Source organism: Dermacentor albipictus, chromosome 1 (genome assembly GCF_038994185.2).
Source record: "Dermacentor albipictus isolate Rhodes 1998 colony chromosome 1, USDA_Dalb.pri_finalv2, whole genome shotgun sequence".
NCBI lineage: Eukaryota > Metazoa > Arthropoda > Arachnida > Ixodida > Ixodidae > Dermacentor > Dermacentor albipictus.
Window position 1 is genome coordinate 281054737 of NC_091821.1, and position 135831 is coordinate 281190567.

Consider the following 135831-nt stretch of genomic DNA (forward strand, 5'->3'; position numbering starts at 1 on the left):
CGGGTAGCTTCATTGCTCCTTAATCTGTTCAGTCAAAAGTAGTGGGTTACGACCGCCAGATAATTGTGTAGTTGTTTTCGTGGGCCGGCGCTGGGTCCACGCGCGTGGAGTCCGCTGCTGCCACGCATGATGACGTCACAAAAAAAAACTTAGTAAAAAATACATGAAATGCTAACGTTATCGTTTTGCTGTTAAATACACTACGCCTAAATAAATAAAGCATTTATTTTGTGCTGTGTTTCAAAATCGAAAATGACTGTCGGCGCCTACACACGCGTGTAGGCGCCGCGGAGGACCGTTGCGCTATAGAGTTACTGTATATGCTAGCATATACAGTAACTCTATTGCGCTAAATAGAAACACGCCATGCGGTGATGTGCGCATGCGCGCATGTGTTGCAAGCGACCACCGCAACGATCGCTAGCTGCCGCCTCGAGTAAAAAGGAGGAAAAGGGGAAAGGTAAGGGCACGACCTACTGAACTACAGACCTGCACAGATCTCCCTCCTCCAGCACGCCTGGTCTAGTTCGCCCCTTTTGCCGCTAGGGAAAGAACGTACGAGCAGAGTGGCGCTAGTCATAACCTGTTCGCTGTCGTCTGCTTCTGCGATCTGTTCAGCGCTTGTCTTGCCATTTCGGCAGGCACAAAGCGCTTGTTTTGGCGGTAAATGAATAAATTCACAAATATACAAAAGAAGACATATTTGCGAATGCTTTGCGTTTGAATAGTGAAACTAGAAGAGGATGAGCGGTGCAAGAAATGTAAACAACGAGCATGGGTGGCCACTGCAATGCTAGATCGACGGCATAAATTTCCCTTTCCTAGCCTCCTTAAGAGACTGGAAAAATTGTTTAAAAAGATTCATAGGATAATCTAGCTTTCTTTAGTTGATTACAGACAGCCTAATGTCGTAGATGACATTAGGATTTACTACTGTGTGCCGTAGTGAAAGGAAGATGATCTGGTAAAAGTATAGTAAAAGTATTCACTAGTAAGTCCTCCACCCGATATGTGCAATAGTCTGATCGATTCTGTTTCAAGGGAAGGTGAGCATATCTTGTTTTTAATATCGTTGGATGTCTAGCTCAGTAGAAAGCTTGCAAAAAATTAAGCGATCCCAGTGCTTTAAAACGTGCTGCAGTGCAGGCCTTAAAAATCGTGTCACGGAACTCTTTTCAAACTGTAAAGCTAACTTTTCCGCGTAGTACGGCGGCAGCATAACGGTGGTGCTGAAGATACGTACGCAGTGAAGCTGTGTGCGTAATTCACTTTTTGAACTCGTGACGCATTCACGGACAACTTTTAAGAGTTAAAATGAGTGGTAATCGTTCTGTCGTCGAACATTACGTTGGCTTCAAGTTTCTAAAGAGCGCAGACGCGAATTTTACAACGTGTACAATGAAACTGTTGGGTACGTTGCGAACTCTATACACAATGCGATTGATAATAATCTCCTTTAAAAAGGCAGTGGGAGCGGCTATTTAACGCTATTTTAGAGAGCAGCGGACTACACGCTCCGACATTTTTTAGGTTCGGTGAGTCAACTTTTGGAGCCAAGTGACCGATCAAAGCCTTGTGACATCTCTGTCACTGTGTTAGCAAAAATCGTCAACTAGAGAAGCAGTTCGTCGCAACACAACAGCTGCCGTACTACTTACAACGCCGCACAACAGCCCACCTCGTAGCAGACGAACAGGTTATAAAAGCGCCACCTACGGCCGTCGGTCGAACGAAAGTGGGCGCAAGCTGCTCCCATAGAAGCCGGATATCTGTGCAGGTCTGGAGTTCCAGTAGGTCGTGGGTAAGGGCACCAGGTTTTCGGCGCACGCGGCAGGCATCTTTTTAAAGGAGGCGTTGCTAGGTGCCTAGGGACAGCATCGTTTAAGGATTTATATATGGAGTTGCCGAAACCCATTTAAGAGATGAGGAAGAGCCACCATTCATTGCGGGGTACACCTGGGTTGGTTGCAACAGAAAAAGGGAAGAACGCAGAGGAGGAGGCCTTGGGGCGCTGGTGAAGGGACAGGACTGGGAAAGGGTAAGAGAGAGCTGCAGTGAGCACATGTGGCTCAAGGGCACCGTAGGGAAGGTTGAGACAATCCTGGGAGTTGTGTATCTGAAAACGGGGAATGGGTCGAAAGAGGAGAATGCAGAACATTTCAAATGTATCGCCAAGGACATCAGGGAGGTAGCTATGAAACGGGAGATAATCATCCTAGGGGACATGAATGCACATTTGGAATACTTTGACGGGGCGACAGATGCAACAGGGCAGATGTTAGTAGATTTTTGTGAGGCTCATGATTTTGTGATAGTTAATACTGAAATTAAATGTGATGGGAAAATAACATGGGAAAGAAATAACACCCACTCGACAATCGACTACTGCCTAATGTCCCACAAGCTGTATGAACGGTTGGGATGTATGGAAATTGATGAGGAAGGTACAAAAAGCCTGGGGAGTGATCACAAACGAATCTAAATCAGTTTTGGAAGGACAGTACCACTGGTAGAAACTAAGGAAAGGAAAGGTATGAGCAAATTGAATGACAGGCAGCTACAAGAAGTGGCGAAAAACATTGAAAGCATGGTATCCAAGCAACCACAAAGGGCATGGACATACGACGAGTTAATAGGTATTTTTAAACGAGAGCTAGAGAAGGGACAGATTAGGAAACTAGGAAGTAAGCAGGGTAAATATAAACCGAAAAGCTGGTGGGACCGAGAAGTTAAGGAAGCCGTAGAGCAACGCAAAGAAGCGTGCAGAAAACACAGAGCAGCGAAGAAAAGGGGAGCCACACCAGAAGAGGTGGAGACTAAATGGGAGGAATACCTTGCAATGAAAAGAGAAGCAATGGCATTAATTCAAGCCAAGATAGCAAAAGTTGGGGTACAGTGGATGTTAGAGATACGAAAAAAAGACAGGAATGCCTCTAAGAAATTTTGGGAACACATTAGGCAACAGAATAAGAAGACAGAGGTGGTTCAGCACTCACTGACCACGCCAGATGGAACAAAGGTAGAGGGAGAGGAAGCTCAGGAATATATTAGGTTAACAATAGAGGCAGCATTTGCAGAGCCAGTGGGTAACGAAATGGAGAATAATGACAACAGCAGGACAGAATTAGAGGAGGAGTACAGAAGGATGACAAGTAAGAAATGGGACAGAATTGAACACAAGGTCCCAGTGGGAACAGCGACAGGACCTGACGGCATACCTATGAAATTGATAAGCATATTAGGCCAGAAAAGTAAACTAAAATTACGACAACTTATTGAACAAATAGTAGTAGGGGGAGATGTTCCACAGGACTGGAAAACAAGCAGAATGTTATTAGTTTACAAAGGTAAGGGAAGCAAGGACAACATTAAATCCTACAGGCCAATAACTATCACATCAGTCATATACAGAGTAGCAATGCAGATGGCGAAGGAGAGAATGGAGGAATGGGCAGAACGAGAAGAGATCTTGGGAGAACTGCAGAATGGATTTAGAAGGAACAGAAGGCTAGATGATAATTTATTTGTTATAACACAGTGCATAGAGATAGCGACAGCCAGGCAGAAACCACTATGGATAGCCTTTTTAGACATTAGAGGAGCTTATGATAATGTAAACCGAGAAAAGTTATGGAGCCAGTTGAGGGAATATGGTCTAGAGAGAAAGATGATAGAGTTCCTACAACAAGTTTATACAGATAATGAGGTAGAGATAACATGGGAGGAGGAAACTACAAAGCCAGCTAAAATAAGAAGCGGTCTCAGACAGGGCTGTCCATTGTCACCTCTGCTTTTTATGATCTACATGAGCCAAATGGAAAAGAGACTAGAACAGAGCACAATAGGAACCGACATAAGCTATATGCTGGAAGGGCAGAAGGTAGTTCAAGTACTAGCCGGACTGATGTATGCAGATGATATAGTACTGCTTGCTGACACCCGAGAAGGACTACAGGAACTAATGAGCATATGTGGAGAGGAGGGAGAAAAATTGGGACTCCAATTCAGTAGAGAGAAGTCTGGGGTTATAGTATACGATGCAGAAAGGGGGGAGCCATTGGAAATACAAAGCACTAAGATTGATCATGTTCAAAAATACAAGTATTTGGGCATATGGCTAAACGAGGGCAAAAAGTACTTGGAAGAACAGGAAAAAATCATGATTGAAAAAGTGAAAAGGAACTCGGCTGTAATGAAACACAAGGCACTTTGGAACTATAATAGGTACGAGGTGGTTAGGGGCGTATGGAAAGGGGTTATGGTACCTGGCCTCACATTCGGAAATTCAGTACTGTGCATGAAATCGGAAGTTCAGGCATGCATGGAAACGAGACAGAGAAGTGTAGGCAGGTTGGCCTTAGGAGCACACGGGAACACCCCTAATGAGGGAGTGCAGGGGGACATGGGATGGACGTCATTTGAAGGTAGAGAGGCAATAAGTAAAATAAAATTTGAACAGAGACTCTCAGCACTGGAGGAAAAAAGGTGGGCAGGAAAAGTGTACAAATATCTGTACATGAAAAGTTTGAACACAAAGTGGACACTCCGAACGAGGAAGCTGAGGAATAGATACCTACAGCCGAGGGAGGGGATCCAAAGTGGTTCTAGTGTGGGAAAGGAGGTGAAGGAGACGGAAAGAAAAATGTGGGAAGAAAGAATGCTCGGAAAGCCATCGCTATCAATGTATAGGTCACAAAAACAGGAGATTAAGAGAGAGCTCTTATTTGATAACTCGCGGGGCAGCTCACTATTATTCGAGGCTAGGACGGGGGTTTTGAGGACGAAAACATACAGGGATAAATTTGAAGACGTGGACCTTCGGTGCGCAGCTTGCGGAGCAGAAATGGAGACCACTGAACATATAGACAAGAACGGCACCGAGAGCGGCGCTGCTGCGCCGGCGTTGAGAGCGCCGCATGCGGAGCAAAATTCTATTAGCCGGTGGTACCCCTCTCCCATCTCTCGTTCGCGCCGCCTTGATTGCCGCCTGCACTGCGCGTGTTTGGGCACGTTTCGCGCCGCGCGCGGTGTGTGCGCGTGGACATTTCTTTCGAAGGGCGGTGTACAGTCTCTCTCACATTTAGGGGAAAACTCGAAGCGCATTGCATCGCGATGCGGCGAGTGCTTGAGTCAAGCGGCGGCAGCAGCTCGCGCAGATGCTCGAGGGGCGGGATCTTGAACGGCGTCGTCTGCTACGGCGACGCACGCTGGCCGCATTGTCGAGAAACGTTCTACTGTCAGGTGCAGGGCGCTGATCACATCGTTACTGCGTGAAAGGAGCCGGTATTCTTTGCTAAGCGCTGCGCGACGCCCACTGATACGCCTCGAATGTAAGTTCATCGCTGCATGGCAGTCATAGACGACGTACTGATTCCATACATTCTTGACGGCCCGTTTCTGGAAGGCGACTATATATTCTAACGCGATAGGACGCCGATCCACACTGCTCGTGCTGTGCAAGAACTGCTAGAAGAGCGCGCAGTCACTCTCTTGGAGCGGCCGCCTCAATCCCCGGGCGCCAACATCATTTAAAATGTCTGGGGCTCGTTGAAAGTATCGCTGGCGCAACATCCCCTCTATCAGTCGCCCGAGGATAGGCTTCGATCCACCATCGTCAGTGACTGAGACGTGCAGCGAATGAACACATCCCTGATCAAGTCATTCTACACTTCACTGCCTTCCAGGATGAGCGCTGTCATCGCTGCCGCTGGGGACATGACGAGATACTAACTGAAGTTCCGAGCGTGACGTGTCCAATTCCCCACCGGCGGCCAGGGTCTGTCTGGTGTAGCGAAAGATTACCGAGAAAAATCACTTCCAGCTCATTGTCTGAACCTAAAACGTTCATTTAATCGTGTCCGTTTGTTTCACCGTGTTCGACTCCCATTGTTGAGTGCTTTGTTTTCCTTTCGAGTCAAACAAAGACTGAGCACGTTGCGCGCACATCTTGGTGCGTTTTGTCGCTGCTCATTACGGTAGCACACACAGTGAAGAAATATACGTGCACACGCTCAGTACTCCGGCCTTTCGAAAGAACAAATGAACCGTGTTGTCAAAAGAAGTTTGTGGAACTCCATTATCGCCAATGAAGGATCAGAGTGTGGCGACGCACAACGTTTAGTAAAGAATATCAGCTCAGTTCCCGCAGTACCGATGAAATCGGTGCATGGCCCCTGACAGTACCACGCTTCCCGAAAATGCGGCCAGCGCGCGCCGCCGTAGCAGACGACGCAGATCACGACACTGCCCCTCAAGCGTGTGCGCCTGCTCGAGCTGCTGCCGCCGCACGACTCCATTGCTTGCCGCATCGCGACGCAATACGTTCCGAATTTTCCCCTTAGTGTGAAACAAACTGCACACGCTATATTTGCCTTTAAGAAGATCGGTACGCTTGACGATTATTTTTATGGCTGCAATGCGGCGAAACGGCAGCGTCTGCTTAACCATGTAAGGGACGCTGAGCAGGTAATTGGAAACGACATCGTATGTGCTGCCGGAAAAATTGTCAGCACATACGATGCGGCACATACATACGGCACCTACGAGCTAAAGTCATTTTTGCAGTTTCTCACATTATGTTTGCTACAAATCCGTGTTGTCTCTGATGGCGACAACGGACTTCTATCGACACTGTGCGGAAATAAACAAGATATATCGCTGCATAGCACAAGTACGACATGCGCACACAATTTAACTAGTACGTCCCCTACAATATGGAATAGAGGCAGCAATGTAGACAGCTTGGTCATTTTTTAACAGTACTCAAGAGACGGAAGTTGAAAGTATTATTAATCATTCCTGCTTCAGCAATGCCGGCGCGACCAAGACGCGGGTGTGTATCGTCCAGTAACCCGATCGATCGGTGCGGTGGTGAAGCGGGAATGAACTCCGGTCATGTTCAATGCATCATGCACATATTCAATTTCTCGGCACGCGTGAACTTCGGCCACTGCTAGCGCATACAACAGACGTGGTTTCCATTCTTAGACAGCGCACACACAAACGAAACACGAGAAAGAAGACAGGACAAGCGCTCGTTTAACTTAGTTTTTATATGAATAAAAGGATTATGTACCGAGTAATTATTAATTTCACGTGGGTTACATATAGAAACCGTCATACACTCAGGAGTGATCAATAAACGAGCTCGCTTCGTTTGCCAGATGTTTACTTCGCTCGGCGCATAATCATGTCTGTCGTCTGCTTCTTTCGTACCATTTTCTTGTGAATCGGCAGAATTTCACTGGTGGCATCAACCTTTTCATGTTTACATTGCTGTCGTGACAGTTAACAACACAATAATAATTTCCGGTCATCCGAAGAGGCGCCGTCGCAAACATGAGACGTTTCGCGCGCAGCGCGAACTGAACGCGGGCGCGACCGCGAAGGGAAGCGGCGACGGAAACCACCGTTGGAGATGAAATCGTGCCGCCAGGGGAGAAACGAGCGCTGGCGTCTAGGATGAAACTTGGCGTGCGGTCGTCTATAGTGCTGAGATGCACAGCCCTTCACCCGACCCAGGCAGAGGGAACAGAGGCAGATATGGAAGGGGCATTAGGTTTTCCCGGGGAACGAGGGCAAATAAATGAGAAAAGAGTGGCAGTAACGAAGGGGAGGCTAGAGGATTGGTGAAGGAAGTCAAGGGATAGATAATAACATAAATCAGGGACAAAATGTTTCCTCTACTGTTTTAGATAGTTATCTTGGGGGGGGGGGGAGAGGAGTAAAAACTAGGTTGGGAAAAAAAAAGAATAATAATAAAATAGGAGGGGGGGACAAAAGGCTAGGTGGCGCCAGCCGCCGCCCGTTACAAAGGGTATAGCCGCCATCCATCCATCCATCCATCCATCCATCCATTTTTGAGAAGGCGCGATGCTGGCGTCGAGCGTGACGTGGCGTGTTCGTACTAGGCGTGATCCTTCTCTGGACCGCGCGTTGTTCAACATTGCTTATGTGATTGTGCGTGCGTTGCTTGTGTGTTGGTTGTAGGTTCTGCGTTACTTGGCAGAAAGCCGTGAGTAGCGGCGGTGCGGCAGAGCGGCTTTGGCTTCGGTGAGCTCCGGCAGTACAGAATCTGCGTTGTGTGACCCGTGCTGTCTTGAGAACCCGGCGGTGGTGACAATTGAAATATCGAAGTGGCCTAGCGCCTCGACAGCGCAGTTCTGCGAACCGTGATGTGGCATCGCCGTGTCCGACTTTGCTTAACGGGCATCGAGGGATGTGCTGCTCGCTGCAAGTCATGTAAATGCAACTGCGTCGGCCGCCCACTGTTCAGCGCTGAATGTGTGTTTTGTGTGCTGTGCTTGAAACGAGTGGTGCAGCCGTGCAGCGGGGGTGGCGGAGGAGCCTAGGGTTTGCGCGTTCACAGACATGTGCTCCCGTTTTTGTCTCATTTGCGGCTGACGCGGGATTGTGGTGTGCTAGCTCCTTGCCTAGTATGAAGTTTACGACGCCAACACACAGCATGTTCACGTTTTTCCGCGCTATGTGTCATTTGCATGACGCCCGAGTTGAAAGCGAGACATATCTCTGTGTTCATTGCGTTTGTGTATCGTAAATTACTTTCTATTGTGGAAGTTCTGGGAGTCTTATTACGCAAGGAGTGCGAACGTAAACATAAACACGTATGTGTGTCTGAAATTTTGAATTACCCATAATACCCTTTACGACTGATAAGTGGGCTACACGGCCTGTGTGAATCAGCTACCGTATGTTGCGACGCTCTTTCGTGTGGTAGAATGATGCATGGTGCGCGTTTATTTCTGTACTGTTGTAAAAACCATTTGTTTATTCACTCAATACAAATGTACGGCTTCTTTGCCGCAGTACATTTTAGTTACGCGGTGAAGCGTACTAAAAGTGGGAGGGGGCCGCTATCGGCCAGCATAGTATGTCCACTTAGGCGACCTGAGAGGCGGCGGGTGCGCGAGTGTATAATTAAAGAACTCTTGTTATGTCCAGTGACAGTGGAGATCATTAACTGTAGCACCAAAGTAGTGGACCACTGCCAGAACAAAGGCATGTAGTATGCCCATCTCAATTCTTGTGCTTATGCCACTCTTCTTTTTTACAGCAATAGCTGCTATGGGGTAACTCCCCTGATTGTTCTGATGTCTACTGGTGTTGTCACTAGAATTCCCAAATTTCTTGCTAGAATATTGCAAATAATGTTCTCATTGTGCTGCGAGGATTCAAGCATACGATCAAGAGTGGCAGTCCACAATTCTACATTTCAGCCACTCTGCTGAAGGTACAGTCGTGGTGAATACTGAACCTGGAGAGCGTGATCTAGCCAACAGGTGCCATGATTGGCTAACACCTGCTTAATGTCTGCATACTGTATATATATATAGAGCTGGCATCCACACCTTCAAGTTCTTACACATCACCTTCCCACTCGTGAAGGCAGTCCTATGTTAAATTTTCTCCTTATATGTGATTACAATGATTGTGTGCATCTGCTTCATTAATATTCTTCTAGTGCTTGGCTTCTCAGATTTACTGGATGGAGCTGTTGGTGTCTTGTTTTCCTCATGCAAAGTGCGAGATCTAGCAATGGGTAGCCCAAATATAGATTTGATAAAACCAAAACGAATTCAGCAGTAAGAAGCTAGAGGGTTGTTTTGGTGTAGATCAGTGGCCAAGTCCGGATATGAAAGAGGAGGAAGAAAAGCCAAGTCTTTCCACTTCAACACTGGGAGGCACAACTCCCACAAATAAATACGACTCTTACTTACTTTTTAAGGAGGTTACCGACTTGCATTGGCAAAGTGTTCACTTCAACAAACATTGCATATTTCACCAGCTACTGCATCATTGTTTCACATTATGAGTGAAACTGCAATTTTCTTTATGCCACAAGTTGCCCAATTTTGTGTTTTGCAGTAGGATGTTAGCAGTGCTATTAAGGCACTTAATTACTCATGAATAGTAGTAGCAAGAAAAAAAAAAGTAAGAAAGCAGTGGCTTAATAATAGTATTTGGGGTTTTACGTGCCAAAACCACTTTCTGATTATGAGGCACGCCGTAGTGGAGGACTCCGGAAATTTTGACCACCTGGGGTTCTTTAACGTGCACCTAAATCTAAGTACACGGGTGTTTTCTCATTTCGCCCCCATCGAAATGCGGCCGCCGTGGCCGGGATTCGATCCCGCGACCTCGTGCTCAGCAGCCCCACACCATAGCCACTGAGCAACCACGGCGGGTGTGGCTTGTGCGTAGACTATGCATACACCTGGTGCTCTTATGGTCATCTTTTCCCTATCCGCTAAACCATTCTAAACAAGAAAAGATTATACACAGACCACAACTAAACCACAGGTACCGTTGGTAAGCAAAGTATATTTATTCGGTGGCATTTTCTGCAGCCCTGCTATTGGGCTTTCCTTCCTTTTCAGCTGTGCAGGTTCATTAAGAAGTGATGAGACAGTTTGACAATTTTAATCGTTGAAAGACTTAGCGAAACCTTTTTTGGGTTGTTTTTTTTGGTTTCAGACTCTGCACATTGCATTTTAAGGCGTGTTTTCTGTGTTGCTTTTTCTTTATGGGTAGGGCATGTCAACATCTTTTACACCATTTCAAGTATGTGGTGCCATACTGTTCTTAGATGGAGTCTTGCCCTTTCATTCCGTACAATATGATGTCAGTTTTTTGTGTCCAAGGCTGTTTTACAGCGTGATTATATCATTTTGCTAAGTATTGCCTCTGTCACCCAAGCTTGAAACATTGAAGCTTGAAAGACCCATTGCTGGTGGCATGACACATGTCACATTTCTTTTTCAATAAAAGAAAGTCTGTCACTTATCCTGTGCACTGGTTGTCTTTTGTCTCTGAATTGCAATTTGTTGCCTATATTTGCTCTTTTGTTGCATTTCAGATTAGGAATGGCTATCATATTTGACATTTAACCATATTGCACACAATGTGGATGATATGCAATTGCAATATATGGCCAGCATAAATATAATAGAAGTTAATAATTCAAGAATAGTGCCTTTACATGGTGGTGCAGCCATGAATTGTGGCTATAAGGTACCAGTCCTGCAGGTAGCACTGCTTGTGCAGAATATAGTTCAACTCTACTACTTTCAAACATCATTGTCTTTATCTGCATTTGTATAGCTCCAGTTTCTGTGAACACACATCTGGTGGAAGAGTGGCTTGCACCTGCAGGTGGGATTTGCCCTCGTTCCCCGGGAAAACCTAATGCCCCTTTCATATCTGCCACTGTTCCCTCTGCCAGGGTCGGGCGAAGGTCTGTGCATTTCAGCACTATATGCTCAGTGGTCTCCACTTTGGCTCCGCAAGCTGTGCACCGAAGGTCCACGTCTTCAAATTTAGCCCTGTATGTTTTCGTTCTCAAAACCCCCGTCCTAGCCTCGAATAATAGTGAGCTGCCCCGCGAGTTACCAAATAAGAGCTCTCTCTTAATCTCCTGTTTTTGTGACCTATACATTGATAGCGCTGGCTTCCCGCGCATTCTTTCTTCGCGCATTTTTCTTTCCGTCTCCTTCACCTCCTTTCCCACACTAGAACCACGTTGGACCCCCTCCCTTGGCTGTAGGTATCTATTCCTCAGCTTCCTCGTTCTGAGTGTCCACTTTGTGTTCAAACTTTTCATGTACAGATATTTGTACGCTTTTCCTGCCCACCTTTTTTCCTCCAGTGTTGGGAGTCTCCTTTCAAATTTTAGTTTACTTATTGCCTCTCTACCTTCGAATGACGTCCATCCCATGTCCCCCTGCACTCCCTCAATTGGGGTGTTCCCGTGTGCTCCTAAGGCCAACCTGCTTACACTTCTCCGTCTCGTTTCCATGCATGCCTGAACTTCCGATTTCATGCACAGTACTGAATTTCCGAATGCGAGGCCAGGTACCATAACCCCTTTCCATACGCCCCTAACCACCTCGTACCTATTATAGTTCCAAAGTGCCTTGTGTTTCATTACAGCTGAGTTCCTTTTCACTTTTTCAATCATAGTTTTTTCCTGTTCTTCCAAGTACTTTTTGCCCTCGTTTAGCCATATGCCCAAATACTTGTATTTTTCAACATGATCAATCTTAGTGCTTTGTATTTCCAATGGTTCCCCCCTTTCTTCATTGTATACTATTATCCCAGACTTCTCTCTACTGAATTGCAGTCCCAATTTTTCTGCCTCCTCTCCACATATGCTCATTAGTTCCTGTAGCCCTACTCGGGTGTCAGCAAGCAGTACAATATCATCTGCATACATCAGTTCGGCTAGTACTTGAGCTACCTTCTGCCCTTCCAGCATATAGCTTATGTCAGTTCCTATTGTGCTCTGTTCTAGTCTCTTTTCCATTTGGCTCATGTAGATCATAAAAAGCAGAGGTGACAATGGACAGCCCTGCCTGAGACCTTTTCTTATTTTAGCTGGCTTTGTTGTTATCTCTACCTCATTATCTGTATAAACTTGTTGTAGGAACTCAATCATCTTTCTATCTAGACCATATTCCCTCAACTGGCTCCATAACTTTTCTCGGTTTACATTATCATAAGCTCCTCCAATGTCTAAAAAAGCTATCCATAGCGGTTTCTGCCTGGCTGTCGCTATCTCTATGCACTGTGTTATAACAAATAATCATCTAGCCTTCTGTTCCTTCTAAATCCATTCTGCAGTTCTCCCAAGATCTCTTCATGTTCTGCCCATTCCTCCATTCTCGCCTTCACCATCTGCATTGCTACTCTGTATATGACTGATGTGATAGTTATTGGCCTGTAGGATTTAATGTCCTTGCTTCCCTTACCTTTGTAAACTAATATCATTCTGCTTGATTTCCAGTCCTGTGGAACATCTCCCCCTACTACTATTTGTTCAATAAGTTGTAATTTTAATTTACTTTTCTGGCCTAATATGCTTATCAATTTCATGGGTATGCCATCAGGTCCTGTCGCTGTTCCCACGGGGACCTTGTGTTCAATTCTGTCCCATTCCTTACTTGCCATCCTTCTGTACTCCTCCTCTAATTCTGTCCTGCTGTTGTCATTGTTCTCCATTTCGCTACCCACTGGCTCTGCAAATGCTGCCTCTATTGTTAACCTAATATATTCCTGCACTTCCTCTCCCTCTACCTTTGTTCCTTCTGGTGTGGTCAGTGAGTGCTGAACCACTTCTGTCTTCTTACTCTGTTGCCTAATGTGTTCCCAAAATTTCTTAGAGGCATTTCTGTCTTTTTTTCGTATCTCTAACATCCAATGTACCCCAACTTTTGCTATCTTGGTTTGAATTAATGCCAATGTTTCTCTTTACACGGGTGGCAACCCTGCACTGACCTCGTGTCTGAGGCCAGTGCAGGGTTGCCAGATGGTCCCAACAAAAATGGACAAATGATCTCGAAATGTAGCCCAAAAATAGCCAGACCCAAATTTCTCTGACCAAAAAGTAGCCAAAAATATAACTAGGCCTCCGTGTTTTTGGAATTTATTTTTCTTGAAATTCGGAGGGTGTTTTTCGGAGTTTATTTCTTGTAAATCCCCAATTGTTCGAAATTTGGAACTTCATTTTCCATTATTCTCAATACTCCGAATTCATAGATGAAATGATATCTGAACATGAAAACATCAGAACAAACGAAGCATATTTTAGTTGGCTGGAAGGTTTGCATGCACAAACATATACATACAAGCACAAATACTAGAATACAAAACAGCTACATTTGTGTGTAGTACAACCTTAAAGACACAAGCATACTTTACAAGGTTGCTGTCACTGATGGAAGCGTGCTCCTTTCGACTGATCATTTTCAGCTTTAAATATACCCTTTCAATGTTCGTGCTAGAAACAGGGAGAGCCAGAAAACTCAGCGTGCAGCGAGAAAGCACTGGCCACTGGATGGTGTGGAGTCTCCAAAATGAGAAGTGTTCAACTATGTTACCGATTTCATAGCTCTGATAGTCTGTGAAATCACTCATAAGCTGGTTCATGTCGTCAGTTTCAATAAACACTAACTTAAAAATCGGTGCATAGGTTTCAAACAAACAGGGTCGCTCATGCTTCACATTTGGATTCACATTATGAACACTGTTCCAAAACGATTCACTGGTGGAGTGCATCGCATAGGTTCCTCTCAACTGTCTTGTCTCCACTTTTCAGCGACAGCAGCATAATATCCATGAAGGTCTGCAACAGTCGTTGAGCAGTCATTCTGTTAGGAGATCGAACAAAGTCGCGACATCTGATGTGAAGACCTCAGGTGGGTCACACCATTGACTGAGGAGTGCATGCAAATTAACTCCCAGTACCTGGTGTACCAGGATACTCTCTGCCTCAAGTTCCTTAATAATCGAGGGCACAGCACATGAATTCGTCTTAAAAAACCTCAGCTTAATCAGCAGGTCATGCACAACTTCAGGCGATGAAACAAGAGTTTTGAGCTTCTCACACTTCTTTCCCATGGCATCGTCGCTTCTCAAGAAAGACAAAATGGCACGCCAATAGTCCAGAACATCCTCTGGGGCTTCATAAAAAAAAGAAGCACCTAGACAGACATGCAGACTTCAGTGACTTGATGGTCATGCCCATGGCCACGCACACAAGACGAAACTTGTAACTTTCCACGACGAGCATGCACAGGACCACGGCACTATATTTTTATTCTTCGTCTTCCCCCCATTCCCACCAGATCTGTCCTTTGTCATCATGGCCCATTACACTCTCCTGGGCTTTGTTTCATCCATCCGCTGTAAAAAAGGGATGACGTTGGCAATGGCAGCTATTTCCATCGCACCATTTTTCGCCCTGTAGCCGATGGTCTTGAGTACTTTTGAAGCCAATTTTGCCACTTTAAACGGACCCACAAGTTTTGTATTAGGACCGCCATATCCTTTCCGCACTAGAACCATATTGCCTAATGCAATTGCAGGAATATTTGTGTTATGACGTTTGTCAAATGCGCTCTTCATCGCTTCCCTGTGCTTCTTTTGCTGCTCTGAACTCTTCTTCGTTTCCTTCAAGTTAAGCTTCTCTGTTATGCCAGGTATATCGTCCGCAGGCTCCTTAAAGGTGGCATATTGAGGACTGCATCCGAGAGTGCTTGTATGAGATCTATTGTGGTGCGACACAGCTGCTTGCAGACAACACTTCCACCCTCCTGGGAATCCTGGGTACATACTTATATATATTGTTTTATATCTCGGATAACTCGCTCTGCTAGTCTATTAGCTGATGGATGGTATGGTGCTGTTAACGTCAGGGTAATGTTTCTGTATTTTTCCCACCTTGAAAATGCCCGTCTCTTGAATGCAGGGCCATTATCAGGTACGACACATTTCAATCCTTTAAACATGTCTCTATTCAAGACAGATGAAGTATTTTTTTTTACATTTTTTAACATTTTTTTTTTACGTGGAATGACACCATCTATTTGCAGAAAAACGGAGTATGCATCGATTCGTGCATTGCCCCACTCCTCAGTGATTTATTTTCAGCTCGCCTAGATGTCGCCATGTCAGTGAACCTTAGTCAGACTAACGTCTTTAAAATATTTCGGTATGTGGACGATTTTTTTTGTAGTCAGTGTTCTCCGGCTGACCTTGAGATTGAGGTTGCCATGGTAGTGCCAATAGTCAAAGAATGCCTTGTGCCCCTTGTTACTTACGAGCTCCCACAGGATCACACGATCCGATTTTTGGATCTGCGCTTAGCTTGTTCCGATATTCACACCTGTTAGTACTATGAACCTCGTGCTAAAAAACCACTTCTTCCGTTTAATTCTGCTCATTCTAAGTTAGTCAAGAGAGGCATTGTTAACCTTTGCCTAAATAATGCTTTGAAAAAGTCGTGCCACCATACCGTTTCGTCTAGCTATGCTTCTCAGTGCGAACGGCTTTCGCAGGCTGGTTATCCTGTGCCCCTACAAGTGTCAGCAGCAGAACGGATTCTAAGAGGGTTCAGAAAAGAGAACCAGCACGAAGATAATCCTGCAACTACTCGGAGTAGGACAAGCATCATTCCTTATATTCACACCGTCTCACATAACTTTAAGAAAATCGCCAAGTGAGCAAATATTCCTGTAGTGTTTCTGCCCCTAACAAGCTTATGAGGATTTGAAAGCTCACTAATCCGAATAAGGAGGCTCCTCCTAAATGTGATAAGAATCATAAAAAGAAGTTCGTTAATTGCACACATTGTGTTGTTTATTGTTTTCCCCTCAAGTGCGAAAAATGTTATGTTGGTCAAACTGGCCGATGTCTGAATTACAGGATGCGTGAACATGGTTACAATGCTAAGAATTGTATTGCAGCTGGGGGGTTTCTTGCGCAGCACTGCAAAATGTGTGGTTGTGAACTTGTCCTAGAGGAATGCATCATTCTAGGTCGTAATCATAATCAGCTCACAAGAGAAATCATTGAAGCAAAGGCTATCATAGGTCTGGGCAATGCATATGTAAGCTCACCTTATTATCATTATCAAGCAATGAATTGACGTATCTCAGACTGCCGCCACAGGCTGTCTGAATATGCTTTCACATGGTCACTATCGGTTTTGTTGCTTGGTTTTGTGTAATCTCTCGATGTCACATGGTTCGCTGAGTGTATACGTAGCCTTCTGTGTCATGAAATAAACCATCAGTTGGAAGTTAGCGCTCACTGTTCTCCATTCCATTTCTTTACCCCTTCCACCTTCCTTTTGCTCTTCCTGAGCTGCGCTACAAGGCTAAAAACGTCGACATACCAACTTGCCCAATCTGCCATGCTTTTGAGGTATGACAGCATCAGCATTTTCTTTTCCTGGCTTGGCAGCTAGCATCCTTGCGCATTCATCAATGCACACTAAAGAGGAGTGCGTTTTCTTCACTACTCCGCTTTTTTTCTTCAGTTCAGCGAAATCAACATGTACGGTTTCAAATGGTACATTTGAATGAGGTGGAAAAATCATGCTGTCTGTCTTCTGCTTATATTTTGCTTTGTTCCGTTGACATTGTTGACAAGAGCTAATGTAATCACTAATATATTTCTTCATACCGAGCCATGTAAATCTTCTCATTTTGTAGTATGTTCGCCAGAAGCCCTCATGCCCTCCTGACCCTGGACTGTCGTGATAGAGGTCGAGAAAGTTTGTTTTCAGTGTATCCGGTACGTGAAACTTTCCGTCGAAGTACATCAGCTGTTCTGTGTCTTCCCACATTTTAAGCGAGTTCACGCTTTCCTCATTCCCACAGTTACTAACAATGGGAAGTCGAGAAAGTGCATCTGACAATTCAGCATCTGACAAATCTTGTCCGCTCCGGTGTGCCACCTCAAAATCAAACTTGAATTTCACTGATCCAGCGAGCAATCTGCCCTTTCGGCTGACTACCATTCAGCAAATGAGTCAGCGCCTGATGGTCAGTGAACAGTTTGAATTTTGTGCCTTCTAGGTACGATCGAAAGTACATAATCACTAGCACAACAGCCAATGCCTCCTTTTCAGTTGTGCTGTAGTTTTGTTCTGATATTGTGAAAGTATACGAGTAATATCCAACCACTTGTCTTCCTCTTTCGCTGCCACTTGTGCTTCTTTGTTGGTACAGTACACCATCTGCTCCGTAGTCGATGCATCCGTTGTAAGTTCGAATGGAACAGTGAAGTCTGGTATTGTGAGGACCGGGTATGATGATATGGCTAATACCAAATCTCTGTACACCTTCTCACATTCTTCAGTCCAAATGAAATTTGTTTTTACGGAGTAGGTTGTTCAACAGTTTAGCTCGTGCTGCAAAATCCTTTATGTAATTTCTAAAATGTCCTGCGAGGCCAAGAAAAACTCTGACTGCGTGTACATTGTCTGGCTTCTTCACCTGTCGTTCTTGTTCCACAGACTCCTCTTTCGTGCTCTTTGTGAATCCATCCAAAATGCGACCAGGAAATGTAATTTTGTGTTTAAAAAATTCACTTTAGGTTGGCGTCACTTAATGCCATCAAAATAGATGTCAAGTGTTCGGCGTGTGATGTTTCATCCTTGCAGTAGACTATGATGTCGTCTACATACACATTACAGAATAAACCGAGAAATGGCTTGAGAATGTTATTCATCATCTTTTGGAACCACACTGCACTGTTTTTCCATCCAAAAGGCAAACAATTATATTCGTACACATCAAATGGAGTGACAAAGGCTGTATACATTTTATATTCCTCTTCGAGCGGAATATGCCAAAATCCTTTGCAAAGGTCTATACGAGAGAATATTTTGCAGCTTCCGGTTTCTTCAATTATCTCGTCGATTCTTGGCATTGGAAAAGGAAAAAATGTCCATTTGGCTATTCAAGATCCAGTAATCAGTACACAGTTGCAGAGATCAGTCTTCGTTCGTAGCCAGAGTTAAAGGTGAGGTGAATGTCAACACCGATGGCCGTATTATTCCAGCATCTAACATATTCTGGATCTCATTTTTCAACCAAAGTTTCTTTTTGTGTGACATACTGTAAGGCTTTTTTCTGACCTGCGTAACATCCCTCAGCTTAAAAGGAACAGTAAATTTTGTTGTAGCCAGTGGATAGTTGTAGCCAGATAAGTTCAGGGAATTTTTCACAAACGTCTTTTTCACACTTAACAAGCAGTCCGCGACGTTCAAGGATGCGCATGTCTCTTGCGCCACAGTTGCTTCATCATTCCAATAAAGGTTTAACTTCAGTGTCTTCACATCTGGTCTCGAAAGTAAGAATTTATAGTCGCATCCCTTCACGACAAGGGCGTTGATATTAGCCCTCCTGCCTTGATAAGACATTTGCTTTCGCCCATTCATCATATATTTGTCTCGTCCCATCAAAGCTCTCTACCTGCACCAGTCTTCCTCTAATTATTTTGTCACTTTTAACAAGAAATTCATTTATTACAGATACAGATGCACCACTATCAACCAATGCATCAACATCGTCTCCATTGATATTGAGTTTAATATAGACAAAGCTAAGGGTGGTTAGAAAAACGGTCTCAATTTTTGTCGTCAGGTGGGACTGGACTTTGATTTGTTTTTTGGTTGCGCTTCCTCTGAATGAGAGGCTACTGGTTCAGCGTTATTGCTGTTAGCGGACATTAAGTTGATGACTCGATTTTGGCCATGAAGATTTTCGAGATCTCGAGACCTCCAAGGAGCCCTTTCGAAAGTTTGACCTGTCTGACGCACATTTTGTGGTGTAAAATCGGTGCAGATGTTTCTGAAACATCCCAACAGTTCTTCAATAGTTTTAGGCGACTTTACTTGCCCCTGCCTCTGAAGTTTCTTGGGTAAGCCATGATAAATCAGTGGCACTACTGTGGACTCCGGTAGTTCAACGTTTGCCATCTGAAGAAGACGTCCTTTCTTGTAAAAATATTCTAGGGGCTTTCCTGAGCGACATTTATAAAAAATAGCTCGGTCCCACTTTTCAACCGAGTTTTCGTCAAAAGTTGCCAAAAAGCTCGTTCTCCACTGCTTCCATGTATCCGTCATATAGATGTCACACCACTTTTTGGCAAGTATGCTGAGAAACTGACGCATGTTCCTGATGCGATCGCAGGGTTCCTCCCAGGAGTTCTCCTCACGTGCTTGTTCGTAGAACTGGATCCAAGTCTCTGGGCTTGAGCTCTCTTCATCAAAGAAGTCGGGCTTTACCATTTGCTTGTTTTGTCGTTGTTGGGCTTGAATAAAAGTCAGATTTACCATGCGTTGCTGCTGCAGGCAAAGCATTTCTAGCAGGCATGAGTCCATGGAAGAATCGGTCTTGCTTGGTGCACTTCTTGCTGTAAGCTGCACTAGCGGCGTCATGATGTGTTCTTGAAATTCGGAGTGCTTCATTCTTATCTTCACTGAAGCTTGAACATCAATCTCCTGCAGCATCTTCCCAGCCTTTTGGGCAATGAACCCACGAAGCTTGGGAGTCGTGATGTTTTTGGGCAAATCATATTTTGCGTCTTCATCCACTTCACACGTTGAAAAATACGACTTATGTTGTGCGTCTTTGGCTATACTCAGCGTTATCCACATAATAGAGGCTTCTATCCTGTCATAGACTGTGCCAATGTAACATTCCACGACAAGCGTGCACAGGACCAAAGCTTGATCTCTTTATTATTATTATAATAATTATCCCCCCCCCCCCTTGTTCCCACCAGATCTGTCCTTTGTCATCACGGCCCACTGCAAAACTTACGGCACAGTTCCCGCGACGACTTCAACAGGGCAGGAAAGTGCACAACAAAATCGTGAACTACCTTAAATGAGCTCATCTTAATTCCATCCTCCAGATCATTGTTAAGTAGGTGGCACGGATCTTTGAAGTGAAGTGCCTTGAAATCGGGGCTGGAGAGTTGCAAGTCCTTGTGAAACTTCTGCATGTAGGGAGCTCAATCGGAGCACAACACAGCTACGTCGGCTAAGGCCTTTCTAACCTTTTAAAGAGTGGTTTGTATCAACATGCCTATTCATACTGCGTTACACTGCTGAACTACTTGCAAGTCTATCATAACAGTCCTAGGTCCCAAAGCTCATCATCGTAGAAGGTTGCCAGCACCGTCACTGCCCGACATCCGCGGAGTTCCGGCGACTCGTTGACGGTGATGGAAATTGGGCGGTCATTCATCAAAGAACTTATTGTTGCAATGTGTTTCACACTGACCTTATGTAGGTATTTCCGATCTAGTTTATCACTACCTGGCATCGTGCATGCCGCCGCACACTTGCTTCGAAAGAGGTGCCAAGAGGTCTATCAGCTTGGTGCAGTGGAATGCCAGCATGGCAGAGTGCATGGCGAAACTGGTGCGGGATGTCATCCGCATTTTGTCTGTTGGATCTGGCCTGTATGATGCAATCGTCCAGCAAGCTTTGCTGTGACCAGTTGCCTAAGGGATGGCAATAACAAGACGATGTGAACAAATTGAACAGCGACCATGTAAAATTTGTTAAGACACCTGGCATACAAGGAAGCGTGCACAATAAACGGAAAAACCGTGTCAGGCTGTATGAAGCATGCTACATACCCTCTCACATAGCCGTATATTCAGAGCACCAATGGTTAAAAAAAAAGGACTCACCTGTGTCTAGACAAGGCTTCTTCAGCTGGACAAGCCGTTGTGATTGTAGATGCTCCGTAATTTTCAACGTGCCCTTGCTGTTGGCAATGCTGTCACACTACAAAAACTTGCAAATAATGATTCCTTAATGAGAGCAACATTCCGAGCAAGTTGGTAACCCATTACTTAAGTATTATTGCGCAAAAAAAGAAAGACACGGACGTACGAGAAGCACCAAGCGCAAACTTTCAACTAAATTTATTGTACCACTGAATCGGTTTATACATGTGAAGCAGTATAGACTGCGCATGTGCTTACATGAAATCAAACTGCACATTCGTCTAACATAGTTATCAGTCATGTGATGCCGCCTCCAAGAAACCTAGTTCTTTTTCTGCGAGAGCCAGTGAAGGGAAACTAACACACTTATCGCCGAATTTCGCAGTCATCTGCGCTTCAGTTATTTCATGGATGAGCTGTGTCCTGCCACTCGACACAATCGTGCATTTGTCCTCGATAAGTTTGCAGCAAGGAGGTTTTGCAGCCATGATCGCGACGATGAATCGCCAAGAACCCACTGGTGCCATTTTTATCGTTTTTGCGGTGTGCGCAGAGCCAATAATTGAGGCAACACCCAGTTTGATCACTACCTGGCATCGTGCGTGCCGCCGGACACTTGCTTTCAAAGAGGCTGCCAAGAGGTCTATCAGACTTAATCAATAGACTTAATCTACAAAAATTAACCAAGGCCTTTGAAAACAGCAAGCAAGATTATCTACAAGTTTTCTTCAGCGCCAAAACGCATAAACCCAGTGTCCCGTTACGGATGATTGTGTCAGAAATTGATACTTGGCAAAAGCCGTTGGGGGTGTTTTTACAAAATAAGTTGGGCCTTCTGCCTGTCAGTGACCCTTTCCTTGTTAAGAGCTCAGACACTGCGATTGATTTTTTGAAATTACATTCTGACGGTGGTCTTCAGGCATTTTCTATCAATGTTAAGGACCTTTATTATTTTTTGCCGCATAAAAGCATACTGTCATGTGTTGAGCAACGTATTGAGGAGTATGGTGCTGTTTCCTTCCAGAATGAGGCCGGCATGTCTTGGAGTCAGTTTTTAGAACTTTTACGGCTTTATCTTAATTACACTTTCATCACTTGGGATAACCAATGTTTTTTGCAAAAGAGGGCAGTTTGTATTGGCTCCTGCATTGCTCCCATACTTAGCAACTTGTTTTTATCCTGTTTAGACCGTAACATATCACTACAAGTGCAAGGCACTGCAGTTTTTAAGATATTTATATACATTGATGACTTTTTAATTTTAACTGACTGCTCTTCTGATGCCTTCATTCTGGAAACAAGGGTTAGAAATGATTCAGAAGTGCTTAGTTCCCCTTCAAACTACTCATGAGTTGCAGGTAGAGAGGTCTCTTCGCTTTTTTTATCTTCGCCTGACCTTTCAGGACAGCCACATGTGTTGGTCGTATGAGCCGCGAGCCAACAAGCCACTTTTGCCATATATGTCCGCACATCCTAAGCTTGTTAAGCGGACCATTATCATTTTGTGTTTGAAGAATGCCCTTAGCAAGTCTTGCTGCCATGTAGTGGACGTAAGTTTTGAAAAGCAAACTCGACGCTTGGTTTTGGCTGGATATCCTAAAGTGCTGCAAGTGTCTGTCGCGGAATGCATTTTAAGAGAAGTGCGATCCAGCACGCAGAAGTCAGTTGTAGATGGCCCTCCCGGCAAATGCCCTAAAGTAAGTGTTGTACCTTACATGCACAGGATATCCCATAAAAGATGGCCCAAAGGGCAAATGTAAGAGTTGTTTTTTGTGCTCCCAAGCTTGGCAAGCTTTGCAAGTTGACAAATCCACATGCCGTCCGATGAGTGCACAAAGCATCACCGCAAAAAGTTCGTTGAGTGTGTGCACCGGGTGGTTTACAATCTCCCACTTTCATGTGGGAAGCAATATATCAGGCAAACTGGGTGCTGCCTCAATGATCGGCTCCGCGAACACCGCAACAACGTAAAAAATGGCACTGGTGGGTTCTTGGCGATTCATTGTTGCGATCATGGCTGCAAACCTATAGAGGACGAATGCATGATTGTGTCCCGTGGCAGGACACAGCTCATCTGTGAAATAACTGAAGCGCAGATGAGTGCAAAATTCGGTGATAAGCGTACTAATTTCCCTTCACTGGCTCTCACAGAAAAAGAACTAAGTTTCTTGGAGGTGGCATCACGTGGCTCATAACTATGTTACACGAATGTGCAGTTCGTTTTCATGTAAGCGCATGCGCACTCTATACTGCTTTACATGTATAAACCGATTCAGTGGTATAATAAATTTAGTTGAAAGTTCGCGCTTGGTGTGTCTTCTTTTTTTGTTGTGCAATAATACTTGAGTAATGACTCCTTCAGATGAAGTTCACTCTTTAAAATCACTAAACCCATTTACGTAGTAGCTGGAAAGCTTTTGTTTCCTTCCCATTCTGCTTGCCCAAAATTTCTGTTCATGCGCTGCAGAAATGAGTCATGAGAATGCCATGCTTTGCGCCAGCAGGTTATCCATGCTCGTTTCGGTCCCCTGGCGGTCGAGTGCCACCAGGGGACCGAATATCAAGATGTCGTCTTGCACTCCTGGGGGCGACAAGCCCTTTGTTTGTAAATGTGCAATGCTGTTGACGTGAAGTAAAGTTTATATCGGCCAAACCGGCCTATGTATGAATGACCGCTTAGAACATGCCCTTTATGGAAAGGCTTTCGATAAAGAATGGAACAGGGTCATATTGGCCATTAAAACAGGAGTTTATCGGATAAATCTGAATTGTCAAAAATTATACCGGCAAGTGTTTATCGGATTTTTTCGAATTTATCTGAAAACACGGAGCCCTAAGCATAGCCAAAATGTTTGATGATGTTTTGTCTGTCTGCAGGTGTCCAAATCTCACCATGTGTTTTTCTGGCTCTAAAATTACTTCCGTCGCATGCAACCAGCACAAGACTGGCCTCAAGATCTGCATAAAGAATTCTAGTGAGAGCTGCCACCAACATTTTGCTGCCACTCAGACGTGGATTTAGACACCACTTATTGTTGCAATGAACGAAAGAATTTCTTTTCCTATTTACTCAGGACATTATTGGTATTTACTCAGACACTTTCTGAGCTAACTTTAGTTCATGCCTCTCTTTACTCGAGGCATTCTTTTATAAGAGTCGGGCAAAATATTGCCAGCACTAACCTCGAGGATCAGATTCAGCTGGTCACGATCAAGTGCCCAAGAGGCGGCCCAAACTCAAGGCATTAAAATAGGGATGCATTTTCTATAGGCTTGATTTATAAAATAAACACGTTATTGCTTTCCCAATGTCTCTCTCAATTTACTCGAAAGAAGCTCGACACTAAGTTAGCAAATGCTGCTGCTTGTAGCCACACTGGACTGTGGAGAAAACTTCTCGCATTTTCTTCATGCGAAGAAGTGGCAGTTGTGACTGCAATTCTCCATTGAGTGGGAACAAACAGAACGACCTGCTGGCCCATAACAGAAGAGGTGAATTAAAGTTTATCATTTTAATTGCCACCTGGATTATGGCCCTGGCAATCACCAAGGTGGTGTTAGTATCAAAAAGAGTTGAACTGCGCGATATTTAAACGGATTCGCTGGCAAGATTCGTGCAATATGAAAATGTGTACGTAAGTTTCTATGAATGCAGGCCCGAATGCATGCGTTACCAAATTTCCAAGGGAGGCTGTGTACCTTACTTCGAGTGCGATTTAAAAAGAAAAGAAGATATGTAATTTCACTTGGGAACACAAAATCTATGGGTTGCCGACAGCTGTCATGAAGTACAGCGTAAACCCCTTCGTCTAACAAATTCAAGCACTATACATCAGAGTAGGAAGTCAGCAGAACATTATACAGTAAAAGCTCGTTAATTCGAACCGCAAGGGGAAGTCGCTTCAGTTCGAATTAACGAAAGTTCGAACTAACGAAAGTGAAGGAGAGCAACAGTACACTGCGATTTGGAAGCAGTAGGGCACGTTAGAAATTTGGCGAGTCAGAAAGTGATGGCGTGTGCCGCGGGCACACGCCATCTTCAAGTCGAAGCTCTGGGTCCGACTGTGCCACACCACCGACGTCCACCGAAACGAACGTTAGCCGAGGCTTAACACCATCACAATGAATCGCGACGGCCGATACCTCCTAAACTGAAAACAGAGGTGCACAACCGATGAAGACTGCCGAGACAAAGACGCTGAACATGTGAAGGTGGCGAAGGCCCTGATTCATTGGTTCTTGATTGCAAGCGCAGCTGTGACGTACTTGATTCGCTGTGTTTTGGCGCTTTCCGTGCCATCTCCGCACAACATTAGCAGCTGTACAAGATTTGCAAAACCTCCGAGATTTGCAACGGGCAAGAAGTCTCGGATGTTACGTAGAACGTAGAGGCGGCGGCCGCAGCTGCCTTCTGGTTGACACCGCGTCGGTTAGATTTTTTTCCGATTTCGCCTTCTCTCGCCGTTCTCTCCGTTTTGGAGGCAATACAGCCTTGTGTGTAGGCAGTAGGCGCGTTTCTCTGGCCGTGTGCCAGGCGAGCGTAGTTCGAATTATCCGTGAGGGAACCTTCTCGTCTTCGAATTAACGGACTTTTTTATACATAGACTTCTGTGGAGCTTGGCCGGACCAAATCGTACAGTTCGAATTTTCCATAAATTCGAATTATTGAAGTTCGAATTAATGAGCTTTCACTGTATATACCTTTACAAACTGGCAAGAACTCTTTGCCCAACCACCACTGTGATGTGGGCAAAAATAATAAAATTTGGACGTAACGGTACCAGAAAAACCTATTGTGTATATCGAACACTTCTTTTTTTTCATCACATTTCGAAAAAAACACGTCAGCAAAGTACAATATGTAGTGAATAGCAAGACGAACAAAGAAGAATTACAATAGTCGTAAAGTATGTGCATATAAAAAGTAAGCTATAGTCGCAATTACTCGTATGCACATGGTTTAAAGTGAAAAAAATCGTCACAGGAATACAGTATAAAAATCAACAAGTTATCGTCCTGACGTTGGCAGGGCAATCACTCGATCACAGACATTTGGTGAGCAAATGCCTAGCCATCTTTACTGTGGATGAACATCCTTTTCATATATTTACAGTGCTTCTCATGGTAATAATATCCAACATTCAAGAAGTACCATGAAACAATTGCAACTTTCACGTAATACAAAGCTGCTTAAGTAAGACAAAGAACGAGAAAGAAATACATTGCGTAGAATCCCACTTGATATACTTTTCACACTGGCGATTTACACAAATGGATTAAGTATAAAATCTGGCCCCATTTGAGTTAATTTCCACTGCCACTTGGACCATAGAATCGCAGAGTTGAAACGCAACAGAAACTGTTCATCTGGCTGGAAATCTTTGCAGCAGTCCCCACTCTCAGCCAGACCAAACTTAACGCAGTGTCTCATTCAACATGTGGTTCCTCTGATCATTTTTTGTCAACAAAACCTGGCTGAACAACACGCTTTCGACAGCTGCGTTCGAAAGAGGCACCGCAAGCTCAGACAGCAGAGGGAACATTTTAGTTCCGGCACTGTTTTTTGCATTCCTGATGCTAGCTACAACTTGGCGATGCTTGGCGAGCAGAATATTTGGTTTTGATCAACAGTCAAGAGTACTGTGCTTCGCTGAGCAAGTACAGTGCTTGTCACCTTTGTCGCATGAACAGCGGCCACTGGGACGCTATGCAGCCAGCTGGCGACATCGAACGGTAGTGACCGCCCGAGATTAGATGTGTCAACTGCTGCATGCCCAGACACCTCTTATCTCGACCCCAGTAGCTACCTTTAGACATCGCTGGTTGCCTTCAAAGCACCCTGGTGGCTGCCGTTCCCGCACTCTATGCAAGGGCGATGCACACTGTACATAAATACTCGAACCATCGCATTTCTCGTTTGAAGCGACTTGCCGATTTTTTTCGTAAAGTTTTTGAGTAGATAAGTAACGTGGTGATTTGCAGCCCTTGATAAACATTGAAGGACCACGGGCGAAAATAATGCACCCCGACATGCGTACGTACACTTGAGCTGTTGTCCACATAATAGTTTGCTGTATAGCAGCCGGCACAGAACACGTACTCGACAACTGTCAGCCCCATTGTTTTTCTTACTGAATCCCGCCTGAACAGGCAGCAGATGGCGCCGAACCCAAAACAAAAAGAAGAGAGCTTGGCGCTGGAATGACGTATAAACATGGCAGCCATGACTTAATGCCATCCTCCCAGCACCGACATTGCTTAAAAAAGCAGCCTTTGAGATTGCCTACATATCTTTATAGCAGCAATGAGCTTTCGGTTTTCATACACTGGCATTCCCGAGTTCTGCCAGTGTTGAGGTGGTCCTTGGGACTCGTAAGTCCCCAAGACAAAAATAGTCCAAATATAGCCATTTAGCCAATTCGAAATTTTCCATGCCAATCTGCATAAAAAGTAGCCCACTTTGGCTATTAGCCCAATCTGGCAACCCTCGAATCAGGCAGCCACAACACGGGTTGGTTTTTTATTCTACGGGGAAACCCTAGCAGTGGTCCATGGTGTCTGCCGAAAGAGGCGGCACAGCCTCTAGTGTTATATTCTAGTTCACTATCCTATTCCAGTACACTGTAGTCTTACCCGATAGGCGAAACTAGCGCCTCCTAACTAGCAGGCCTGTGCACTCTGCTCTTTGACATTATGCTACTTGGACCGAATTTCCACTGCCAAGCCCAGTGCGACGAAAGCGGTGACGTCGATTCTATGGCAGTCGGGCAAGGTAGCATGAAGTCACGGATCGAAGTGCACCAGCCTTGTGCTAATAGGGAAAAAAAAAGAGGCGTTGGCCAAGCATCTTAACACGCATGCTGTCCTGCGAGCTCATAACTCGACTGCTCAGCGGCATTCAATTGGACATTATTGCTTTCACATTCACAACTCATAAGTGTTTAGGTGTCCTCGAATTTTTTTCCTAGGAGAATGCCTTGCTGTTATGTTTAATTGCAGCAGTACGCCAGAAAAACGAATAGCACCATTTCAATCTATCAGAAAAATTCGACGTTTGTCATAAACAGTGGCTGTACCATACTGGAAGAAAGGATTTCTCTGCTTCAAAACACGCCGTTCATAGCAAGGAAAGCATTGTACATGAGGTTGCAGGATGATATAATTTCGTTGACCAGACCCTTCATTAAATTTGATTGTCACAGCGCACCAGACACTTAAGCTCAGAGACAAGCAGTGCTGTATGCGTTCCTTCCCAATCTTAGAACAAGTTTCCTTTACAAGTTCCTTTAATGCAAAGGAATGTGTGCCAGTTAAATTTCAAACATTGGAATGTGTCGTTAGGGTAACATTTGATTTTTTAAAATTAAAATACAGTGCCGGTTAATCCTGAGGCGAGATAAATTGAGCAATTTAGAACTTACATCGAACTACATATATTATACGAATTTGAGCATCGCCGGCAGCACATTATCTGAAGATAAAAAGAATCCAAAGAACCGCTCCTAGATTAATTTTTTCAGGGAGCACCGAACACACTCCAGACATGTCTAACTGCAACTTTGGTGCTTGTCTACAAGTGCAACAGATATGGCACTTTCCACTTGGGCATTCAAATACGCAGTCAGAATACTACGCTTCAGATGTGCAAATAGAAAGTTACTCACATGCACCAATATAACAAAATTTTTTGCAGAAGAAACCGCATCAAAAGGAACTATATATAGGCGTCTCACATGGGTGCAATCGCGGTGAATGAATTGTTCTTGAAAAAATGTCGCTCGCATACAACTGATGTCGGCTGCAGTTGCTCGTGCGCTCGATGAAGGGCCAGTTCCCATTTCTAAAAAAGAGTCTTTTGGCACCGAAAACAAGGCTATTTTAGGCCTCTTTCTCACAGACTTAGAACCTGACTTGCAGTTTGGAGTGAAGCAGCAAGTGTCCTTGGTGGTCTTCTTTAGTGGAGCAATACCGCCGCTAATCTCGTCGGTCATTTTTATGACCTGGAACATTCCACATATCTTGGGAACTTTCAGATAGTAAGAGAAACCCGGAGCTCTTCACTTTTCAGACTGACACAAACAGATGACATACAACTATTCCAATACAGGCTTTATTTTTTGCACGCCGTCTCCTACCTGTAGTAGACAACGCGTGCTGCGGAACCGTTGTACTTACTGCAGCGCCAATTTTGCATAATGATGCGGAAGAGCGTTGAACTTCTCTCCAGATGCGCCTGTCGGCACACCTACACATCTAGCCACCAGTCTAGTCATAAGAAAAGTATAATGGAGAACTCACGAGAAATGCACCATAGTCATGCGACAGGCAAGTGGTACTTTTTTGTGCCTCACGCAGTCGCCCTGCATTATGTGGCACATACATGCATGCATCTGTTTAATGTTGTGGAACATTTACATAAGGAACGCCATCCCTTCGTAAACATGACGAGTTACCGTTACAGTTCCACCGGCCCTTAATGGAATGGTGGCATTGCTCCCTTCCTCCTAAAAGGAACTAGTTCCATAAATGCTGTTCCGTACAACACTGGTGACAAGCTGCCGTTAACTTTGTTCAATCATTCTTTATCTCAACCTCTAATCACCAGTGGAAAATATTGTACTTATCATTGTTCCCATAAGCGCAACATTTCTTGATATTAATTTTGTTGATTGTTTCGTGCACTTATATCTTTATTTCTTTACACGGCCACATTGTTTTGAATGGCTCCTACTGCTCAATTTCTGTGCAGAATATATGTTTATTGAAACTTGATTGAATCGCCTCTGCTAAACATGGCATGAGCTTTCATGTATGCTGCTTATACTGTACACAATGACTTGCACACATATTTAGCACAGGTAATATTTCATTACTATTACAATCATGTAAACTGACACATCCTTGGAGGAATGTTTTCATCAGGTTAAATGATCCTTGTCGATTTCAAGAAAAAAAAATTGCTTTTTTGGCAAAAAGAAATGCAGCAACGAGCTTAATCACCAGGAGCAAAACGTTCTTTCCAATCACCTACCAATCACAAGCACTTAAATCCACGAAGAATTCACTGTAGTAACTTTTAATTAGTACCGCACATCTGTAGTGGCACAGTCATTTCACCGAGTTTCAGCTCATCGAATTCTACAACAGGGAATAGCACTAAGAAAACTAGAGATGGTGCATAATTAATGGTTTATTCTATGTAGACCAAATTATTGCTATTCTGTTAATTTATTGTAAAGCGACGTTTTATCAATTTTCATTATAAGTAATGAGGTTTTTTTTAATGAGATGCAGCAGAACTGTTGCGATATTTGCCGAGATTTCGTCGCAACATTTTTCTATGAAGACGCATATTGGTATCATAGCTACAGTACCTAGCAAAGGGTAGTCACTTAAAGCAATGACAGCAGGCAGCAAGCTCCACAACATAACCGGGCAAGTTATTCAAGCCCGTGCAATAACCTACACAGCGTTCCATTTTCACGTATACCAAGCATGTGCCCATCACTCAGCGAGATTGGCACCTGTGCTCTTCCCGAGGACTGAATAAAGGCCAATTCTCTGTCCGAATATGTTTAATATCTTTCTGCTTCCATTCCTGAAGTTGTTTTGACCACGAATGTAAAACAAATGCGGCAATGATTCTGTATTTCTGATTCTGGCACTACAGATGGCTGTATATAGCAAAAATGCTGCTGAACTATTTCTCAATACCCACTTTTACAGCACTTTTGCTAGTTTCTTTTGCAGCACATTTGCAAGTCTTCTTGAAAAGAAAAAAACCTCAGAACTGTCTGTGTCAAAAGATAATTCCACAATTACTTTTCTGTAGTCTTTGCCGTGGCAGCTGCAGACACAAAAAGCATGTTGTGTGCAGCACACCAGCCCGCAGGAGAGTGAAGTCTGAGAATTCAGGAAGAAAGCACATGGGGGAGGGAAAGTGTCGCTACTTCCCAATATCAAGGAGCTTTACCTCATGTGAAGGCATCTCCTGCTATTCATAAAGATAAAGGGCCATCGAACTAATCAAAATACAGTGTGCACTCGCACAGTCTGCCATTAGGAAACTGTATGCACCTATATTCGTGGACTGTGCGTAGCTTAGGATGAAGTTCTGTCAAGCCTAATAGTGCACCCCTGGTCTGTGTTGCTGGCATGCCCGCATTCATACTTCATACTGGCAGTGTGGCCTTAGTGGAAGAGGTGTTTCAAGTGACGGCGCACACTTTACGTGGCAGCCGTTTCTTGAAACTCGGCAAACTGAAACTTACCCTTTTGCATGTTATTAGCATCTTTGCTGTGTCGCATTGGTGTGGTCACAACGCGGTAAATTTGTAGCTTGGCCATTTCACAAGCTGCCAAATTTAGGCCTACAATAATATTGCTGGAATAGCCATCCAACATACCACACGACTGCATTGCCGTCAATTTCTTGTGCCTTTGTGTGGCTTGCATTGGAGTTGAGTAAGCGCCGTATATTCCTTTTCGGGCATGCAGGTCGACTCAGTGTGGCCGTGTGATAGTTGTAATTTGTCAGTGGTTGTGCCTACAGATTATCTTCGAGATTGTTTGCAGTTCGCAACTTTCACGGCCTATAGGGGGCGCCACCTTAAATCCAACATGGCTGTCTGAGAGATCAAGAATTAGAGCAGTCGATGCAGTGCTGCGGTCGTCTTGCTTCGTGACATGTTTCTTGTCGTCACATTCAAATGTCTCCTGTTTACACGCCCACAGTCATTTGCCTGCGTAATGGCTCAGATTGGGCTAGCAGAACGCAGGATTCGAAGCCTGCTTGAAGGCGAGGAAGTCCTAAACGCTGGTCAACTTGTGTGCTGTGGCATAAAAGCCTGCACGTCGACGTACGTGACTGTTGAAGGCCTTTGCATGAAAACTTTGCGGCTTTGAAGCAAACCGCCAAGCTGTGGTTTCAGTTTTACCGCGACAATGTCATAAAGAGAAGTGACTGTGCTTTCTCCTTGCTATTCTATTAATTAGACTGCTTCGAACGGGCACCATGACCTTTTATAAGGTATGATGGTCTCTGCAAGTTGTTACTTGGATCGCTTGAATAAGCCGCCATGTCGAGAAAAAAAATCTTCCTGGTGTTGCACGACCCAAGTTCTTTACATCGACGGCGTGAAAAGCAGCCTTAAAGCACTTTAAGGCTGCTTTTGTGAGCAAAAATTTTTTGTCTAGTTATCCCTGCCTGTGTTCACAAAGCTGGATGTTGAACACGAGAAGTAAACAAAAACCCATATCTGACCGCTTTCGTGAGCTAATACGATAACCGTTCACCCTTGTAATTGTTATTGCGCTTTATGCATGCTGTGAAAGCTACAGTCTTGCAGTAGTTTTACAGCCTATGTCAGTCCTACCGCGTCTTGCCTACAGACAGATCAAGCGATAGATAGCCGATATTTACCGGTTCGCGGCAATGCTCGCTTCATTCTTGCAGTTATCTTTATGAAATAATATACACGCGAATGAGCTGAGGGTTCGCTATGCAAACACTGCACAGTAGTTTAATGTTTGTTGGACTTGGATTTGTTACCTTACGAGTGCAGTCATGCGCGCTTGTGCACGTGTTGCAGCCGCGCATCGAAGTGGAAGACGACAAGTACGAGTTCCAGGTCCCTCTATGGCTGTGTCACTTTGTTTCGATGCACAAATGAGAAACTCATCTCTGTTTGAAAATGGTGGAATGTCAAGCCGGCGTTGCAGAGCACAAACGCATGAGCGACAACAAGAAATTTTGAAACAGGTACAAGGCTTCACGGAGAATGTTTGCGCTCCAACGTAGCCACAAAGGCATGAGTGGCAAGAACGCAAGCATCAATCATCCTACAACACATTTTGCGCATTATTTCTTTCCCTGCACATAATATAGTGCTATGCCTGCATTTTTATGGAGGCGAGTCTATTTGCAATTTCAAGTGCTCGGAATCGTCACTTATCTGTCGTATGCCAAAAGTCCTCCGGCATGAAGTGCGCACTGCAAATCTTCATTGCTTCTGTGACAGCTTTGCCAATACGCTGCTTAATCAATTTCTTCCTCATGGACGCAGTCGGTGGGAATGAGTGAAGGCTCACATCACCTACCGCATAACTTTTGCATTGTGGCACACAGCAAATACAGTTACTTCTATGTTTGCTCATTCTGAGCAGATTAAGTGTCCTTCAGGATCCCATGGGAGCTTTGAATGTGTTAAAACATCAACCAAAAGTGAAGGAAAAGCGTAGACAACACCAATACGCTACACGAACGGGCGGCAGCAAGTGGCGAGTATAATCTTTCGATTGTTTGTGGCCGGCGCCGCACGCCACCTTCCATGAAAGTTGCAAATAATGCATGCCAGTACTCTGCAACAGTTTTTTGATGTGCAGGAATAGTGTCTAGTCAATAACCATTCAGAGTCATCATTGTTCACTGCTACAAATCGTCATCTTTCCTGCTCCAAAACACTTTCGGCCATTCCCACCACTGCAAAAATTGTAAATTCTAACCGATAGTTAAATGCAGTCATCATTTCATACGATACATGGGGTTACTGAAAGAATTTTGACGGAAATGTTTAACAATGTGTCGAACTAGCGATCTAACTGATTGATTTCTTGGGGCCAGGTAAGGAGAGTTAAGCTTTTGCTACCAAATCCTCGGTGACCTTTTACACGAGATGTGGCAATGGCCAACACAAACTTGGTGTTGCTGTGGCAAAATTGCACAGTCTGCATTCTGCCTACAGCTTGCACTCTGCCTGGCCTTTTTCAATGGTAACCTAAATAAAGGCTTAGCTGAAGCGTGCATTTGGAGCTGCTTTAATAGCAAAAACAGTATTAACTTCATAAACGCGTCTTTGTTAATTATGTGCACTGCTTATTTTTCACCAGTGCGTAGACCCTTTAGTTATTCTCTCTCCCCGTGGGTTGCATCATAATGCGCAGGCAATGCACCTTTTAGACGGTCCCTACACCATACACAATAACATTGAATCAGTATGTGTTGCTCCCACTCTGCTGCCACTGTCAGTGAGCACACCTGGAAGGGCCCTACTTGAATGCACAAAAACGTGGCCCTGGTTGTTGCAGAGCGGACACAGAATGGAGGAAGAGGTCAAGAAAGTTGGCAACCAAGTGCAGGATAAATGAAAGCTTAAATAGACAACCAGGAGTCAACAAAAAGTGAGAGAAACAGAGTTAATTGGATGAAAAGAATGGAAACGAGGACCGTGAAGATTTACATGATGAAAGAAATAAATTAGAAGGGAAAATCTGTACGATAACACAATGGGCAGTGCCTTGCTATTTGAGAGTCGAGCTGCTTACCCAAGGACAAGGACATACCGGAGCAAATATCTGCAACAAGATTAGGCATGTGTCTGCTGATGCAAAAATCCAAAGGCCACTCAGCACATCACAATCGAACGTGAAGGTATTCACCCAGTGAGACCCGTAGGTAACGCACACCTTCCGGAAGCACTTGGATTTAAATTTAACGGAAGCATCAACTGGTCAGCAGTCGAGATAAGCAAGAGAAGTTTAGAGTATTAGTGGGAAAAAAAAAGGTGGGAAGCGACTGATACGACTAGATCCGTTACAGGCAGTGGCGTAGCAACGGGAGGGGGGGGGGGGGGCGAGGGGCCGTGGGCCCCGGGTGCTAGGGGCCAGTGGGAAGGGGTGGGGTGTCATATACGTCCGAAGACACCAGGAAATTGTCGATATCCTCGCGACGGGGGGTGACAGAAGACCTATGGGCCCCGGGTGCCAGACGACCACTCAACGCCACTGGTTACAGGCATGGGCAGCGGTACAAAGTAGATAGAGAAGTTTTGAGGAAGTGAAGAAAATGATTAAGGAAATGTATACAAAAATGCTAGAATGAAAGACATGTACAGCATACCGGTTTAACTCATGGGGATGATATGTCACCACCCCGTTTCAAAGGGGATGCCATTACATCATCGTCGGCAGCGCCACCATATTAGCGCACGAGGCCTTATTACTGCACTCAATTCCAGGCTCAGTCGCAAATCTGCAACAACTTTTACTTTGCCCGAATTCTGTACTATGTGTGCATTTGCCGATTATGACATGCGTGTACAGGCAGAGACAAAATTTTGCAAGATCTGCGAGCGCATCTCAAACTTCCGCCTTCAGCTTCGCAGGGAAGAAGTTTGGGCGTGTTGGTGAGATACATACAGACTGGGAAACATAGCGCAAAAAATGACCCAGGGACAAGCAGGAACACAGGACGAGCGCTAACTTTCAACAATTGATTTGTCTTCGCCTTCGCTTCGCCTTTCATGCCTACCAATACCAGAAATTCGCAGACGGAACAACGTTTTGTTCCCGCCTGTACATGCCTCGATAAAGGTCAGCCGTCGTTGGCTAGCCTCGGGTGGTGCGAAGGAAACAACTGCAGTCGCCCACGACCAGGCCATACATTATGCTTCCTATTGCAACAGTACACAGTTGGAAGTCATGAACACAAGGTTTCGTGTTAAACAGCTGACCTGCGCCAGTAATATCGCTTTGATGCAGCACTGTGAGAATTCACGAAAGGTATCGTTTGTTGATCTCTAGGCTGTCCATTTCAAGCAGCGGGTGTCCCGGTGCACACCTAGGCACTTGATGGAACAGTACCTTGAACCACAGGAAACGCAAGTGTAGTTCGACTGGAAGCCGCAAACGGCACAAAAGTGCCTCGGTGGCAACTTGGACGGGGGCACATTAGCGTGGCTGTAATTGGGCGGCTCCGGGTTGCTGGCTTGATGCTCTTCTAACAGGGCGTTGAAGCTCCTCTTAAAGCGCGCCTTGAAGGGCTCACCTTTGCTTCTGCGTTTGCGCTTCGCTTCAAAGGTTTCCTCAAACTTTGGCGCCTTCTTATGCATCACCAGATTGGCATGCGGGTCGTCGTGGAAGTTGTCGTGTTCCAGGCCGTCCACAGCTTTCTTCTGGCGGCGCATTCGAGCTGCAGGATCAAGCACACGACGCATATTGGCATCTTTCACTCGACCTGACTCGCGTTTGTCGCCGCTACTTAAATGGTAAAAAGATCCGCTCATTTTGGTTCGCGCTTCTTCCGAGGCAAACAGTTTCCGCTTAGCCATTTACAAAGTGTCAATGCTAGACCATACGATAAGGAACCAATTGCTGCACTGCTATACCTCGCGTTATGGTGTAATGAGGGTAGGGGGTAGTGTCACAGAACACCTGTAGTGTATCGTCCGTACACCGGCTTTATTACTTCGCGACCTGTTCACCGGCGCCGCCTCCGTAGCCGCCGATTTTTTACTGCTTGTTTAGTCAACGCCTCCTCTAGAAAGATGCCTGCGGCGTCGCTCGTTTACCCATTGTAGCCGTCGCGCCTTGAGTTGCGGTCAGTTGTCAAGAGATGGCGCCACTTACGTCCCTATCTCCGCCAAGGGGACTGGGGCGGTGTGGTCTCGCGGCGGTAGCGGTGGCCACCATAGAGTTTCCTACAAAATTTTGTAGGAAACTCTATGGTGGCCACGACCTACTGAACTCCAGACCTGCACAGATCTCCCTCCTCCAGCACGCCTGGTCTAGTTCGCCCCTTTCGCCGCTAGGGAAAGAACGTACGAGCGGAGTGGCGCTAGGTATAACCTGTTCGTTGTCGTCTGCTTCTGCGATCTGTTCAGCGTTTGTCTTGCCATTTCGGCAGGCACAAAGCTCTTGTATTGGCGGAAAATGTATAAATTCACAAATATACAAAATAAAACATATTTGCGAATGCTTTGCGTTTGAATAGTGAAACTACAAGAGGAGGAGCGGTGCAAGAAATGTAAAGAACGAGCATAGGTGGCAGCTGCAATGCTAGATCGACGGCATAAATTTCCCTTTCCTAGCCTCCATAACAGACTGGAAAAATTGTCTTAAAAAGATTCATAGGATAATCTAGTTTTTTTAGTTGTTTACAGATAGCCTAGTGTCGTAGATGACATGAGAATTTACTGCTGTGTGCCGTAATGAAAGGCAGATGACCTGCTAAAAGCATTTCTCTATGGTAAAAGTATATAGTAAAAGTATTCACGAGTATAAGTCCTCCGCCCGATATGTGCAATAGGGTGATCGATTCTGTTTCAAGGAAAGGTGAGCATACCTTGTTTTTATTGTCGTTGGTTGCCTAGCTCAGTAGAAAGCTTACAAAAAATTAAGCGATCCCAGTGCTATAAAACGTGCTGCACTGCAAGCCTTAAATCGTCTCACGGGACTCTTTTCAAACTGTAAAGCTAGCTTTTCTGCGTGGTACGGCGGCAGCATAACGGTGGTGATTAAGATACGTACGCAGTGAAGCTGTGTGTGTAATTCACTTTTTGAACTCGCGACGCATTCACGGACAACTTTTAAGAGTTAAAATGAGTGGTAATCGTTCTGTCGTCGAACATTACGGTGGTTTCAAGTTTCTAAAGAGCGCAGAAGCGAATTTTACAACGTGCAGAATAAAACTGTTGTGTACTGTGCGAACTCTATACACAATGTGATTTATAATAATCTTCTTGAAAAAGGCAATAGGAGCGGCTATTTAACGCTATTTTAGAGAGCAGCGGACTACACGCTCCGACATTTTGTAGGTTCGGGCAGTCAACTTTTGAAGTCAGGTGACCGATCAAAGCCTTGTGACATTACTGTCACTGTGTTAGCAAAAATCATCAACTAGACAAGCAGTTCGTCACAACACAACAGCTGCCGTACTAATTACAACGCCGCACAGCCGCCCACCGCGTAGCAGACGAACAGGTTATAAAAGCGCCACCTACGGCCGTCGGTTGAACGAAAGTGGGCGCAAGCTGCTCCCATAGAAGCCGGATATCTGTGCAGGTCTGGAGTTCCAGTAGGTCGTGGCGGTGGCCGCGCCGGCCGCACTGCCATGCGGTGATGTGCGCATGCGCGCATGTGTTGCAAGCGACCACCGCAACGATCGCTAGCTACCGCCTCGAGTAAAAAGGAGGAAAAGGGGAAAGGTAAGGGCAGCAGGTTTTCGGCGCACGCGGCAGGCATCTTTTTAAAGGAGGCGTTGGTTTAGTTCATTCTTAGTTCGCCCGACCGCCGCTGCTCTCCGTGGCGCCAGAACTTACCCCCACGTAGGGTGCCTCGATGCCTGCACCCTACCCCCACGCCGAGTGTGGGCTGGCGTAGCGGTAGCAGTGGCGGCTTCTTCGTTGTGTTTTTGTGCTTGTCTGAACACCGTGTTTCCGGCTGTTCTGATTGCTGCCCGCATACGTGCCAAGAACGCAATCACTGCTGAGAGCCTTTACACTTCGTAGGCCGTAAAAATCATCGCCCGCGATGGTGTATTGCTGCGTTCCGCTCTGCAAATCGAGCGGGCGCACAGCGAAGGGTATCACATGTGAGGGCTGTCTCATTAATTTGAGGGCACCAGCCTCTCAGTCTACTACTACTGCCATCATAGCAGGCATGGACCGGGGAGGGCTATCAGTACCCTACCTTGGCTTTCGTAGGGTTCGTCAGCCGCCTGGAAGGTGCTGCATCAAGTGTGGCTCCTGTGCTTGTTAGGGGGCCAACGCCGCTTAAGAAGTTTGCAGACCTAGTGCTGCCGTCACTTATAAAAAATCCGTTGTTTGTGTGCTTGAAGGACACCACAGAGCCTCACAGAAGGGCCCAGCTAAAGCTGATTGTCCACAAGTTTATGAGGCCATTTTTGTCCAATTTTTCCTCTGATCTCACAAAAGAGCAGTCCAAACGAAGATTAATTAATGCCAAACCGAAATCACGAACGGTCCTAAAAGTGTAAGAATCTGGCTGACCTGAAATAAAGTTCTGGCCACGACCGGCTATTGTGTCTGGCAAACAAGCTTTTTTAGTCTGGTTTTATTCATTTTTCATCTAGAGTGCGTCTTGAAATGATTAACAATCAGGTGAATGCTCCTGAAAACGAGTAGCGTGCATAGCGCGCTTTTTGTCGTAAATTGGTGGAAAGTAGCGCGGCTTCGCCCTGGGATGCTGCTAGCTACAGAGCAGAAGCAATCGTGTTCAGGTTGTGCAGCTGTGCGCGCAAAAAAAAGAAAAGAAAAAACGCCGCTTGAGCAGCACCAGAGCCCCGCCCACCACTACAACCGCTCTTTGAGCTTGTTTTAGTTGCAAAACTGCTGCGCTGAGAAAGAAAAATATTACCGCTATCAGCCTTTAGTCGGGTACAGCTTTTTGTGGCTATGCAGGGGAATTTCTACGAGCGCGATCGAGACGCTTGCTTCTGCGCTGTTCTCGCGCGCTCATGAGCCAGATTAGGCGCGTTAGCTGACAGCTCGCGCTCTTAACTACAGCTGTATACGGAAAGCTGTCCGCGATTATTGCATCTGATGAATATTAACACGTCTTTGCGGTGCGTGCTTAAACGATGCGGTTTAACTCGGCCTACCGGCTACATGGTAACGCAAGCGTACTGAAGCTAAAACAAGCGTACGGCGGGCACTGCCGAAATGAGGGTAGCTTGTGGCGCCACCTGTTGCGGCGCGCCGTCCCTCCTGAACAGTCACGTGATATTTACGCGGACACGCGCCGCCATAGGAGCCGGCGTAGTGAGCAGGTCGCGAGTCGTGGTCCGTACACACAGAACACCTATTGCCGTACAGCCATAGAGTTTCCTGCAAAAATTACTAGAGGGAACCACAGAACTAAAGGAAACTGTACCTTCCACAGTGCTACGGAAATAAGCGTAGCGGTGGCGTCGTGAACTAAAGTATGCGACCACAGGTGGCGCTGTAAGAAGAACATGTGCGTGACAGTCACGTACAAAGAGCCGTAATGGCTGCCAATGAGGCAATATGGAAAATGAGCCGAGAGAAAGGCTTCGAGGTTGTCGAAGTAAACAGGGAAGTGAGAAGTTGTGGTGGTTTTAAACGAGATGGGATCCACTTCAATTACAGGCTAGCACGAGAAGTGGGCTGGCGACTTGGGGGTCGCGCTGTTGCTTTTTTAGGGGGCCCGCGGGCGCTCAGGAGGTCAGAGTAGGTAGTAATAAAGAAGGTCCCCTAGGGGAACAGCAGAAGAGCATCGCCGTCGATAAGAGAAAAAGGAGGAAAGCAAGAACAAGAGCTCGCCATGCAATAGGCTACATAAACATGCAGGGCGGCAGAAGAAAGGAAAAGTGGGCAGAGATTGAGGAGCAGTTACATAGAGAACAAATAGGGGTGTATGCGGTTACAGAAACGCACCTTAGAGACTCAGAAGAGCCGCCAGTTATTGAGAATTATGTATGGGAAGGGTGCAACAGAACTAAGTCGGAAAGAAAGGGAGGGGGAGTCGGAATGCTCATCCATCAGGGAGCCAAATGGAAAAGAGTAAATTCACAATGTCAAGAGCATCTTTGGTTATCAGGTACAATGAGTGGGAAAGAAACTTGGCTTGGAGTTACGTATTTGTGGACCGGAATAAATTGCACAGAGAAGAATAAAGAGTTAGTGGAATGCATAAGCGCTGATATTAGGGATTTCGGGAATGGTGCTGAGATAGTCCTATTAGGTGACATGAATGCCCACATACAGGATTTAGATGGCTATACCGACCATAACGGGAAGTCAATGCTAGACCTTTGCGAGCAACATAACCTCGTGATCGTGAATACAGGGCCTAAGTGTGAAGGACAGATCACGTGGGAAGTGGGAAACCGGCAATCGACCATTGATTACTGTCTGATGACAGAAGGAATTCATGATAAGTTGAGAGAAATGGTCATCGATGAGGAAGGGTTTAGCAGCATAGGGAGTGACCATAAACGCATCATTTTGAAAATGGGATATGTAGTTGGGAAAGAGAGCAACGAAAGCAAAATGGCCAGCCCAAATTTGAACGCTGAACAAATAGCAAATATAGTCACTAGAGTGGAGGAAGAAATTGGCAAGTCGCCAAGTAAGGGGTGGGAATATGGTGAGCTTCTAAGTGTAGTAACGACAGAAATACGGAAAGAGAAACAACACGTTCATTGGAAAGGAAAAAAGAAACCGAAAAGCTGGTGGAACAAGGAGATACGAGAAGCGATCGCCGAAAGACAGAAAGCATCTCGAGAGCACAGGCAGGCAAAGAAGGCGCAGTTGCCACAGGATGAAGTAACCGGTAAATGGGAAATATACCGGGAGAAAAAGTCTATGGTTCAAATACTGGTGCAAGCAAAATTAAAAGGTGAAAGTGAAAGTTGGTTGTCAGAAATACGTGAGAAAAAGAAGGCCGCACCTAGAATATTTTGGAATCACATAAAATTATTAGGCAGGAAATCAACAACAATACAACAACATATCCTAGACGAAGATGAAAACAGACTGGAAGGAGAAGCAGCAATAAATTACATCCAAAAAGTAACAGCCGAATCTTTCCAAGGCAAGGACGAGGTTGTATTTGAAGAAAAAAAGAGCATGAAAGAGACCCAAGGGGGAAAGGAGCTAGTGCTTACAAATTTAAAGTGGAAGAAAGCGGAAGAGAAAATTCCTAAGCGCACAGCCACAGGGCTAGACGAGGTTCCCGTTAGGCTGATAAATGAACTGGGACCAAAAAGTAAGGAAGCTCTCGTGAAAGCAGTTGAAAAAACTTTAAAAGATAGACGAATACCAGACAGTTGCGACAAAGTAGAATGAATTTAATTTATAAAGGTAAGGGGGAGAAAGACAGAATTCGCTCGTATAGACCGTTGACCATTACATCGGTAATATACAGGCTAGCAATGCAGGCAATCAAATTAAAGCTTCAAGCATGGGCAGAAAATAATGACATTTTGGGAGAGCTTCAGAATAGCTTTAGAATAGGTAGGCGTTTGGATGATAACTTGTTTGTTCTTACTCAGTGTATTGAAATATCAAAAGCAGAAAGCAGACTGTTGTATGTGGCCTTTTTGGACATTACAGGAGCATACGACAACGTAGACCGCAGCATTTTGTGGGATATTCTGGAAGGGGAAGGCTTAGGTAACGATTGTATACAGCTTTTGAGAGAGATTTACCTAGAAAATACTGTTTGCGTTGAATGGGAAGGGATGAGGAGCGCGGAGAAAGTTCATATCAACAAGGGACTGAGGCAGGGGTGCCCTTTATCCCCGCTGCTGTTTATGATGTACATGGTGAGGATGGAGAGGGCGCTAGAAGGAAGTAATATCGGGTTTAATCTCTCATACAAACAGGCAGGTACAGTAATAGAGCAGCAACTCCCAGGTTTATTTTATGCGGACGACATTGTGTTGCTCGGAAACAAGCCCAAGTAACCACGGATATCCGTGGGACGTCCACCACAAGTCCCAACGTCCATCCATCCGGATATCCAACATGGACGTCCGTGGGACGTACAGGGGAAGTCCATATCCTGTTTGGATGTCCGAAGGACATCCCACCGGGATGTCCATGGGACATCCCATTTTGAACGTCCGCTGGCTGTCCATAAATAGGCATGCCCAGGATATACACTAGTGAGTTATATATAAACTGGCATAAATATATTGCCGGAAATTTTAGTTTTTTCATATTATATTTGTTTATTTTTGTTCTCTATCGGACACAGTTCATTCTTTTTTCAAAGCAAAATAAATATATTTCCAACTTGATATAAATTCTGCCCACTTTAACATCGCAATATTAAAATACGTTTTTTTTTCTATTGGTGGGTCATACAAACAATTTGTAGTTTGCTTTAAAAAAATGCTTGTGGATGACTAGCAGAATATATAAGCGCCCATTTGAAGCCACTTATTCGACCTAGAGCCAAGCACTCAAGTTACCCCTCATTATGAAAAGTTCCTGATCATAGAGTTTTGGTCCTGACCTCCGAACATGTAACTTGGACTTAGGCTATGTAGGTTCAGGTTTTTCATTGAAACAGGAAGTAAAACACGTTGGGCTAGTTGGTGCATTGTATTAAGAAAAAACCAGCAAAAAAAAAAAAGACGGACACAGGAAACATACACAAGACAGGCCTCTTCCAGCCTCTTTTCTGTCTTCTCGTATGTTTCCTGTGTGCGCCTGTTTTTGGCTGGTTTCTTAAAACAGGAAGTTGTCTGCAGTGTTCAATTGTGCATACAATAATCTCATTATAGGTAACAAAAACAAATCTCAAAGGCTACGCTTTTGGTGGCTGCGTGCGTTGAAAGCGATTACGAAAGCTATAATGCGTCAGAGCCGCCATGCATTGACAGTAATCTCAAAGGCTATAATTTTCTGGCGCCGACAGCTTAGCAGAAACTAAAAACTCGAAAATCAGATACCGAATATTCCCAGAATAAGTAAATATTTCACTGTGTAATAATAGAATATTTTAAAAACCTATTTATGTTTGCGTAGATGCACGTGGAAGTGTTAGGACCTTGGCAAAGCAGAACGCTACACTCATCCAATCCAATCCAAGCTCTAGCCATCGTCGCCACGCCATTTTTCATTCTGCGATCGTTTTAAGGGCAGCGGAGCAGCGTTTGTCACCTTCCGTGCCTGCTGAAGTCTCCTACTCAGCTACCAAGGTATGACAGCTACATCGATTTCTTTTTTAATTCGTTTGGGTATTGAAATGTGTTTTCTTCACAGGTGCCAGGATGCCTAGACTGCGGGAGAAGCCGCACGCGCGAAAACGAGCGTCGCTGGAAACAAAGACGATATTCGAGGACTTCGGATCTCGCACCGGCAGCCAGCAGTCAACAGCTCGATAATTCGCAAGTCTAGAACTGTGCAGTGGCGCGTATACCCCGCACGCATGCATTAACATGTGCGGTCGGGCTGTCCCTGCAAACATTTGTACGCCTTGTGATGCTGGTCGCTGCACCGAGGCGACATCGGAAGTTCAGGACGGTGGTTGTGAGACTACGCGCACTAAGGACAATGTGCCTTGCTTCCCTGATGGATATACTCTACATGACGCTTCGGATGGTTCACTTCGCTGTGAGAACGGAACAGGATCCCTTAGGAGAGGTGTACGCACAAGTCAATGCGGGTTTTCTGGTAAGCAGGACCCCGGAGTCTACATTTGCTTTAGCTACCGCGGACTCTTCATCGGCGCCCTTTGATTCTCCTGGCAAACAGCTTCTCCTGGCTAATGCGCTCATGATCAGAGCTGTAGCCGTAAGTAGCGGCAAGACTGATCTCTACGAAAATAAAAAGCTCCTTTTAAAAAATTGAAGAATATATTAGTTGTTTTTATCTACAAGTTTGTTTAATATCGTGAGAATATGGTCACTACGGCCACGGCGGGGACATTGTAAACGAGAGTACGCATTCGATGGCCAAGTGATTTTTAATAATTGTAAGAACGCACTACGCCACGAGAAAGAGCTATTGTTTAAAGAAAGTGAAGAATATATTGATTGTTCTTCACTAATAGTTCGTTTAGCCACGTCAGAATGTGGAGACATTGGGAACGAGAGTACGCATTTGACGGCAAGTTGACTTACGAGAACGCACTACGTCGCGAATAACATTTAAGCTGCAATACCATTAAGCATGTCCGTGTGGCACCCCGCGAATGACATTAAAGTTTAAGGCATTAGCCAGTTAATGTCATTTTTTGTGCCCGTGTCGCAGAGTGCTAGTGAAGTGATGTAGTCAAGATTAATTCCTTCTTGTCATTTCTGTTGCTTTCGCTGCTTAATAATGCTAATTGATGTATTTTTGCTCTTTCTTTTTATTCCATGCTGCAAACTCAAATGTCAAAGCAGGGTGGGCAATAAGTAGTTTTGTTCTGCTGTTCTCTACCTTGTGTTGTGCTATTGAAATTGCAAGTTTTCTTCTTTATCCGTGTATTTATTTGTTCTTTGAACAGTACGCATATATCTGCTTATTGGTCTTTTTATGTATATGTATAAGGTGACAATAAACGTTTAATTGCATGTGGAAGTTGGTGTAAGTTCATTTCTCGTTTATTTAAAACAAAAATGCATTCAAGCATTAGACCAATGTAATATACATAATGGTCCGGTGCTTGAATGTGTCCCGGCCACTATTGTCGCTTCAAGGCATGTGTATATCTGGAATATCCCCGGGAAGACAGACACACACACACACACACACACACACACACACACACACACACACACACACACACACACACACACACACACACACACACACACACACACACACACACACACACACACATATATCCTGAACGTCCCCTGAATGTCCATGCTGGATGTCCGCGTCGGACGTACTACGGATGCCAAAGCGATTACCTTTGGATTTCCCAGGGACGTCCCTCGGACGTACGTCGGACATTCATGGATATCCCACGGACATCCCGAATATCCAGAAAGGACGTCCGTCGGACGTCGCCCGGATATCCGTGGTTACTTGGGAGCAAAGTGATTTGCAACGTCTGGCTAATATCTGTGGACAGGAAGGCAACAATTTAGGTTTGAAATTTAGTGTTAGAAAATCAGGTGTTATTGTATTCAATGAAAACAGTGAACAGACAGTGGAGATACAGGGCCAAGAAATACCTCGGGTAACAGAATATAAATACCTTGGTATATGGATAAACGAAGGCAACGGATATATGGAAACACAGGAAAAAACCATAACAGTCAAGGGGAAGAGAAATGCAGCCATAATGAAGCACAGAGCGCTATGGGGATACAATAGGTACGAGGTCCTCCGAGGTATGTGGAAAGGGGTAATGGTTCCAGGACTTACTTTTGCAAATGCGGTTGTTTGCTTTAAATCAGGGGTACAATCAGGACTCGACGGGAACCAAAGGTCAGTGGGTCGCCTCGCATTGGGCGCTCACGGGAAGACTACAAATGAAGCTGTGCAAGGGGATATGGGCTGGACTAGTTTTGAAGTGAGGGAAGCTCGCAGTAAAATTGAGTATGAAGAACGGCTGAGGAATATGGAGGAAAGTAAATGGGCTGGGAGAGTGTTCAGGTATCTGTACAGGCAAAACATTGATTCACAGTGGAGGAAAAGAACTAGGAAGCTTACCAGCAAGTATGCGGCCTGTGGGGTGGGCAACACAGCAACAAAGAAGGTCAAGCGGAAAGTCAGAGAGGCTGAATTAATCTCATGGGTGGCGGCAATGGAAAAGAAACCTGCCATGAGTAACTACTTAAGGGGAAAAAACGAAATTAGGAAAGAAACCATTTATGATAACTCAAAGGGAAGCTCATTACTTTTCGAAGCGAGATCGGGATGCCTTAGAACACGCACGTATAAAGCGAGATATAAATGGAAGAAGAAGCATGTGCTTGCTGCGGTAAAGCTAGGGAAACGACGGAGCATATTTTATTAGAATGTGAAGACATCTATCCAGCGGTCGATTTAGGCACCACTGGCCTCCTTGAAGCCCTTGGGTTCAGCGGGAGCAGTGGTAAAGCAAACAGGTCCGCAATAGACATCAGTAAGAGGCGATTGGAGGATTGGTGGAAGAAAAGTAGGGAAACGACAAAGGACGGAGACGTACAAAAGCACAGTTCGCAATAGGGTATCAGAAAATTTGGACGTGGTAGTTCATAGTGTGTGTGTTTTTTTTTCTCATTGGTTAACCTAGGTAGGATATTAGGCAGCATAGTAGCAAGAGCTTGGTGGCGCAAGCCACCGCCCCGTTCCAAAGGGGACGCTCATAACATCCATCCATCCATCCATCCATCCAAAGAAGAACATAAAATCTTTCCGACCAATTACGATAACATCAGTTATATATAGGCTGGCGATGCAGGCGGTGAAATTAAAAATGCAGTCATGGGTAGAAAGTAATGGAATACTTGGAGAACTTCAGAACGGGTTCAGAAGTGGTAGGCGCTTAGATGATAGCCTGTTCGTGCTTACCCAATGCATAGAAATAGCTAAGGCGGAAAATAGAATTCTGTATTTAGCCTTCCTGGACATAAGTGGTTCGTACGACAATGTGAACAGGGAACTCCTGTGGAACATATTAAAAGCTGAAGGTATCGGTAATGAGGTAATTGATTTTCTACAGGAACTATATCGAGAAAATAATGTTCAAATAACATGGGAAGGAATCAAGAGTACGACAACTGTCGAGGTTCACAAAGGATTAAGGCAAGGTTGTCCTCTATCACCGCTGCTGTTCATGCTATATATGATAAGCATGGAAAGAAGGTTACAACGAAGCAATCTAGGGTATAATCTGTCGTACAGATTAGGCGAAAAGGTTGTTGAGCAACGACTACCGGGTTTAATGTATGCGGACGATATTGTACTGTTAGCAGGTAGCCAGGAAGATTTGCAAACTCTGGTTAATTACTGTGGGGCGAAGGAGACAGTTTAGGTTTAAGTTTTAGTGCAGCTAAGTCCGGTGGGATGTTTTTCAACGATACAACTGATCAGGAGCTTACAATACAAGGCCACGAAATACCCCAAGTGGCCGAATACAAGTATCTCGGGGTATGGATAAACAAAGGGCAGATGTACACGGAAAAGCACGAACAGTCTCTAATAGCAAAAGGGCGAAGAGATGCCGGGATAATGAAACATAAGGCATTGTGGGGTTACAACAGGTATGAGGTACTGAGAGGCATTTGGAAGGGAGTAATGGTGCCGCGGCTTACTTTCGGGAATGCGGTCCTGTGTTTAAGGGCAGAGGTTCAGTCGAGACTAGAAGTAAATCAGAGAGCTGTGGGAAGGTTAGCACTAGGTGCCCACGGGAAAACCACAAACGAAGCAGTACAGGGAGATATGGGCTGGGCATCATTCGAAGCAAGGGAAGCTCAGAGTAAAATCCTATACGAAAAACGGCTGAGGAAATTGGATGATAACAGGTGGGCACAGCTAAGGTGTTTAAATACCTATACAGAAAGAGCGTTGACTCACAATGGCGGAAAAGAACTAGGAAGCTAACCAGTAAGTATGCCAGACACGAGGACGAAAAAGGACAGAGCATTAAACGACAGGTTAAAAATGCGGAAGGTAAAAATTGGATAAATTCAATGGAAAAGAAGCATAGCGTAGAACTATATCGATACTGGAAACAACAGATCAGGAAGGAAGCGTTTTATGATAACTCAAGAGGCAATGCCCTTCTCTTTGAAGCTAGATCAGGATGTCTTAGAACACGGAGCTATAAAAAGAAATTTAACGAAGAAGAAGACACATGTACTGTGTGTGGTAAATATGTAGAAACAATGGAACACCTCATACTAAAATGTGATGGTATCAATCCCGATGTCGATGCGGCCACAGTCACCCTTCCTGAGGCCCTAGGGTTCAGAGATAATGATAGTCATGTAAATAAATGTGCGGTGGAAATTAGCAAAAGGCGATTGGAGGATTGGTGGCTCAAAAGCAGAGAGGTGACATAAGGTTAAAAAGGTAGGAAGATGTATTTAAAGAAAATCGAGAAATTCAATAACACACAACACAGATAAAAATAAAAGGCAAAATAAAAATCTGAGCATGGTGGCAACTGCCATCGCCCCGTTTCAAAGGGGACGCTCCTACCTTCCATCCATCCCATCCATCCGGCTGAGGAGAACGGCTGAGGAATATGGAGGAAAGTAAATGGGCTGGGAGAGTGTTCAGGTATCTGTACAGGCAAAACATTGATTCACAGTGGAGGAAAAGAACTAGGAAGCTTAAGGCCGATCCACACGACGGACCAAGTCCGCGGGCCGCTAGGTCACGTGATGCGACGTCACGGCCCGCCGCGGTCCGGTACACCCTAGTCCGGTCCGGCGCAGAGCACATCCACACGGCGGACCGCCACAGCAGACGGCAGAGCAGACCAACCAGCTACACTCTCGACCAGAGTGTTATCATTGTTATCATTTCGGCTCGAGTCCCACAAAGCCGGGAACTGCTCAACGAGGCATACAAAATGAAAAAAACATCCTCGTCACTCCAAGAGGACACGGTGTTTAAAAATATATCTGCTGCACGCACGTGTAGGCGGAACGGCGGACATGAAACGACTGGCTTGACTGGCTTTTGCTGAGCCGAAAACTAGATTGGATTTGGCTAGTACACTGTAATTTAGCTGAAGGCACTCTGTTGCCGGACAACATTCGTTGGCTACGCCAAAATCGCTGCGGTTTGCTTGCGGTCCGCCGCCAAAACGGAAGCGGGAAAAGCCTCGGCGATTTGTTGGACCGCGAGGGCCGCGCTCTTGCGCGAGCCAACGGTGGTACGCACGAACTGGTGACGTCCTATCACGCGATGCGCGGACCGCGGTCCAAAAGAGCAATTTGGTCCGTCGTGTGGATCGGCCTTTACCAGCAAGTATGCGGCCTGTGGGGTGGGCAACACAGCAACAAAGAAGGTCAAGCGGAAAGTCAGAGAGGCTGAATTAATCTCATGGGTGGCGGCAATGGAAAAGAAACCTGCCATGACTTAAGGGGAAAAAACGAAATTAGGAAAGAAACCGTTTATGATAACTCAAAGGGAAGCTCATTACTTTTCGAAGCGAGATCGGGATGCCTTAGAACACGCACCTATAAAGCGAGATATAAGAAGGAAGAAGAAGCATGTGCTTGCTGCGGTAAAGCTAGGGAAACGACGGAGCATATTTTATTAGAATGTGAAGACGTCTATCCAGCGGTCGATTTAGGCACCACTGGCCTCCTTGAAGCCCTTGGGTTCAGCGGGAGCAGTGGTCATAGAGTTACTATACTGACTCTAGAGGACAAGCTACCCATAGGGCCCATGCATTAAAATCGGGAACCGCAAGAGCGCCGCCATGTTGCTACGCGCCGAGGTTGCCAGCTCCTGAGACGATTGCTAGACTTGGTGACAGTAGTCAGTTTTAATCCGGCAACAGTAGCAGCGTAGCAGCATGGCGTCTCGCTTGTAGTGTTGTGATGTGTGCGTGCAGCCGTGTTTTTGGGCTTTATAAGTCGGTTCTTTATTCTATGTTGCGGGATGGTGTTGGTGTGGTCCATGTTGGCCGTACAGCTGGCAGTTATGCAACCGAGGGATGATCCTGTTCAAGTTTCCGGCGGTATGCGGTTTTCAGCGGTCACGCCTGTTGCAGGAGTGTCACTCGACGACGTTACGAGCTCAAAGCTGTGGTCAGATTCCTCGTTGGCGTTCCGTAATTCTCTTCGCACGGGCGCGGTATGTTGCAAAAGCCGCTTTCGCGGTCTATCGTCGTGACGATAGATCGAGTTTTTTATTAGTATAAGTAATGATCCAGCTGTAGGGCACATGTAACCGACAAACGGAAGTCTCAGGAGAGTACCTGAGATGATAGTAGAGCAGGCGGCGCAGGAACTCCAGGGCACCCGAGGGACAGTGGGGGGATCAAATCTCGAAGCAGAACGATACGTAGGTTGGGGCCGCCGAGGCAGGTGTGTGCCAGGGAGTGTTCGCACGGACAGCTCCCCTGGCACGCGCAGCCGTGCCTCGCAAGGTCGAGATACTTTAAAGGCACCTGCGCCCATGATCTTTCTTTTGCCTCAGCGCAGCGAGCACGATTAACGAGAATAATGTGGAGGGCATCCGGTGCAGTCGCGAATGCATCATGAAAAATGTAGCTCGCGTCGCCTGGCGTCTGTAGTAATATCAGAGTTGGTTGAATGAACTTTATGCATAATACGCTTTGTTACGGTACCTTAACGGAATGGGTCTAGAGGACGGTGTTGGTACATTTTTTCGTACCGCCCTAATCCTATACCGCCACTACAAACACACACACACCCTTTTTTTATGTATACATAAAATTCCTTGCCATGACGGATTGCCATTGTTGGGCGTGTTGGTAAATTGAAAGCATATTTAGCGCCAACAAACAAGGACGGAAGGGACACAACAACACAATGCGCAATGCGCTGGATCATAGCCTCCTTTATTTTTGAAAAATAGAGGAGGCTATGGACCGAGTGACCAGTTCAAGTTGTCAACTTGTCGGTAACTGTCGTAGGAATCACTGTAATAAATACAATTCCACGATCGGATTGTTTACTTTCATTTTTTGTTGTAACACTGAGGACTACATAGAACTTTATTTTGTATATGTGAGAGAAGTATGTGGATATCACAAGCTTAAGCCAATGTGTGATACACAGACAAAGCAGCTGCTACAACATGAACTGCATTGAGGGCCACGCAACACATACGTAATTAAAGGTGCAAAATATAGGGGGAACCTTCAAAATACGCTCTGTAGCACTGCAAAGTGTAACATATATTGTATGTGTACAATAAATGTTCAAAAATACAATGCATCAATGTCCCATTTGCCTTCAAGTTTATTATGAAGTTCAAGTTTACTGAAGTTTATTATGAGCATATGTACAACAGGAATCTACTAACACACCCGCAGTCAAGGTGGCTGTTCGAGGTGTGCTGGCTGCCTCAGTGTAAGAAAAAGAAATTGGGTAAATGTCGACACCAGTGCCATTGCTTCTTGCCTCTGACCTGCACGTGCCTCTGCGGCATCTTTGTGCACAAGTGTGCTGGCGTGGCGAGGCGTAGGAGTCATCCGAGAGAAAGAGTATTGTTTACATGGAGAAGTGGCTGTTCACATTGCCTGTCACTTTCCCTCAAATGTTTCCGTGGCAACTAGGGTGACACACCCGCAGTCAAGGTGGCTGTTCGAGGTGTGCTGGCTGCCTAAACGAAATAAAAAGAAATTAGATGAATGTCGATACCAGTGCTATTGCTTATTGCCTCTTACCTGCATTTGCCTCCACGGCCTCTTGGCTTGCGGAGTCTGTATGAGGGAGCTGCTGTGGCTAGGCGTAGGCATTGTCTAAGCAAAAAGAAAAGGCCATTTAAATGGGGAATTAATGAAATAAATGCAGTTGTTATGTCTGCTTCTTGCACTTTTTTGCCTAAAAGTTTTCAAACATAGTGTCCAGAACACACCAGCACTTTGACTGCTTCTGCTTTTTACCTGCAGGTGTTGCTGCGAGATCCTTAGTATGGCTGCGTGCAGCATTGCAACACTTTGTGGAGGCATTTGAAGTGGTAGCCAAAAATATAAAAAATCATCCTTGTCTGCACGAATGCTTTCAATTTCAAAATGCAGTGGTAACTATCACTATTGGTGCAAGGCCCCCCCACATCTATGCGGCAAGTGCCATGGCTCGAAACTGAATTGTTCCTTTAGTGTTTTACAAGGCATCTGACATGCCCACATTAGATGTGATGTGTTTGTTTTTATTTATCCCAGTGTGGAGAGAGCATCTATAAATGGCTGAAGTACTATAGCGCCAAACAGACGACACAAGAAGAAGAGACACGGACGAGCGCTTATGTCCGTGTGTCTTCTTCTTGTGTCGTCTGTTTGGCACTATAGTACTTCAGTGATATGCACCAACTAGCCCAACAAAAAGTTCTGCTGGAATATCATTAAATGGTTTTTTTTATTTTTGCGTGTCTTCTTTTTTGGTTTATTTCTGAATTTATCATGATGCTAAAGTGACTTATGTAATGGCAATCAGCTTTTGTTTTGCAGAAAAACAATGCATTTCCTGACCCACTGTTTGACATCCCCTCACTAGCATAATTTTGCAGAGTATTCTACCTATATTGACTTGCTCGACCTCCACTAAAGAGTCTTGCATTTTCAAATACGACTCTTTCCTTGAAATCATTCGACACTTCTCATAATTTCTGTACCTTGGGCTTCTGATACTCTGCAGTCACCATTTTTGCTTGTTTCTGACTAGAAATATCTTCTTTAATTTAGAGCTTAAATTTTACTTTTGGAACACATGGAAGGGCTTGCCATTGCGTATCTGCATAAAAGGGAAACATGTTTCATTAAACATTTGCAAAATCCAATTGAAGATTGATGAATGCAGCTTGCAGTGTGATATGACTGAATGAGCCATAAAAGTAACTCATCTCACCTGGTAAATGAAAGCACATATTAGTGTGATGCACAAGATACGATACACTAACGTGGTGGGTTCTCTTGCTTATACAGCAAAATAATCGGTGCGCGAGAAAAAAATTATTTTTGCATAACCCTTGTACACACTGACTTAAGGAAAATGAGCTGGAGCTGTCCACATGATGTACTTATTTTACCTGCGAGTATGGTCAACAAAAATGTGTCCCAGCTGCTTAGTGGTATTCGGGATTATGTCAGTATTGCATATGTGCCTGTTGTCGAAAATAACTTAATTTTGAAAATGCTCGCAGGGATCTGATGTGCATATCTGCAGTTTATGGATACATGTAAAAGACTCAGCATCAAGTGCAAGTGAACGGTCCCACAGGCCCGGAGTCGATCATGCAAATAGATTCGCTGCACAAATTTGTGACCAGAAAAGATATTCCACATGAAATGGCATGCAAGGAAGTGTTGAAAATATTGTACAGTTAATAAAACGCCTAAGCTATTAATATGTGGGTTGATGCGCTCGTTATGCAAAACGGAGGTGAGGCGTGCAGACAGTTGGACACAAGAGTATTTACAAGCAAACAACACGAGCGCGCCGCCCACTTCTCTACTCTTGTGTCCTGTTTGCACGCCTCACCAGCTTTGCATAATGAATCCTTACCAACTAGCTCAGCTTTCTGTCGTTCTAAGTCTCGATGCACTCGATTTCGTCCGCATTAGGCACTCGCCTCTTGATTACTTTGTGTCACAGAAATACTCGGCATCAGGCTGTTTTTTCTGCTGTGGCCTTTGTAGAAGCATGATTGTTCAAAGTGCAACAATTAAACAGATTCTTTGAGTTGCTTGTGGCTTCGCCAGTACAATTCCGGTGCGCTGGTCCGCCTACTGAAGGGAAACCTGCAAATAAAAACACCGCTCCGCATGCAGAAAAATGCTCTACTGTGACGCTTCTCAAACGATTGTGATGTACCACAAGAGCTGCCTACTCGCGTGATATTCTCAACAAGGAGATACATTCGTTTACTTACATATGAAGGTATATGCCAGACCACTTCGGGGCTTCGGTGGCACATAAGGCACGAGTGTGCCATAGCGTCCAATGTCGACGCGCGATCGCATGTCAAACCTAAACGAAACTACTACGCATCCAAAAAACAGATTCGAAACCGAAATTCGCGTCATCATTTATTGCATGAATGCGTACATCGTGATTTCGATAAGTCAAGGACTTAGCGATCGCTTTTTGTAAACTTAATATTAACGTACCACCTTCATAAAGCCATCAGGTATGCGTTTTTAGATGACAAAGCATAAGGTGACCTGTACTTGTTCTCAGCTCTTTCAATAGTAATTGCGCTGGCCACATTGACCAGTAGCAACAGGGCGGCGCCCTAGAGGTTCCCACTTTTCCGGCCCAGCTTTTCCTCTAGAGTTGTTCTACTAACTCTATGGCAGTGGTAACGCAAACAAGTCCGCAATAGACATCAGTAAGAGGCGATTGGAGGATTGGTGGAAGTAGGGAAACGACAAAGGACGGAGACGTACAAAAGCACAGTTCGCAATAGGGTATCCGAAAATTTGGACGTGGTAGTTCATAGTGTTTTTTTTTTCATTGGTTAACCTAGGTAGGATATTAGGCAGCATATAGTAGCAAGAGCTTGGTGGCGCAAGCCACCGCCCCGTTCCAAAGGGGACGCTCATAACATCCATCCATCCATCCGGAAAAAGAGGAAAAAACGACATCAGGACAGAAACCATTTTTGATAACTCAAAGGGAAGCTCATTACTTTTCGAAGCGAGATCAGGATGCCTTAGAACACGCACCTATAAAGCGAGATATAAGAAGGAAGAAGAAGCGTGTGCTTGCTGTGGTAAAGCTAGGGAAACTACGGAGCATGTTTTATTAGAATGTGAAGACGTCTACCCAGCGGTCGATTTAGGCACCACTGGCCTCCTTGAAGCCCTTGGGTTCAGAGCATAGAGTTACAACACTGACTCTAGAGGACAAGCTACCCATAGGCCCCATGCATTAAAATCAGGAACCGCAAGAGCGCCGCTACAGAGGCTAGAGCCTCTGTAGCGCCGCCATGTTGCTACGCGCCGAGGTTGCCAGCTTCTGAGACGCTTGCTAGACTTGGTGACAGTAGTCAGTTTTAATCCGGGAACCGTAGCAGCGTAGCAGCATGGCGTCTCGCTTGTAGTGTCGTGATGTGTGCGTGCAGCCGTGTGTTTGGGCTTTATAAGTCGGTTCCTTATTCTATGTTGCGAAATGGTGTGGGTGTGGTCCATGTTGGCCGTACAGCTGGCAGTTATGCAACCGAGGGATGATCCTGTTCAAGTTTCCGGCGGTATGCGGTTTTCAGCGGTCACGCCTGTTGCAGGAGTGTCACTCGACGACGTTACGAGCTCGAAGCTGTGGTCAGATTCCTTGGGCGTTCCGTAATTCTCTTCGCACGGGCGCGGTATGTTGCAAAAGCCGCTTTCGCGATCTATCGTCGTGACGATAGATCGGGTTTTTTATTATTATAAGTAATGATCCAGCTGTAGGGCACATGTAACTGACAAACGGAAGTCTCAGGAGAGCACTTGAGATGATAGTAGAGCAGGCGGCGCAGGAACTCCAGGGCACCCGAGGGACAGTGGGGGGATCAAAGCTCGAAGCAGAACGGTACGTAGGTTGGGGCCGCAGAGGCAGGTGTGTGCCAGGGAGTGTTCGCACGGACAGCTCCCCTGGCACGCGCAGCCGTGCCTCGCAAGGTCGAGATACTTTAAAGGCACCTGTGCCCATGATCTTTCTTTTGCCTCAGCGCAGTGAGCACGATTAACGAGAATAATGTGGAGGGCATCCGGTGCAGTCGCGAATGCATCATGACGAATGTAGCTCGCGTCGCCTGGCGTCTGTAGTAATATCAGAGTTGGTTGTATGAACTTTATGCATAATACGCTTTGTTACGGTACCTTAACGGAATGGGTCTAGAGGACGGTGTTTGTACATTTTTTCGTACCGCCCTAATCCTATACCCCCACTACAAACACACACATACCCCCTTTTTTATGTATACATACAATTCCTTGCCATGACGGATCATAGCCTCCTTTATTTTTGAAAAATAGAGGAGGCTATGGACCGATTGACCAGTTCAAGTTGTCAACTTGTCAGTAACTGTCGTAGGAAACACTAATAAACACAATTCCACGATCGGATTGTTTACTTTCATTTTTTGTTGTAACACTGAGGACTACATAGAACTTTATTTTGTATATGTGAGAGAAGTATGTGGATATCAAGAGCTTAAGCCAATGTGCGATACACAGACAAAGCAGCTGCTACAACATGAACTGCATTGAGGGCTACACAACACATACGTAATTAAAGGTGCAAAATATAGGGGGAAGCTTCAAAATACGCTCTGTAGCACTGAAAAGTATAACATATATTGTATGTGTACAATAAATGTTCAAAAATACAATGCATCAATGTCCCATTTGCCTTCAAGTTTATTATGAAGTTCAAGTTTACTGAAGTTTATTATGAGCATATGTACAACAGGAATCTACTAACACACGCGCAGTCAAGGTGGCTGTTCGAGGTGTGCTGGCTGCCTCAGTGTAAGAAAAAGAAATTGGGTAAATGTCGACACCAGTGCTACTGCTTCTTGCCTCTGACCTGCACGTGCCTCTGCGGCATCTTTGTGCACAAGTGCGCTGGCGTGGCGAGGCGTAGGAGTCGTCCGAGAGAAAGAGTATTGTTTACATGGAGAAGTGGCTGTTCACATTGCCTGTCACTTTCCCTCAAATGTTTCCTTGGCGACTAGGGTGACACACCCGCAGTCAAGGTGGCTGTTCGAGGTGTGCTGGCTGCCTAAACGAAATAAAAAGAAATTAGATGAATGTCGATACCAGTGCTATTGCTCATTGCCTCTTACCTACATTGCCTCCACGGCCTCTTGGCTTGCGGAGTCTGTATGAGGGAGCTGCTGTGGCTAGGCGTAGGCATTCTAAGCAAAAAGAAAAGGCCATTTAAATGGGGAATTATGGAAATAAATGCAGTTGTTATGTCTGCTTCTTGCACTCTTCTTGCCTAAAAGTTTTCAAACATAGTGTCCAGAACACACCAGCACTTTGACTGCTTCTGCTTTTTACCTGCAGGTGTTGCTGCGAGATCCTTAGTATGGCTGCGTGCAGCATTGTAACACTTGGTGGAGGCATTTGAAGTGGTAGCCAAAAATATAAAGAATCATCCTTGTCTGCACGAATGCTTTCAATTTCTAAATGCAGTGGTAACTATCACTATTGGTGCAAGGCCCCCCCACATATATATGGGGCAAGTGCCATAGCTCGAAACTGAATTGTTCCTTTAGTGTTTCACAAGGCATCTGATATGTCCACATTAGATGTGATGTGTTTGTTTTTATTTATCCCAGTGTGGAGAGAGCATCATTAAATGGCTGAAGTACAATAGCGCCAAAGAGATGACACAAGAAGAAGAGACACGGACATAAGCGCTCGTCTGTGTCTCTTCTTCTTGTGTCATCTGTTTGGCGCTGTAGTACTTCAGTAATATGCACCAACTAGCCCAACAAAAAGTTCTGCTGGAATATCGTTAAATGGTTTTTTATTTTTGCATGTCTTGTTTTTTGGTTTATTTCTGAATTTATCATGATGCTAAAGTGACTTATGTAATGGCAATCAGCTTTTGTTTTGCAGAAAAACAATGCATTTCCTTACCCATTGTTTGACATCCCCTCACTCGCATAATTTTGCAGAGTATTCTACCTATATTGACTTGCTTGACCTCCACTAAAGAGTCTTGCATTTTCAAATACGACTCTTTCCTTAAAATAATTCGACACTTCTCATAATTTCTGTACCTTGGCCTTCTGATACTCTGCAGTCACCAATTTTGCTTGTTTCTGACTAGAAATATCTTCTTTACTTTAGAGCTTAAATTTTACTTTTGGAACACATGGAAGGGCTTGCCATTGCATATCTGCATAAAAGGGAAACATGTTTCATTAAACATTTGCAAAATCCAATTGAAGATTGATGAATGCAGCTTGCAGTGTGATATGACTGAATGAGCCATAAAAATAAATCATCTCACTTGGTAAATGAAAGCACATATTAGTGTGATGCACAAGATAAGTTACACTAACGTGGTGGGTTCTCTTGCTTTTACAGAAAAGTATTCGGTGCGCGAGAAAAACATTATTTTTGCATAACCCTTGTACACACTGACTTAAGGAAAATGAGCTGGACCTGTCCACATGATGTACTTATTTTACCTGCGAGTATGGTCAACAAAAATGTGTCCCAGCTGCATAGTGGTATTCGGGATTATGTCAGTATTGCATATGTGCCTGTTGTCGAAAATAATTGAATTTTGAAAATGCTCGCAGGGATCTGATGTGCATACCTGCAGTTTATGGATACATGTAAAAGACTCAGCATCAAGTGCAAGTGAACGGTCCCACAGGCCCGGAGTCGATCATGCAAATAGATTCGCTGCACAAATTTGTGACCAGAAAAGATATTCAACATGAAATGACATGCAAGGAAGTGTTGAAAATATTGTACAGTTAATAAAACGCCTAAGTTATTAATATATGGGTTGATGCACTCGTTATGCAAAACGGAGGTGAGGCGTGCAGACAGGACACAAGAGTAGAGTATTTACAAGCAAACAACACGAGCGCCGCCCACTTCCCTACTCTTGTGTCCTGTCTGCACGCCTCACCTCTGTTTTGCATAATGAATCCTCACGAACTAGCTCAGCTTTCTGTCGTTCTAAGTCTCGATGCACTCGATTTAGTCCGCATTAGGCACTCGCCTCTTGATTACTTCGTGGCACAGAAATACTCGGCATCAGGCTGTTTTTCTGCTGTGGCCTTTGTAGAAGCATGATTGTTCAAAGTGCAACAATTAAACAGATTCTTTGAGTTGCTTGTGGATTCGCCAGTACAATTCCGGTGCGCTGGTCCGCCTGTCCAGCAATTTCCTACTGAAGGGAAACCTGCAAATAAAAACACCGCTCCGCATGCAGAAAAATGCTCTACTGTGACGCTTCTCAAACGATTGTGATGTACCACAAGAGCTGCCTACTCGCGTGATATTCTCAACAAGGAGATACATTTGTTTACTTACATGTGAAGGTATATGCCAGACCACTTCGGGGCTTCGGTGGCACATATGGCACGAGTGAGCCATAGCGTCCGATGTCGACGCGCGATCGCATGTCAAACCTAAACGAAACTACTACGCATCCAAAAAACAGATTCGAAACCGAAATTCGCGTCATCCTTTATTGCATGAATGCGTACATCGTGATTTACATAAGTCACGGACTAAGCGATCGCTTTCTGTAAACTTCATATTAACGTACCACCTTCATAAAGCCATCAGGTATGCGTTTTTAGATGACAAAGCATAAGGTGACCTGTACTTGTTCTCAGCTCTTTCAATAGTGATTGCGCTGGCCACATTGACCAGTAGCAACAGGGCGGCGCCATAGAGGTTCCCGCTTTTCCGGCCCAGCTTTTCCTCTAGAGTTTGGGCTGTATTCTCGGGCCGAATCTTATAACGGTTCGGAATACGAACCGTTCACTTTGCCGTTTACGTCACTAGATGTGCCACTCCCAAGCCGGCGGTGGAAGAAGGGGAGTACGCGACCAATAGATGAGAGGGTGCCACCTCTGAAGTGTACGTCATTATATGACGAGCTAATCGAGGAATTGCAGAATGTCTCTGCTTGCTAAATAAATGTAAAATATAAATTAAATATTATACGCCAAGTTTTGAAGTATAAACTTGTTGTGCCGGGCGTTTACGCAATGCAGAAATAATTTATTAATGTCATTCTTTTTCATTCTCAGCCCACAGGTGTATCGTAAGCGTAAATGAGTTGGCAGAGCGTAGCGCTATGTCGTCTGCTACCAGGAGCTCGCACAATGCATGCAACAGGAACGCACTGCCAGCACTTCTCAAGCAGCTAGCGCGACAAAGCCGTGAACTGGTTCTTAGGGACACGTTTACTAGCCGACTATATCAATTTTCCTTCTTTTTTCGCCCTTCGTCATCGGCTCAGACATGACTTGCTCGCCGCCGCGCTGCTGCTATCGCTGCGATCTGCCCCACGGCGCGTCGCGTGATAGAAGCAATGGAACTTAAATCGAACATTACGGTACACGGGCCCTGCATTGCCTGCGCGAAGTCAAATCGAAGAGTGTGGTGCTGACGGTGCGCGCTGTGCCGTGAAATTGAGAAGAGACAAAGTATGGCACTACCGAACTAGAGGAAAAAGGGCAACCAAATAAGAGAGCTCCACAATACCTTCCCGTCCTGTCTGTATAGTTTTATCAGACGAACGAAAGAAGCGCTGAACCAGCCTAGGTTGAACCCTTCTGACTGCTGAACGGCGATCTGCGAGCTATTCACACTGGCGATAGCACTGGGAATTCGATCTCACCATGCAATATCTCCTTGGCACTGACTTTGAAGCTGAGGTCACGGGAAAGCTGACCCAGCCCTTCAACCGGCCAACGCGAGAGCAACAGTTAAGTTTTTGGATTGTTCTTTTCTCCTTGAAGTCGACCAAAGTCTCTTCAAGGTGTTTATCGGCGTTGATGAAGCAGGAGGCAGGTTGGAGGTAACAAAACTTGAAGATATATTGCAACGGAAATATTTACACAGTCAAATACAGAGTTAGCAAAAGAACACTGATACAAAGCACACAAGTAAACAGCGCCTTACTCTTCTACTTTTTCTTAAGTTAGAGCCTAGGACAACTGTCACTACATACGACCAACCGAGTCTCACTGTTCTACCACTAAGTGGTTACGGCCCAGACTAGCGTTGCATCGTACGGAGTCTTACTGTTCTATCAGGTTTAGTGATTACAGCCTAGACTGAGGAACAAGCGCCTCGTCTCGATTGTTATAGGGGAAAGAGACAAAGAAAAAGGGCGGTAGGGTCGTTAGCCCATCCCACGGAAGCAATTGCCAATGAGAGTTGACAGTTTCTTAAGCCACAACCCAAAGGGATGGGCTTACTCTCATAAGTGAATCTATTGGAAAACCACCCTGTTTTCCCTCTTCCCACATCTTCTTCTCCCCCTCCTATTTCCACGTGGTCAGTGACGGCCTCGTCAAACACGCCAGGCATGCACGATTTATTGAGGCCATCTCGCACCTCAGCGGCGTTTCTAGCCAGCAAGGGGTCTCGGGCGCTGGTGTCCCAACACCGCGTACCGTAGTCCCCCTCAAGGTTTTTCCTGGTAGAAAAATAATTACCGCTGGCGGCATCCGGACTCGGGTGCTCTTAAAACGACATTCTCCGAACGCGGCCTCCGCATGCGCACCGCGCCCCTCTCTACGGCGCGCACTGCATGTTGTAACAAGACACCAAGCGGGCTCTCCCCAGCGCTCAAAGCAAGATGCACGTGGCTGCCGCCCGAATGCGTAGGGGCGTGAACCCCCCGCTCCGTACGCGCCAGACGTGGTCAACATTGCTAGCAGCTGCGTCTCTAATTAGCAGGGGACTCAAGAGCCGGCGCCACAACGTCGCGTATACAACCGTCCCGCTCGAGCTTTGTCCGCGTGGCCCTATTATGACCATCGGCGGAATGTCAACAAAGCCCGCGTAAAAGCATGTTCTCCGAATCCGTTTTCCGCCTCTGCACCGCGCCCCCCGCGGCGGCGCGCGCCTCGGCTCGTCACCCAACACCACGCGGGCCGTCCGACCCCTCAACAACAGAAACGGTTGTCGCCCGAGGCGCTGGGGGGTGGACGCTTCCCCATTCACAAAACGCACGGGCAACTCGCGGCACTGCAAAAGTATATACAAAACAATCATGCAGCCCTACGCCGTCCATTCTGCCTGTTCGACGATGAGCGGCCTAACAGCAACTTTATGGACAATGTCGGCAGCAGAGATCTAGGCAATTCCGACGAATGCTTCGCGTCCGACTGAGCTCTGGGAGCTGCAGGCCGGTCGTAATGAACCCCAGCGCGCAATATTCCTCCCTCTGCGTGGAATGGCCACTCGTACGCTTGCACCCGAGTCTCCTCCATTTGATAGCGTAGCCTGCAAAAGGTCTACTTAGAAAGCCAGCAAGGGCGGTGCAACTCATTATTCGTCACTTCTTCGAAAGCGTATCGCATTTCCAGCCGTGGTCGACACCGAAAGAGCAACGCCAAGCAGACGACGAAGGCAAGTATAGCTTCCGAAGCAAGCAACGCACGCGCGCGCGACGCCCGCGTGTCTCCGGGGACGCGCTACCGGCGCGCGCGGCCGGGGTCACAAGCCAACAGCCCAGCCACAGCAACGGAACCCAAAGCGGACAACCCCTTCGCCGGTTCCTACGACCGGTTCGCTTTGAAGATGATTGACAGATGCGTGACGTATTCGAAAATTGCGATACCGCCCCGCTGCTTCGGACGACCTGTGACGTAATCAAAATTTTGGCCAATCAGGTGAGGCCAAAGGAACGGTTCCCCAACCGAACCGTTATAAGATTCGGCCCCTGGACACGCATGGCGGCTGCACGGCCGCCATTATCCGCCATGTTTACTCTCTGATTGGCTGTCGAAAGGTCACGTATTTTGAAATTTGTGCCGGGAAGCGGAAGTATTGCAAATGCAATTTCTCGAGCGGAAGTATTGCAAATGCAATTTTTCATCAAGATGACGAAACGTGACGTGGAGCTGCAAATTTTATGGACTAATACATTTTTTGGTCCTTGGCAGATATATAGTGATGTTAGCGCTTCAAAAAGAATGTGAGCGGTAGCGTGCAGAAGCCAGTGCAATGCATCTGCAAATGCGCGAATATGTGGTGGCGATCCAAGATATGCGCTATGCCAGCTTGCTGATTGGCTGAAGGAATATCTCGTGAGGAGCGTCACAGGAAGGGCTGTTCCGTAATCGTCATTTTGACGATGCGTGACGTTGCGCTGGGCCGCCATTGCTGAGATTTTCCGTCATAATTTTTGCTGCGACGAGCCGCGCGAATTATGCTAATGGGCAGCCATATGCAATGGCAGCCGACAGGAATGCGTTTCGCCACATTTTCCCCGTCGTTTGGCGCCACGAAAATCTTTTGTTCATAACGCGTGCTCATAGTATTTGCATCGCTCTCGGGTGGTGTTGGCATTTGTGTTTGGGGCCATCGTTTTTTAAAAGAACGCGTTTATACGAAATAATATTGGTTGGATATAGCAAACTTTCAGCAATGTTGTCCACTTTTCACTGCTGCATTTGTATTGTAATCGAGATGAATGCCTTTTCGCACAATCAGACGTTATGACAACGGCCTCTTTCTAATTTATAAAAAGAAATGTACGCAAGGCGGCGCCTTGAAGTTTCCTCCCGTGGTGCGAGAAACCAGCGAAATGAACAAGAGATGGCAGCGCCGGCGCTTGCGTCGCTCTAGTGGATATCTCTGGCGCGCGCAACGCTATCGGTGATATTCGGCCGTTTCTCACCCAGCCGAGTCGGGCTGAGTCACTTGCGTTTCACGAAATAGCGATAACGTGGCCTAGAACGTCCTCGCATCACCACTGGTAGGTCGCGTGTGTTGTCTCAAGAAAGAAAACAAGCGCGTTGGCGCCAGCATGCGATGACTCATTCCATTTTTCCAGGGACATGCATACTAGCTATTGAAGCAGACGACGGCTTGTACGCAGCAGACGACGGAAGCGAGAAGCGTTTTCGACGGAATAATCATACGCTTTGAGATAGCTGCTTTATTTTTACTGCGGAGGAAAACTGTTTTGCTTTACCGATAACGCTACATTCAGTGCCTTCATTTCAGTTTCTTAGGCGAAACGTCAAGTTGGCGTCACGTTACGTAAGCAAAACTGGGCCACCAGCGCCATTTTGTTTGCGTCGCGCCTACGTCACGCACCGAAGAAAATGGCGGAATGTCCAGAATAGCGCCCCTGGTCATCTGCTTTTCTTTGCTTGGGGCGCTATTCTGGACATTCCGCCATTTTCTTCGGAGCGTGACGTAGGCGCGACGCAAACAAAATGGCGCTGGTGGCCCGGTTTTGCTTACGTAACGTGACGCCAACTTGACGTTTCGCCTAAGAAACTGAAATGAAGGCACTGAATGTAGCGTTATCGGTAAAGCAAAACTGTTTTCCTCCGCAGTAAAAATAAAGCAGCTATCTCAAAGCGTATGATTATTATGTCGAAAACGCTTCTCGCTTCCGTCGTCTGCTGCGTACAAGCCGTCGTCTGCTTCAGTAGCTCGGATGCGTGTCCCTGGAAAATGGAATGAGTCATCGCATGTTCGTGCCAACGCGCTTGTTTTCTTTCTTGAGACAACATACGCGAACTACCAGTGGTGATGCGCGCACGTTCTAGGCCACGTTATCGCTATTTCGTGAAACGCAAGTGACTCAGCCCGACTCGGCTGGCTTAGAAACGGCCGAATATCACCGATAGCGTTGCGCGCGCCAGAGATATCCACTAGGGCGACGCAAGCGCCGGCGCTGCCATCTCTTGTTCATTTCGCTGGTTACTCGCACCGCGGGAGGAAACTTCAAGGCGCCGCCTTGCGTACATTTCTTTTTGTAAGTTAGAAAAAGGCCGTTGTCATAACTTTTGATTGTGCGAAAAGGCATTAATCTCGATTACAATACAAATGCAGCAGTGAAAAGTGGACAACATTGCTGAAAGTTTGCTATATTCAACCAATATTATTTCGTATTTACGCGTTCTTTTAAAAAACGATGGCCCAAAACACAAATGCCAACACCACCCGAGAGCGATGCAAATACTATGAGCACGCGTTATGAACAAAAGATTTTCGTGGCGCCAAACGACGGGGAAAATGTGGCGATACGCATTCCTCTCGGCTGCCATTGCATATGGCTGCCCATTAGCATAATTCGCGCGGCTCGTCGCAGCAAAAATTATGGCGGAAAATCTCAGCAATGGCGGCCCTGCGCAACGTCACGCATCGTCAAAATGACGTTTACGAAACAGCCCTTCCTGTGACGCTCCTCATGAGATATTCCTTCAGCCAATCAGCAAGCTAGCATGGCGCATATCTTGAATCGCCACCACATATTCGCGCAATTGCAGATGCATTGCACTGGCTTCTGCACGCTACCGCTCACATTCTTTTTGAAGCGCTAACATCACAATATATCTGCCAAGGACCAAAAAAATGTATTAGTCCATAACATTTGCAGCTCCACGTCACGTTTCGTCATCTTGATGAAAACGCAAAATTGCATTTTGCAATACTTCCGCTTCCCGGCACAAATTTCAAAACACGTGACCTTTCGACAGCCAATCAGAGAGTAAACATGGCGGCTAATGGCGGCCGTGCAGCCGCCATGCGTGTCCAGAATAGAGCCCTTGGTCATGCATCGTGGGTGAGTAAAGATGTAATATGCGTGAATGGAAACATTTTATGAAGATTTTACTTTGAAAACGCGTTATTTGCGTAGCCATGTCCACGTTTTAGACGAAGCCTCTTACAACACCAGCCAACAGGAGCCTCGCAGACACATATCCCGTCATTCCCATGACGGCACGGTGCCCCCTTAAGAAACTCCCATAGACGGTGGCGCCAGATTACCCTCTAGGTGTTATAGTGAGAAACTCTATGGTTAGCAAAACTGGGCCACCAGCGCCATTTTGTTTGCGTCGCGCCTACCATAGAGTTTCCTACAAAATACTAGAGGGAACTGTGGCGCTAGTGTCTACGTGAGCTACAATGGGAGCGGTTGTCCTAGCATGGGAATTATGGGAAGTACATGGATTTGCCTAAACTTCGTCTTTTTGGCTTCAAAAGGCTTTGTGACTATGTAAACTCGTCATTTTCAACAGTTTATTGCGTAATAAATAATTAAATAAACATCATTAAAATTGCCCGACGGCAGGATTCGAACACAGGGACACTAGTACAGAAGCCTGATATTGAAACTATTAAGCCACGGGTGCATGTATCGACAAGCGAATGGAACGCACTTATGAACTTATCGCGGGCATGCCAGTGCTTTGAGACGCTTGGCGCGTTTCGATTTGGGCAGATAGACAAGCTCAATCGTAGCAATTAACAGCAATTGTACGCGTTCCCGGCGTCTTCTGCACTTCGAAGATAATAGATTGTGCTGAAATATATGACAATAAGATTTATACAGCGTAATATACAAAGCCATAAGAACGTTTGAATCCATAAGCACGAAGATCAGACAAATCCATGTACTTCCCATCATTCCCATGGTAGGACAACGACTGCAGCGCCAGAGTTCCCTCTAGTAATTTTGTAGAAAACTCTATGGCGCCTACGTCACGCATCAAAGAAAATGGCGGAATGTCCAGAATAGCGCCCTTGTTCTACTAACTCTATGGTTCAGAGGGAGCAGTCATAGAGTTTCCTACTACTTTGTAGGAAACTCTATGGGAGCAGTGGTAAAGCAAACATGTCCGCAATAGACATTAGTAAGAGGCGACTGGAGGATTGGTGGAAGAAAAGTAGGAAAACGACAAAAGACGGAGACGTACAAAAGCACAGTTCGCAATAGGGGATCAGAAAATTTGGGCGTGGTAGTTCATAGTGTTTCTTTTTGTGTCTTTTTTATTGTTTAACCTAGGTAGAATATTAGGCAGTATAGTAGCAAGAGCTTGGTGGCGCAACCCACCACCCCGTTCCAAAGGGGACGCACATAACATCCATCCATCCGGAAATGGGTTTTGCACAGTATGGCATCATAGAGTTTCTCACTACACTACCTAGAGGGAAATCTGGCGCTGCTGCGCTGCTGTGGCATGCATGGGAATGCCGGTATATTGTGGATTCGGATTGGCATCGTTCTCGTAGAGGCAGGACACCTTGAGGACGCGCTTGGCAAGTACCGTTTCGTCTGTCACAATGATTCATTTTCTACTAGAACAGCACGTTAAAAGCTGTTTTAGCTTTATTATTACGCGAAAACATGTTTTGTTTACCTATGAGAACTTGTTATTGTGTGTACGACTAAATGTTACGTAAAAGGTATCAGCGGGCCGCTAAAGTTGGAAGACGGACGACAAGGTTCGCGCTCGCTTTAAAACAGTTGGTCGTCTGTTCTTGCTTTTCTTCGCTTGGTCATGGATTGTAGGTGAGCAAAGATGTAATATGCGTAAATGGAAACATTTTATGAATTTTACTTTGAGAACGCGTTATTTGTGTAGCCATATCCACGTTTTAGACGAAGCCTCTTACAACACCAGCCAACACGAGCCTCGCAGACACATATTGGCGGCGAGGAGTTACGGAGTCGCCATCTAGCGGAAGCGCCTCGCTGACTTAGTATGAGGGATCACGTGGCGCGCTCCTCATAGGTTTTGCTGTCAGCGCTCACTGAAAACAGCACGCGCGAGCTCTCCCGGACATTTCTGTAAGTACTTTCGAAAGGAGAGAAGTTTTTTACTGTCTAAATAATAACCTTTGGCAAACTGAAAGCACACAATCGTTTACAGACGCTATCTCTTTACCGAATACGTACCGTGAACGCCACTGCGCGCGGTCGCCGCGATGGAGGCTCCCGAACCAGCTTCTTGCGTGAAAGGTTGTTAAACGCTGAGAGGAAGCTATGTGAAATATGTTCTTATAGTGTTTGTACAACTAAATGGAGCGTAATAGAACGAAGCCTCAATGCAGCGATCGCGCAGATTCCCAGCGACCGGCAGGTCTGGATGCTTGTCCGCGCACTGTTTCGCTTTCTCCGCGCGCGCGTTTTCGCACCGCGCCATGAGCTTTAGGCCGCAGAATATGAGCATTTGACAGAATACAAGCAACCATTGTTGCGTGGGCGCTATCAGAGCTGTTCAAAGATAACTTCATTGTAGAGACTTCGACGCCTACGGTGACTGTGATGTGCCGTCGCGACGATTCAACCTTTTTTTTCTTCTAAATTCTTTGACCTTTCAATATTATTTCTCGAGTTGCGTCGCACTGTATGTGTTCTCAGCGTGCAATTTCCCGCTGCTCTTTTTTTGTAATCCAGTGCATGCATTAATTCATAACACAAACATGACCATATGCCAGGCTTTTTTTTAATGTCCTTCTTACCGCTGCCTTTCCACTCCACTCAACTTGCCAGTATCTATAGCATCGACAAGTTCATAGACCAAACCGTCATGACATTAGTCGGGCGAGCGTCTCAGTGCACGTTTTCAGAACATCGCAGACCGGGCGCCGTAGCAGAAATTTTCCTCGCGTCTGTGCTTGCTGCATACCCGAGTTGTAGCCGATGACTGTTTGCCGGTTTTATGTTTCGCGAGCCAAGCTTCACGCAGCTTCTTGTCCTGCGGCTACGTGTGAATAAGGCTGACACCGGCCTCTGTTACGTGCGTTCGGCCCTGCGGCACTGAGCAGTAGCCTACTATGCTGCGCGCCTTCAAAGGCAGCCACTACCCATTGTAGTGCTTTCAAGCGTTGTAAAGGAGACGCTCGAAGCGGGAAAATTTCGGCACCTAATGAGGACCGCAGCATACGAGAGAATTTAACCTCGTTTTCAGCTCGCTGCGGCGCTCCCGAAGCAGCCGACGCGGCCGCTATGTCCACGTGATCCCTCCTAGCACGTCACGCCGACGGTGGCGCCAGCTTTTCCAGTGGTGGAACTCGAGGCCAATACCCACGTGCTATCTTCAGCTGGTCGCTTCCATTCCGAGTCGGGCAGATCCGGCGTATGCCGAGCTCAAAGGTAGAGGACGAGCGCGCAAGCCAAACGTGCGAGTCGCTCTCGGAGGAGGCAATGGCAGATGCTAAACCACGTGACTACTACCAACGTCCGATGTTTCGCTTATCGAAAGCTCCCGGCGCTGCCGGGAAAACCGGCGGACGCGCCGGCGGGACGAGCGTTCGTTGCAGTGGCCTAGGTTGCCTAGGTTACGGTGGGCCGTCGCCAACAGCAGCGACGCGGCTCTGCGATGACGTTTCAATTTCGACGACTGCTCCGACGACAGGGCTCGGAGCGCCTCAGAGCGCTCGAAGGTGGAGGAGAGCAATCGAGAAGAACCAGCCGAACGCAGGGCGGGCACCCTCTTTCAACCAGCCGAAGACAACGCCGCTCGCGAGAGCGCTCCAGAGCGCTCAGAAACGACCAGTCGAAGATGGCATAAGGAGAGGCCCTGACGTCACTCTTTGTGAAGCAAAAGTGAAGCCGGAAGTTGGCGTTGCTCATCGCGATGCTCCGCCTTTTGTGCCACCCTCCTCTCTTGTTTACATCGTTCGCGAAACCACGCCGCGCTGCGCGTGGTTTCGCGCACGCTCGCGCAACATCCGGCAGAGCACGGTGCAGGTAACACAGCGCAACAAGATACGGTGACTAACGCAAACCCGCCCACACAGCGCCTTTGCCACGGCACGAAACCTACCAGAGCAACACGTGTGAGCGCGCAAAATCAGAACAACGCCGCCATTGTAACCCAAAAAGCGTGGCTATACAAAAAAAATAAAAAAGCAGCAAAAAATGAGAACCTACTACGTCATTTCCGCCACACTTTTCTCCTAGAGCGCGGAGGGGGAAGGGCCTCTCCTTAGTTTTCTTCCTCCGTGCTAGACACCATACCCATAGAGAAAGGGATTCCTTTCTCTATGCCATACCGGTGGTTCGAACGGGTGCGTTGCGTTAAAGTGTACTATATTCTAGTACACTTTAGTTGCGTTCACCCAAATTGCCAACTAATACTGATTTGGCTTGGCTTTCGTTGGATTCTTAAAAGGCGGTGGTAGTGCGTTTTGGACATTTCTTGGATTTCTTGTGAGCGACTGTGAAACAGGGTGTAACCTTTCTCTATGGTGATACCTTTTCGAGGTGTTTCTGCGTTGTATTTTCGATTTAAGTGGTCTTTGCTGCCGTGGTTTGTTTGGCTGGTTAGTACATTTGCAAACGGTCTTTTGTGATGTTCTGGAGTTGTGGAAGGTCGTCGCCCCTATTGCGAGTACTTGCGTTGTCGCGACATCATTCGAACACTATACGATCAGAGCAGAAACAAGTGCTATAACCTCCCCCGGTGGTCGTGTAGGCGTCAGCTCTCGAAGTATTGGGCAATGCACGGTGGGAGCCCGTTTTATCTGCGGATGCGTACTTGCACCAACTCTGACGAAACTTTGATTATTCGGGACCTATGAAAGCACTGCTGTATTGTTTTTGTTCCCTGCTTAGTTCGCCTGTTTACATACTCGCCTGGATGTGTGCTATTGTGATTTGTAATAGCGTCCTCGATCACCTGCACCGGGGCGCCTTGGTGCGCACTTTCATCCTCGATCACCGGAAGCGCACCCTGTTGGAGCGGTTTTCCGTTACCCCGTCTCGCACCGTGAAAATCGGCGGTGCGCCGGGGTGCAATCCCAGCAAGCACTGCGGGACGCGCGACGCGCGCGCGCACAGCCGGCTGTAGAACCATGGTAGAACGTATCTTCTTTATTCTATGGTAGAACTGTAGACGATCTGGCCCGATAGCTGCGGTTGCAACGAAGTTGACGGAGATAGCTAGTGGAGATGTCGGCATTGAGAAAGGAAGCGCTAGTAGTTGCCGCAATCAATGAGCTTTCTTCAAGTTCTTCTGACAGCGAAGACGACGTACGTGCTGATCGACCTCGTCCAAAAACAACGTGGTGAAGAACGACCGAAAGTGGTCAGGTTCGATGAACGGGTCGTCAGGAACGGGTCTTCAGGATTAATTATAATATCCATTGGTGTTTGCTTGCAACCAGGTATGTCGGAGCACGCCGTTTGACTAGGTTCGAGCGCTTGCCGCGGACGCTCAGCACCTGTAACCAATAAAATGTGCGCGCGCGCGTGTTCGCGCACGTTTTGCGCGCCAGGGGTAAAGTGGCGCTGCATGCAAGCATCCTGCACAGGGTGCAGTTTTGTCCTCGATGTCGACCCTCCGCAGTGCGCCACCACCGCCGCGGTGCAGAGCGCACCTTTTTTGTTTCGGGGCAATCCCGGGGCAAGGTGATCGAGGAGGCTATAAGTTTTCACCCGTCGGTGTGTACCAGCGGCGGCCCGCTTGCACAAACGCCAGCCTCTAAGGCTAGACTTAAATCCGAATCTTGTCTTATTGTAATCTAATAAGACGTGTTTCCGTCTAGTCTCTTTCGTGCAAGCGAATTATCGGCTAGGGAAGATTAAGCCTACAATAAGATTTGAATGAGCCTGAATATCAGAATAAGACCGGACTAAAGAGTTTCGTGCAAGCGGGCAAGCTGCTTGTCACCTGTGGTCGTTTTGTAACTTTGCTGCAGAATTTTGTCCTTAAGTCGAATAAACTTGGGAAAAAAATCGTGTAGCTTTACTCCCGAATAGCGCTTGTACGTCCATAGAATTTACAGTTCAAATGCAACACATATCCTCATTTAAGTTTTCGAAGAATTTATGATTTCAGTAAATTGAAATTGCAGATAAACAGAATTCAATAAATTGAAGATTTCTATATGCACACCAAATAAGTTCTGCAAAGTAAAACGGTTTGTTACATTAAAGTTCAATATATGGAGGTCTAATTGTATTGATTGGATACAGGGTGTGCATATTCACACGCCTGCTTCCTTAGTCAGTCGTTACGTGCCGGTCTACTTGGGCAATAAACCAAGCAACAATGTTAATGTTTTCGAACTGTTAATATATACGGAGCACACCAAGAAGGTGATCTAAAACCTCCAGGCATATGGTGACTTTCTGTTCCAAAAGAAAAAAGTAATAGTAATAATGTGTACAGTGGCATAGCAGAGTAAACAAACAAAAAAGCTGTCTTTTTAAGACAATGCTACATTTTCTTTCCTAATTACAGCAGCCGTGCAAGGTGTTCTAGATCAGTTACAATAGTTGAAAATTCATTGTGATGGGCCAGTCTGTTTCCCTTAGTGTTATAATGGCCTCATATTCTTGCGAAGTTAATCATATGACTCCTGTATCCTTACTACATTGAAAACTCCTGAAATGTTTTATCCCGGCCACTGCTCCTCATCCACCATGCTTCTGCTTAATAGTTCTCAAGGCGATTATATTGTCCTCCTCTCCCTTATTATTCAGGCAGAGAAACAGATCCACATGGCCATCACAAACTAATTTTCACATGCACATGCCCTGACGTTCAAAACATTGCAGTTGAGCTAGAAGCTAGAATCAAGCTAGAAGCTAGAGGGAAGCTAGAATTAGCACTAGTGAAATGTGAAGGTTGTTGGCAAAGGTGCCCACAGTGTGTGAGGCCACAGTTTATGCGAAGATAAAGGTTTTGAGAAAAATTATATAAATTTTTCAGTTGATATTGTTGTTTTATTAATGCTGCTCTTGCTTTAGTTATCCTTTTTTTTAGTCACCATATGTGTTAAATGTCACAGCATTTCATATTATAGCATTGACATATATCAGTGGGGTGGGGGGTCCTCATCTGGATAGTTCATTTCTAATGCATACACTTTGCATGGCTTTTCACGTTGCCAACACCTACTGTATTACTTTGCAATTCAAACCTTCACAATTGTTTTTCACACATAAATAAAACAAGCAGTCTAAAAATGTTCCTTTGTATCATGCAATATAGCGCTCCTCTCACCTAAAGCTGTATGTTCTCGAGACACAAGTAAGCAGCTACATGTTAGCTGCAAAACCTCTTAAATTTGCAACAATATCGAATATATTGAGACAAAAAAAAATATCTCGGTGAACATATTGCTGCATATGCTGACCAGCACATGAGTAGTGCTTCTTTTATTACAAACATTTAATCACCTTGCAGAGAGTGCGTACCACTTAAATCACAATCATTTTATTGAGATATTTTTGTGTCACTTGCATGTGGCAGAAGCAGGAAAAAGTAAGCTGACTCTGCCTTGAAGCAAACATATGCATGAGAGAGCGCTTAAAGCATTACTTGTTCAAACCGAGGCTTTGGTGTCTAGACTTCATGACGAAGAGAGTAAAATGTGAGGTCACTTACCCTGTATTCTGAAATCATCTATGACTGGAAGCTTCATTCCACTGAGCTGAGCACAGTGCCACCCCTCGACTGAAGACGACGCTGTGTTTCACAGTAATTGACGTGAAGTTTAATTAAAGCTAAGCAACCGCCTCTGTCAAGGAGCGGGGCTGCTTTGCATTTGAATCCAGGTGGAGTGTTGAGTGGAGAATACGGGAGTTAGTCATCTTTACCTATCCTCAAGCCTCTTAAGAGATTTCCTACAACATTTAAGCTCAGCCTTTCTGTTTTCTTGCAGCATGGTTATTACAGGTGGTACAAAACATTCCATTGTACAGTTTCCATAATTCTTTGGGAAAACATCCATCACCTCATTAAACAGGCAGAGGCTCAATAGGTTCACTGGTATCATCTATAGTGTTTCCATCCAAGACCTATTGCTATTACAAGGCATTGCAGACATTCAGTGACGTAGCCAGAAATTTATTTCAGGTAAGGATTCTCCACTGGCCCCTACCACTTCCCCATCACCTCTCTCTCTCGCACTATATAAATGTGTGGAGGGTTTTACATCACACCAAGACAAACTCCTAGCACTCCTCAGGCAGGAATGCTTTAGCAATGAGGATGCACATTTTTACGTTGCCAAAACAACTTTGCTGAACTTCTGGCAAAAGTTTTTCATTGCTAAGGCATGCAGCCACTATGCTTAAAATTATGCTATCATCCTTGTGCTGTTTTTAAAAATGATTATATTAAAAATAACATTTTGTTTACAAATTGATGTATTTATATAATGTATATTATGACCTAGTTGGTACATTACTTAGGAAAGCAAACTGTGCCAAAAACATGACAGCGCTCTGTTTTGTGTCTTCTTGTTTGCAGCCCAGACTTGTTGCAGCCCAAGTAACAGTGGAGGTCAGTGTTATTTTCTTACCAGATTTGCTAGGGAGTGGTTCAGCCATGGCTGTGTATGGAAGAGAGCGGGCACTATTTTGCAAGTCGCCTATTACTTAATTGCAGGCATTATGGGCATGCTTCCCTGACACCTGGCTATTCTAAAGACTGCAGAGCAGCAAGCACAGCACATGCTGTGACAGGGTAGGTGAATCTCAGCTAAGGCAAGTGGCCATGGCCATCTGCTGAGCGATCGAGCAGTGATGAGACAATCCCCCTATGTTCCATAATTTTTCACTTCATTCTTGATGCCCTTAATGCGCGTCACCACCCTAGCCCCCTTACCGTATCATCCTCCCCACTCCCTGGAGCTCTCTGAAACTCTTTTCAGCTAATCACTGTCCCACTTTTCAACATTCACGGGGTTGTTGAATGACACAGCATTCTATAAGATTCCTATATTTATGTTTCTGTGTGGACATCGAAGCCATTCACCTAGCTCCCATAGTTTGTTGTGGCGGCTTCTTAGCTTCCCTGGTCCAGCACCCCGTCCTTGATATAGATTGCCACACACAAATCAGCATTCTGTAGGCCTTTCTTTCTTGTCCCGTTTTCTCTCCATTTTTTTCATTCTTAGCAGTGTGTACAAACTAGCCTCAGAGGAAGCTCTTCTGAAGTTTATTAACATAATGAAAGTCGGAGTCAATGGAAAGTAAAAGAAAAAAAAAGGTGGGGGGGGGGGGAGTGTTTTTTATGAGTTTTCTAAACAAGCAAGTTGTAATATAAGTAAGTTGTATAATAGCAAGCACCAAGTATGAGAGAATAAAAAACGCATTTGCACTTCTGGTCTGACAAAATTTACAGTGCTTTTACAGAAATGAAAATCATTGAAAAGAAAGTACTAAGTGTTTACGTTGAAATATGAGCACGTAATCTGTAAGCTTCGTAAACTTATGTGAAGTAAAACAACATGAAATCCTGAGAGATTGAGCTTCTTAAGTACACGTGTTATAATAGGAACACCAAGCTTCTTCAGGATGATAAAAGCACTGTAGATCAAGGTTCTCCACGTAGTGGAAACATTGTTAAATCTGTTAAGATGTGAATGTGGGCAAGTTGGTAACAAATTTCTAACTTGCTAAAGCACATTACTGTCCTCATCAAACTAATAACTATAGTTTCTTGTACATGTGTCTTGGTCACATTCAGCACAACATTATGCATTTTTATCTTTCTTTAATACATTCTGTAACCCCTCAATGGATTCAAGATGCTAGAAACCTATGTTGAACTACAAAGTACTTGCCATTAGAAAAGACAAGAAGTCAGTTCCTGTGTTAGAAAGATTTATTAGTTAGAGAAAGGCCAAAATTTAATATGAACATTAGCCATGTTTTGAAGTTTTCATCCTACTCATTTTACAGTTGAAGCTAGCTTACTTCTCAGGTTACTTGTGCTTAGAATTAAAGCGCAACAAACAGATGAATGGCTTGCCGGGGCGTTATCCACAGAAAGTGGTCACTTTTCTCCCTCTCACCATAGTTTTCGGGCTACTGCTGGTACTGTTGGCCGCATAGCAGCCAGTGCAGTGCCACTGAGTGTCGTGTGCCGATGTGCCAGTTTTTCTTAGCATGTGGACACTCCTCCCACGAGTTTCTTCGATGTTGTCTTGACGAGGGCCGAACAGTGAATGAGCCAGTTCATCTTGAAATTTTATAATTGGTGTAGAGTTTCCTTCAAGCATGCCACGAATGTTCCACGCATTTATGATGGCACTTCCAACAAGCAACTCAACAGCTACCTTTCTGTACCACTTGAGTCCTTTTCTAAGGCAGTTGTGGTATAACGTCATTTGGTCACTATAGTCGACGCCCTTTTTTGCTGCATTGTAATCGAGACCGGCCTGATGTTTCATGATTGGTGCGCCGTCCCTTGTTTTCTTGCCACTGTCCACCAAAGTTGCTTCATATTTGGCGACAGATGTGAGTATCAGAACAGGCCTCTTGTCCATCCACTTCAGTGCCTTCACTCCGTTTTTGGACTGAAGTCCGGTAACACTGCCATTTGCAACCTTTACTTCAGTGAGATCTTTTGACAGCCCTTTCCTCACTGAGCGAACTGTGCCACAAATGAAAGTGTCTTCCTTTAGAAGGCGAGGAGTGAGCGGCAAGCTCATGTTGAAGTTGTCTATGTACAGCGGGCACACGACTTCCTTGCAATTTTGCAAGAGTTTCAAGCATACATCTTCGGCATGTCCGATGCCAACTGTTCAGTCACACTTTCCGGCAAGGTATGATGATGTATATGCACACATGCTCTTACACATGCACTGTAATACAGATGACAGTATCCTATGCACACAGCTATGCATTGGCGAGCGAGAAGTACGTGCACAACAGTGACCAAATGGTTAGAGCGTCGGGTTGTTATGCTGGGACACAGATTCGGGCTCACTGTCAGACATATTTTTGTTTTCAATGTAGTAGACTGAAATGAGCCACGACATAACATTGCCTACTGCAAGGTGCTTGGTATGAACAAAGAATTCTTTGCATTAAAAATGCCCAAATCTAGCACATGCAATAATTAGTAAGTGTGCATTCCCAATCCACCTGAAGTGCTTTGTTGTGCATCACATCTCAACTGCGGTGGCTTTGCCACAAGGTTGATGTGTATAACAGTAAAGAGCATTCCAACAATGGCGGCTTTTCCACATAACCAAGGTGCATTGCAGAGCAGCACAATGCAACAGCTGTGGCTTCCACACAAAGCTAATGTCCATAATGATGCAGCACGATGGAGTATTTATTTATTTGGTACATACTGCTAGCCTTAAAGAAGGCTTTGGCAGGAAAGGGTACATACATAAAAGGGAAAATACATCATTCACACAGGGTTCAACGATAATCGTTTGCAAGAGGCCTTGGCTTTGGTTTAGAAATAAGCTTATACATACACACGTACAGCGATATAGACAATGCACATTCATGGTAACAATAGAACATAATGTAAAAAGCACATTTCATCATGTAGCAACAAAGATATGGCTAGACAGCTTAGACAAAAAAGAATCGAGGGTGGCACAATCGACAACTTCTTGTGGTAACATATTCCATTCTCTAATAGCTTGTGGGAAGTATGAATATCTGAAGGTGTCATTGTGAAACCTATACTCAGATAATTGTTTATTGTGTTTCGTTCTTGAAATTCTAGCGTTAGCGTGTACTAAAAACTTATTTTTGTCTATTTTTAGGGCATTGCTCTGGAGAATAAACAGGAATTTTAGTCGGAGATATCTAGCACGATCGCTAATTGTTGGGAGTCCGGCTAAGCGTAGAAGTTCAGTTGGGGAATCATGACGACGGTATTTATTATAAATGAATCTTACTGCTTTTCTTTGTACGTTCTCTAACTTCGCTATGGCACATTTAGTGTATGGAAACCAGCATATGGCGCCGTATTCTATAACGGAGCGAATGAGTGACGTGTACGCGAGTAGTTTGGTGTTGGGTGAAGCGTATCTGAGGGACCGTTTGAGGGAAAAAAGCGCTGAGAGTGATTTTTCTGCCACGTATGACACGTGTTTGTTCCATTTTAGATCGGAAGAGATAACTATACCTAAATGCTTGTATTCTTCTACCCTGTGTAGTTCTCTTTGCTGAATTTCGTATGGAAAGGTTAGTGGTTCTTTCTTTCTCGTTACTGTCATGCAGACAGTTTTTTCTGCATTTAGCGTCATCTGCCAGTCTTGACACCATTTTGCTATATTTTTAAGTGCGTCATTCAGAACAACTTGATCATCCTTGGTATGTATTGGTTTATAAATAATGCAGTCATCTGCGAACATGCGTACCGTTGCGTCAATGCCGTTTGCGATGTCGTTAATAAAAAGAAGGAAGAGAATGGGAGCTAAAACTGTGCCCTGAGGCACACCGGATAAAACTTCAACGTAGTCTGAGGATTGCCCTTCGAAATGAACGAATTGTTGACGACCTGACAAATATGCTTTTAACCACTTTGTAAGAATACCGTGTCCCAGAATTCCTTGCAGCTTGTGGATTAGTTTTTGATGCGATACCCGATCAAAAGCTTTTGATAGGTCTAGAAAAATTATGTCTACCTGCCCTCGCGTATCGATTGTTAATGCTAGGTCATGAATAGTTTCTATTAATTGAGTTGTTGTAGACAAACCACTCCTAAATCCATGTTGGTTAGGGTTAATTAGAGAATGACTTTCAACAAAAGTTACGATGTGTTTTAATATTAAATGTTCAAAAATTTTTCCTGCTGTACAAGTGAGTGAAATAGGACGGAAGTTTGAAGGATTTGTAGCATCACCTGATCTATGTATCGGAATAATTTTTGCAATTTTCCATTCTTGAGGAACCTCAGAAGTTTTCAACGATTTTGTAAAAATTAGCAATAAGTATTTGGAAACCCATTCAGCGTATCTTCTGAGAAAAATATTTGGAATGTTATCTGGGCCGCTGGATGTTTTTATATCAAGATTAAGTAATAAAGAAAGAATTCCCGCTTCCGTTATATTTAGCTCACATGGTACTTCACCTATGTCACTTGTCTGTGCGATGTTGTCTGGGATAGTGTTATTGTCTACTGTGAAAACTGATTGGAAAAATTGATTAAATTGGGTAGCCTTGGTTAAGGCTTCTGTTGGCAACAGGTTGCTCTTCTTCGGAACCCTAGATTTGAGATAGTGCCAAAATTTATGAGGGGCTCTATGTTTTTAACAGACACAACATAGAGGCTGTTTGCATGCACTTCAAGTATTTTATGTGCAGCTAAAGTGGTTGTGAATGTTGTGACCACAATGCTTTTACTTTTCACACTGCAGAATGCCTATTTCTACATTACACTAGGGGAAATAAGTAGCTTTCTATTCGCAACACCTTTTAAACAGTGCAGTGTTATCATGACCACAGTATATTAGAGAAAATATAAAAAATTAGTATAATATAACTCAATAACTCAGCTCAATAAGTGTTGCATTTAGGATAACTGAAAATCATATCAAGAAGCTTTGAGAACTGTCTCCTACTGAGTGCCCATAAAAAACATTTCCAAATGGTGGGTTCAAAATACTCAAACTACAGTCACAGGATGCATTCTTAGTCTTGCCCAAAATATGGGTCATGACCCTGAGACATCAGATTCAGCTTGCAGTTGTGAAGTGGCTTGGGAAGTTCACAAATAGATGTGAAATTATTTTAAAGTTCAGGCTATAGTTTGTACCCGCAGTTGTACAGGGTCGTCCTTTTTGAAAGGGAACACGCGAGCGCGTGGCCTGTGCTCTGCGGCGGCTGCGTAGAGCGCCGGTCAGTGGCAGCGAGAGGAAGCACGTCCGCTTTTCGCGTCATCTATTGACGGTCAGAATGACTAGGCATGGCCGATTGGAAGCGGCTACTAGACTCCCTTCCTTGTAATACTCATGCACAAGGAGTGGGGCCTGCAGCGCGAGCGCGATTTGTTATCTGCAGGCCCCGCTCCTTGCGCATCAGCAATACGGGGAAGCGAGTCCAGTGGGCGCTTCCAATCAGCCATGCCTAGTCATTCTGACCGTCAATAGATGACGCCAAAAGCGGACGTGCTTCCTCTTGCTGCCACTGACCGGCGCTCTACGCAGCCGCCGCAGAGCACAGGCCACGCGCTCGCGTGTTCCCTTTCAAAAAGGACGACCCTGTACCTGCTCATAGAACAACTGGTGCTGTATGGCATACTTGTGATAAAACACTTCCCCAATAGAAAGGCACTCCTTTTTCCCGCAGGGGCGTCTGCGAAAGCAGGCGTTTGGTGTGTTGCGACACCACGTACCCGAGCACACGAGGGTTGGACCCTCCCGCATGTAGCCGTGTGCGGCTTAGCCGTGTCTGGGGAAAGGGGGATCCTGGGGGTTGAGCTGATGCTAGGTGTTTGGACCTTTAAGGCCCCCCGGCGGAGGCAACACACTTCTTTGGCCTCTGCTTCACATAGACGGCACCCCCGGACTGACCCAACCGGGGGAAATCGGTAGTTGCCTTTTCCTGTCTCTCTCTCCCTACAACCTTCGTCTTTTCCTTACTTTCCACCTTTCCTGTTTCCTTCTCATTTCTTTATTACTTCCGACCTTCCTGGCAGCAAGGGTTAACCTTGTGTGAGTAGCCAACCTTGGTTATATCATATTTGGTTGTAGCGGTAGCGTACAGCTGGCGCTTGTAGGCCCTGTTTTACAGGCCCTGCAGCGTCCCCTTGTTGGGCTCCATGGTGGGTGGCTGGCGGTATACTGCCGAAAAATACACTCCCACTTATGGCTAGTTCTTTCCCTCCACTATCTGATCGCTCCCTGAAAAGGGTGCGCACCGAAGAAATCTTTGAATTTTTTGGACGCCAAAAAGAAACTTTCCCGCGATTCCATGTAATCCATTCTGAAAAACAAGGAAAACAAGCACGAACAATCTCATCTTTTGTTGTTTCGAAAACTCTAACTCAGGCATTTGGACCAGGATATAAAGCATCAAAGATGGCTAGCGGTGATCTCCTTTTGGAGCTCCGCGACAACAAACAACACGAGAAACTGCCTAACCTTTTATCATTTGGAGATGTCCCAGTCACAGTTACCCCGCACCGCACGATGAACACCACCCGTGGTGTAGTTTCGGATGATGACCTGATGGAACTTGCGGATGCTGAACTATTAGAAGGCTGGAGCAAACAAGACGTAATCAATGTTAAGAGAATTCTGCTAAGGCGCGATGGAAAAGAGACCAAAACAAAACATCTAATTCTCGGCTTTGGTTCAAGTGTGCTCCCTGAGAGTATTGAGACAGGATATGTGAAGCTCCGGGTCAGACCATATGTGCCAAACCCTCTGAGATGTTTTAAATGCCAGCGATTTGGCCACAGCTCATCAAACTGCCGCGGCCGCCAAACCTGTGCAAAATGCAGTGCTCATGAGCACTCCGCTGAATCGTGTGAAAACACTCTCCACTGTGTGAACTGTGATGGGGAGCACGCTGCGTACTCGCGGTCGTGCCCATCTTGGAAAAAAGAGAAAGAGATTGTAACGATCAAAGTAAAAGACAACATAAGTTTCAAAGAAGCACGCAGGCGGGTATTCTTCCTGCCAAAGCACACCTTTGCCGATGTGGCGCGTCAGGGGGCAGCGCCACAACGGTCCCCGGCGGCTGTCCGACCCACACCCAGTCAGGCGGCAGTGACGCCATCCGCACCCCCCCCCCCCCCCGGCGGCTGCAGCTGACGCTGCTACGCCAGCACAGCAGACTGGTCCATCGACCCCGAAGGTGGGCGCAGCCGAGGCTGCCCCAACCTCCCAGGCCCCTTCCAGCGCTGGCAACAGCCGGCGCTGCCAAATCCCTCAGGGAGCCCCATCGACCTCCGAGCTGGTGGGCGCAGGGGTCTCGCCTTCCGAGGTGAGACTCTCTTGAAAAACTTCTCGCTCACAAGAGCGCGTATCCGGCGCCTCACAAGAGGCAATGGACACAACACCTATCCCCATGGCGCTCCAAGCGCCTAAGGAGCGGGAGGCTCCCTCGAACGCTCAAAAAAAGGCAGAACCCCGGTTACAGGGCCTGGCAAGAGCTCTGTAATCTAAGACATCACTTCCATTTCCGTAAACACAGCACCAATTCACTTTAAATGTGGATACACAAATCATACAATGGAATGTCAGAGGTCTTCTGAGAAACCTTGATGATGTACAAGAACTCATCCACCAACACAATCCAAAAGTGCTGTGTTTACAGGAAACACACATAAAATCAAAACACACGAACTTTCTCCGACAGTATATAACTTTTCGCAAAGATCGCGATGACAGTGTTGCATCATCGCGCGGTGTTGCCATTGTCATCCATAAAAGCATTGCATGTCAACCTTTACAGCTGCAAACGCCTCTTGAAGCAGTGGCGGTTCGAGCTGTTCTTCTAAACAAACTTATCACTATAAGCTCTCTTTACATCCCCACACATTATAAGTTAACGAAGCATGAATTCCAATCCTTTATTGATCAATTGCCAGAACCTTACATTGTTCTTGGCGATTTCAATGCGCACAGCTCCCTGTGGGGCGACTCTCGTATAGATGCGCGAGGTCGTCTTGTTGAACAGTTCCTTTTCTATTCTGGTGCGTGCCTTCTGAATAAGAAGAAACCCACATATTACTGTCTTGCAAACAATACCTTTTCTTCAATTGATCTGAGCATCGTTTCTCCGTCCATACTGCCTGAACTAGAATGGGAAGTTACGAACGATCCTTACGGAAGTGACCACTTCCCCGTACTATTAAGAACACTTAAAGAAGACGAATATCCACCACAGGCTCCTAGGTGGAAGACTGAGACAGCAGACTGGGAGAAATTCCGAAACATAACTAGTATATCATGGTATGACATGTCCTCTTTAGGAATTGATGCTGCCGTGGAATATTTTACAGCCTTCATAATAGATGCCGCAACTAAATGTATATCACAAGTAAATGGATTGGCATGCAAACGGTGTGTCCCGTGGTGGAACGACGATTGTAGGATCGCTCGTAAGAAACAAAACAAAGCGTGGGGGTTGCTACGCGCCTCCCCCACTGCGGAGAATCTTATCAATTTTAAAAAAGTAAAATCCCAAGGCAGGCGAACCCGCCGACAAGCCAGAAGAGAAAGTTGGCAGAAGTTTTTATCTGCTATCAACTCCTATACAGATGAGGCCAAAGTCTGGAACAGGGTTAACAGGATAAAAGGGCGACAAACATATTCACTTCCTTTGGTGAACACACAAGGTGAAACACTGAAAGATCAGGCAGACACACTTGGAGAACACTTTGAGAGCGTGTCGAGTTCAAACCATTATTCGCAATCTTTTTGAAATACAAACAAATAGAAGAATGTAAGCCAATAATATGAAAATCCAGACAGAATGAACCTTATAACCGGCCGTTCAGTATTGCAGAGTTGAGAGCTGCTCTGACCACATGCAAAAGCTCTGCACCGGGACCTGATAGAGTCATGTACGAAATGATCAGAAACTTACACTACTCACGCTTTTCAACGCTATTTGGGCTACGGGATACCTCCCATCCACATGGAAAGAAGCGATTGTGGCCCCTGTTCTTAAGCAGGGTAAAGACCCTTCCCTGGCGGCAAGTTACCATCCGATAGCTCTTACAAATTGTCTTTGTAAGCTTTTTGAAAAAATGGTTAACCGCAGACTTGTGCATTTCCTTGAACTCAACAATATCCTCGATCCCTTTCAATGTGGCTTCAGAGAAGGGCGGTCCACAACCGATCACCTTTTGCACATTGAGGGAAACATTCGTGACGCCTTTCTACATAATCAATATTTCCTATCCGTATTCCTCAATATGGAGAAGGCGTACGACACTACGTGGCGCTATGGAATCTTGAGAGACTTGTCGGGAATTGGCATCCGTGGCAATATGCTCGTCCTAATAGAAAGCTATTTGTCCAACCGTACATTCCGCGTGAAAGTCGGCAATGTATTGTCGCGACCTTTTATACAGGAAACTGGTGTACCTCAAGGAGGTGTACTTAGCTGCACGCTCTTCATCGTGAAAATGAATACCCTTCGTGCCTCATTACTGCCAGCCATTTTTTATTCTGTTTACGTAGACAACATACAGATAGGTTTCAAATCCTGTAACCTTACTGTATGTGAGAGGCAAGTTCAACAGGGCTTGAACAAAGTGTCCAAATGGGCAGAAGAAAACGGATTTAAAGTTAACCCCAACAAAAGTTCTTGTGTGATTTTCACAAGAAAAAGAGGGCTCATTGCAGAACCCACTATCGAAATGTATGGTCAGCGAATTCCTGTGAACAAAGAACACAAGTTCTTAGGCATCATACTTGATTCGAAATTAACGTTTATTCCACACATAAAGTACCTCAAGGTCAAATGCTTAAAAACAATGAACTTACTTAAAGTGTTATCCCACACAACATGGGGCAGCGACAAAATTTGTTTAATGCATCTTTACAAGAGCCTCATCCGATCACGGTTGGACTACGGTGCCGTGATCTATCATTCTGCAGCCCCGAGCGCGTTAAAGATGCTAGATCCGGTCCACCATTTAGGAATCCGACTGGCCACTGGAGCTTTCAGAACAAGTCCTATTGAAAGCTTATATGCAGAATCAAATGAGTGGTCACTTCATCTGCAGAGAACATACATCAGCCAAACATATTTTTTGAAAGTCCACTCTAATCCTCAACATCCGTGTTTTAATACCATTAACGATACGACATATGCTACACTATTTAATAATCGTCCCTCCGTAAGACAGCCTTTCTCGCTGCGTGTGAGGGAACTTAGTGACGAAATGCGTGTCCCAATCCTCGAGCTTTGCTCAATGCATCCAGCCAAGCTGCTACCTCCTTGGGAGTGGCAGCTGATACAATGCGATATATCCTTCATGCAAGTTACAAAACATGCTCCAGAGATTGAAATCCAAATGCATTTCCGGGAACTCCAGCACAAATACTCCTGCACGGAGTTCTACACAGACGCATCGAAGTCACACGATGGGGTGTCCTATGCAGCCGTCGGCCCATCCTTCTCTGAAACCGATGTACTGCATCCGGAAACTAGTATCTTTACGGCTGAGGCTTACGCACTGCTGTCGGTCGCAAAGCATATAAATAAGTCAAAACTCCAGAAATCAGTTATATATACGGACTCCCTTAGTGTTGTGAAGGCCTTGATGTCTCTCTGTAGCCACAAAAATCCGGTAATTAGTCAACTCTACTCCGCACTGTGTAAAGCATATATATCTAACCAACATGTGATTATATGCTGGGTACCTGGTCATAGGGGCATTGAGGGAAACGTACTAGCGGACCAGATGGCCACATCCATTTCATTGCATGCAGTTAGTCCTACTGCTTCGGTCCCTGTCACACACCTGAATCCTTTCGTAAGAAGAAAACTGCGAAACCACTGGCAACGTATGTGGGACGCAGAAGTAAATCATAAACTGCACGTAATAAAGCCACAGTTAGGTTCTTGGCCCTCCGTAACAAAATCACGGCGAATAGATGTCCTATTCTGCCACCTCAGAATAGGACACACGTTTGGCACGCATAACTTTCTACTCACTGGAAATGATCCTCCAACCTGTGGTAGATGCGGGGAGAGGCTGACCGTCCTCCACGTCCTCCTGGAGTGTCGGGCAGCCGAATCTGAAAGAAGGAAACATTTTTCCCTAGCATACCGGCAGCACATCCCCCTACATCCCGTGATGCTACTCGGCCCACAACCTTTATTTGACACCAACGCAGTCCTAAGTTTTCTGCAAGATGTTGTCTTGCATGTTTTTAGCCCCACATGTTTGTAACGGGTCCTCTCTTCAGAGGATGCCGCTGCGATAGCTCTTTAGTATAGCACATGCCTCTAGGCCCTTGTGTTTCAAGGGCTCTGGCGAGGCAGCAGTGCTCCAAGTAATTTTACCATCCTATATATTTTTATTTTGCATCATTCTTCTACGATGGATTTTAATGTCCATAGTATTCGTCATTAGTCATCGCCATAATATTATAGTACATAGATTTTACGCATTTACAGCGACTATTTTTAGGCCACTTTACAGCCAAGTCACATCTTCCATAATACATCGTTAACGCTACCACCTGTCATGGCGCTCTTTGGCCAAACCTGGCCCTTGCGCCACAAAACACCACATATCATCATCAAGGCACTCCTTTTTGTGCAACGTCCATGACTGTCTATCAGGTCTGATAGACTGTCACGAGATCACGAAAAAAAGTCTGAGACTGTTAAGACCAATTTCCTTGAGGCAAGGATCTCAAGTTTAGCACTGAGTCAGTTTGGTCACCAGGAACAGTTATTCCTACTTTGTTTTACAGAAGTAACTCTAGGAATGTTTTACAGAAGTAACTCTCGGAGGTCCCATAGTCAAAGATTGAGGAGTGACCTCCAACAATAAATACATAGAAAAAGCATACTTAATGCGGTTAACAACAGCAGTAGCAATCCTAGGAACAGAAAGTATTAACAAACAAAGTCGAGTCATAGTAATAACAACAAAGTATAAACACGAAAAGCAGATCCAAGGAGTATTATTCGACATACAGAAGCGTAAAAAATATACAACACAATCACTTTCCCAAGAAGTGGTGACGAATTTTCCTCTTAAATAAATTAATGGAAGGAGATGATTTAATGGAGGGTGGTAGTGAATTCCACATTGATGTTGCCAAAAAGTTCGCAGTAAGTTTGCCGTAGTTAGTCCTTGGTTTCGGTAGGAGGTAGTTATTATGGTGTGAAAATCGAGTGCCAGTGAAATGGGGGGTTTGGTCTTTTGATATCAATGAAATTGGTAATTCTCCTCGACAAAATTTATACGTTAGGACACTATGACAACATTTATTTAAATCCACTACAGACAAAATATTATATGTGCAGAGTAATGGCAGAGCACTACATGAAAAATGGCTGTAACTGATTATTCTCAAAGCTTGGTTTTGTGTGTGTTGCAGGGGTGCCAAGTGAGTTGCGTAAGTATTACCCCAAGAAGAAATGCAGTAAGAGATGTGGCTGTGAATAAATGCGTAGTAGAGTGAAATTAATATACGTATAGGAAAATAGGGGCAGACTTTGATTAGTATTCTGATACCATATGCTGCTTTACACGTTAATAAGGATATGTGATTTGTAACTTTCAAATGATTGTCGAGTTCAACTCCAAGAAATGTTGCATGGTCAACAGCCTGAAGTGAAGTCGGACCAATGTTAATGCATGGCTTCTCCTGTACACTTTTTTGCACGGATGAAAAAATTACAAATTTCGATTTAGTAGCATCAATACTGAGCATATTATCTCGGCACCAATTAACAATTTTAACCACATCGGCATTAAGGTAAGATATTAGCGATTCCAAGGAAGTGTTAGAAGAATAAATTGTTGTGTCGTCAGCGTATAAAATACAACTGGAATGTGTAATGTATTCTGGAAGGTCATTGATGTACATGAGGAATAAAATTAGTCCTAGTATTGAGCCTTGTGGAACCCCTATGTTAGTTAGTTTGGCACGCGAATGTGTATCAGAAATAGAGACGATATGTTTTCGATCATGTAAATAACTGCGAATTAGGGAAAGTGCTGGACCACACACGCCAACAGCGTTTAGTTTAGCAAAAAGTATGTCATGATTTAATGAATCGAATGCTTTAGAAAAATCAATAAACAAGGTACCAGCCAATTTACCTGTGTCAATGGCTGTTTTAAGATGATCGGTTAAAGTAATGAGTGCTAATTCAGTTGAATAACCAGATCGAAAGCCAAATTGATTAGAGGACAAAATACTGAACTTTGTGAAATAGCTAGTTAAACGTACTACGAATAACTTTTCAATTATCTTCCTGAAAAATGATAAAATAGATATAGGGTGGTAGTTTAATAACGAGTTCTTGCTACCCTTTTTGAAAACAGGAATAACTTTGGCGATTTTTAAGCAGCTAGGAAAGACGCCAGTTTCGAAGATTAGATTTATTATGTGTGAGTGTGTGTCATTGATAAGATGAGCTATAAGCTTTACATGAGATGAGCTGAAGTTATCTAAACCAGCTCCAGTGTTCTTTAAGCTCAGAATGGTCATGCGCACTTCTTCTGGGGAAACTGGACCGAGAAAAAAACTCTATGGCAAACGATGATTAACCTTGTCGATGTGAACTGAGAGACGTGGCTGGTCGGGGCAAAAAGAATCGACAAAGGCGTTAGCAACGGCTGAAGGATTATTAAGGGTTTGTTCCCCAACTTGAATAGCAGTTATGGCGGGATTTGGCAATGTTCTATTTAAAAATTCATTGATAATTTTCCACTGTTCTTTAGAATCGTTGCAATACTCTTTTTTAGCGCTTTTAAGAAGCCTGCTCAAAATATTCGAGTAGCACTTGTAACGAGTGAGCAGGGTCAAATTAAATGGCTTCTTTTTTGTTTTTTTATAAAGATTATCTTTTCTGCACACGCATTTGAGAAGATTATCAGTCATCCATGGACAACGAGGAAAAGCGAACTTTTTCTTACTCGTGGTTATTGTGGTTGATTCGGAAGTAGCGTTAGAAATTATATTGCAAAACAATTCGAAGGCAATTTCTGGATTATTTTGCGACCTAACAGGGTACCAATTCGGCGATTTTCCTAACAAATGAAGTTTTGTCGAGATTTTTTCTTTTAACATGCATATCTGGAATATTCATATTAGAATTTATATGCACGAATATTGAATAATGATCAGTTAGTGAAACTTCAATGACACCAGATCCAGGAGTAACCATGAGATTCGACAATGCATGGTCAATCAGTGTATCCGGGCCATTTATATTCCGCCGAGTAGGTACAGTTACAAGTGACTCGAGGCCATGTCCATTCAATGTATCTGTATAAGCAGTGTATGATGAACTGTGAACATCTAAAAGATTAATATTGATGTCACCCATAATAATGATGTTTTTACATTCTAGCGATAGCGTGTGCAAAACATGGTTTAGTTCTAAACAAAAATCATTAAAGGATGACGACGGCGATCGATAAATAGAACCAACCACTAAATTTTTGGCGTCAATATCGAGAAATGATGCGTTCAGCTCAATTCACACTGATTCGCAATTTACTTGATTAATTGTTAAGTCCCGACGCCTGGAATATTCTAACTCTGATGAAATGAAGACAGCTGCGCCGCCGTGACAGCTGTCACTCCGGTGACAGTATTCCGGCGTATAGGATGAAAAAGAGTACAAGTTGTTATCGGCTTTGCTGAGCCAGGTTTCACTAACACATATGATCGAGAAGTGGTGCTGACTGGATGATAGGAAATGATAAATGTCATCAAAATGTTTCCGTAAGCTGCGTGCATTAAAATGTACGAGGGATCGGCAAGGAGGCTTAAGGTAAGAATCTAGTTCGGAAGTGTGAAGTATGAAGCCATAAGAGGTCTGTTGGGGACGGATTGACATTATGCATGTGACTCAGGTTAAGAGATAAGAGAAAGGTCCGCTTCACAGTTAATGCGGTGAACTCGGCTGTCTTTGGAATTGCGTGCGTTAATACGGCAATTCTTAGTCCATAGGAAGCGCCATCCTTTTTCTTTCTTGAGTGCTAAGGCCTGAGCAAACAGCCTCTTGTTGTCAGGAGTAAGGTGCTCGTTAATGAAGATGGGCCCTGCGTTCTCTCCAGAGAAACCAAGACTGCCGGTATCCATCCTGGCCTTGCGAGCCTTTGCCGGGAAATAATTTTTTTTAGCGCGGGAGCAAAACCTAGCAATAATATTTTGATGACCTGATTTAGTGGGCACACGATGCGCTATCTCGATCTCGACCGGAGCAAGAGAGCATGCCGCCTTATCGGCAATGGCAGTTACAGTAGAAATGCAGTCTTCCTCCTTTGTAAATGGTATTCCTTTGATCTCAACATTGTTAATTCTAGAATACTGTTCCATCTCGGCTAGCCTTTTTTTAAGGGCTTCATTTTCTGATTTCAGAGCCTTGCTTGATGCCGATAGCTCAGCTTGCTGGGTACGCGTGTTCTCGACAATTTCATTTAGCATGGTCAGACTGCCATCCATGCCAGAAACTTGGGTACGCAGGGTGCTGTTATCTAGTCCAGCTTCCTGCAGCTTCCCTTTCACATCGGAAACAAGTCACACGCCTATTTGGTTTTTTCCTTTAGTTTCAGGTCCATCGGAATCACTGCCGTCATGATAGCTGTGAAATAATATGGTGGCATCAATTTTTTAAATAATCATTCGAGCATTGAAATCTAAAAACTTGCAGCAGAGTGAAAGGCCAGAAGGACAAGGGAAGAGAAGGGAGGCATCATGTTTTAACGTTAGTGGGTTGCAATCACGTTTTAACATTAGTGGGTTGCAGTGTAACAGAAATTGGCAAGCACAAATTGAGCGATGAGGCCACTGGATGCAGGAAAAGCAGATTTAGTTGAAAACAGCAGCCTGTAAGGAAGAGAGGGAACAAGAATTCTTTGTGATGCTTGGTCTGCATCACTGTTTTATTTACCATTGGTGATGATGAACATGCCAGAGGCAAAGCATATGCTATGCCTCCTTTTGCATTGCCTGTGCAATTGTTACTAAAACCATTTGTGAAAAAGCATGCCAACAATAATTCAGAATTGAGCACCATGTGTGTCCTAAAGCATCACACATCATAGCCACAAGAATGTTCACTGATTGTCAGACGTAACCTGAACAATGACGACACATCTATAGCGGCTTAACGTTGGAAGGAAGATGCACTTAGCTACCGCATTTATGGCAACCCAACCGAAATCTCGAGCATCCTCATAAGAACAAGCGAAAAGGCACTCAATGTGCACATGTTTGCAATGCCCAATGTATCATTTATGTTATGCTTTGTTTGATATATCAAAATTGTGATTTAAGCATGAGAAACACAGGTGCCTATAGTCGTGTTTTTTCTATGCTCGAGCGAGTTCTCCATTGTGGATAGCTTAGCAAACTAATTACTACTTAATTATTATGCAGCGACAAAGACAGGCACCAACAAAGGATGTGAAACAAAACAGTTGTTGGTGCTCGTACTCACTCTGCTTAGCCATTGACCAAGCCCCTTTTGTGAATCTTTATTAATGGTGTAAATCACGCTTGGAGCTAAATTCGTGCTCACATTTGGTGGGTTTGCTGATTGTACTTTTCAACCTGGAACTCTGTATGCAGACTCTACCTCCAGCCTTGGCTATGCCTGATGATAAGGGACAGCAAGATGCTACCTCATCCCCAGATGTCACCTCTTATGGCATGTGAAGGCAATGAGACTGCACTGTATTCAGCGGCACTGACAACCATGATGTAGAGGACTGGCTTTCCCCCTATGTACAACACATGACATATCAGCAGAATAAGAACAAGGAAATGCCCCACACATGTGCATGGCACTAAACTGGACACACTACCTGCTGTATTCAAGAGAGAATTAGGGAGAATGAGCCTCACTTCACTCTTGAGCACCTACCTACAACTGGTTTTATGGGCACAGCATTAAAGCTGCGATTGAGGTAATGCCTAACACCACATGAAATACAGAACACAATATGTCAACATAGAGAAACCAAACAATGGCACACACAACTTCTCACCGCAATAGACACAACACCTGCTTTATGTTGCATCTGAGCTGAAACGGGCGAATCCCAAACTCTGTGTCGCATAACATCTGAAAGCATTAGCTGCTACGAGAGAACCAGTGAGGCTAATCTGGCGAGCTATGCATGCATCTGTAGCGTAATGGGTAAAGAATTGGGCTGCTGCACTAGGGACCCTGATTCCCGGCCCGCCATCAGGCATGTCACAATTATTATTGAGGCTACCTGGCTAGACGTGGCAAGAAACCCGGAGATGGATCATGATAATGCATTGAATTAGGAGACAACGGAACTAAACCCACGTTTTCTACCGTGTGCTTGTGATGCTATACCATGTCAGCTACAGTGGCAGTTGTCTTAATGTCCATTTTCTTGGATAGCTGTGCATGTGTACTAAACACAGTCTTGGGACTGCTAGGTGGCAGCACTCACAGTCATGATGGCAGATGTGAAGTATCCTTTAAAACACCCACATTTCATAGCACATGATCTTAGAAGCAGGCTACTAGTCAATAAACACTCGTTTTCTACCGTGAGATGCCAAGGCTGCCAAAGTCGAGACATTTGTATTTTATGAGCGATAAAAATCGGGGGAATCACGAGGCTATTTTTTTTTTTTTATAGCAAGCATGTGATGGCAACAGACAATGAAGCAACAGTGGCTGTATGGAAAAATGGGTTAGAGCTGACGACAATCATTGGCAGCTCAGAATATAATTCTTTCTCTACAATTTATTGTCTCAAGGTATCTGGAAGCAAATTTTCTAGATTATTCTTCTATGTCTTTTGTGACTTCAATTTTAAATGTGTGTGATACTTCGTGGCAACTTAGAACATTTAAATAGTAAACATTTAAATGGTTAAGCATCTCCATAGCTTAAATTTGTGGACAAGCTTTGCCACCTTTCTAGAACAACAATTCTCTGGTGTCATACATCATTCAAACCACTACTAATTAAATCTACCTTTAGATGAGCAGTACCTGCATTAGACGCAGCAGCATACCCTTTTAGCAAATGGATATACATACCACGCTCAGACTGGGCAAACCAACAGCGACCAGACTTGTGTCCATTTGTCTTCAACGAGGCAGAGACAGGCCAGGTCTCGATAAACACAACAAATCTGAGGTGCAGGCAGAGGAAATAAGCAGACGCTGTAAAGACAGCAGCACAGTGAAACAAATTAGACAAATTTGCATACAGCCAGCAATCTGGGCTGAGGACAATTCACAACATTACTGCCACAATTAGAAGCAAATGCTCCTTATGCAACAAGAAAAAAAAATGTTCTAGCTGTAAACAGCACGAGTGCATAGAGTTGGTTGATATTATAAAAACAGCACAGACAACTATTAAAGCAACTATTTGTGTCATTTGCCTCCTTGCTGTTTTTACAATGTCGATCATAGTTGCAAAGCTACGCACATGATCTACAAACGAAAGCAACGAACGTGTATAAAAAGCTTGGTAAGTCGATTCATACACTCATATATATGTTTAATTTTGAAAGTTCGCGTAAAAGCGACAGCAGCAGTATAGTGGGCTCGTTTGCCATCTTGCCCATAACGTACACGTTGTATTATTTAACTCTCTGGCTCATGAAAGAACTAAGAAGCTTTAAGTGAAGGAAATATGCTTTCGTTATCTCACTGCAACAAACGAAAGCCTCTGACGTTGGGGCACCACTACCGCACTCAGCACAAGCAGTGAGAAAGGTAATTAAATACAGCCATGTGTTGCATGGGTACATAAGAGGCCCATAGCGCAGTCATCCTATAGAGATGGAGAAGAAAAGACCTACACACGAGGTAAATATCACAGGACGACATTCACACTTGTTGAGTACAGGCATTGCTTACGTGTGGAATCTGCCGCCGTTCTTTTTACATCGATGCAACGCGTACGAACTGCAGTTAAATCGTTAAAGGCAGGAACGAATCAATTATCCTGCTATCACTGAGAGACCTGCGACAACCGCGTTCCTTTGAATTTCGAGATCACGTCTACCATAGCTCAAATGCACAGCCGGTTTTTACAAGTATGAGCAGGAGAACAGATAATCACTCACCTTTGCTCCAAGTGCGTCGCGGTAGCACCAGCAGCTGGGCAACAAATGTCATCAAGCCCTGGCCCACCTGTGGTGCCCACAGCTTCTAAACATGCCCAAAAGGCAGTGATTACAGTGACGGGGCCCAGCACTTTAACATCTGCACTATGGCACCTTAACACCTACACTACAGTGATGGGGCCCGGCTGCACTGAAGCTTCATTCTGTCAAACTCTATTTGGTTGCATACGAAAGCGGGCATTAAGAATCATGACGCACTCGAGAACCGATACACCTAGCAAACCACTGTTCAGTCAACTAAACATATTGCCATTCGATCTTATGCGTGAGCATAAAACAGCTAACTACGTAAACAGCTGTTGTGAAATGCAATCATCCTTTCCCTGTGTCCATATTTTTTTCATCATCACGTTCTACCAGAAATACTGCCGCTGGAAATTTCAACCTGCCTCCTGCACATAATGTATATAGCAAAACACTACTTGAATTTGTTGTAGTTATGACAACATGGAACAATATACCATCCAAAATAAGAGAAACCGAAAATTTTGGCAAAGCACTAAAATCATATTTATTAGCTATAAACTACTGATTAGGTGCCTGTATTCTTGCTTGGCATTCTGTTCTTTGTGGTTTGATAATTTACGTAACTGGCGATAATTTTTATGCATGCTGTAAAAAAAATTTTTTTTGTGTGTTTTTAATGTGCTAATGTGTTGCATTCATCCTCTGTATTGATCCTCCTATGCATGTGCAGAATGTCTATTATATTTCGAATCCGGACCCACCCACTAGTCAGCGGCTATTGGGTCCTACATTCTTTTGCGTATGCACTGTAACACACATGATAGTAATAATAAAGAAAGAGAGAAAGAAAGTTAACTGCAATGAAAAGGGAATGGTAAAAAGCATAAAAAAAAATATGCAGATCCCACGCACTGTGGGAATTGATGTAAGCGAAGCTTTCAGTGCTGGATGCTTTGATTGCTAATAATTAACAGCAGTGTTGCCGGCTAAAACACGAGAGTGGTGAGTTGATGTTAAACATTACCTTGTGTGCACCACTGCTGTTTGCATAGTACACAGAACACACAGGCAGAGGTGTTTGCTTGAGGCGTTGTTGTACACCATATTTTTATAACCTCTGAGAGGGTTGCGCATTGTCATTTTTTCACATGGCAGATTGCATTCTGGCAGAAGTATTAAGCTTGAATTGGATTATGGGGCTGTACGGGCCAAAACCACACTCGGATTATGAGGCAAGCCATAGTGGTGGACTCTGGATTAATTTTGACCCTGTGATGTTTTTTAATATGTCCCAAAATCTAAGTGCACGTGCGTTTTCTATTTCGCCCCCGTCGAAATGCGGCTGCCACAATTGGGATCAAACCTCTAGCAATGCCATAGCCGCAAAGCTTACACGGTGGGCGCAGGAGTGTTGATTTGGCGGTCGACTGCTTCCGTAGTGTCTCCTGGACCCTGCGGTGTGCTTTAATTAATGCGGCTCTGCTTCTGCACGCCCTGCGTAATTTGTCCGCTTGACATATTTGCATGGCGCTTATTTTTCAGAAATAGCAGCAACGTACTGTATGCGTGCCTTGCACTTAAATTATCCTGTTTCCATGCAACCGCTGCCGTATAGTAGTGGGGTTTTCTTGCCTTCTCACGTCACCTCCCCCCTCTCTTATATGGGAACTGCCTCTTCACCTCCCTCTCCTTCTCCTCTTTGCAGTTCTATGTGCGTCCCCTCTGGCCTTGCAGGTTAGTAAAAAGGGAAGCGCAGCAGTTTCTGCAATGCTTCTGAGGGAAGTCACGGATAATTACAGCTGTCAAGCAGCTAATGTGGGGACGGCCAGGGGGCATTGTGGACATTCGACGCGGTGGGATGAAAACGAGTTTCTCCCGTCGCCTTTCCTCTCTACAAGAGCCTGTCATCTATATACAAGCTCTGTAGCACCCCCCGACGTGGTGTGCATGTGGTATGCGCGACAGCAGCAGCAGCAGCAGCAGTGGGAAAGTCGAAGGAAGAGGCAAAGAAAGCTTTGCTTTAAAAAAGGCATGGCATATGTTCATGCTTGTGTAGCACCAGACAATGAATATTGTACTGGATTAAGAAAAAGAAGCAGCCGGTAATTGCTCGCTTAGAAGACCGATAAACATACAGTGCGATGCAACTTGAGAAATAATGACATTGAAGCTTCCAAGACTTAAGAATAAAAGAAAAAGAAAAGACTGAATCGTCGTGACGGCACATCACAGGTCACCGTAGGCGTCGAAGTCTCTAGCTGTAACGAAATTATTTTTGAACAGCTTTGACAGTGTCCATGAAACAATGGTTGCTTGCGTACTGTCAAATGCTGATATGCTGCGGCACAAAGCTCACGACAAGGTGCGAAAACGCGCCTGCAGCGAAAGGGAAACATTGTGCGCGGATATGCACGCAGACGCACAGTCGGTCACTGGAAACTCGTGCGATCGGTGCATTGAAGCTTCATTCTGTTATGCACCATTTGGTTACACAGACAGTCCACTATAAGCACATATTTCACATAGTTTTCTCTCAGCGATTGCCTACCTTTCACGCAATAAACCGGTTCGGCGGAATCGATCGCGGCGACCACGCGCAGTGTCTCAGCTTACTGTACGTATTAGGTAAATAGACAGCATCTGTAAACCATTCTGTGCTTTCTGTTTGTCCAAGATTATTATTTTTACAGTAAAATACTACTTGTGTCATGTCGAGAGTGCTTGCAAAAATGTCCAGGAGGGCTCCTGCGTAGTATCTTTATTTAGCGCCGATAGCCAAACTCGGCCAAACCTATGTGGAGTGTGTTATCCTTCAGACTATGCAAGTGAGGTGCTTTCCGCAAATGGCGACTCCGTAATCCTCACCCCCATAGAGTTTTCTGGCGCTGTTTTGCTGTGGTACAGTGTACTAGAGTAGGATAGCTGTGGTATGGTCCCTAGAATATTGGCTAGTCTGCCGTCCATGAGGCGCTGCTCCGTATGAAGCGAGTGGGATGCTTTCTGAATGAGAGTGCAGAGGGTGCTGCGAGCAGTCCTAGTGCTACGCTCTTCGCTGTCATTTGCTTGGCGGCCTGCATGCACCACGGTGGGTTGGCGCGGGTGGGCTTCATCTTCTGCGTCTCCAGTTTTTCATGAAGTCTCCCGGTAATAAAAGGACAGCAAAGAAAGAACAGCTAGAATATTTGGAAATGAGAACATGAAAATAATTGCATTTCGGCAAGTGCGTTACATCGGGAATGCACGCTTACCGGCCTTGGTAATTGTCTTTTTTTTACATAATTTTTTTTCTTATTCCCAAACCTTATGCCATTTCTTCGGATGTTATGTGCTGTAATTTGTTTACAGTAATTATAAGTTTATAAGTTGTTTTGACTGTGTGCTTGATTACTTGTGCGGAATAATCGTGCAGTGTAACGTGCTTCCACAATTTATTTATTGTCGAAACATATTCGGGTGCTCTCCTTGACCATGCGCGATATCAACTTTACATGTCGCGTCATTTCGTTGCATCACATCAGCAGTGCATGCTTCGCAAATGATATTTTTCTTTGTTTTGTTTACCATTGCAGTTTGCAATTTGATCTATTATTAAGAGTTCATATTTGTTCTCACTGTTCTTGCGCTCCCTTAACTGGAAGTGCTTTCTTTTTGTCTTGTATAGGTTTTGAAGGAGCTTGGGGTTGCTTTTTATTTTTACCCTCTACTGCCACATCGCACACTTGTACATCATGTTGGTTATTAATGCGGAAACATTATATGGCTCATGAGGCGAAAAATCCGGCGTTGGTGTGACCCCGATGGTCCAAGAAGTCAAGTGAGCAAATCGAGGCAGTTGATGATGTCAATTAATTCAAAGTTAATTAAGGCAGAGTGAATTAAAGCAGGTTTATTTAAGCTACAGTTCATTATACCCACACTATTGGTAGGAGTCAAACCCATGGCCCTAGGTGTTAGGATGAAATTAATTAAATCACAGTTAATTAGGATATAGTTAATTAAGACACTCGAACTTATGACCTTTGGTGGGAGTCCAACCCCCGACCTTTGGTGTTAATTATGGCGAAGTTAAATTAAGATGACTCAAAGTGCATATGCATCATGAGGTCACGGTCGCAATGCTTTCGCATTGGGATAACTAAGGGCCGCTTCAATTTTAATGTTTCACTTTTAATCACTGCGGCCTTGGCTGCCAAAGGGCAGCAGTATTGCATGAAAAAATAAATTCAGTGCTTAAGCTATTCCAGGCTGCGCAATTGCTTTGTGTTCTGAGTCGTACGTTTCATACGGCTCAGCAAAAAGTCTTTGAGAACGAATACCACTTACGCAGCTAAAGTCTCTCATCACACCCGTAACAAATACTGCTCTTATGTGGCCCAAGTACGCGGGGACAGAAAATCATTTAAAAGAGATAAATGGATAAACTATACACTGAGCGCGCGCGCGTGCACTTCGCTAATATGCAGCCAGGCGGCCGCGCACCGCACCATAGCATGAGGAGTGCTTGCAGCACCACCGCTACTGTCATTCGAAAACAGTCCCCACTCCCGTTGGTGGACAGCAGACTAGCCAATACTCTAGGGACCATTGCTGTGGTATGCATGGGAATGCCGGTTTATTGTGACTTCGGATTGGCATCGTACTCGGAGAGCCAGGCAAACACTGTTCCGTCTGTAACCATGATTAATTTTCTGCTAAAACAGCACGTAAAAAGCTGTTTTAGCTTAATTATTACACAAAAACATGTTTAGTTTAACTATGAGAACTTGTTATGGCATGTACAATTATATGAAACGTAAAAAGTACCAGCAGGCCGCTAAAGTTGGAGGACAGACCACAAGATTTGCGCTCGCTTTGGAACAGTTTGTCGTCTGTTCTTGCTTTTCTTCGCTTGGTTATGCATTGTAGGTGAGCAAACTTCATTGGAAGATGTAATACACATGAAATGAAAACATTTTATGACGGTTGTACTTTAAGAATGCGCTATTTGTGCAGCCATATCCACATTTTAGACGAAGCCTCTTGCAACACCAGCCAACACAAACCTTGCAGACACATATACTGCCATTCCCATGCATATAGTTAATATAACCAACTTCCCATGATGGCACAGCACCCCTTAGGAAACTCCCATAGATGGTGCCGTCAGATTTCCCTCTAGGTGTTATAGTGAGAAACTCCATGCTCGCCCCCAACCATATTAACTCTATGCCCCCAACATCGTTATAGTGACGGCCCCGTCGCTACAGTGTTGTTAAAGTGACGGGCACCGTCACTGTAGTGCAGATGTTGAAGTACCGGGCCCTGTCACTGAAGTCATTACCGAAAACAGAAAGCGAGCCACGAGATCATGCACATGGCGCGCACGTTAATGAGACTCGAGCCATGCCGTCTGAGTTCGAGTAGTTATGTTAAAAAACAAGGAAAAAAACAAAACAAAACAAGAATGTGCCATCACATTTGGTGAAGCAAAATTGTTCTCCTTTCTCACCTTCTCTCGGCTAAAGCATGCGCAGTGACCACGGAGCCCTCGGGGGCAATGTTCAGGTGTAATACAGGAGTGCTGTGCATGCTGCTGACACGTGATTGACAGACGGCCGTGTCACTGGGCTTGTAATCCTTTATTCTCAATTCTACACCCTAGCCGCTAACATACCTTCACTCGTTGACGCACCCACCCGCCTTACGCCCTCTACCCTTTAGAAGAACCCCACCTATATATACTGTGGTGAGGAAAGCATGTCACCTTGAAGAAGACAAGTCCACTTGTCGAAACATTAGCTCCTGCTTTCACGTTGTTCTCGTTTTGCTCATCGTCTTGAATTTCCATCTCCCGCCTTCCCCCCCCATTTTCTACCTGCCACAGGGAATTTTTAAAAAATTCTGAAAGTGTCTGCTGAAACACCCTTTATATGCTAAAGCATTCTCTGTGGCAACAAGAAAAAATTTGCTTAGACCCCTCAAAAGTGGTCATGGTAAGAAAATAGCTTTTCTAAAACAAAGGTTCACTCTTATTCGCTGTGGTTGCTCAGTGGCTATGGTGTTAGGCTGCTGAGCACGAGGTCGCGGGATCGAATCCCGGCCACGGCGGCCGCATTTCGATGGGGGCAAAATGCGAAAACACCCGTGTACTTAGATTTAGGTGCACGTTAAAGAACCCCAGATGGTCGAAATTTCCGAAGTCCCCCACTACGGCGTGCCTCATAATCAGAAAGTGGTTTTGGCACGTAAAACCCCATAATCTAATCTAAGGTTCACTCTTTCACTAATCGTCTTTATCCGATTCTAACAACTTACACCACTAACAACAGGATAGCAGGGCATACTCTTTTATACCGTGGCATTTTCCTGACTTTAAATTTTTCATGAAAAATTCACACTGAACACATTCTAGCTTTGCCAAACGGCTCACGTGGTTTGCAGAAAAGCAACATAAAACACTCCCCCCATCACTCTTGCGTAGACAGACTAGCATATGTTACCGTAATCTACCCAAAAGTTGAATACACACCAGCGATTTGCTATCTTGACTGATGTATCTAACGGACAATGAATTTCTGTAAAACTGTGCTGTGTGGTTATTGCACACAAACGCTACGTCAGTACAAAGGCAAATAGATGACCTTGCATGCCACTGGATGCATTAAGGCCACATAAGAGCCAGCATTGACATATACAGTAAATAAAGCAAGGTGTGTTCTGTAGAGACCTCCTCCTTCCCTTCAAGCACAATGTGCGCTTGATACAGTAGGAGGATTGAGATCTCAGCAAGAATCCAATGTGAGTCACAGGAGGCACAAATGCTGCAATCATGGTGGTGGATGAGTTGCAAATGATGGAGCGACGCTCGCAGCTAGTTCTCCACAGGTCTCCAACCGCCACGACAATGTGAACTTGCAAAACCCAGCAAATAGAACAGATGGGCCTTGCTGTTTGAAGATTACATCTATGTTGCTGGCCTCAACCAAGTGCAGATTACATCTATGCTGGCCTCAACCAAGTGCAAGTGAGGATGCAGCTGTATTCCATGGCCTCCCAGGAAGCTTGCTATGTCCTCAACACTCCGGCATTGATCGACAAAGACTGGTCCTCACAGGAGGCAGTGAAAAAAAAAAGTGCCACCGACCACTTCATTCACCCAGACACATGGTGCAAACCATCAAAGAACTTTTTTGGCAAGTCTGAAGATTCTCACAGAGCATTCTCACACAGATTCTCACAGAGTAGACCCCTCAAGTACTCCAGGTGTCGGTGAGGACAACCCATTTCAGCAACTATTAGTGAGTCAGCACCTATGGAGCAAGCTCCCTAGGTAGTCTCTTGAGTGACTCCCCAGAGAGGAATACTGCAAGCAGCAGACGGTCACCAACAGCAACAACAGGAGAAGAGGTCTTGAGACAAGACATGACCTGCAGAGGAAAAGTTCTGATGTGGTAGAGACGTCCGTCCACTGAGGTTGTCCAGCACAATCGTCCCAGCTTGGTGCCGCTCTCGCACTTCAGAACATTCAGAAAGTTACATTGCAGCATCCAAGGATACTTCAAATAAAGCTGACATGAGCCAAAGGTTTCCAGCCAAGCCAGCCAACAAAATACAGCGACTCAACAAGTGAAACACAAAGCTGGACAGAGCAAGAAAAGCTGCATAAAATGGTTTTTCATTGTAATCAATGACATCAAGCAAAATTATGAAGCTGGTGCAGAGATACATTGATTCTGACAGCATTCTTTGAAAAAGGGAGGTGCACACCACCAGGACCATCGCAAGTGCCAGCTTGCAACCACCAATCTGGTGCCTATGTCCGAGTATACGGGCAATATTTTTGGATTCTACATTGCTCCTTCCCAATCGAGTACAATGTGTGCTTGACAATTGGCTCACTCTCGCAGGTCTTCCACTGCCACACCGTCCCTCATGAGAACTTGTTTCAAAACCTTTCATCAATCTTTGATCACGCATGCAAAATAATCCACATTCTAAATGCCATTTCACCCAATCTTTCGTATCATGAATTGCACCTGAATGAAATACAGTTGAATGCCTTTTCATCATCATCATCACCAGCCTATTTTATGTCCACTGCAGGATGACGGCCTCTTCCTGTGATCTCCAATTACCCCTGTCCTGCGCCAATTGATTCAAACTTGCGCCTGCAAATTTCTTAACTTCATCACCCCCACCTAGTCTTTTGCCATCCTCGAATGCACTTCCTTTCTCCTGGCACTCATTCTGTAACCCTAATGGTCCACCGGTTATCTAACCTACATGTTACATGACCTGCCCAGCTCCATTTCTTTCTCTTAAAGTCAGTTAGAATATCCGCTATACCTGTTTGCTTTCTGATCCACACCACTCTCTTCCTGTCTCCCCTTAACATTACATTCTTCGTTCCATCACTCTTTGCGCGAGCCTTGTTTTCGACCTACTTTGTCAGTCCAAGTTTCTGCCCCATATGTCAGCACCGGTAGAATGCGTTGATTGTACACATTTTTTTTTAATGATAGTGGTAAGCTTCCAGTCAGGATCTGACAATGTCTGCCGAATGCACTTCAACCCATCTTTATTCTGTAAATTTCCTTCTCATGATCAGGGTCCCCTGTGAGTAATTAGCCTAAGTTAACATACACATACTCCTTCACAGATTCTAGAGGCTGACTGGCGATCCTGAACTCTTGTTCCATTGCCCGGCTATTGATCATTATCTTTGTATTCTGCATATTAATTTTCAACCTCACTGTTAGACTCTCTCTGCTCAGGTCCTTAATCATTTGTTGTAACTTGTCCCTAGTGTTGCTGAACAGGACCATGTCATCTGCAAATTGAAGGTTGCCGAGATATTCGCCATTGATCCTTACTCCTAAGCCTCTCCAGTTTAAGAGCTTGAATACTTCTGCCAAGCATGCAGTGAATAGCATTGGAGAGATTGCGTCTCCTTGTCTGACCCGTTTCTTTATAGGTATCCTTCTATTTTTCTTGTGAAGAATTAGGGTAGCTGTGGTATCTGTAGATATTTTCGAAAATATTTACGTAAACCTTCTGTAGTCTTTGATTACATACTGCCTCTATGACTGCTGGTATCTCTACCAGGTCAAATGCCTTTTCGTAATCTATGAAAGCCATATAGAGAGGTTTATGGTACTCTGTGATTTTCTCGATAACCCAGTTAATGACATGGATGTGATCCACTGTACAGTGTCCCTTCCTGAAGCCAGCATGTTTTCTTGGTTGACTGAAGCGTTGCCCTTATTCTATAGGAAACTATCTTAAGTAATTAATCAAATTATGGGGTTTTACATGCCAAAACCACTTTCTGATTATGAGGCACGCCATAGTGGAGGACTCTAGAAATTTCGACCACCTGGAGTTCTTTAACATGCACCTAAATCTAAGTACACGGGTGTTTTCGTATTTCACCATCGAAATGCGGCCGCCATGGCCGGGATTCGCTCCCGCGACCTTGTGTTCAGCAGCCTAACACCATAGCCACTGAGCAACCACAGTGGGTTGGGAAACTATCTTGGTGAATACTTTATAAAATACTGGAAGTCAGCTAATGGGCCTATAATTTTTCAATTCTTTAACTTCGCCCTTTTTGTGGATTAGTGTAATGTTGGCATCCTTCCAGTTCTCTGGGACCCCTGAAATCGCAAGACATTTCGTATAAAGGGCTGCAAGCTTTCCAAGCGTGATGTCTCCTCTATCTTTGATTAAATCGACTGTTATTCTATCTGCTGCTGCTGCATTTCCTCGTTTCATGTCTTGTAAGGCCCTTCTAAGTTCATCGCTAGTTATAGAAAGAGCCTTTGTAACCTGTTCATTACTACTTCGAATGGAGGTATCATGCCTGCTCTGGGTATTGTGCAGGTCAGTATAGAATTCTTCTGCTGTTTTACTATATCTTCGAAACGCCTCTAATTTACCTGCACAAGAAAAGATTCTGTGTGTTCTGGCTGAATTCCTCTTTCATATGTACTGTGAACGGCTCTACAGCGAAGACCGATACAACGAATTTGCCTATACAACAAATGCACCTAGCGGTACCGCAGCCACCACTGAGTGCTAGAATTATCGATGTGCTTGATAAGCATGCATAGTCCTGCTGCATAGCTCCGGGAAGCACTCCACTCACAAGCCACTTGTTGCAACACAGTGTGATGGCTGATGAATATGTTGAAGCCAACAAGAGGAAAAAGCACTGAGGAAAATCATTTTAAATGTGTCACAAACATCTTAAAACATTTCTGATTGGACCTACACTGAAAAATTCAGTAACGCATGTGCATTGTTTTAGTAAGACGAATTGGAGCGACTGGGTGTTTGCACTCGGTGTCGGTCTATCGTTACATGCAGTGGGTTCACTCCTTCCGTTGTTTTCCACAACATTCCTATGTTCTCAAATCTTACATTCCTATACAGAATTATTGCATGGAGTCCACATTCTGTAAAGTTGACAAAATTCAACCAGCTCAAAATTCTTAATGCACTTTGCAGCAATTCGTTTATGATTCTGAAGATACAAAAATTGGCGTGAAACTAAATTTTCACTGGACAGAATTAATTGGTGCCTGAAAGGGTTAATCCCCATTACACTATTAACTTGTAACTTACTTTTTGCCTGTATTTATTATGATGACTTACCAGTGAATATGCTGGAAATTACTACGAAGAACATTGATGCTTATACTAACTTTTGCTGTTTTTTATTTCAGATGCTGTTTATCAGAAGTGCTGGCTGTGTAACAAACTGTTGGCATGTATAATCGCACAAGCATGTTTGTCTGAATGTTTGCCAAGTAAAATGCATCTTACTTTCCTTGTTTACATCCACCATTATGCCAACATGTGTGTGGTCAGGTCCTGTCAAGCTGTTTGATCAGCTTTTTGTCTCATCTCCCACAACATTGTTACAAATAAATTCAATATATTTGACTCTCCTCCTATGCAATGCCCTCAGAATAGGGCTTTGAAATAAATGCATACACCCAGACAAAAGCCATATTGGCTTCAGGTAGAGGCTTTTCTAGTTCACCCACTGTTGATTATATTGACCCACTTTCTCTGCCAGGTTTGTAGTTCATCACGGGGAAGTCCATAACTAAAATGTCAGAGAATCCTCACTAACAAATGATGCCTTTGGTAGGACAACCTTAGCAAAGTGTGCCTACCTGGTCAAACAACACAGCTGCCCTAATTAAATTCCATCGCTTCTTTCATGGTATTTTGAAAGAGTGCGTGCACAGTAGCCTGACACATTTTTTTAATGTTTGCTTAGTAAGCAACACAACACATTAACATATCCAGAGCACGAAGCAGGTATTGTCCAGTTAGGAATATTTGTGCTAAAAGCACAAATAACCTTGCAATGAATTTGTTATAATGAAAGGCAGCAAACGGCTCTGCTCATATATGCCTCATACAGGCCCTTACAACACACAGCACAGCTGCAATCACAAAGCTAGTAAACACAACCCCACAGTGGCTGTTATCAGTTCACATTCGCCGCCACTGCAAACAATGACCAAAGTGCATATAAAAGAGGACTGAACTGGAAGCAAGGACAATGATCTGCAAACAGGACCTTATAAACACTCAGCTGCCTATGTGTTCCAGAACACTGCTACCTACTTTATGCCTCATCAAAGACATGGTAGATTATATCAAGAACTTTGCTACCATCGCATCCTTCGGGAATGATGCACCAGCCATTGCCTGATTATGTGAAATGATGATGTGGATTAACACAGCTCATTGAAAGCAGCAAGTTTCAAAATGAGAACTATCTGGTATTTCCATCACATGGAATGACTGGAGTGTCAGCAGGTTGCAGTCACTGCCACTCATTCGTGGTACAGCAGTATTCATGAACCAACCAGCTCACGTTGACTGCCTCACATAAGCTGCTATCACAGGTACCGTGTCCCTTCAACACACTCTTAAAGTTTACACCCTTTGGGGCTTATCTTGTCCCACAGCAATAATCGTCATCTGCCTTGCTAGCATTTCCTTTCTTGAAAACTCGGCACAACCTACTTTCCTGTCGAGAATGCTGTGTCACGCTGATAACACGCAAGCTGTTTGCGACTTGGAAGTACCGGACTCGTACACTCGCAGCATTAAAGAAAGGAAATGCGGGCAAGGCAGATGAAGATTATTGTTGTGAAAGAAGATACGACCCAAAGGGTGCAAACTTCTTAATGAGTGCAGTGCTTGGCACAGCGCTTGCTATTAATAGGCTTGCACAGTGGTACATCACAGCGTAACCAATGTGTTTTTGTAATTAGTAACAACAGATTTGATATCTGCAGGTGCACCTTTCCTTACCATGTGTGCTTGGTAAATGAGGGCAACACAATGGAAATGTGCATCACACTGCAATGATGCTTTATTGAAAGGCCACAACTCCCACCCACAGAAAGGCAGGTTCACAGAGCATAAACCACACCAACATCTTGCATAATGTCCCTCTTTCCCCTGTAGTCGCATTCCCACAGGAAGTTCAGTTCAGCTCAAACCAGATTGTTGCAGCATAACTAGTTGAGACCTTCTGGCACGAAATGCACATTGTGGATGCAGCCAAGTCACACCTTGCATCAGTTTGGCACTTGGTTTGGGCATACACAAAAACTATGCATGTTTCTTCAGTCGTCTCTTACCAGAATACAGCTGTTTAAGCGACGCGACAATTTCAGATCAACGGCACATGTCTGCTAAAATGGTAAATTAAAACACTGTGCAAACACATGGTCCCTAAGATAGGAGAAAACACCATACCCAGTAGTGAACATAAGCAATTTGCGTTTCGTAAGATGGACCCTCCTACTGACTGAGGTTGCCTCTAGACTGCATGAGAATGGACAGACACTGATGACACTTTCGATAGCACCACTTGTGCCACACAGCTGGTAAAAAGATAAACATGTTGTAAAGTATACTTGCATATGTGTGGTTATTGCTTCTTGCATAGCTGTGCACTCAAAGTAGGCAAGCTTGCTATTTCACTACTGGGCCTGCCCACCATCAACACGTTAGTGGATACGGATGAAGTTCTCGAGCGCGCTGGGCACCTCGCCCGCAAAAGGGATGCGGCGCTCCACGATCTTGCGCGCGGCCAGGCACTGCAGGCTGATGTGCTGGAGCGGGTTGAGCACGCACTCGCCGATGCCGGCCAGCATGCGGTGCGGCTGGTTCCCGTTGGCGTTGCGCCGGTCCAGGTGTGCGCCGTGGCGCAGCAGCGTCTGCACCACGTCCGGCACGAAGTTGTTGCGCAGCGCGGCCACGTGCAGCGCCGTGCTGCGGGCCTCGTTGCACGCCTCGACGTCGGCGCCGCAGTCGAGCAGCAGGGCGGCCAGCGAGGCGTCGGGAAACACGTGCGCGTGCGCCTCCTCGAAGAAGGCCGTCGGCTTCATGGTGTTTGCGCGGCTTACGACCAGGTGCAGCAGCGAGTCGCCCGACGCAGTGCGCGCCTGCTGCGCCAGCGCACGACACACCAGCCGGCGCACGGCCGCCTCGTCGGCCGCGTCGCGCTTGGGCAGCGCGTGCAGCACGTGCAGCAGGTGCGTGAGCACGCGCAGCAGCTTGTCAAAGTTGTCCAGGTGACGCCGGTACACGGGCCGCTCGGCAAGCAGTCGCGCCGACTCGCCGCACCGGTCGACCAGCAGCCGCGCCGTGGCCAGCACGTCGTCCAGCCGCAGCCGGTCGCGCAGCAGGCCCGCGCGGCCCTTGTCCAGCATGTCGAGGTAGAGGCGCACCAGGGCCGCGGCCGCCTGGCCAGCCTCGGTGTGCAGCAGCGTGTCCTTGGCGACGCGCAGCTCGAGCGCGTACTGCCACAGGTCGATGCAGCGCTGGTACTGCATGCTGTCCGCGTACGCGGCACCGCGATACATGAGCCGGAACACAGTGTCCTTGTGCTGCGCACCCAGGATCCGCTCACACATGAGGAGCGACTGGGTACGCAGAGCGTCCAGGTCGTGCGCCAGCGCGTCGAGCTCGTCGGCGTTCGCGTACTCCGCGGCCATCTGAAAGGCCGGCCGCCGCGTCAGCCCGCCCAAGGGCTTGGGCACGCTGTCGCGCGCACGCAGCGCCTGCGCCCGTCGCCAGTAAAAGAGCGCCGACTGGACGTCGTGGTGCTCGTCGAGGAACGTGGTGCCCATCAGCTCGTCAGCCTCGGCACGCCGTGCGGCGCTGTACTCGACAGTGCTCACGAGGTACTCGTAGATCTGCGCGGCACCCTTGAGGCAGGCCGTCTGGAGCGCGTCGTCGCCGTACCGACTGCGCAGAAACGGGTTGGCACGTTGCTCGAGCAGCAGCCGTGTCGTGTCGAACCGATGCTCCTGGATGGCGTAGTGCAACGCTGTCTTGAGCTGCACGTCCTGCGCATTCACGTCCGCACCTCGGCGCAGCAGGAAACGGCACAGGCTCACGCTCTGCACCGAGTTGATGAGGCAGGTGCCGCCGTTGTAATTGGGTTTCAGGATGTCAGCACCATGGTTCACGAGGTACATGACTACTTCACGGTGCGACATGAAGCACGCAGAGCGCACTGGCGTTGAGCCGGTGTCCGAAACGCTGTTCACGTTCGCGCCATAGTCGATCAGCTGTTTGACGACTGCCAGCTTGCCTGCCACTGCCGCACACCACAGTGGCGTCACAAAGTGGATCGAGCGGTCATCGGTCACTTCGTAAACACCTCGTTGTTCCAAGTCAGCTCCACACATGGTTATCAGGTACTCTACAATGTCCGAGTTGCCCTTCTTGCATGCGACGAACAATGGTGCACATCCTTCTCGAAGACGCGAAACTATGTCCTTCCGCTCCTCTCGCGTGAGACGCTCAATCTTATTGCGGACAAGGTACGAGAGCCGAGCACCTGGTGGGGCGAGTCTACATTCCGAGTAGAGGTCGTTGAATATTGCGTCTCGCTGGGAAGTCTGATCTGTCTTACCTGTAATCCACATACTTAGAAAAGCTTCCAGTTTTGTCACGCAGATCACGCAGCGCACCGCGGGCGACTACAGATATGTGCCTGTAGCCATGTTTAGAAAAAATCAGTATTGCTAAAGCGATTGGAAGGGAGACAGCCGTTACAGTGAACTAAAATAGGGCAGTGCAGCGCGTGGAGGCAGCAACGCATAGGGGCACCTGACGCCGCCAGTGGCGATGTAGCGGCGGCGCTGCAATCGCCAACTCTTGCATGCGGAGGCTGTTGTGTGGCTCGAAAGCGCTGGTTAGGTGATGTTTCGCCCGCTTTCTCTAAATGTCTGCTGCTTTTAAACTCGGGAACATTTCAGCTCGCGTCAATAGCAACGAGGCCGGCTGATTCTGTGCGACATTATTCGTTTCTGCAGTTCTTATTTTCCAGGGCATCACTTAATGTGCTGCTGTTGAAAGGTGCGCCAAGGAGAGAACAATCGTACAATGTAACTACCTAATTTAAACTTACTTTCGTTGTTATGGGGACCATGCTTTGCTGAAGCAAAGCAAGCAGCGGGACTTTTGTAATGCAGTTCACTTGTTCTTGTGCCTATTACAAGAACAATTAATGTTGTCACTGCGTTCCTGTGGAAAGCTATTCCAGATATCATTGTTCTGCGCCCTATACTGGCTCTTGTGCGTGTCCCCATACTCTGTGGTGCCCGTAAAGTGAGCATTTAGTTACAGATTGCCCAGACCATGAGCTTGTGCCCCTTTTGTACATGAATGCTGTACCCCCCCCTCTCTCTCTCTTCAATGACAATATCGACATCCACTGCCAGGACATCGATATCGTAGGGACTCACAGGACCGTTTGGACCCACTTTCCGTGCCCTGCGGACATCCGTTACATGTCCGCGAGGGACATTATCTGGACATGCTGCGTACATTTTACGGACGTATGCCAAGGCCTTTTGCAAACTGTTCGCCTTAATGTACATTACGGTCGCAGCACACGCTGCGGGATATATGCAACGGGCAGATCGCAACAGATTCATTGTGCGCACACGTGTGCGGAAGTGCATCATGCTCCGAATTCTATGCATTCCGCCAAGCTTATTGAACTAATTGAAGTTTGCAGGGTGCATCAGAAAATTCGCAGTACGACGTCAACACCATAGAGTTTCTCACTATAACGCGAGAAAACATAATAGAGTTTTAGAATAGGGGTCCCAATAGTTTGGGGCCCCAAAGAGCTTTGCGGGTGTTAGCGTTGGGGCACGCAGGAGCGAAGAGTTTTAGAATAGGGCTTTGCGTTTGCGGTTAGCGCTTTGCTCTGACAGCGCCACTATGGCGTCAAAAAAAGCTATTAGAAATAATTAAATAAAATTTACCATTTCATGATAGGAATAGTAATTTTGACTTGCGTTCTTTCACGTTTAATTACAATGTAGAGGTTATTCTGTAAGCAGCAAACAATTACTTGTGCTTAGTTTTGAGCCAATGCCTGGGGCTCTATTCTGGACACGCATGGCGGCTGCACAGCCGCCATTATCCGCCATGTTTACTCTCTTATTGGCTGTGGCGAGCTCACGTGCCTTGAAATTTTTGCCGGGAAACGGAAGTTTTGCGAAATGTCATTTTGCGTTTTCATCAAGATGACGAAACGTGACGTGGAGCTGCAAATTTTATGGACTAATACATTTTTTTGGTCCTTGGCAGATATATTGTGATGTTAGTGCTTCAAAAAGAATGTGAGCGGTAGCGTGCAGAAGCCAGTGCAATGCATCTGCAATTGCGCGAATATGTGGTGGCGATTCAAGCTATGCGCCATGCCAGCTTGCTGATTGGCTGAAGGAATATCTCGCGAGGAGCGTCACAGGAAGGGCTGTTTCGTAATCGTCATTTTGACGATGCGTGACGTTGCACTGGGCCGCCATTGCTGAGATTTTCCGCCATAATTTTTGCTGCGACGAGCCGCGTGAATTATGCTAATGAGCAGCCATATGCAATGGCAGCCGAGAGGAATGCGTATCGCCACATTTTCCCCGTCGTTTGGCGCCACGAAAATCTTTTGTTCATAACGCGTGCTCATAGTATTTGCATCGCTCTCGGGTGGTGTTGGCATTTGTGGCTGGGGCCATCGTTTTTTAAAAGAACGCGTTTATACGGAAATAATATTGGTTGAATATAGCAAACTTTCAGCAATGTTGTCCACTTTTCACTACTGCATTTGTATTGTAATCGAGATTAATGCCTTTTTGCACAATCAGACGTTATGACAACGGCCTCTTTCTAATTTATAAAAAGAAATGTACGCAAGGCGGCGCCTTGAAGTTTCCTCCCGCGGTGCGAGTAACCAGCGAAATGAACAAGAGATGGCAGCGCCGGCGCTTGCGTCGCGGTAGTGGTTATCTCTGGCGCCTGCAACGCTATCGGTGATATTCGCCGGTTCTCAGCTAGCCGAGTCGGGCTGAGTCACTTGCGTTTCACGAAATAGCGATAACGTGGCCTAGAACGTGCGCGCATCACCACTGGTAGGTCGCGTATGTTGTCTCAAGCAAGAAAACAAGCGCGTTGGCGCCAACATACGATGACTCATTGCATTTTCCGGGGACACGCATCCTAGCTATTGAAGCAGACGACGGCTTGTACGCAGCAGACGACGGAAGCGCGAAGCGTTTTCGACGGAACAATCATACGCTTTGAGATAGCTGCTTTATTTTTACTGCGGAGGAAAACTGTTTTGCTTTACCGATAACGCTACATTCAGTGCCTTCATTTCAGTTTCTTAGGCGAAACGTCAAGTTGGCGTCACGTTACGTAAGCAAAACTGGGCCACCAGCGCCATTTTGTTTGCGTCGCGCCTACGTCACGCACCGAAGAAAATGGCGGAATGTCCAGAATAGCGCCCCTGCAAACCACAGTCTAGGGGCGCTATTCTGGACATTCCGCCATTTTCTTCGGTGCGTGACTTCATAGAGTTTCCTACAAAAATTACTGTGCGTGACATAGGCGCGACGCAAACAAAATGGCGCTGGTGGCCCAGTTTTGCTTACGTAACGTGACTATAGTGCCTAGAATATACTGGCTAGTGTGCCGTCCGCGGCCTCTCGGGTGGCACCAAATGCAATGAATGCCGGCGGCTGCCACTAGAGGCGCTGCAGTGCAGGTGGGTGCCGCGGCACCATCCGGTCTTCGTAGCCCGCCAAGGACTCTGGCATCGGCAAGCGGGCTGCTGCGCTTTTTGTTTCTATTAAGCTGTAGCAGCAGCACAGTTCAAATGTGGGCAGCTGATTTATAAATCAGGGTTTGTTCTGATTACAACAGGCTTCTCTAGCGCTTGTCGCTTGCGTGAAAAGCGTGTGCTAGCTCAGCTGGGCTTCGAGCGGGAACCTGATGTGTTTCTATGCTGGCGAAGAGAAAACATAATTTCTAAGGCAAATGCCTTGATCTGCATGTTCCAAGGCCGTGTTGCGAGGTACAGAACATATCACACGATCCAAGGAAGGCCAGAAAGGAACCAAAGCATGTCCAGCCGTGTATAGGAGATGCTAAAGGATTAGCAAATTTAATTATTCATTATAGTGATTGAATTAAGGGGGATAAGGCTGAATTAGAGGGATTAAGGTGTATTAATTAAGGAGGATTAGAGTGAATTAGAGTAGGTTTCACAAGGCGTTCGCCTTCGTGTCTCTTCGGCGATAGCTAAGGACACTTGTTTTTTATTCTAGCCATGATGGCAGCGTAATTTTTTTAAGGGTAAGTTTTAGGTTACATTTTTCATTCTAATAAATTAAAGGAATTCTAAGGTTACGTTACTGTTCTGCTGATGTTATATTAATGCATAACCGTTGAAAACCGCTGTAACAGATCATCTTTTGAAATGACTTGAATTTCGCTGTACTTTCTTTTTATTTGCTTCTATTTCTGCCTATTATCTTATTGTTGTCCTCATAGGTTTGAATGTTTTTGATTGTTTGTAAACTATGTACCCATCTCCTAATAATGCCCATTGGGCCACGAGGATAGGATAATAAGTAAAAAAAATTGCCTGTAAAATGGACTGCACGCGGTGTTCTGTGTACTATACATTTTTTAATACCTGGTAAACACGTGCAGATTTCTTTTTATGTCTGATATAAGTGAACGAAAATGGGAAACAGATCTTTAATTTAAGCGTAACAAATATTTTATTCTCGCGTAACAACAGTCAAACGCGGGCATATAAGACAGGCCTAGATGAGATAATGCACACATACATGAAGAAGATAGATCTAGTGGTAGCGACGCAGTTTAAAGAGCTTCTGTCGTTGCCTTTGCGCTTCCCTCTCTTTGTTGATGCCTTAAAAAAGAAAACGAAACCTCAAGAAAACAGAACTTCACAAGTGTTGTCAAAGCTGGTTTTTCATGCTCTGGGCAACCTAGTTGGGGAAAGGCCAGTGTCTGTAGCTGACCTGAAAAATCAGCTAGACTCGCTACATCTAACTTGTTTTTGCTAAAGAACACAGTAAAAGCATCTTCCACGGCCTTCACAGCGGTTGACAAGGTCTGACTAAGATAGACAAGGCCTCCATTGTCAAAATGCGTATTGCAATAGTGAAGCAGCGTCGGCACTAGCTTCAGCTTACGCAAAGGAAGCCTGCACACTGTGGTCAAGAATTTTGGGCAGTAATATCTTTCGTGCAACATAACAGTATAGTAGGTCAAAGCACTACTGCTCCTTTTTTCTTGTTTTTTTTCCCCTGGTACTCACGAAAAGTAAGGTGCATGCTTAGGATACTCAGGAAATATCGTGGGTATTGGCGGCGAGGAGTTACGGAGTCGCCATCTAGCGGAAGCGCCTCGCTGGCGTAGTATGAGGGATCATGCGGCGCGCTCCTCATAGGTTTTGCTGTCAGCGCTCACTGAAAACTCCATGTGCGAGCTCTCCCGGACATTTCTGTAAGTACTTTCGAAACGAGAGAAGTTTTTTACGGTCTAAATAATAATCTTGGGCAAATTGAAAGCACACAATCGTTTACAGACGCTATCTCTTTACCGAATACGTACAGTGAACGCCACTGCGCGCGGTCGCCGCGATATGGAATCTCCCGAACCGGCTTCTTGAGTGAAAGGTAGGTAAACGCTGAGAGCAAGCTATGTGAAATATGTTCTTACAGTGTTTGTATAACTAAATGGGACGTAATAGAACGAAGCCGCAATGCAGCGATCGCGCAGATTCCCAGCGACCGGCGCGTCTGGATGCTTGTCCGCGCACTGTTTCGCTTTCTCCGCACGCGCGTTTTCGCACCGTCCCATGAGCTTTAGGCCGCAGAATATGAGCATTTGACAGTATAGAAGCAACCATTTTTGAGTGGGTGCTATCAGAGCTGTTCAAAAATAACTTCATTGTAGAGACTTCGACGCCTACGGGGACTGTGATGTGCCATCGCGAAGATTCAATCTTTTTTTTTCTTCTAAATTATTTGACCTTGCTATATTTCTCGAGTTGCGTCGCACTGTATGTTTATCGGTGTTCTCAGCGTGCAATTTCCCGCTGCTCCTTTTTTGTAATCTAGTGCATGCATTAATTCATAACACAAACATGACCATATGCCATGCTTTTTTAAAATGTGCTTCTTACCGCTGCCTTTCCACTCCACTCAACTTGGCAGTATCTATAGCATCGACAAGTTCATAGACCAAACCGTCATGACATTAGTCGGGCAGCGGACTCGGGCGAGCGTCTTAGTGCGCGTTTTTAGAGCATCGCAGACCGGGCGCCGTAGCAGAAATCTTCCTCGCGTCTGTGCTTGCTGCATACCCGAGTTGAAGCCGATGTTTGCCGGTTTTATATTTTGCGAGCCAAACTTCACGCAGCTTCTTGTCCTGCGGCTACGTGTGAATAAGGCTGACACCGGCCTCTGTTACGTGCGTTCGGCCCTGCGGCACTGAGCAGTAGCCTACTATGCTGCGCGCCTTCAAAGGCAGCCACTACCCATTGTAGTGCTTTCAAGCGTTGTAAAGGAGACGCTCGAAGCGGGAAAATTTCGGCACCTAATGAGGACCGCAGCATACGAGAGAATTTAACCTCGTTTTCAGCTCGCTGCGGCGCTCCCGAAGCAGCCGACGCGGCCGCTATGTCCACGTGATCCCTCCTAGCACGTCACGCCGACGGTAGCGCCAGCTTATCCAGTGGTGGAGCTCGAGGCCAATAGCATATGGTTTCAGGCGTGGTTTATCGCGGGGAATCTCGTGGACAACGCCATTTACGGTGATAGAGAACGCGCGTAGAACTAAGCTGTTTTCGAAATGTTTTTCACAAACCACAGCAGTTGGTACCGGCCTTCCGTCCGCTCTCCTGATCATTCTTGCCCATTCTGCTGCCGCCTCGTACCAGTGGTGGAGTGAACAAGGATACACGCCCTTTGTTCGAGCGGTAACCACTTCGACACAACGGCACAAAGCAGCTCCTCCAGCTCCTCTCCTTGCACTGTCTCTACGGCATTTTTTCACCGCCGCCGCATAGTTCTTGTAATGACAGGCACACGAACACAGCAGCGACGCACTCACCCTTTGACAACACCAAGAACAAACATGCAACGCTGTAATAACACTGAAAACGCCAACATATATACCGACGCAACAGCTGCGAAACTGATATGCGAAGCAGACAACACGCGCAGTCTGCACCCACCCGTGTGGCAGCGACCTCTGTCGGCCACCGTGGGCATTCATTGCAGGCGGCGCCACGCTCCTCCATTGAAAAGAGCGGATGCATGGCGCACTAACCAGTATATTCTAGGCACTATAACGTGACGCCAACTTGATGTTTCGCCTAAGAAACTGAAATGAAGGCACTGAATGTAGCGTTATCGGTAAAGCAAAACAGTTTTACTCCGCAGTAAAAATAAAGCAGCTATCTCAAAGCGTATGATTATTCCGTCGAAAACGCTACTCGCTTCCGTCGTCTGCTGCGTACAAGCCGTCGTCTGCTGCAATAGCTAGAATGCGTGTCCCCGGAAAATGGAATGAGTCATTGCATGTTGGCGCCAACGCACTTGTTTTCTTGCTTGAGACAACATACGCGACCTACCAGTGGTGATGCGCGCACGTTCTAGGCCACGTTATTGCTATCTCGTGAATCGCAAGTGACTCAGCCCGGCTCGTCCTGTCTGCTCCTTTCTGTGTCCGTGTATCACTTCGCGCTAGAAGCCAAAATCATCAGCCCGGCTCGGCTGGCTGAGAAACGGCCGAATATCACCGATAGCGTTGCGGGCGCCAGAGATATCCACTAGCGCGACGCAAGTGCCGGCGCTGCCATCTCTTGTTCATTTCGCTGGTTACTCGCACTGCGGGAGGAAACTTCAAGGCGCCGCCTTGCGTACATTTCTTTTTATAAATTAGAAAGAGGCCGTTGTCATAACTTTTGATTGTGCGAAAAGGCATCTATCTTGATTACAATACAAATGCAGCAGTGAAAAGTGGACAACATTGCTGAAAGCTTGCTATGTTCAATCAATATTATTTGGTATAAACGCGTTCTTTTAAAAAATGATGGCCCCAAACACAAATGCCGACACTACCCGAGAGCGATGCAAATATTATGGGCACGCGTTACGAACAAAAGATTTTCATGGCGCCAAACGACGGGGAAAATGTGGCGATACGCATTCCTCTCGGCTGCCATTGCATATGGCTGCTCATTAGCATAATTCGCGCGGTTCGGGTACAGTGGCTAGAAGGGGGAAGTGTGATTATCCGCGAGCGGCCACTATGGGAGTCGCGACGCTGCCTAGCGATGCCACCACCAGATGGCGCTCGATCCTGTTTACACGTCGTCGTCGTCGAGTTGAGCGCTTTTACAGCGGATGACTGCGAGTTTCCTACACGTGTTGTCGGAGTTTTTTCAGTCTGCTTGCTAAGATTCTCGTCGAAGTTCGTGCGAATGACGCACAATGAGCCGCCGTCAAAGCCATTGTTTTGTGCCCGGATGCACGACTGGTTACAAGTCATGCAAGAACAAGTTTTCATTGTTCGGAGTTCCGAAGGAAGACGCCGTGTTTCAGAAGTGGCAAAGGAACATACCGAGAGCAGACAAGCCGCTTGAATGCAACGCAGCCGTATGTGAGCTGCATTTCGATCAGCAGTTCATCTCACGACACTTTGAACACTCAATTGACGGCCAAACAGTGCTCTTGGAACGAAGCAGGCCACTTCTTCTGCCGGGCGCCGTACCGACGATATTTCCAAATGTACCAAAGTACCTCTCCAAGGCAGTTCCGAAGAAAAGAAAGCCTAAAGAAAGGTCAGGCTTGCATTCCCCAGTGCCATCAAAAAGGCGTCGAAAGGATGGGCCGCTGCAATCACCTTCGCAAAACGACGTTGATCACCTTGATCTACCTGTGCCTTCCGGCAATGAAGACGCACATGACTATAAGAATGTCCGTCTTCCGTCCAGCCGGTGGGGAAAGCACATTATGAGCGAAGAACCGTTAAAGGTGGCTTATAGTGTGTGTTTCGCTGTGACCAAAAACATGAGTGTTCTGTATGCACAAAAGCTGGTGCTTTTCACAGTCGTCGACACCGTGGTGAAGTGCGAAGTGTTTGTGCGAGGGGTTCCGATCACCCTGGAAACCTCAGGGGATCCAGCTTCTTTGCTGAAGGATGTTGACGACATCTGTGTTTGCGCTGGGGCCGGACTTCTGGAAGAGTTCCCGTTTGCGTCTTCCAATGGGAATTTAACAGTGTGGAATGACACCATCTACAACAAATGTTGCAAGGGAGTTTCAGGGAGTGAAGAGAAATGCTGTATGAAGTGCAAGTATTTCAGAAAGCTTTTGATTAATCAAAGGTGCAGGAAAAAGAAACAAAAAGTAAGACCGAGCTCTGCCATGAAAATGAAGGCAAAAGCCGAAACAGTGCGTCGCCTCAGGACAAAGGTCAGAACTTTAGACCAAGTGATTTCAAAGCTGCAGCAGGAAAATGAGGAGATCGAAGAATCTGCCGTCCTGAAGAGAATTGACATGCTCCCACCCAAACAGAAGGCTGCTATCATGCAATGCTTTGAAGCTGGGAGACGAAAGTCCCCGAAAGGCATGCGTTATAGTCCAGAGTGGCTACTCGAGTGCATCATCATGCACATGAAAAGTCCTCGACTTTATGAACACGTCCGCAGAGAAAAAATACTTGCTCTGCCCAGCCGAAGCTGCCTCAAGAAATACAAAAGGCAGTATGAGAGCAGCTTCGGGTTCAATGCACATGTGCTTTCAGGCATCCTGAACAAGACGAAAAAATTTAGTGACTTTGAATGTCACGGAGGGCTCATAATCGACGAAATGAAACTTTCCGAAAACTTGGGTGTAGCGGGAGGGGGAAAGATTGATGGGTTTGTAGACCTCGGTCCCTTTACACCTGAATCTGACAAAACACTCCCATGCGACCACGGATTAGTGGTAATGTTTCAGCCGCTGTCAGGTTCGTGGCACCAGATTCTCGGTGTGTTTGCCTCCAAGGGCAATGTCAAGGCGCCACTACTCTCCAAGATCGTCTTAGAAGCAGTGATGCTAACTGAGAATGCTGGGCTGAGAGTGGATTATGTGACATGCGACGGAGCATCATGGAATCGGGCAATGTGGCATCAGTTTGGAATATCGGGTAAAGGAACAGCTATCAAGCCATCAACATCCCACCCCTCTGATGATGACCGACGACTATTTTTCCTGTCGGACTTTCCACACTTAGTGAAGTGTGTGAGAAACGGCTTTGTTAAAGCTGGTTACAAGACACCAGCAGGGCATGTGGACGTGAAGCCACTAAAGATAGCATATGAACTGGACAAATGTGCCACAACGCTCAAAGTTATGCCAAAGATAAGCGAAGTCCACCTGAACCCTAATAACTTTGAAAAAATGAAAGTTAATTATGCCTTTCATCTTTTCAGCTCTGAAGTTCTACGTGGCCTCTTCTTCTATAAGAGCCAAATTGACAAAGCCTTGGCACACCGGAAGCAGACAGAACATTTCATTGGATTTATGCAGAAGTTAATTGTCATCATGACATCAAGACTTCCATCCAGTGCCCTCAGACCGAATTCACCAGAAGAAAAGGTGCTGAGTGATTCCCTACTTTACATCAACGAATGGGAAGCCAAAACAGGCCACTCAAAAGCAGGTTTTTTGTCTTCAAGCACAGCAGAGGGTTTAAGAGTGACCCTGCAAGGAACGTTGGAGCTTTTAAGATACCTAACCGAGCAAGTAGGTTACAAATATTTGCTAACTTCCCGCCTGAGCCAGGATCCCATAGAGAAGTTGTTTGGCATAATTCGCCAGTTTTCGGGATGTAATGATCATCCAACCTCAGCACAGTTCCTTACTGCTGTTAACTGTCTGAGCTTCAATAATTTAGTAAAAGCTCTAGACACAGGCAACTGCTCAGGTGGCGCAATCGTGTCATTTGTCGGACCAGCTGAGGCAGCCGACCAAGTGGACAACTTGATTGGTGCAGGAAGAATTGACGAAGCCTCCAGCGTGCTTGAAACATCATCCTTGTGCACTGATCATCCTTATCCGGAGAAGCATAGTGATGCAAGGCTGGTATTTTATTTGGCTGGCTATGTGGCCCGACGGAAAATACTAACAACGAAATGTCGGGACTGCTTTGAGCAGCTGCTGACATCGGTTGAGAATTCAGATGAAGCTCTCTCATCTTTCACCCAGTTTTGTGACAAGGGAGGGCTTCTGTATCCCTCAAGACAACTTTTTTCATTCGTGGAAGCTTTGGAGGATAGCTTCACAATGTGGTTCAGTTGGAAGAAAGTCCAAAGAGATAGTGTCACCGATATTTTGCATTGTATGCAACACGTGCCTTCCATTGGTTGTGATGCCCACAAAGAAGCACTGTCAAGCAATATAGTGAAGTTTTTTATCTTGACACGACTTCACTTTTACATCAAGTCTTTGAACAAAGAAAGAATATCAACGCGAGAAAAAAAGAAACATCTGAAGATGCGCCGCACTACATAACCAACATAACAATGCAGATGCTCACTTTGCCTAATCTTAACTTGCTGAATAAAACTGATAAAAATTAAGAAGCTTGTGTGTGATCTCAGTTATTTTTTATTTTCATACAGAGTGCTATGGTGCCTGTTTGTTAGGAATTAGGAGTCAACACCAGCATGCCAACAATTTTGAATCTCCAGTAATGCAGGTCATCTCACAAGGTGAACCGATTAACTAACTCAGACCTCACGGGTTAATGAGGAGCAAGATCGGCAGGAGGCCACGAAGGCAGTTACAATAAGGTCATTATTGCAGTATTATGTAGGAGCTAATGCCGCGGTCGTAATAAATTAGTTTCGGATGTAGGTCAAAAATGGCGCCATTCAACAGATCAGAGTCGCTTGTCGAGTGGATAAACGCAGATCTCGGTACTAATACGCTCTGTGTTTAGTCTAGTAAACATGTGAAACTGCGATCGCGTGGCCTCCGCTGTAGAATCAATGCCACCAGACGCATGTACGGAATAGGCAGCTGTAGATGCATTTTGGACCGGCTTTTGCAACAGCGCAAAGCGAAGTGCGGAGGCCATGCGATCGTAGCTGCCTCAGATATGGCTTCATTATGACTGCAGCTAATCTAAAGAAAGGAGTGTAAAACACCAAGCTGCCTTAGTGCCGCGGCTGGAATGCCACAGTGCCTACAGCAGACCGCCGCCTCCGAGCGACGTGTAAGCGATTGCGAGCGCCACCTAAGCGGAACATCCGAGAAGCCCACGCGAGAGGCGGCGCCTTGCGCACACTTCCCCTATTCTAGCCACTGTAGTTCGGGCGCTATTCTGGACATTCCGCCATTTTCTTTGATGCGTGACGTAGGCGCGATGCAAACAAAATGGCGTTGGTGGCCCAGTTTTGCTTACGTAACGTGACGCCAACTTGACGTTTCGCCTAAGAAACTGAAATGAAGGCACTGAATGTAGCGTTATCGGTAAAGCAAAACAGTTTTCCTCCGCAGTAAAAATAAAGCAGCTATCTCAAAGCGTATGATTGTTCCGTCGAAAACGCTTCGCGCTTCCGTCGTCTGCTGCGTACAAGCCGTCGTCTGCTTCAATAGCTAGGATGCGTGTCCCCGGAAAATGCAATGAGTCATCGCATGTTGGCGCCAATGCCCTTGTTTTCTTGCTTGAGACAACATACGCGACCTACCAGTGGTGATGCGCGCACGTTCTAGGCCACGTTATCGCTATTTCGAGAAACGCAAGTGACTCAGCCTGACTCGGCTGGCTGAGAAACAGCCGAATATCACCGATAGCGTTGCGCGCGCCAGAGATATCCACTAGAGCGACGCAAGCGCCGGCGCTGCCATCTCTTGTTCATTTCGCTGGTTACTCGCACCACGGGAGGAAACTTCAAGGCGCCGCCTTGCGTACATTTCTTTTTATAAATTAAAAAGAGGCCGTTGTCATAACGTCTGATTGTGCGAAAAGGCATTAATCTCGATTACAATACAAATGCAGCAGTGAAAAGTAGACAACATTGCTGAAAGTTTGCTATATTCAACCAATATTATTTCGTATAAACGCGTTCTTTTAAAAAACGATGGCCCCAAACACAAATGCCAACACCACCCGAGAGCGATGCAAATACTATGAGCACGCGTTTTGAACAAAAGATTTTCGTGGCGCCAAACGACGGGGAAAATGTGGCGATACGCATTCCTCTCGGCTGCCATTGCATATGGCTGCCCATTAGCATAATTCGTGCGGCTCGTCGCAGCAAGAATTATGGCGGAAAATCTCAGCAATGGCGGCCCAGCGCAACGTCACGCATCGTCAAAATGACGATTACGAAACAGCACTTCCTGTGACGCTCCTCACGAGATATTCCTTCAGCCAATCAGCAAGCTGGCATGGCGCATATCTTGGATCGCCACCACATATTCGCGCAATTGCAGACACATAGACATCGCGTATTCGAAGTCAATTTTGATGGTGTCGCGGATGGACAGTGTGCGTCCGTGGAAGGAATTTCCGCTAGCGTCGAAGTCGTATGTCATCGCGCTAGTGAAGACCACGTTTACTGTGTCCGGCTGAACTCAGACGGAGTAATCATCTATACTGAGATGAGGCATGCCTATGCGGATCCACAACTTTGGATCAGCCGCCCCTTTCTCTTCAAAAAGCTCTCAGCTATCCACTTCGCTGCAATCAGGCAGGCTGCTATCGGTCTTTCTTGGTCCTTGTTTTCCCTTTGTTCAATACTGCTTTGTTAGGCTACTCGTTTCTCTGTGTCTTACCTAGCCGCCTTCGTTTTGCTTTTGTGTATGTGTTTTCTTAGGTATGGTTCGCGTTGCTTTTATGTTAGTCATTTATTTGTATCTATGTGTTTTGCGTTTCGAGAGTGTTCCGCGTGTGTTTTCGCTGGCGTGTTGCGTCAACGGGTGATGTCGACCCGGATCGAAGCCTGGCGACGGCGGGGATGTAGATCAGGATGTGCGGTCACGAGGATTGGCGCGGACCATGGCTGTACCATGGAGCGGACACCGCCAGAGGCACCGGACCCAGAGGCCGTTGCCGGACGCTGTTAGGAGTCGCACGCGTGGCATGTGGGCTTGGTGTTTGGACTCCCGGCGATTTATCGCGTGGACATTCTTTGTACGTCATTTGAACCCTTTATGTTATTCTCTTTTGTTCTGAGTGATGGTATAGACCAACGTTTTGTCATTTTTCCGTTGTCCGCGTTTGTGTCTGAATGTCATTATGTCGCTGAGCGTTTGTCTTTTTTTGTTAGTCTTACATTTTCTTCGGTGGATGTTTTTATTGTGCATGTTCGCGTTTAAGCGTGGGTTCGTGTGGAGTTTCTTTTGTGTTGTTGTTGTGTACTTCAGATGCCCCTATTTTAATTTATTCTACTAGCTTGCGTTTCTTCCTTTGATGTCTTTTTTTATTTATGTTTTGGGGGGCTCGTGATTTTAGGTTCAAACTGCCAATGGATAGCTCCATAATGTAATGACTATTTCTTTGTTCTTTGTTTTCTTTTCTTCTTTGGCTGACATCGGAGCCACCAGCCTTGCATTGGTAGGGAGCATTTAAGGAGGGAGGGATGTGGGGTTTCTTCTCTCGCGGCGTTTCTCAGGCTCTCGCGATGGTTGTGTGGAGGCCATTGCGTTGTGTTGCCGGGGGCTCCGTGTCCCTCTCCTCCTTGCCGGGACGGGGTGGCAGCGGGTCATAAAACACTGTCACTTTGCTGTCATCCCGCCCACGGGAAGGTCAAGAGGCCTTCCCCATTGGCCAAGATTTTGGCGGGATTCGGGCCCGGCTTGCGTGCACTCCGGGTAAGCGCGCGCAAGACGGGTCCCGGGGAGACCACATCGGGGCGTCGGAAGGTGCGTACATGTTCCTCTCTGCCGGCGGCGGCCCCCTTTGTCCGCCGCCGGCCGATGGTTACTTCGACTCGTCGGGGTCCCGGCCTCGGCGGGCGTGCGCGCATTCTTCCGTCGTCTCGATGTCCTGAGGCAGCGTCTGCCGATCGTGCCCCCGTCTGTTCGTCTGTCGTTTCTCTCTATATTTCTCTTTTCTCTGCTGTGGGGAGCACGATGGCAGGCGCTGACCGAAGGATAGGCAAATTCTTACTGCTGGGGGTTCTTTGTTCTTTGTTCTCTCCCTGTCGCGGTGCGCCATTCTAGCGGCCACCGGCGACCATTCGGCCATGTTTTGTCTAATCAGATCTATATTCGGACGTAATGCTAAAACATGTGTTTGTATTGAATCCCAGGTTAATAAATGTTCTTTGTTGTTTCCTGAGAGCTTTGCCTAAGGTCTCCCTTGCTGCGCGCGTGCGGTCTCGCCTTCCCCTAAGCTGTGGGGGGGCCGGCGGGGCGCGTACGCGCGCAGCTGCGCGTCGGCACACGGAGCGGGCCGGAGCAGGCGCGGGCGCGCGGTGCCCTGCGCGCGTGGCGGCTCGGAGTGCTCGAACCCGCGGTGGTGGTCGTCCGGCGCGCCGTGAGCGTCGCGGGTGAACACCGCAAATTGGCGCCCAATAACGGGGCCCGGCGCTTTAACCTCATCATGCCCTGCAGTCAACACTGTAGCGACGTCAATGGTCGCACTTCTTTCAAACATTCTATGCAAACAACTTCGAGCACTTCACGCCAGGCAGTGAACTTTAATAAGGTCCTGAGGAGCGACTGAGAAACTCCCTGAGGGGGCCGCCGCGAGCCGTTCCGACGTTGGGACGGGCAGGCCGTGCCTGACCGCCTCCTCCCACTCTTCTTCCGTGGTGAGATGACCGTGGTCCCGTAACGAGGGACACCGCCAGAGCATGTGTTCTAAAGTTCAGAATGGATCTCCGCAATCCGGACACCTGCCTCGCACGGACGCGGCGTTAGGTTGCCCCTGTGATCCACCACGGCCGCCGCGAACCGGTCGGACGAACCGTATTGGGCGACGTCGACGAACGCGACCGATCGTGGATCGTCGGCGACGGATCCGAGAAGTGCGGCCGCTCGGGCCCGGCGTGTGCCTACATTGCGTTGCGGGTGCACGTTGCGCGGGAACGGCGAGACCGTGACGGCCTCCCGCGACCACGCGTCGAGCACGCACCGCCTTTCCCTGACGGGTTAAAGTCCAGCGCCTCCAGGATCCGCCTCCCCGCAGGCGAGGAAGCGAGCCTGACAACCTGGACTAACTTCTGTGACCCAACCTCATCGAAGGTGTTGTGGACCCCCAGCTGCATGAGCTTCTCGATGCTGGCGCCTATGGGGATGCCAAGCACTTCACGGACCGCGGTATTTTATTCCAGTACTGTCCACAACACCACGTGAATTTCACGATGTCAGCAACTTCCGTGCAGTAATGGAATACATTGATTGCACACATACGGATCGAACGACCGCAATGGGTACTTGTCCACGAATGTACAATCTTTTGCGTATGCATAACACCTATGATGATTATAATAAAGAAAGAAAGTTCACGTACTCTAATGGAAGGGGAACGGTAAACACGTTAAAAAAGGCACGGCACATGTTCCTGCTTGTGTAGCACCAGATAATGAATATTCTACTGAAATAAGAAAAAGAAGCAGCGGGTAATTGCTCGCTTAGAAGACCGATAAACATGCAGTTCGATGAAATTTGAGAAATAATGATATTGAAGCTTCCAAGACTTTAGAAGAAAAGAAAAAGAAAATTAAGACTGAATCATCGCGACGGAACATATCACAAGTCGCTGTAGGCGTCGGTGAACAGCTCCGATAGTGTCCATGCAACAATGGTTGCTTGCGTACTGTCAAATGCTCATATGCTGCGGCATAAAGCTCACGGCACGGTGCGAAAGCGAAACATTGCGCGAGGACATGCATGCAGAGGCGAAGTCGGTCACCGCGAACCCGTGCGATCGCTGCATTGCAGCTTCATTCTGTTATGCTACATTTAGTTACACAGACAGCTATCCTACTATAAGAACATATTTCATATAGTTTTCTCAGCGATTGCTTACGTTTCGCGCAAACCGGTTCGGTGGAATCGATTGCGGCGACCGCTCGCAGTGTCCCAGCTTAATTACTGTATGCAGTAGGCAAAGAGATAGCGTTTGTTCACGTTACATGCGATATATCCGGAGATTTACACTGATGACGCGTGCCCTGCTTGCGGGGATAGATCAACACTTTCGCACATGCTCTGGGGATGTATCTCTATAGCAAGCCCTGACCGCAGCTCAGCTAGGAGGGAGGCGGCCCTCCGCAACCCACTCCTGGCTGAGCAACGTTGGGCTGTCCAGCAGGCCCACGATGCGGCTGGCAGGCTAGGCCTGTCGGACCCGTCGTGGGAGCGGCCCGCGACGTGCTAATACGCGTTCTGCAGGACTGTAAAATAAAAGTTAATCAATCAATCAATGTAAACCATTCTGTGCTTTCTGTTTGTCCAACATGATTATGTTAAAGGTAAAATACTGCCATTTCGAGAGTACTTGCAAAATTGTTCAGGAGGGCTGCCGCGTAGTATGTTTATTTAACCTTTATTTAACGCCGACGCATGTGAGGCGCTTCCGACAGGTGGCGACTCCGTAAGTCGTCCTCGCCCCCAATACCGACATCTTAGTGACGGCCCCGTAGGTGTAGTGTTGTTAAAGCGACGGGCCCCGTCACCGTAGTGTGGATGTTAAAGTACCGGGCCCCGTCACTGTAGTGCAAATGTTAACGTACGGGGTCCCGTCACTGTAGTGCGGATGTTAAAGTGCCGGGCCCCGTCACTGTAGTCACCACCAATGGTCCGTTTCCCGGCACAAATTTCAAGGCACGTGAGCTCTCCACAGCCAATCAGAGAGTAAACATGGCGGATAATGGCGGCCGTACAACCGCACGAGGTTGTCCCCAACGTTTATAGATATCTATAAACCACGACCTACTGAACTACAGACCTGCACAGATCTCCCTCCTCCAGCACGCCTGGTCTAGTTCGCCCCTTTTGCCGCTAGGGAAAGAACTTACGAGCAGAGTGGCGCTAGTCATAACCTGTTCGCTGTCGTCTGCTTCTGCGATCTGTTCAGCGCTTGTCTTGCCATTTCGGCAGGCACAAAGCGCTTGTTTTGGCGGTAAATGAATAAATTCACAAATATACAAAAGAAGACATATTTGCGAATGCTTTGCGTTTGAATAGTGAAACTAGAAGAGGATGAGCGGTGCAAGAAATGTAAACAACGAGCATAGGTGGCCGCTGCAATGCTAGATCAACGGCATAAATTTCCCTTTCCTAGCCTCCTTAAGAGACTGGAAAAATTGTTTTAAAAGATTCATAGGATAATCTAGCTTTCTTTAGTTGATTACAGACAGCCTAATGTCGTAGATGACATTAGGATTTACTACTGTGTGCCGTAGTGAAAGGAAGATGATCTGGTAAAAGTGTAGTAAAAGTATTCACTAGTAAGTCCTCCACCCGATATGTGCAACAGTCTGATCGATTCTGTTGCAAGGGAAGGTGAGCATATCTTGTTTTTAATATCGTTGGATGTCTAGCTCAGTAGAAAGCGCGCAAAAAATTAAGCGATCCCAATGCTTTAAAACGTGCTGCAGTGCAGGCCTTAAAAATCGTGTCACGGAACTCTTTTCAAACTGTAAAGCTAGCTTTTCCGCGTAGTACGGCGGTAGCATAACGGTGGTGCTGAAGATACGTACGCAGTGAAGCTGTGTGCGTAATTCACTTTTTGAGCTCGTGACGCATTCACGCACAACATTTAAGAGTTAAAATGAGTGGTAATCGTTCTGTCGTCGAACATTACGGTGGCTTCAAGTTTCTAAAGAGCGCAGACGCGAATTTTACAACGTGTACAATGAAACTGTTGGGTACGTTGCGAACTCTATACACAATGGGATTTATAATAATCTCCTTGAAGAAGGCAGTGGGAGCGGCTATTTAACGCTATTTTAGAGAGCAGCGGACTACACGCTCCGACATTCTTTAGGTTCGGGGAGTCAACTTTTGGAGCCAAGTTACCGATCAAAGCCTTGTGACATCTCTGTCACTGTGTTAGCAAAAATAATCAACTAGAGAAGCAGTTCGTCGCAACACCACAGCTGCCGTACTACTTACAACGCCGCACAACCGCCCACCGCGTAGCAGACGAACAGGTTATAAAAGCGCCACCTACGGCAGTCGGTTGAACGAAAGTGGGCGCAAGCTGCTCCCATAGAAGCCGGATATCTGTGCAGGTCTGGAGTTCCAGTAGGTCGTGCTATAAACGTTGGTTGTCCCAGCATGGAAATTATGGGAAGTACATGGATTTGCCTAAACTTCGTCTTTTTGGCTTCAAACGGCTTTGTGACTTTCTAAACTCGTCATTTTCAACAGTGTATTGCGTAATAAATAATTAAATAACCATCATTAAAATTGCCAGACGGCAGGATTCGAACTCAAGGACTCTAGCACAGAAGCCTGATATTGAAACTATTGGGCCACGGACGCATGTATCGACAAGCGAATGAAACGCCCTTATGAATTTATCGCGGGCATGCCAGTGCCATGAGACAAGCTCAGTCATTGCAATAAATAGCAATTGTACGCGTTCCCGGCGTCTTCTGCACTTCGAAGAATATAGATTGCGCTGAAATATACGACAATAAGATTTATATAGCGTAATATACAAAGCCTTAAAGGGCCCCTGAAACGGTTCGGACAAATTTTGTAGACGCGTAGGGTACAGCTTAAGTAGAACATTCGCACCACAATTTAAGTGAAGCGTTACGTATTAATGGAGCTACAAGCGATTATAAGTTACCCTCCTCCCCAGTCATGCTTTTCCTCCTCAACTCGTCCGCCGAGCGAGCGGGGCTAAGCTCCGCCTTCACTGGCCCTGCGTCACGATGCGACGTCACATCGTCGACTTCCGGGTGTTTTGGAGACCGCCCCCGCCCGCGCGAAACCTCTCCGCTAGCTGCTTGGCTGTCGACCCCAAGCGAGAGCTATCGAAGCAGCGTGCGTTGCGAGCATTCTGTCGTAGCGCCGAACGTGTCTGGTATTCCGTTAACCACAGGCAAGCTGGTCATTTCGGCAAATGACTGGAGGCATAAACTCAAGCTGATGACGGAACTTTGGCGTAGACGTACGTGAGCGGCCTGATCGGTCTGCATGGTCCAGACACTTGTTGGCGCAGCGCTTAACCAGTCAAACAAAGCGCTAATATTGCTCTAACGAAGTGTAAAACATTTTAAACATTTATAAAAACAACGTGTTGATGATTACACTCCTGCGAAAAGTACGCACCAGCAGCAAAGAAGGAAACGCTTCGTTGCTGCTACTGTGTATGGTTGAGCTCTATGCCACCAGGTGGCTGCACCGTGCAGACCATTCACATTTGCCCTTCTGCTCATTTCGGCTCATGCCGTTACGGCACAATCAAGCGGCCAGATCCTGTCCCCTTGCGCTTACGTTTGCCTTAATACGGGACTCGCGAAACGCTATTGCGTTAGTAATCTTCCGATGTAAAGTGACGGCCACAAACGCGCAAATCCTGCGCAGCAGCCAGTTCGCTCGTACGCTGCCTTGCAGAGGGACACGATGTCGCAGCTTGACATATTGCCAGTCGCTACGTTTGCAGCCCACAAGGCAACAAAGTCGAATCATAGTGCTCGCGAAAAGACTGACACCAACTGTGACGCGGAGCTCTCGTCAAAATGGAGTACGTTGTAACACAAGCAGACGACACTTGCTGTGTGCCGGAAGTGCTTAAGTGTACTGAAAAATTGTTCTTGTGCATTCTCTTTATGCTACTTTCTTTTTATAAAAACAAATTAACTAACATTCCAACTATTACGAAGATCATTTGTTTACCATAAAGTTGGAAAAATTATCGACCACGCGCCCTGGTCAGCCAATCAGATAGCTCGCCCATGTGACGTAATATGGGTTATTTGCATCATATGGGTAGGGGCGGCTTAAAATTCCGCCGAGCAGTGCGCTGCGATCGACAGCGATGTGCATTTTTAAAACCTTATAATAAATTACACGCTTTACGCAGAGCACTTAGATGTGTCAATTAATGATCAGAAGGACCTGCTCTAACGACTCAGTACGTTTGTAGAAAATCGCCAAAATCGTTTCAGGGTCCCTTTAAGAACGTCTGAATCCACAAGCACGAAGATCAGACAAATCCATGTACTTCCCATCATTCCCATCATAGAGTTAGTAGAACAACTCTAGAGGAAAAGCTGGGCCGGAAAAGTGGGAACCTCTAGGCATAGAGTTACTATACTGACTCTAGAGGACAAGCTACCCATAGTACAGTGTACTAGATAGGGGCAGTGTGTTCAGACGGCGCAGCGCGCCACGCATCGCTTTGAAGCCGGGAGCGTAGACAGGTCCCGGATGTATGCGGCGGCGCTGCAGTCGCACGGGCTGTACGGACGCGTTCTCCGCGTGTTGCGTTCTGTGGTGTTGCGGCCAGTTGCAGCGTGCTTGCCATATATGTGCTTGCTCTGAAGGGCTCTGAAGGAATTTCTCGAGTTTCTGTCTCGTTGGGAGTCACATGCAAAATGATTGCCATTTGTTGGGCGTGTTGGTGGACTGACTTGGAAAGCATATTTAGCGCCAGCGAACAAGGACAGTAGGGAGGCGACACCACAATGCGCTAACTTTAACTTGATTGTCAGGAAACACCCGCCTATTTAACTGTGCATGGGTTAAATATGTGGGCGTTTCCTGAAAATCAAGTTGTTGAAGTTAGCGCATTCTGGTGTCGTCTTCCTTCTGTCCCTGTTCGCTGGCGTTAAATATGCTTTCCATTGCAAAAGGACTTTGCGGCTTGAGCCAGTCGACGGCAGATGAGCTCCGTGCGACATTGTGCAGCACTTTGGCTCTGTTAGAATACTTGGGAGGAGAGGGTTTTAAATACCTATTGACATCTAGACTAAGCCAATAAAAGTTGGAGAACTTCTTGTGAGGGGGGAGTAGTCGTGCGTATCCAACGATCACCCAACGCCGCCTCAATTTTTAATTGTTGTGAATTGCCTTTTTATATCTTGGCGAAGGCAATGCAAACAGGGAACACAGAGGTCAGCAAACATTTGGTATCGCTACTTCACTCACTTGATAATTCTGACAAGGAAGGGGACGTTGCGCCACAATTGTTGCGTTCGTTGAAGCTGGAAATCTTACGCTGCTAGAGCAAAGGCTAAACAATACTCCGGCAGAGCACCGGGCTTATGTGGAGGAAAGGAGCGGTGACCGCCTCATCCGTTATATATGGCAGGGTATGTCACGAAGAAATTTTTTGCTCTCAAGAAATGTGAGGACTGCCGCTCTCTTCTTATGCAGAACTCTAGTGTCAGTAGCAGTCTCAAAATACACGAAATTTGTGACAGGGGAGGATTGATGTATCCGTCCAAGTTGCTTTTCGAAGCACTAAAGAAACTTGAGGGAATATATTCACAACCTTCTTCCGCAAAGAGGAGCTTTGCAGCGACAGCATAGTTGATGTCATGATTCTAGTGAAAGCTTTAAATTTGGCTATGCCATATATGCTGCAAATTACATGCTGATGATTTCACATCAGCAGTTGTGCGTTTTTATGTCCTAACAAGGCTGCACTTTTACGTAAAAAGTGTTAATCAGTGAAGAGAAGCATGACGAAAAAAGAAATTGCACTTTAAAGTTAGCGATGCTGTTCTTAGCAGGCTGGTGCAACATATGTATGCTGACCCTTCTTTGTATTTTTCATCTGAATGCACAACTTTTTCTGGTGCATTCAAAAAGCTAATTTTGTTAATATAATTAAAAATGAATGAAGTAATTTATTTGCGCATATTAATTCCGCTGTAGGTCTCCATTGTTTGGGTAGGAATGTACTTGCACTGTTTTTCTGTGTTTTGGCATACTGTGTGTAGTTTTGCAGAGATGCCTTTTACTTAGCGCCTTTCCTACCTGTTTTATTCCTTCCATAGAAATGTAGGATGTCGGTGCGTCTCATACTCGCACATGAGCCTGACGTTCAGGAATACTTCATGATGTAAATAAAAAAAATCACGAATAAACTTATGTAGTTGCAGGGGGCTCGCGAAACAGAACGAGGGACAAATGTTTATCGCGAAAGAAGGTAAATGCCAGGCAGGGAAGCTCTTTGGCTTTGGGCTATGTACGTACATGTTGTTTTGCCTTCTCTTCTACAACAGCGGCTGAGGAACTAAGCGCTTGACGTTGGGTCGCGGATGCCGCGGCCGCTTTTTTATGAATGTGAACCGCAAAAGAAAATGTGTGCACCTGGAATCCGAGCTGGTTTAAATCAATTCGATGTCCTTTACTACGGCGTTATTTGCAGCCGACTTTTCTGTTCGAATAATCTCTGGTTACGTGGCAACGTGGCTCAAAACAAATTTAACGGCTTTACGCCATTACTTCTGTGTCTGCAAAACCTTTGCTGTCAGGTTAATAAATGCGTCTAATGGGCGTTGAGATGCGCTAGGAGTGCACATACCATTCATCTCTTATATGTAGCGAGTTTCGGGTATGCATCCTAACATCAGCCGAGCATTTGCACGTCTATTTGATTGCAACAGAAAACGATTATCAAAATATCAGCGTGCAGCGCTGGCACTGCGCCGTACGTTCCGTACAGCCCATGTTCCTACAGCGCCATCTCGTGCTATCTACATGAAGCGCCTCAGCGGCGAGCGCTTCCTGAACACACTGGCCACCATAGGGCCCATGCATTAAAATCGGGAACCTCAAGAGCGCCGCCATGTTGCTACGCGCCGAGGTTGCCAGCTCCTGAGACGCTTGCTAAACTTCGTGACAGTAGTCAGTTTTAATCCGGCAACAGTAGCAGCGCAGCAGCATGGCGTCTCGCTTGTAGTGTTGTGATGTGTGCGTGCAGCCGTGTGTTTGGGCTTTATAAGTCGGTTCTTTATTCTATGTTGCGGGATGGTGTGGGTGTGGTCCATGTTGGCCGTACAGCTGGCAGTTATGCAACCGAGGGATGATCCTGTTCAAGTTTCCGGCGGTATGCCGTTTTCAGCGGTCACGCCTTTTGCAGGAGTGTCGACGACGTTACGAGCTCGAAGCTGTGGTCAGATTCCTCGTTGGCGTTCCGTAATTCTCTTCGCACGGGCGCGGTATGTTGCAAAATCCGCTTTCGCGATCTATCGTCGTGACGATAGATCGGGTTTTTTATTATTATAAGTAATGATCCAGCTGTGGGGCACATGTAACCGACAAACGGAAGTCTCAGGAGAGCACCTGAGATGATAGTAGAGCAGGCGGCGCAGGAACTCCAGGGCACCCGAGGGACAGTGGGGGGATCAAAGCTCGAAACAGAACGGTATTAAGTTGGGGCCGCCGAGGCAGGTGTGTGCCAGGGAGTGTTCGCACGGACAGCTCGCCTGGCACGCGCAGCCGTGCCTCGCAAGGTCGAGATACCTTAAAGGCACCTGCGCCCATGATCTTTCTTTTGCCTCGGCGCAGTGAGCACGATTAACGAGAATAATGTGGAGGGCATCCGGTGCAGTCGCGAATGCATCATGACAAATGTAGCTCGCGTCGCCTGGCGTCTGTAGTAATATCAGAGTTGGTTGTATGAACTTTATGCATAATACGCTTTGTTACGGTACCTTAACGGGATGGGTCTAGAGGACGGTGTTGGTACATTTTTTCGTACTGCCCTAATCCTATACCCCCACTACAAACACACACATACCCCATTTTTTTATGTATACATACAATTCCTTGCCATGACGGATCATAGCCTCCTTTATTTTTGAAAAATAGAGGAGGCTATGAACCGATTGACCAGTTCAAGTTGTCAACTTGTCAGTAACTGTCGTAGGAATCACTGTAATAAACACAATTCCACGATCGGATTGTTTACTTTCATTTTTTGTTGTAACACTGAGGACTACATAGAACTTCATTTTGTATATGTGAGAGAAGTATGTGGATATCATGAGCTTAAGCCAATGTGCGATACACAGACAAAGCAGCTGCTACAACATGAACTGCATTGAGGGCCACACAACACATACGTAATTAAAGGTGCAAAATATAGGGGGAAGCTTCAAAATACGCTCTGTAGCACTGCAAAGTATAACATACATTGTATGTGTACAATAAATGTTCAAAAATACAATGCATCAATGTCCCATTTGCCTTCAAGTTTATTATGAAGTTCAAGTTTGCTGACGTTTATTATGAGCATATGTACAACAGAAATCTACTAACATACCCGCAGTCAAGGTGGCTGTTCGAGGTGTGCTGGCTGCCTCAGTGTAAGGAAAAGAAATTGGGTAAATGTCGACACCAGTGCCACTGCTTCTTGCCTCTGACCTGCACGTGCCTCTGTGGCATCTTTGTGCACAAGTGTGCTGGCGTGGCGAGGCGTAGGAGTCATCCGAGAGAAAGAGTATTGTTTACATGGAGAAGTGGCTGTTCACATTGCCTGTCACTTTCCCTCAAATGTTTCCTTGGCGACTAGGGTGACACACCCGCAGTCAAGGTGGCTGTTCGAGGTGTGCTGGCTACCTAAACGAAATAAAAAGAAATTAGATGAATGTCGATACCAGTGCTATTGCTTATTGCCTCTTACCTGCATTTGCCTCCACGGCCTCTTGGCTTGCGGAGTCTGTATGTGGGAGCTGCTGTGGCTAGGCGTAGGCATTGTCTAAGCAAAAAGAAAAGGCCATTTAAATGGGGAATTATGGAAATAAATGCAGTTGTTATGTTTGCTTCTTGCACTCTTCTTGCCTAAAAGTTTTCAAACATAGTGTCCAGAACACACCAGCACTTTGACTGCTTCTGCTTTTTACCTACAGGTGTTGCTGCGAGATCCTTAGTATGGCTGCGTGCAGCATTGCAACACTTTGTGGAGGCATTTGAAGTGGTAGCCAAAAATATAAAAAATCATCCTTGTCTGCACGAATGCTTTCAATTTCTAAATGCAGTGGTAACTATCACTATTGGTGCAAGGCCCCCCCACATCTATGCGGCAAGTGCCATAACTCGAAACTGAATTGTTCCTTTAGTGTTTCACAAGGCATCTGATATGTCCACATTAGATGTGATGTGTTTGTTTTTATTTATTTCAGTGTGGAGAGAGCATCATTAAATGGCTGAAGTACTATAGCGCCAAACAGACGACACAAGAAGAAGAGTCGCGGACGAGCGCTTATGTCCATGTCTCTTCTTCTTGTGTCGTCTGTTTGGCGCTATAGTACTTCAGTAATATGCACCAACTAGCCCAACAAAAAGTTCTGCTGGAATATCATTAAATGTTTTTTTTTTATTTTTGCGTGTCTTGTTTTTTGGTTTATTTCTGAATTTACCATGATGCTAAAGTGACTTATATAATGCCAATCAGCTTTTGTTTTGCAGAAAAACAATGCATTTCCTGACCCATTGTTTGACATCCCCTCACTCGCATAATTTTGCAGAGTATTCTACCTATATTGACTTGCTTGACCTCCACTAAAGAGTCTTGCATTTTCAAATACGACTCTTTCCTCAAAATCATTCGACACTTCTCATAATTTCTGTACCTTGGGCTTCTGATACTCTGCAGTCACCATTTTTGCTTGTTTCTGACTAGAAATATCTTATTTAATTTAGAGCTTAAATTTTACTTTTGGAACACATGGAAGGGCTTGCCATTGCGTATCTGCATAAAAGGGAAACATGTTTCATTAAACATTTGCAAAATCCAATTGGAGATTGATGAATGCAGCTTGCAGTGTGACATGACTGAATGAGCCATAAAAGTAACTCATCTCGCATGGTAAATGAAAGCACATATTAGTGTGATGCACAAGATATGTTACACTAACGTGGTGGGTTCTCTTGCTTCTACAGCAAAATAATCGGTGCGCGAAAAAAAATTTATTTTTGCATAACCCTTGTGCACACTGACTTAAGGAAAATGAGCTGGAGCTGTCCACATGATGTACTTATTTTACCTGCGAGTATGGTCAACAAAAATGTGTCCCAGCTGCTTAGTGGTATTCGGGATTATGTAAGTATTGCATATGTGCCTGTTGTCGAAAATAACTGAATTTTGAAAATGCTCGCAGGGATCTGATGTGCATATCTGCAGTTTATGGATACATGTAAAAGACTCAGCATCAAGTGCAAGTGAACGGTCCCACAGGCCCGGAGTCGATCATGCAAATAGATTCGCTGCACAAATTTGTGACCAGAAAAGATATTCCACACGAAATGGCATGCAAGGAAGTGTTGAAAATATTGTACAGTTAATAAAACGTCTAAGCTATTAATATGTGGGTTGATGCACTCGTTATGCAAAACGGAGGTGAGGCGTGCAGACAGGACACAAGAGTAGAGTATTTACAAGCAAACAACACGAGCGCCGCCCACTTCCCTACTCTTGTGTACTGTCTGCACGCCTCACTTCTGTTTTGCATAATGAATCCTTACCAACTAGCTCAGCTTTCTGTCGTTCTAAGTCTCGATGCACTCGATTTCGTCCGCATTAGGCACTCGCCTCTTGATTACTTCGTGGCACAGAAATACTCGGCATCAGGCTGTTTTTCTGCTGTGGCCTTTGTAGAAGCATGATTGTTCAAAGTGCAACAATTAAACAGATTCTTTCAGTTGCTTGTGGCTTCGCCAGTACAATTCCGGTGCGCTGGTCCGCCTGTCCAGCAATTTCCTACTGAAGGGAAACCTGCAAATAAAAACACCGCTCCGCATGCAGAAAAATGCTCTACTGTGACGCTTCTCAAACGATTGTGATGCACCACAAGAGCTGCCTACTCGCGTGATATTCTCATCAAGGAGATACATTCGTTTACTTACATGTGAAGGTATATGCCAGACCACTTCGGGGCTTCGGTGGCACATAAGGCACGAGTGTGCCATAGCGTCCGATGTCGACGCGCGATCGCATGTCAACCCTAAACGAAACTACTACGCATCCAAAAAACAGATTCGAAACCGAAATTCGCGTCATCCTTTATTGCATGAATGCGTACATCGTGATTTCCATAAGTCAGGGACTTAGCGATCGCTTTCTGTAAACTTAATATTAACGTACCACCTTCATAAAGCCATCAGGTATGCGTTTTTAGATGACAAAGCATAAGGTGACCTGTACTTGTTCTCAGCTCTTTCAATAGTAATTGCGCTGGCCACATTGACCAGTAGCAACAGGGCGGCGCCCTAGAGGTTCCCACTTTTCCGGCCCAGCTTTTCCTCTAGAGTTGTTCTACTAACTCTATGCCTCTAGGGCGCCGCCCTGTTGCTACTGGTCAATGTGGCCAGCGCAATTACTATTGAAAGAGCTGAGAACAAGTACAGGTCACCTTATGCTTTGTCATCTAAAAACGCATACCTGATGGCTTTATGAAGGTGGTACGTTAATATTAAGTTTACAGAAAGCGATCGCTAAGTCCCTGACTTATGGAAATCACGATGTACGCATTCATGCAATAAAGGATGACGCGAATTTCGGTTTCGAATCTGTTTTTTGGATGCGTAGTAGTTTCGTTTAGGGTTGACATGCGATCGCGCGTCGACATCGGACGCTATGGCACACTCGTGCCTTATGTGCCACCGAAGCCCCGAAGTGGTCTGGCATATACCTTCACATG

The 135831-nt window shown here is 45.8% G+C and overlaps 4 protein-coding genes across 7 annotated transcripts; 1 reads left to right on the forward strand and 3 right to left on the reverse strand.

Annotated features, from left to right (window-relative positions):
• Positions 1-35470: 35470 nt before the first annotated feature.
• On the reverse strand, positions 35471-36338 carry LOC139054405 (zinc finger HIT domain-containing protein 1). Its single transcript, XM_070531343.1, has one exon. It carries the CDS (start codon positions 36156-36158, stop codon positions 35628-35630), a length of 531 nt encoding a protein of 176 aa, XP_070387444.1. The 5' UTR covers positions 36159-36338; the 3' UTR covers positions 35471-35627.
• Positions 36339-51169: 14831 nt separating this feature from the next.
• Positions 51170-93555, reverse strand: LOC139054408 (uncharacterized). 2 transcript variants are annotated; one of them, XM_070531348.1, is made up of 5 exons: positions 92835-93555; positions 91795-91920; positions 84728-84810; positions 51616-51690; positions 51170-51551 (listed from the first exon to the last, which is right to left on the reverse strand). In XM_070531348.1, exons 1-5 carry the CDS (start codon positions 92884-92886, stop codon positions 51501-51503), a joined length of 387 nt encoding a protein of 128 aa, XP_070387449.1. In that variant the 5' UTR covers positions 92887-93555; the 3' UTR covers positions 51170-51500. The 2 variants fall into 2 exon arrangements, with proteins under 2 accessions (XP_070387449.1, XP_070387448.1); XM_070531347.1 differs by lacking the exons at positions 51170-51551; positions 51616-51690 and adding exons at positions 79364-80032; positions 80191-80309.
• On the forward strand, positions 70185-105066 carry LOC139054409 (uncharacterized). Of its 3 annotated transcripts, XR_011511190.1 has the most exons (5): positions 70185-70506; positions 73602-73634; positions 90340-92574; positions 94567-94595; positions 103568-105066. XR_011511190.1 is itself a non-coding variant. In XM_070531349.1 (4 exons), exons 1-4 carry the CDS (start codon positions 70335-70337, stop codon positions 103729-103731), a joined length of 387 nt encoding a protein of 128 aa, XP_070387450.1. In that variant the 5' UTR covers positions 70185-70334; the 3' UTR covers positions 103732-105066. The 3 variants fall into 3 exon arrangements, 2 of the variants coding, with proteins under 2 accessions (XP_070387450.1, XP_070387451.1); XM_070531349.1 differs by lacking the exons at positions 90340-92574; positions 94567-94595 and adding an exon at positions 86128-86145; XM_070531350.1 differs by lacking the exon at positions 90340-92574.
• A 150-nt stretch (positions 105067-105216) lies between these two features.
• Positions 105217-108011, reverse strand: m-cup (ankyrin repeat protein mann-cup). Its single transcript, XM_070531344.1, has one exon. The coding sequence runs from the start codon at positions 107810-107812 to the stop codon at positions 105884-105886; it is 1929 nt and encodes a 642-aa protein (XP_070387445.1). The 5' UTR covers positions 107813-108011; the 3' UTR covers positions 105217-105883.
• Between the last annotated feature and the right edge of the window lie 27820 nt (positions 108012-135831).

Excerpts from the sequence above, each read along its gene's own strand:
- LOC139054408 (XM_070531347.1), bottom strand. The coding sequence starts at position 92,886 with ATGACATTTGTTGCCCAGCTGCTGGTGCTACCGCGACGCACTTGGAGC. Across the intron at positions 84,811-91,794 it reads GTTTGCCCAGTCTGAGCGTG|ATTCGGCTGCCCGACACTCC; the intron begins GTATGTATATCC and ends TCCTTCTTTCAG. Across the intron at positions 80,033-80,190 it reads ACATCTCCAAATGATAAAAG|AATGGATTACATGGAATCGC; the intron begins GTTAGGCAGTTT and ends CTTGTTTTTCAG.
- LOC139054405 (XM_070531343.1), bottom strand. The coding sequence starts at position 36,158 with ATGGCTAAGCGGAAACTGTTTGCCTCGGAAGAAGCGCGAACCAAAATG.
- m-cup (XM_070531344.1), bottom strand. The coding sequence starts at position 107,812 with ATGTGGATTACAGGTAAGACAGATCAGACTTCCCAGCGAGACGCAATA.
- LOC139054409 (XM_070531349.1), top strand. The coding sequence starts at position 70,335 with ATGAGCTTTCTTCAAGTTCTTCTGACAGCGAAGACGACGTACGTGCTG. Across the intron at positions 70,507-73,601 it reads TGGTGTTTGCTTGCAACCAG|CCCAGACTTGTTGCAGCCCA; the intron begins GTATGTCGGAGC and ends TCTTGTTTGCAG.